The sequence below is a fragment of the Ursus americanus genome, chromosome X, assembly GCF_024610735.1.
Source record: "Ursus americanus isolate L20-20 chromosome X, mUrsAme1.1.p, whole genome shotgun sequence".
In the NCBI taxonomy this organism is placed as follows: domain Eukaryota; kingdom Metazoa; phylum Chordata; class Mammalia; order Carnivora; family Ursidae; genus Ursus; species Ursus americanus.
The window spans coordinates 64,247,924-64,392,102 of record NC_142164.1 but is presented as its reverse complement, the minus strand read 5'-3'; the positions used below and the strand labels follow the sequence as shown (position 1 = coordinate 64,392,102).

The 144,179-nt window shown below is 37.9% G+C and overlaps 2 protein-coding genes across 5 annotated transcripts; both read left to right on the top strand.

Annotated features, from left to right (window-relative positions):
- The first annotated feature begins 15,964 nt into the window (after window positions 1–15,964).
- On the top strand, window positions 15,965–23,485 carry CDX4 (caudal type homeobox 4). Its single transcript, XM_045788495.2, has 3 exons — window positions 15,965–16,466; window positions 21,990–22,135; window positions 23,279–23,485. The coding sequence occupies exons 1-3, from the start codon at window positions 15,965–15,967 to the stop codon at window positions 23,483–23,485; spliced, it is 855 nt and encodes a 284-aa protein (XP_045644451.2).
- Window positions 23,486–81,311: 57,826 nt separating this feature from the next.
- CHIC1 (cysteine rich hydrophobic domain 1) lies at window positions 81,312–142,879 on the top strand. 4 transcript variants are annotated; one of them, XM_045788491.2, is made up of 6 exons: window positions 81,312–81,756; window positions 98,402–98,456; window positions 110,524–110,679; window positions 134,932–134,988; window positions 135,247–135,306; window positions 136,644–142,879. In XM_045788491.2, the coding sequence occupies exons 1-6, from the start codon at window positions 81,473–81,475 to the stop codon at window positions 136,692–136,694; spliced, it is 663 nt and encodes a 220-aa protein (XP_045644447.1). In that variant the 5' UTR covers window positions 81,312–81,472; the 3' UTR covers window positions 136,695–142,879. The 4 variants fall into 4 exon arrangements, with proteins under 4 accessions (XP_045644447.1, XP_045644448.1, XP_045644446.2 ...); XM_045788492.2 differs by lacking the exon at window positions 135,247–135,306; XM_045788490.2 differs by lacking the exon at window positions 136,644–142,879 and having other exon boundaries at window positions 135,247–136,056.
- The last annotated feature ends 1,300 nt before the right edge of the window (window positions 142,880–144,179 follow it).

Genomic DNA, 144,179 nt, shown 5'->3' with positions numbered 1-144,179 from the left:
AAACCAACACCAAAGACATTACAAACAACTACAGATCAATATCTCTCATGAACATAGATGCAAAGATCTTCAATTGAATATTAGCAAATTGAATATAACTATGTATAGAAAGAATTATAAACCATGACTCAGTGGTATTTATTCCAGGTATGCAAGGCTGGTTCAATATTAGAAAATCAATTATTGTAATTCATTAGATCAATAGGCTAAAGGAGGAAAATCTTATGATTATATCAAAAGATGCAGAAAAGGAATTTGACAAAATCTAGCACCAATTGATGATAAAAACTCTCAGCAAACTAGGAATAGAGGAGAACAACTTCAAATTAATTTTTTAAAAAATTACATGATGTACTGTGTGGTGACTAACACAACATAATAAAAAAATTTTTAAAAATAGAAAATAAACAAGTTAATAAGCCAATAAAAAAACTACAAAATCCTACAACTGACATCATACTGAATGGTGAGAAACTAGAAACTTCCCCACTAAAATAAAAAATAAGGCATGGACATTCCTTTTCACCACTGGTTTTCAATATAGTACTATAAGCCTTAGCTAATGCAGTAAGACATGAAAAGGAAATAAAAGGTATAAAAGTTGGGAACAAAGAAATAAAAGATGTTTTTGGCAGATGGAATAATCTATGCAGAAAATCTGAAAGAATGATAATTTTATAATTTTGAAAACTGGAACTAATAAGCAATTGTAGCATGTTTGCAGGGTACAAGATTAATATACAAAAGTAAATCACTGTTGTATATGCCAGCAGTAAAAAAAAAAGAATTATAATTTTAAAAACTGGAACTAATAGTGTTATACACAACTAATGAATCATCGAGCCTTACATCGGAAACCGGGGATGTACTGTATGGTGACTAACATAATATAATAAAAAATCATTAAAAAAAACTGGAACTAATAAGCAATTGTAGCAAAGTTGCAGAGTACAAGATTAATATACAAAAGTAAATTACTGTTGTATGTGTCAACAGCAAACAAGTGGAATTTGGAATTTAAAAATGCATTACCATTTACATTATCATCCAAAAAATTTAAATACTGAGATATAACTCTAACATAATACAATATCTCTATGAGAACAACTATAGAACTCTGATGAAAGATATCAAAGAACTAAATAAATGGAGATGTATTCTATATTCATATATAGGAAGACTCAATATTGTCAAGAAGTCACTTCTCAACTTGATCTACAGATTGAATGCAATCCCAGTCAAAATTCCAGCAAGTTATTTTGTGGATATTGACTGATTCCAAAGTTAAAATGGAGTTTACACCCTGAATAGCCAGCACAATATTGAAGAAGATGAACAAAATTAGAGGACTGACACTACTGGACTTCAAAACTTATTATAAAACTACAGAAATCAGGACAGTGTGATCTTAGCGAAATAATAGATAAATAGCTTAATGGAAAACAGAATAGAGAGCCCAGAAGTAGACACACATAAATCTAATCAACTGATGTTTGATAAAGGAGAAAAGGGGATATAGGCATACCTTAGAGATATAGCAGGTTCAGTTACATACTACTGCAATAAGGTGAATATCACAATAAAGGGAGTCAAATGACTTTTTTGGTCTCCCAGTACATAAAATTATGTTTATGCTGTAGTTTGTTAAGTATGCAATAGCATTATGTCTGTCCCGAAGTGGACCGGTGCTGTTCCTCTCTGGGGAGGAGGGAGTCTTGCCATATGCTTCTGCCTTTTGCTGGACCCCTCCCAAGAAAGCGGTTGCTCTACCTGTAGTGGTTCACAATTTATGGCAACATAGAGCAGAAAGCTGGCACCTAGACTGGCTGTTTTCAGCTGGCTTTCCCACTCCTTTACCTGGGAACTCTGCCGCATTCAGGCAGCACCTATTCTTCTTGTAACTCTGAGGATCTTGAGACCACATTGCCACACCTAGGATTCCACCCCCCACCCTTCACCCCTGAGCACCTTTAAGCCAGGGATGTCTCCCACTGTAGCAGACTTCTTAAAGTTTCAATTTTGCACTCCACTGCTTATAATACTTTGCAGTAGCCTTCTTAAGCAGGTTCCCTCCCCTCCGCCATATCCTCAGTTATAGCACCCTGAATTCAAGTCTCTGAGCCTTCTACCTTCTAAATGGTGGTCGCTTTTCTACTTTGTAGACTTGCAGCATTTCTTTTCTCATATCTCTGATTGATTTCTCAGGTGTTCAGAATGATTTGAAAACTAAGTGTATTCAAGGGACCAGACAAACTTAAGGGTCACCTACTCCTTTGCCATCTTAACTCCTCCCACAACAGGAATTCTCATTCACTGCTGGTGGGAATACAAAATTGTACAGCCAATGTGGAAGACAGTTTGACAGTTTCTTTTGAAATTAAGTATACTTTTATCATATGATCCAGCAGTCACACTCCTAGGTATTTACCCAAATGAATTGAAAGCTTCTATCTACAAAAAAACCTTCATGCAAGTGTTTATAGCAGCTTTATTCATAATTGTCAAAAATTGGAAGCAACCAAGATGTCCTCCAGTAGGTGAATGGATAACTAAGCCATGTACATCTAGACAATGAAATATTATTCAGTACTAAAACAAAATGAGTTACCAAGCCATGAAAAGACACTGAGGAACATTAAATGCATATTAAACTGAAAGCAAAGGAAATCCATAAAGGCTACATACTATATGATTCCAACTATATGACATTCTGGAAAATGCAAAACTATGGAAACAATAAACATACTGGTAGTTGTCAGGGATTAGGGAAAGAGAGGGATAAATGGGCAGAAAATAGAAAATACTTAGGGCAGTGAAAGTATTCCATGATACTGCAGTGGTGGATATATGTCATTATACATTTGTCAAAACCCATAAAATGTACACCACTAAGAGTGAACCCTAATATAAACTATGGACTTCAGGGATAATGATGCACTGAAATAGGTTTATTGATTATAAAAAATGTACCACTGAAGTAGTGGTTATCAACAGAGGTGAAGGTTGTGGGTTTCTGGGGAGACAGAGATATATAAGAACTGTGTCTGTACTTTCAATTCTGCTGTGAACCTTAAACTGCTCTAAAACATAAATTTTATCAATGATATATATACATAATTGGTTATACATATAATTGTTATAATTGGTTATTTGAAGGATAATGAAGTTTGGGTGTTTAGGAGAGAATGAAAGTGCAGTGAAGAAACTTTCCAATGAGGAAACAAGCAAAAATAGTAAGATGAAATGATGTAAGAGGAATTTTGAGTGCGAGAGAACAAAGAAACTGGGCTAAAGCAAGATCAAAGTAAAAGCAAACCTTTTAGAGTGAAAATGTTCATTATAAAATCAAATGTCAGTCACTAATGTGACTCTGTTTTGACTTCAAAGCCAAACTGTTCTGAAACAATCCCTCATAGAGTTCCACTTAGATTTTTAAAAAGGCCATTCCATATTTCATCAACTTGTTCACCCACCTCAGTGCTTCCTGGCCCTCATAGCGGGCAAGTTATTTTTTCAGAGCTAATCTAAATTTCTGCCATTATGTTTATACAATTTTCCCTTTTATCCTGTGTTCAGTAAATATGGGCATAACAACTGGGCCATTATTCTCCAAGTTCAGATCTCTAAGCCTTGCATGAGCATTGTGGTCAGACTAGATAATGATTTACTGACTGCTTCTTTTTTTTTTTTTAATAATGATTTTTTATTATATTATGTTAGTCACCATACAGTACATCCCCGGTTTTCGATGTAAGGCTCGATGATTCATTAGTTGTGTATATCACCCAGTGCACCATGCAATATGTGCCCTCCTTACTACCCATCACCGGTCTATCCCATTCCCCCACCCCCCTCCCCTCTGTAGCCCTCAGTTTGTTTCTCATAGTCCATAGTCTCTCATGTTTCATTCCCCCTTCTGATTACCCCCCCTTTCTTTATCCCTTTCTTCCCCTACTGATCATTCTAGTTCTTATGTTCCATAGATGAGAGAAATCATATGATAGTTGTCTTTCTCTGCTTGACTTATTTCACTAAGCATTATCTCCTCCAGTGCCGTCCATGTTGTAGCAAATGTTGAGAACTCATTCTTTCTGATTGCTGAGTAATATTCCATTGTATATATGGACCACATCTTCTTAATCCAGTCATCTGTTGCAGGGCATCTCCGCTCCTTCCACGATTTAGCTATTGTGGACATTGCTGCTATGAACATTGGGGTGCATATGGCCCTTCTCTTCACTACGTCTGTATCTTTGGGGTAAACACCCAGTAGTGCAATGGCTGGATCATAGGGTAGCTCAATTTTTAACTTTTTAAGGGACCTCCACACGGTTTTCCAGAGTGGCTGTACCAACTTGCATTCCCACCAACAATGTAGGAGGGATCCCCTTTCTCCACATCCTCTCCAACAATTGTTGTTTCTTGCCTTGTCTATTTTTGCCATTCTAACTGGCGTAAGGTGGTATCTCAGTGTGGTTTTGATTTGGATTTCCTTGATGGCTAATGATTTTGAACATTTTTTCATGTGTCTGTTAGCCATTTGTATGTCTTCATTGGAAAAGTGTCTGTTCATATCTTCTGCCCATTTTTTGATTTGTTTATTTGTTTCTCGTGTATTGAGTTTGAGAAGTTCTTTGTAGATCTTGGATACCAGTCCTTTATCTGTAGTGTCATTTGCAAATATATTCTCCCATTCCGTGGGCTGCCTCTTAGTTTTTCTGACTGTTTCCTTGGATGTGCAGAAACTTTTAATCTTGATGAAGTCCCATAAATTCATTTTATCTTTTGTTTCTTTTGCCTTTGGGGATGTGTCATGAAAAAGGTTGCTTTGGCCGATGTCGTAGAGGTTGCTGCCTATGTTCTCCTCTAGAATTTTGATGGATTCCTGTCTCACATCGAGGTCTTTCATCCATTTGGAGTTTATTTTTGTGTATGGTGTGAGATAGTGGTCAAGTTTCATTCTTTTGCATGTAGCTGTCCAATTTTCCCAGCACCATTTATTGAAGAGACTGTCTTTTTCCCACCGGATGTTTTTTCCTGCTTTATCAAATATTAGTTGCCCAAAGAGCTGAGGGTCCATTTCTGGACTCTCTATTCTGTTCCATTGGTCTATGTGTCTGTTTTTGTGCCAGTACCATGCTGTCTTTGTGATCATAGCTTTGTAGTACAGCTCGAAATCCGGCATTGTGATGCCCCCAGCTTTGTTTTTCCTTTTCAACAGTTCCTTGGCGATTTGGGGCCTTTTCTGTTTCCACACAAATTTACGGACTGTTTGTTCCAGTTCTTTGAAAAATGTCCTCGGTATTTTGATCGGGATAGCATTGAAAGTGTAGATTGCTCTGGGTAGCATGGACATTTTAACTATGTTAATTCTTCCGATCCATGAGCATGGAATATCTTTCCATCTTTTTATGTCTTCCTCAATGTCTTTTAAGAGTGATTTATAGTTTCTAGAATAAAGGTCCTTTACGTCTCTGGTTAAGTTAATTCCAAGGTAACGTATGGTTTTTGGTGCTATTGTAAATGGGATGGATTCCCTGATTTCTCTTTCTTCGTTCTCGTTATTCGTGTACAGAAATGCAACTGATTTCTGAGCATTGATTTTGTATCCCGCCACGTTACTGAATTGCTCTATAACTTCTAATAGTTTGGGAGTGGCTTCTTTTGGGTTTTCCATATAGAGTATCATGTCGTCTGCGAAGAGAGACATTTTGACTTCTTCTTTGCCGATTTGAATACCTTTGATCCCTTTTTGTTGTCTGATTGCTGTTGCAAGGACTTCTAGTACTATGTTGAATAATAGTGGCGAGAGTGGGCATCCTTGTCGTGTTCCTGATCTTAGGGGAAAGGCTTCCAGCTTTTCCCCATTGAGAATAATATTTGCAGTAGGCTTTTCATAGATGGCTTTTATGAGATTGAGAAATGTACCTTCTATTCCTACACTCTGAAGGGTTTTAATCAGGAAAGGATGGGGTATTTTGTCAAATTCTTTTTTTGCATCGATTGAGAGGATCATATGGTTCTTGAGTCTTTTCTTGTTGATATGATGTATCACGCTGATTGATTTGCGAATATTGAACCACGCTTGCATCCCAGGTATGAATCCCACTTGATCGTGGTGGATAATCCTTTTAATGAACTGTTGGATTCTATTAGCAAGTATCTTGTTGAGGATTTTGGCGTCCATATTCATTAGGGAAATCGGTCTGTAATTCTCCTTTTTGAGGGGGTCTTTGCCTGGTTTGGGGATCAAGGTAATATTGGCCTCATAGAATGAGTTTGGTAGCTTTCCTTCTGTTTCTATTTTTTGAAATAGCTTTAGGAGAATAGGTATTATTTCTTCTTTGAATGTTTGGTAGAATTCCCCAGGAAAACCGTCCAGGCCTGGAGTTTTGTTATTTGGAAGGTTGTTTATCACTGACTCAATTTCTTCATAATTAATTGGCCTGTTTAAGAAATCAATTTCTTCCTTTTTTCAAACTTGGTAGTTTATAGGTTTCCAGGAAGGATTCCATCTCTTCCAGATTGCTTAGTTTATTGGCATATAGCTGTTGATAAAAATTTCTAATAATCCTTCCAATTTCAATGGTGTTCGTCGTGACCTCTCCTTTTTCATTCATAATTTTAATAATCTGGGTCCTTTCTCTTTTCTTTTGGATAAGTCTTGCCAGTGGTCTGTCAATTTTATTGATTCTCTCCAAGAACCAGCTTCTAGTCCTGTTGATCTGCTCTACTGTACTTCTGGTTTCTAAGTCATTGATTTCTGCTCTCATCTTGGTCAACTGCTTCCTCGCGAGTGGATTAGGCCTGTCCCTCTGTTGCTGTTCCAGCTTCTTGAGGTGAGAATATAAAAACTGCATTTTAGATTTTTCTATTCTTTTGAGTGAGGCTTGGATGGCTATGTATTTCCCCCTTAGGACTGCCTTTGCAGTATCCCATAGGTTTTGGACTGTTGTATTTTCATTCTCATTGGTCTCCATAAATTGTTTAATTTGATTTTTGATTTCCTGGTTTATCGAGTCATTCCTGAGCAGGATGGTTCTTAGTCTCCAAGTGTTTGAGTTTCTTCCAAATTTTTCCTTGTGGTTGAGTTCCAATTTCAGAGCGTTGTGGTCTGAGAATATGCAGGGGATAATTTCAATCTTTTGGCATCGGCTGAGACCTGTTTTGTGTCCCAGAACATGGTCTATTCTTGAAAATGTTCCATGGGCATTAGAATAGAATGAGTAGTCTTTGGTTCTGGGGTGTAGTGTTCTATATATATCTAAGAGGTCCAACTCGTCGAGTATGGCATTCAAAGCCTTTGATTCTTTGCTTAGTTTTTGCCAGGGTGTTCTGTCTATTTCTGAGAGTGGAGTGTTGAGGTCCCCTACTATTAATGTATTTTTATCTATATGTCTCTTTATTCTGGTTAAGAGTTGGCTTGTATATCTTGCTGCTCCCCTGTTGGGGGCATATATATTTATAATTGTCATATCCACTTGTTGAATACTTCCTTTAAGAATAATATAGTGCCCTTCTGCATCTCTAACTATAGTCTGTAGTTTAAAATCCAATTTATCTGATATGAGAATTGCTACCCCAGCTTTCTTTTGAGGTCCATTTGCGTGAAAGATGGTACTCCATCCCTTTACTCTCAGTCTGAATGCATCTTTGGGTTCGAAATGAGTCTCTTGTAGACAGCAAATGGATGGGTCATTTCTTTTTATCCAATCTGCAACCCTGTGGTGTTTAAAGCAAGAATTTAAACCATTAATGTTCAGGCTGAGTACTGAGAGATATGCTTTTAATTCTGCCATGTTGTCAGTAAAGTCTTTGTTTGTATTGGCTGTGACTTTCTGTATTGTATCACTCTTGGGGCCTTTTTACTTTTATAGAACCCCCCGTAATACCTCCTGTAGGGCTGGTTTCGTGGTTACGAAATTGGCTAGTGACTGTCGATTCTGAAATGTCTTTATTTCTCCATCAATTCTGAATGACAGCCTTGCTGGATAAAGGATCCTTGGCTGCATGTTTTTCTCTGAAAGAGCTTTAAAAATGCTCCCCCAACCCTTTCTCTCATTCCAGGTCTGTGTAGACAGGTCTGACGTAATTCTGATGCCTTTGCCTTGGTACGTGAGAAATTTCTTTGCCCTGGCCGCTTTCAATACTGTATCCTTGGATCTCATATTTGCGAATTGCACTATGACGTGACGTGGTGTAGGTCTGTCATGGTTGAGCTTGGGAGGGGTCCTTTCTGCCTCTTGGACACGAATTTTTGTTTCCCTTGCTAGATTAGGGAAGTTTTCAGCTACAATTTGTTCAAATATCTCTTCTAGGCCTCTGTTTTTCTCCACCCCCTCGGGGATGCCGATGATTCTAACATTGGATCGTTTTGTTGAGTCAGTAATCTCCCGTAGCCAACATTCGTGGGCGTGGATTTTTTTAAGACCATCTTCTATTTTTATTTTTTCCTCTATTAACCCATCCTCCAATTCACTAACCCTTTCCTCCGCTTCCGTGACCCTGGCCGTCAGAGCCTCTAGTTTTGCCTGCATTTGGCTCATAGAATTTTTAATTTCTGTCAAATTCGCTCTCATTTCCGCCCTTAGGGATTCTATATTCTCAGTAATATTTTCCTGAATACTTTTTTCAAGTCTACTCATTATCTTGACCATTGTTACTCTGAATTCCATTTCTGATAATTTGGTTACATCCATATCCGTTACTTCTGTGGCAGAGGCCACTGACTCACTGTCTTTTCTTTGCTGGGGGGGGGGGCTTCTCCTTCTTGTCATTCTGATGAAGAGAGGTTGCGGGGTTTCCAGAGCCCAAAATTATTGACTGGGTCCCAGGCCGTGCCCCTTGTTTTATAGGGATCTTAGAGATGTGGGCTTCTTCTTTAAAGATTTTATTTATTTACTTATCTGAGAGAGGGAGACATACAGTCAGCAAGAACGAAACAGAAGCAGGGGAGTGAGAGAGGAAGAAGCAGGCTCCCAGCGGAGGAGCCCGATGAGGGACTCCTTTCCGGAACGCCGGGATCACGCCCTAAGCCGGAGACAGGAGCTCAATGACGGCGCCACCCAGGCGCCTCCGGTTGTGGGCTTCTTGATTTTTCAGCCTGCCTTCTGTGTTCTGGGGGAGGGGCCTGCCGCGCCGATACTCAGGCAACCCTGTTTGGTTAGAGTCTCCGTGTCCCCTGCGAGGGAGGATGGGGATGGGCACTCTCTGAGCCGGTATTTCCAGGCTTTTGTTCTCTGGCGGCTTTCCCTGGCGGCCGGCTATGCCTCTTCTGAGGGTCAGAGCAGCAGAGGCTGCATTGTCGCAGAACAGAGGGATTGCGGCCCGTTCTCCACTGATGTTCTGGCCACTTTAACTCTATTACTGTTGGTGCTGCTCAACCCTGCAGCGTCCCGGGATGTGCGCCCCACACCCGGCGTCCCTGCCCTCACTTCCAGGGCCGGCACGTCTCTGTCCTTTGTGTTTCTAATGCCACCAGCCACCGGCCGCCCCGTCTCTGTCCTTTGTGTTTCTAATGCCGCCAGCCACCGGCCGCCCCGCAGGCTCCCGGGTCTCCCGGTCCCAGTCTATGCCCGGTGAGCACACCAGGATTCCGGAGTTTCGTGAGAAGCCTGGTGGCGCGCGCACCCGGTTCAGGGTCTCAGTCTGCTGTTTCGCGGGTGCCAACCGCGAGTCCGCCCGCTCCCCCGTGCAGGTGGCCCGCCAGCCGCCAGCCGCCCCGCGCGCGCTCCGGGAGTTCCCGGTCTCAGTCTGGATCCCGTGAGCACACCGGGATTCCGGTGTTCCGGGAGATGCCTGGTGGCGCGTTCACGGCTCACCGGTCTCAGTCCGCTCTCTCGCGGGTGCCCTCTGTGAGTCCGCTCGCTCCCCCGTGCAGGTGGGTGCCGCTTCCCGGCGCCCAAACACGGCGTCTCCCTCCCCCTTCCGTTTATCTTCCGATATCCGTGCACGGTTTACAGCTCCCCTCTTCGTACCTCAATACTCAGCGCTGGAGATGTTCATTTGTAGAGATCCAGATGCATCATCCTGCGTCTCAGGCTGATTCCGTGGTTATTTAGGCTGGTCTGGTACCTATCCAGCTCGACTCAGGGGACCGGCTGAAAAAGGGGTCCCCTACTCCTCCGCCATCTTAACTCCTCCCTACTGACTGCTTCTTACTGGGTATTTAACCTTGGGCTGGTTTCTAAACCTCACTGAGTCTCCATTCTTACCTCCATTCCCCCACTACCATAAAACAGGACTGATACCATCTACCCCTTTTGACTGTAGTGAGCCTAATGAGAATTCACATCAGAAAGGAAACCAGCACTGGTTCTGGCTTGGAGTATATGATCCGTGAACTGGGTTTCTGTTCTCTTTCCCAAAGCAGATTGCCAGGACTTTTATTTCTCTTTTTTCTTTCAGAGAATTAACCTCCCCTATCCTCTCAGACTCAGTCTGAATTCCCTTTAATTCCAGAGTATTGGGTTTGCAGTCTCTTCATTCTTGGTTGGCCTCTCTGCCTTCCTTCTCCCTCTCTCTTCTATAAAAGCCCTCCCTGACCCATACTTCCTAAGTTCGGAATCTTGGTATTAGGCACTGTCCCCTACTTGCCTCCTTACATACACCTTCTCTCTTCCAGAGTCAAGGATGCCCTTGGATGCCCAAGAAGCCTGTTTCTCTCTGTTGCAGTCTTCTGGCTTCCATCTCAGAGCCCTGGAGCTTCCTTATTCCTCTTGTTCTTCCCAACCCAGAACCAGGCAGCTAGTCCTGAGGGCAGGGTGGGTACAGAGCCCTGGCCTAACCCTAACCCTAAATTCATGTTCCCATGAAAGAACCTTAATCTTTCACCAAGATACACCATTGTCCTGCCCCCACTGTGATGCTTTGGGACAGGCCTGGAGCCTAGTGGTTCTCATTCTCCAGAGCGTCTGGCCCTGGAAGTACAAAAGCCTATCATAATGATAAATATGGATGGAAAGAACACAAGGCCCCTTCCCTGCCCAAGACTTGAGCACTGGTGTCACTAAGGCTCCAAAGAACTAAGCGAGGGAGATGGGGTTGGGTGAGTGGAGGGGAGCTATTTTTAAAGCCCAGAGAGCAAAGTTTGACTAGAGAGGCAATAGGCATAGATGTTTAAACTGCTCTGGGTCTTCTCCCCAATATCAGCACCTTCCATGCATAGATGTGGGCTAGAGTAGGCACAGTAGGTCCATGCCCTGTGGAAGTCCTAGCCACTCTGTGGATGGTAATAATAATGGCTGGTCATTGAGCACATGACTGGAGCACTGAATTCTCCCAACATCTGTATAAAGTGATTTCTATTGTCAGTCCTATTTTTCCTGTGAGAACCTCCCAGCATTAAGCCTACTAAAGAAAAGGCTTACCCAGATCCCCACAGTCCATCACAGGTGTACCATGCTGTTCACAAAGCAATTTCACATTCATTATCTCCCACAAGCCTTATAATTTACCTGGTCTGTGGGGATCAGCCCAGATCTAGGCAGTGGAAGGGGAATGTCTAACAGAGGCCCTATTTGACCAATGCCTCTCTAAGTCTCAGGAAAACTAAAAGATCACTCCCTAGAAGAACTAAATAACCCTGCATGGCCTGAGCCCTGATCTTCAGACTGTGGAGTTTGACTCCCGCTGCTGGCCACTCTAGTTTCTTCAGTGAGGCAGCCTCTCCAGTTAATCTTCAGGTAAAGAAAGAAATCAGCGGCACCTGGGTAGCTCAGTCAGTTAAGCATCTGCCTTCAGCTTAGGTCATGATCTGGGGGTCCTGGGATCTAGCCTTGCCTAGGGCTCCCTGCGGCAGTGGGGAGCCTGCTTCTCCCTCTCCCCGCACCTCACTCATGCTCTCTCTCATTACCTCTCTCTCTCTTTCAAATAAATAAATAAATAAAATCTTTAAAAAAATAAATCAAAATTTCCAGTCAAATAAACTAGACTGAACCTCCCTTTGACTCTCTACTTCCCCAATCCACTCCCACCTTCCTGGAAACAAACAAATCATAAAGTGAAGTAATCTGAAGTCAAGTTCTGCCAAGCACTTGGACAATGTTCTTACTGGCTTCTCTTCTAGACATCCCTGGAGCTGGGTCAAAATGATGATTTCCAGTTTATAGCTCCAAGGTCATTTATTGATTCAGCACACAAATATTTCCCAAGATCTTACCACCTGCATGACACTGCACTCTGGTAGGCTCAAACATGCTTCCTCATACCCCTTTAACGTGCTCAAATTCCAAAGGATTCAGATAGAACCCCAAATAATTCTAAGGTAGACAAGAATAGTATTAGTTAATGAAGGAGGGAAGTTGATAATGGAATTCAGGAAGAGTGCTTTCTTCACTATATGTTGGTTAATTGAACATAATAACAAAAAATGTTTTAATTAAGTTTTTATTATTTAAATTCCAGTTAGTTAACATACAGTATAATATTAGTTTTAGGTGTAAAATATAGTGATTCAACACTTCTGTGCATCACCTGGTGTTCATCACAGCAAGTGCCCTCCTTAATTCCCATCACCGATTTAACCCATCCCTCACCCACCTTCCCTCTAGTAACCCTCAGTTTGTTCTCTATAGTTGAGTTTCTTTCTTGGTTTGCCTCTCTCTTTTTCCTCCTTTGCTCATTTGTCTCATTTCTTAATCCACACATGAGTGAAATCATATGGCATTTGTCTCTGACTGACTTATTTCACTTAGCAGAATACTCTCTAGCTCCGTCCATGTCACTGCAAACGGCAAGATTTCATTCTCATTGGAAGAGTGCCTTTTGAGAGGAGCATCATCACATAAAGCTTTAGGGAGGAGGGGGCATTTGAGCTGAGCCTTGAAGAATAGGGAGAATTTGAACATTGTTTTAATAAAGAAAAACAGTATAGACAGAGGGAATTGCATAAGCAAAGATGCTTTTTAGTAGAAAGAGTATTGATCTGGGAGGCAACAGACCTGAGTTTGAACCTCATTTCTGTCATTTGCTTCCTTAAAGAACACCTTCCCCTCTCAGGCCCTCAGTTTTCTCATAGGTAAAATGATAATACTGGGTTAGTTAACTTTTAAACATCCTCCATGTGCTTCCATCCTGATGTAGTTTTTCAAATGTCAGGTAAACCAGTTTGCCTCAGTATAGAATAGGTGAAAGAGAATAATTCAGGGGTAATTGGGTCCATGATATGAGGAGTATTTATTAAATGCCAGGCCTGGGAGCCTGAGCAGAGAAAGAAAATAGAAGCCAAGCCCCAGGCCTAAGCTGGGTTGTACATTTAGTCTGACTCCAACTTAAATACATAACTATGCAGTTAGGGTGGCTTAGGATGGGAACCTAACTACACTACACACTAGTAGTTCATTTAAATAGTCATGGCACCTCTCTGAGCCTCAGTTTCTTCATCTCTAAAGTGGGAATAATACTAATAAATTAGGTCATGGAGCTGTTGTGAAAATTAAATGAGATTACATGTAAAAAGTGCCTTACAGGTATGTTACTTTCTCTGTCCCTGAGTCCCTTTTCCCCAGTGCTAGGCTTTAATTAGTCTCTGCTGACCAATTACTTCTGTTCCTTCTCCTCCTCCTTCTCCAGAGCAGGCTTTGAAATATATTCAGAATCTAACCACTTTCCTCCATCCTCAGTGCCATTCACCTGAATTATTGCAATAGCCTTTTAATTAATCAACCCACTTACAGTCTATTCCTAATCCAACTGCTAGAGTGAGCCCTTCAAAACTTAAATCATGTCACTCCTCTGCTCAAAACCCTACAATGTCTTCATACCTCACTTAGAACAAAAACTAGAATCTTTACAATGACATACTCCCCCTTAGCTTTTGGACCCCATCTATTCTTTAGCCACACAGTTTTGTTTTGTTTACTGTTTCTCCAATAGAAGACAGACATTCAAAAAAAAAAAAAGACAGACATTCTTTCATTTTCTTTTCACATGCTCCCTCTGTCTGGATCTTCTCCTTATAGCTCATACCAGTACCTCTTCTATATTTTATCTAAATGTCATTTCAAGGTGAGGTCTTCCCAAGCCACCACATTTAAAATTGCAATACCACCCTCTCCAGCATTCTGTATCCTCCTTCCTGCTTTTTTTTTCTTCACAGCATTGATCATTACCATCTGACAAAGCATAAAATGTAATTACTTATTTGTGTCTCTTCCCACTAGGATATAAGCTTAATAAGGTCAGGGGTTTTGTCTGTTCACTATTGATGTCTCAATGCATAGAACAGCACCTAGCATTCAATAAATATTTGTTTAGTGAATTAATGAATACAGTGGTTGCATACTGTGTACCATGCACTAAGTTAAGCAATTTGCATATATTATCTCAGTAAATCCTGCCTTGTAATGTAGACACTGTTAGGATCTCTATTTTACATGGGAGAAATCTCTGAAACTCCCAGAGGTGAAGTGATATTCCCAAAGCCAAAGAGACATCAGTTAATAGCCGTGTCAGTTTGGATTGGTCTTTATAGAGGAGCACATTCCCTGAGTAGGAGCACAGCTTAGATTAAAGGTTGTGGTAGGTTTGGGGAGGGGGGTGGGAAGGCAAGGGGTTGGGAAAGAACACTGGGATACAGATTGGTTTTGTGGTCAGAAGGTTATCTTGTTTCTTGAACCAAAATCTTGTGTTCATTTGGCATCTACTGGTAAGTCAATGTCTTTTTCAATAATTGGAGCTTTACAAAGGAAATTTCCTCAAGTGTGAAAGAAATCTGGAAGCTGTGGCTGTCCTGGATTTGAGACTGCAGGAATTTGACCCCTTGGGGCACTGGCTTTGAGGCAGAAGTCATACCTGATAGAAAGACACCTGAGACTAGTGAACTGACATTAAAATACTGTCATTACTCACATGGTTCTTCTCCCTTTCCTTCTTTTTTTCATAACCTACCCTCTTCATCTTTCTTTAATTTGTGCATATTTGTAAAACATCCAATTAATCCAGCCTGCCGTCCCCTGGAAAGTAACTTTAAGAAGGCAGAGCAAAAATGTTTCTCTCTTCTGAGAAACAAACTGAGGGCTTCAGAGGGGAGGGGGGTGGGGGAATGGGATAGGCTGGTGATGGGTAGTAAGGAGGGCACGTATTGCATGGTGCACCGGGTGTTATGCGCAACTAATGAATCATCGAACTTTACATCAAAAACCAGGGGTGTACTGTATAGTGACTAACATAATATAATAAAAAATATTATTTAAAAAATGTTTCTCTCTTGTTCACTGCTGTATCCCCAGTGCCTACAGCAGTGCTTAGCACTCAGTAGACACAAAATGTATACTTGTGAAATGAATCTGTTCTTAGAAACAAAGCCCTCTGCCTGGGGGAGGGAGCAAGGCGGAGAAGGGAAAACTCTTTTCAGTGGTATCCTGGGCCAGTTCCAGTGGAGTACCCCTGCAGGGGAATGTAGGCAGAGGGGATACCACAGAGGCAGGCTGGGCTGAGCAAGGGAAGTTCAGCAGAAAGAGGAGGCCCCAGGGTAAGGACGGAATCCCAAAGAGCAGGACTTGGCCCCGCTTCTGCCTGTCTTCATCTCACTCTGGAGGGAACTGGTCAGAAACCCCCGGAGGAACTCCTGCCTCCAAAAGCACGAACTAGTGCTATGGGGACCAGATGGACAAAAGTGAGAAAGATGAGACAGAAAGGCCTGGGAGCTCTGGGAGAGGGAGCGCAGAGTGAACAAGTCCCTGTGAAAGTGAAATGGCCCTTCATTTGAATGCAAATGCTATGTAAAAGCCTGAAGCCCCTTGACGTCAGCCTAGCCATTGGTGGCCCATCTATACCGGGTTACCAGTCACCTGGAAACCTGACGGGTAGAAAACGCGAATGGAGTAGTCTGAGAGGCACAGGAGGGCGTGCAGCACAGCTACCGACTGATCTATTGATTCCCTGCTGCTTCTTAAAGTCGGGCTGGGGCCTTACAAGAACTTCAGAATGGCTTAGGGAGCTCCTTCCTCATACCCAAGCCACTATGTACAGCAGCTGCCTTTTGGAAAAAGAAGCAGGCATGTACCTGGGCACTCTCAGGAGCCCCGCGGGAGGCGGCACCGCTGGGACTGGCGGCCCTGGGAGTGGTGGGAGTCCCCTGCCAGCCTCCAACTTCACAGCGGCCCCTGCCTACGCGCACTACATGGGGTATCCCCATGTGCCCAGCATGGAGCCTCACGGGCCGTCGCTGGGGGTCTGGGGTTCACCCTATAGTCCCCCTCGAGAAGACTGGAATATATACCCCGGGCCATCCAGTACAATGAGCACGGTCTCCATGAACGACATGACCTCGAGCCCTTCCGCTTTTGGCTGTCAGGAATACAGCAACTTGGGCCCTGCGGGCGGGGGAAGCAGCAGTGGCAGCCTGCCAGCCCCAGCCAGCGGGTCACTGTTCCCCATAGATGCCGACGCCGTGGATGCCAGTTCTCCCAACAGAAGCAGCCACAGCCCTTATGCGTGGATGCGCAAGACCGTACAAGTGACCGGTGAGTAATCGATCCCAATGCCCTCACACTTTTCCTTCCTTGGCTTCTACTTCTGTTGGTCTGGGTGCCTCCTACTTCTCAGGCTTCTCCAGGGACAGTTTAGCTGAGGACTACTGCGTGGCTGAGTGCCCAGGATCCCCTCCCATTAGTGACCTCCCTTGTATGTGCCTCTGCTCAAAGCCGGAAGAGTGCAGTGCCTGGAACCAAACTGACGCTAGGAGTGTTTTTCATCATTTCCTGATGTGTCCAGGGAGCAAGCTGGTGGACAATGGACACACCGAGCCACAAGGATCAGGGTCCAACTCTGTAGATGCCCAGATGGGAAAACAGATGCACAGGAAAGATCAGTGGGCAAATGAGGCAAGAGGATAGCCAGGGTCCCAGTGCTGTCACTGCTACTTGCCATTTCCATTTAAAACCCTTCCCCTTCTGGTCAGGTCTGCTCCCCTCAAAAGCTGGTGATACTCAACTTTGGTTTCATGGTGTTTGGCTAGCAATGGACCCTCCAGTTAAGCCACGAAAGCCCCAGTGGCAAAATGGCCTTGTCATCCTGGCCTCTCAAGGAAGCTGCAGCTTCCTTCACCCAAGTTGGCAGAGGCAAGCTGGACTCAAACCCATTGCCTTCTTCCAACGTCCTTTCTGCCAATGGAGGTGTTGAGTCAGGTGAGAAGGCAACAGCACACTGCTGGGACATAATAAGCTACTCGACTCAGACATCCCTGGGCATGCAGGAATATCGGCCCCAGCACTAATAGGTGGTTAGAGACTTCATAACTGTCCAGAAAGTCTTCTGGAGACATAGGGGCTGGATGCAGGTCTGTAATGGAGTGCAGGAAGGCCCAGACATTCCAGCCTAATGCTTACCCACGCTGGCACCAACAAGCCAGTGGGTGGCTGCTGGGAGCCCAGGGCAGGGGAAATGGGCACTCTGCTTTAATCTTGGATGGGGGGAGGTGGGGAGATGTTTGTATTCAACTGTAGTTGTTCTTTTTATCACATTTTTATTACTCCAACCTATCGCTCCCTGTCATTAGAAAAAAATGGTAAAATCTGACTCTATCATTCTTTCCCTCTGAGGAGGAAATGAATTTCAATAGCATTTGTCCATAATGATTGTATTTTTGTTCACAGTTCTGGACTTTTTCTTCCCTTCAAAAAGCAAAGGCAGGAGAGCGGGAAGGGACCAACTTTTACCATTAGGAGGACTCTTAGCCAGAAGGAGGCAGTTCTGGTTGATTGGGACATTACTAGGGTAGCAATCCCAAATTAAGAGTAGAGCTTAAACACTTGGTTTAAAGTGTTTGGAAGAAAATCTTCATTTTTAAAAATATGGGTAAGTCAGTTGGCGAAGTAGAATAAAAAATGAGGTTAAGGTGGGGCACTCCTGGGGCTGTTATTACATCTCATCTTAGGGTTGTGATTAACGTCCATTTACTGAGCCCTAAGATCAGCAAAAGACATAAAAGTCAAAAAAATAGCTGCTCCCAGTTCACGATTATGTTTTGAAACACTTTAGAAGAGGAAAGTCATTAGTATATTTGGAAGAGAGAACAATGGGGGAGAGGAAGGACAAAAGAAATGATTTTGAGTCTTGAATTTTTGTTTATGAGAGAAAGTATGACAGGTTTCTCTGCTTAAAAGTCTTCCATTTGCATTTGCTTTTATGAGCTTGGGTTTCCTTCTTGGGTAATGCTGGTGCCAGGAGAAGTTTAGAAAGGGACTCCTTAGTTTGTGATATCTTCATCACAAACTTTTAAACCTGGCTGTATAATGCTACCTTCACAAGGTTTTCTCTCCAAATTCTATTAAGAAATTTAAAATTGAATTATTTTGGAACCCCTCCGACTCCTGGCAGCTTATCTTGTAGATGAGGCTTTATTAGAGTCAATCTTTGTTTCATTTTAATTTAAAATTATCTTTTTGCTATATGCTTGTAGCCTGAGGTGCAGATTTAGCAGCAGTTCAAGAATATAATGAGAAGAGGGAACCCTCTCCCCAGAAAAATGCACAAAAGTATACATACTTGTACCCACACGCATGTGCGTGTACACACACATGCCCACACATACACATACACACATCATTTTAAAAATAATTTTGGGAGATGCATGGATCCACTGAAGTCCTTCTACGGATCTCAGGTTATGAATTACACACAAAAAAATTAAGCTGATCACCTCAGTGGACCACTCTGAACCCAAATGCACCCATTTGTATGCTTAGTACACAGTGTTAAACAAATATTTGTTAAATGAATGAATGAGTCAGATCCTCCTAAATTTTCTACTTCAGTCTGTAGTAGTGTCAGACAACATTTGGCTTATGGCTGAGAAGATAATTAGATGAACTGTGAAATGGAAGTAACCCCTCTCTGATTAAGGTAATCAAATAAAAGTCTTCCTATGATTGAAGACTATTTTAAGTAACCTTAAGCTAAAGGAAGAAACATAAACATATTAGGGAATAATCAGAAACATTTCATACTGACTATTATCACATTTGATTTTCTAAGGAAAGGGCACTGACATAGTAAATGCCTGTCCCCTAGGTGATTTGATTAAAAAGAAAGATATTTTTATTTACACTTTGTTCTCTAAGGGGTCTGGTCCAATACATATCTCATTTTAAAGATTACACAAAGAGGAACCTACAGAAAGGTTCTGTGAAAAGTTTAGTATTTTTGTATTTTAAACATTGTCAGTGCACTGCAGCTAGGAATTATTTTTTCATCTTTTCTATTACCCAAAGTTGTGTCTTGGATGAGTTTCGGCAAGGTGATAATCTAAGAAGAGCTGGAGAAAGGCTTTTTTGTTAGGAGTGGGAAAGGGGGAGAGAAGGAAGCAACTGAGTAATTCTGATTAAGCCACTGGACAAAACACTGAGGAAGTCATACTTAAAAGGTTTTACTCATTTAAGACACTTCAGAAAATAAGTTGCTTAATAATTCTTGAAGTTTATCATTGTGCTCCTTGGTTTTGGCCATTTCATTGGACAATTTTTAAATGAATTGGTATGCAATTTTTGACTAAAAGCAGCAAAGGATTATCTTAAGATAGAAAGTCATTAAGATGGGGTCAATTGCACTGTATTCCCTATAGAAGGAAACTGGTTCTCATCCTCTTTGCTTTGATTTGGTATGATTATGTGGATGTTATGCTCTAGTAGAAGATGTCCAAATCCCATTCAGTCCCATTTCATCACTTAAGGAGCAGAAGCAATGAGACAGAAGAAAGAAGAGAGTTCAGGAGGAGGGACACAGGAGGAATTCATTTCTCTTTGCAAAATGTGCAGTCAATATTTCCCCTGAGCTACATCTTCTTGAGGTTTGAGGTCTTGTCTGTCAGATTGAGGCAACAGACTCTCTTTAACACTTCACATGGCTTTGATATGCAGCCTGGCTCTTCCTCATCCCTCCTTTCTTCAGGGGTTATATTGCCGGAAAGGGTGAGGATTTTCATGGCAAATAAAGAGGCCTGGTCTTGACTTTATTGTCCTTAGAAGAAACTGCAAGAGGGGAATTTATGACCAATGGGGGTGGGGAAGGACTGCAACCTTCCAGAGTTCTTGAAGTCTGGTTATATTTACTGATTATCAAAGAGTAGAAAGCACAGACATGCTATAAGTTGAATTTTAACTTCTGCCTCAAGTGAGAATTTAAATACTCAGCTACTTTGGGATTAGAAAGTGTTTTAGGAAACATCTCTTCAAAAATATTTTTTGATCCTAAGATATGAGGTTCTGGAGAAAAAAACCTCAGAGTTTTCATTGTGATCTCAAATATACATTCTGCCTTTGTAACTAACCAAATGCCAGACCCTTGGTTTCCTGGATTTCTGTTTGGATTTTAAAAGCCAGCTCAAAGTTTGGGTCTTCCAGGTAGGTTAACTGACTAGGGCTCATCATTTTCAATTTTCAGGGAGACAAGTTTTGTTTAGTTCATTAGTCCATGAGTTATTCAGCCATTAAGTTTAATACTAAAACATATCTCTCATCCAGAATTTATTTCTACATTCGTGTCCCTTTTTTTCTTTCCTGAAGATGAAAGCGTGTCTGACATTTGTTTAGGGCTTGTAAATTCCAAACCAACTGGCTGGTGTTCCTGAATGTAAAGGGTTCAGGATGGGATCTGATGCTATGTAGCTCCTTTGTTAGGCCTGTGCTGCATCTTAACACCTCAATGGGGTTTAGAGAACCACTTTAAAGAAAACTTTGTCCTACAGATCGCTCCCCAAAACCTCACATCAAAAACAACCAGGGAAGATCAGAAGCAGTTTGCCAAATGCCATAGAGAAAAGGAGGAAGATCCTGGAGGGAGTTAGAAAAATGGAAAAGAAAGGGAAGCTTCCTAATCACCTTTGGAAAATTTGAAAGGAAGAATAAAACTATTTGAGGAAGGGCATGAGAAATTAGTTAAATGCTGTAACACAAAGCAAATGTTTGTATATCCTTTCAAAGAATACTAGAATACTCATTTTATTCTGCTTAAGTCAACACCTCCTCCTTCCCCCATTGATCAGCCACTTGGGAATAAAAGTTGATTTAAGACCCTCACACACACAAAATTTTTTTCTAGTAAGATAATAGGGGCTATCGTAAAACAGAATCTAAGTGACAATAAATGTTTTCTTTTTAAATTATTATCCAAACAAAATTCTCTCTAGAATATATAAGTAACTAGAATGTATGTAACTAATAATGTCAGGATCACAGAATAGTTTGCCACACTTGGGCCATTCTTATGCTTCATAGCATATTTAAACTGGGAATAACATTTAGCATACTGGACTGGGAATCAGAGGTATGTGTTTGGGTCCCGGCACTTCAGCTCACTAGCACACAACCAGTTATTTACCTACACTGAGCCTCAGGTTTCTTATTGGCAAAATGGGGATTAGACATATCCTGCATAGGGGCGCTTGGGTGGCTCAGTTGGTTAAGCAACTGCCTTTGGCTCAGGTCATGATCCCAGGGTCTTAGGATCGAGCCCCATGTCGGGCTCCCTGCCCAGTGGGAAGCCTGCTTCTCCCTCTCCCACTCCCTCGTTTGTGCTCTCTCTCTCTGTCAAACAAATAAATAAAATCTTTTAAAAAAGATATATTCTGCATAATTCAAAAGTGTAGGTGAGAGGTTCAATAGGAGATGGTATGAATGAACTGCATAAAATATAAAGGAAAGTGTATGTATGCTATACGTTGCTACTACTGCCAGTGCTGTTCCTATATGTTAGTGGGAAGGGAAGGGAATGAAAATTATGGATTAAGTGTTTGCTTTAAAAAAATAAAATGCTTTGGTGTAAGTAGGTCAGTGGTGGTGTGATAGGTTTTATATAGATATAGATATAGCCACAGATGACAAAGAATTTAATGGAAAAGTGGAAATATAGTATATTTGGTTCAAAAAATATACTCGTTACATATTTGAAAGTAATAGATAAGGATGGGAGCAGTAGTTGTGATTCCTTCAACCAAAACAATCTCCAAAGAAGTAAAATATGAGTAAATATATTGCTTTCTCCCCTAACAGGGAAAACCAGGACAAAAGAAAAGTATCGTGTGGTTTACACAGATCATCAAAGATTGGAGCTAGAGAAGGAATTCCACTGCAATAGATATATCACCATTCGGAGAAAATCAGAACTGGCAGTCAACCTGGGCCTTTCTGAAAGACAGGTACACTGGAAGTACAACCAACATGTCTTAAACAGTTATTTCAATAGGCTGAGGTTTGGGGGAAGTCTGTAAGCAAGAGTGGAAGCAAAACAGAAGACCAAGACATTTTCCAAGCTCTTTTAAAGCCCACATTCTTCCTACTGGAAGTTTAGTCTCATTGGTCAGTGGGTTTATTAATAATTGAATGTGCCGGGCAATATGCAGATGGAGAAGCAAAGGGTTGGGACATAGGAGGTGAAGAATTACGTAGAATTAGTCAGTCAAGTCAAAACCTTGATTGACTCCCCAAGTAGTCACAACCAATGTATGAAGTGGCAATTTGGCAATCATGGCAATTATCTGGTTCACATCAGTCAAACTATAATAGTAACTGAACACCAGTGCTGCTACCTGAACCAAGTTTTTCTATTATTCAGGGTAGGAAATTTAATTTTCTATGGTCTGATAATTCTACGATGCCTGCCTCAAATTTAAAAAACTGAAGGTACTCAATGAAGCATGATAAGGATCAATTGTTTCCATTTACCTAAACTTTGACATTACACAACTATGTTATGCTTTTTCACTTAAGTCTAGAAGTAATCCTGGAATCATAGAATGGTAGAATTAGAAAGTCCATTAGTGTGTTACCTTTCCCAAGCAGCTTGTATTTCATTCAGGTATGAAGGCACACTGGTATCACAGCAAGAGATATAGTATTTCATTACCCTTGTTCACCTCGTTCTATGTTTCATTAAACTTATTATTAGGAAGTAACTTTTAATGACAGATCGTAATCACCTTTGTTATTTATCCTTTTTATCACCACACCTCAGCATCGGCTGCTCTCTCACTCATTTCTACCTGTGCAACCGAGGTGGTGGATAAGGTATAATATAAAGAGCACTGCATTTAGAATCAGTAGCCCTGGATTTGACCTCAAAATTTCATCTCATGCAAGATACTTTCCTTCTCTCAGTCTCAGCTTTTTTTTTTTTAACCTGTTAAACAGGTATACTTCACAAGGTCATTGGGAGGTTCAAATGAAGTGATACATGTGATAGGGCTTTGTAAATGCTAAAATCCCTGTACAATATCAGTAATGACTGTGAAAACTGCATTTGGTATGATGCCCCACTAAATCAAAAGCATTTTTTGTTTCAGGTGAAAATCTGGTTTCAGAATCGCAGAGCCAAGGAGAGAAAAATGATCAAAAAGAAAATCTCCCAGTTTGAGAACAGTGGAGGCTCAGTACAAAGTGATTCTGGCTCCATCAGCCCTGGGGAACTACCTAACACTTTTTTCACCACTTCATCTGCTGTTCATAGATTTCAGCCTATTGAGATACAGCAGGTCATAGTCTCTGAATGAAAGAAAAGGCAAAGAGAAATGGAAAGTCCCCCATCCTTTAGCATTGTCTTCTTGGTCTCTAAGATATATCAGCAGGGGAATTAGGACAGGATGTAATTTCTCATAAGGCAGTATTCAGAACAAGTGGATGTGCTACGGTTGAAGATAATTGAGAGATCACTTACTGTTAGAAACCATCCTCAGAAAACTCCTGTCATGTGCTATGCTATGTGGCAGTCACTTAGGAACTTGGTGGTGAGCTATATAATTAAAAGCTACAATCACAGGCCTTTGCAACTCTATTCACAATTTCAGAAACTTACTTGTGAGCAAATTGTAAAAAACAGTTCAGGAAGGAGGCATATTTGTGTATGTGTACTTGTGTTTGTTATTTGATGCTGGGTGTGTTCTTTTATGCTGTCTTGGTGGGGGGGGAGGTAAGCAGAAGTTTACCCATCTGTAGCTACCTTTGCAAGTGATTAATTCAAAAGCTAATAGCATTTTTGTAACAAGACAAATTTTTAAAAATCAGCAGGAGATGATTCTGAATCCATTATCACTGATTAATAAAAATAATAAATAGAAAGACTATTTTTGTTCACCAATCAATCATTTTCTGGCATCAATTACCTCATCTCAGAACTTCCAACCTATAGTGTTGATTTCAAATCTTGCCAAAATAATGAAGTCAGACTAGAACAATACAGCCCAGCTTGGTTGAGTCATTAAAAAGGCAGCTCTCCAACACACAGAACAAACTCTAATCCCCTTTTGTTTTTTCACTCTACTTAGTGGCAGTCAGCGTTAACATAAGCACAAGGACAGTGTGCAGGTCTAGAGCGTCTCCTTGCTATCACCATACACCTGCTCAATTTTACTTACATTATGTCATGTCAATCCAGTGTGGCCCAAGGAGATGCAGTTTGCAGGTTCCAAACACACAGCTTGGGTTGTAGTGAGTAGAGTTGCTTGGAGTTTTTGGTGTTGGTCCAGTACACTATTTGCATGTCAAAGTGGCCAAAGGCCGGACTTTGAATCATTTTAAATTGAGAGGGCTTAAAAGAAAGTTTTATTAAAGTAGGGGAGTAATCAAAGCACAGCTTTACTTTCCCTTTCAAGATACATCTTCAAAATTCTTAAGAAATTAGATTCTTGAGTATAACTACCTGTGTTTGGGTTAAGAATAAGAAATTTATCTCAGATAAAGGGCTTCTTTTCTATGGCTGCTCCTAGGGGTATGTCATTTAGTCTTGAAAAGATTTAAGGAAAAAACCCTTCTATCTTCATCCAGGCTCTTGGAGTTATATTCCGCCTTTCCTTCATGCATCTTCACAAAACTTTCATGAGGAAGATATCAATTGCTCCATTTTGCTGATAGGGAAATGGAGATATAAACAATCATTCATTTTCCAAACATATGCAGCAAGGCAATCATGGATGCTGATGAGAACTCTGAGTTACATAAAAATGATCTTTTGTAGTCTCTAGTGATGGATTCAAACTTAAAGCCCCTTCTTATTCATTTGGTATCAGATTATGTCACTGAAGTTGCATACAGCTCTCTAAGTACCCACCAGCAGATAATTACTACCTAGAAATGCAGACTTAACCCTTTGTTTTTCAGCTCACCTACTCTTCCCATCAGTGAATTTGGGGCTTCTACCAATAATCTTAATAATGCCTTACACGTGTGTAATATTTTATATTTTTCAATGTACTTTCACACTTGTGTATTATCTGGCCTAATACCCTTATCCTTTATGAGATAGGCAAGAGTTGTTATTTCCCACTTTGTAGTTTAAAAACTAGAGACTAGAGGGGCGTAAGTATCTTTGGTTAATCTTTTTTTTTTTTCTCAGCCTGGGTTTACATATTGGGGAAAGGTAATAAAGATAGATCAATTTAAGTTCTCTTTCTCGTCAAAAAGTTACCAACTTTTCAGTAAGTTAATGGCAAAATCTAGGATTAGAACACAGGTCTACTAAATTGAATGATTATTTATTTAGTGCCTACTCTGTGCCAGGCACTGTGCTAGGATTTCTTGACTCTCAGGCCAGCACACATTCTATTCCACCTCATTGCTCCCAATAACTATGGGGTGAAATATATAGCATGCTAATTGGCCAGTAAGCCATCTGGAGTGCTGCACAAAAGAAAATCACCATTAAAACGAGTCCTTCCAATCTATTGTGGAGAGAGGTGGGGATTTTAAGGATGAGGAAGCTAAGATCTGAGTGTACATAGGTACTTAGCTTCCTCGTCCTTAACACTGTCTCACCAAAGGAAAAGAATATCTTTGGCTATAGCAGTTGGATTTCTCTGGGGGTTATTCTTTCCTGCTATAAACTTATGTTCCACAGAGACGAAACATTTTTCTATTTTTATAGATTCTAATTTTCTAGAACCTGCTAACAGAACCACAATACAAAGCTTTTGTTCTTAATAGCATTTTGCAGCCACTTCCTCCAAGAAGACATGCCAATTCTTTCTCTGAGACCTGAGAAAAATATATACCCCATGCTTTTATGGCTATATTATGGTGGTGTGTGCTCGGAAGTATGTACAAAAAAGCAGGTTAAACACCAAAGCTCAAAAGCTGCATTTAAAGCAGGTTCCGATAGGGGTGCCTGGGTGGCTCAGTCAGTTAAGCATCTGCCTTCAGCTCAGGTCATGTTCTCGGGGTCTTGGGATAGAGCCCCGCATGGAGCCTGGCATGGGGCTCCCTGCTCAGCAGGGAGTCTGCCTCTCCCTCTCCCCTTGCCCCCCACATTAGTGTTCTCTCTCTCTCTCAAATAAATAAATCTTTAAATTAGGTTTCAATAAAGAAATAATTTTTCTGGTGAGGTAAGAAGCAGGAGTAAGAATGAGCCAAATGACTAAGAGTGTTCAGCTAGGGCGGTGGGATTATGCGGATTTTCATATTTTCATTACTTTTCAAATTCATGCCATTTTATGAGAGAAAAAACTTTCCTTAAAAAACATGTTTTCACACCAAATCTTTAAGTAATTTTTTAAAATTTTATTTATTCATTTGAGAGAGAGAGGATGAGAGAGAGAGAGCATGAGAAAGAGAGAGAGCATGAGAGAGGAGAGGGTCAGAGGGAGAAGCAGACCCCCCACTGAGCAGGGAGCCAATCAACTTTCATACTTTAAATGCATGCAGTTTCCTGTATGTTGATTATGTCTTAAGAAAGCTGCAAATAAATACAGCAGAGTGCTTGCAACTCTGATAACAATACAGAAGGGAGGAACTCACTAGAGGATTTAGTCTTTGGAGATAGTCACTTTAGGTAACTTAGGTTTACCCTTCCAGGTGGGGATCACTTTCTTTTATATTAATGTTGGAATATGCTACTGAAGGACACCAATAATTGATAATCAGTGGGTTTCTCATACTGTGCAGATGGGTTTGGAGGGTAGAGGGAAAGTGGAGTATGTGAGCATTGAATCTTCAAGTACGAGCATCAATGCAAAGCAAAGAAGTGCTCTACTGTGTGTTTTCGGGATCCATACTCTAAGTTAATAGTAAAAGTAGCTATTCTCATGGTATGGGAAAAGAAGCACTAAATTGGAAAGTGAGACCTGAAATTCTAGTTTTACCTACTTCTGCAACTAAATGGTTGTGTAATTTTTGGTTAGGTCACTTCATTAATAAGGGTCTCTGCCATTTCATTTTTACAGTCTAGGTACTTGACTTGGCTTTAAGCGGCTATTCTAGCTTTAATTTCTATATGACATACTGGAAAAAAACCCAAATACTTTTTCTCTTCCTCACTACTAAACAAAATAACACACACACACAGACACATCCTCCCTCTCTTGGTTTCTTGGAGATTAAAGTACCACTAATGTGATATTCAGTCCTTTGGTCTCAAAAGACTTTTTTTGTCTTCCAGAGTTTACCATGGAGACTTACCTTTTCAGAGTCCCCATTTTTCCATCTATACAGTGTGGATCTTGAGCTTACTGTAATCACCAATCTCTGAGATTCTAGGTCTGTGAGTCTTTAATTAAAATTCAAATGTCACTGAAAGGGGAAGGCAATTAAGCTTCTATCATTAATCTAAACCCTTTTCAACAAGAAAAGCCTTAGAAAGGCCAGCTCGAAATGGATCACTTGGAAATGCTCCCCTAAAACAGGAAAAAATCCCCTAAGACAGGAAAAAAATACCACAAAATAATAAACACAAATTACTTGGACTTTATAGTTTGTCTTTAATTGTACTTGTGCATACACTTCTGATTTGCCCCTATGGATGAAGGAAGCAACAAGTCAAATGCCTTCCAGGGAAAAGGGAAAAATTCTTTCCTCTTCCAGCATAACCTCTCCTGGTTCCCTAGCCTGATGAAACAAAGTGGAAGTTCCAAGCCTGGAATAGGTTGAATGGTGGCCCCCCCAAAAGACATGTCTACTTCTTAATCCTTAAAACTTCTAAATAATAAAACTTTATATGGCAGAAGAGTGAATATTCTCTTATATGACAAAAGATGCAATTAGATGGGGTGCCTGGGTGGCTCAGCCGTTAAGCATCTGCCTTCGGCTCAGGTCATGATCCCAGGGTCCTGGGATCGAGCCCCGCATTGGGCTTCCTGCTCGGCAGGAAGGCTGCTTCTCTCTCTCACACTCCTCTTGCTTGTGTTCCCTCTCTTGCTGTCTCTCTCTGTCGAATAAATAAATAAAATCTTTTTTTAAAAAGATTCAATTAGATTAAGGAATTCAGCGGATCTTACCCTGGATTATATATGGAGACCGTAAATGCAATTATATTTCCTTGTAAGATAGAGACAGAGGAAGACTTCAAACATGTCTTAGTCCATTTGGGCTGTTATGAAAAACACCACAGACTGGGAGGCTTATTAACAACAAAAATTTAGATTATATCTCCTCAAGTAAGGGAAACAAAAGCAAAAATGAACAATTGGGACTACATCAAACTAAAAGATTTTGCACAGTGAAGGAAACCATTAATGAAACAAAAAGACAACCTATTAAATGGGGGTAAATATTTGCAAATGCTATAACTGATAAGGGGTTAATATCTAAAATATATTTTAAAAATTATAAAACTCAACACCAAAGAAACAATCCATTTAAAGAATGCGCAGAATACCTGAAAAGACATTTTTCCAAAGAAGACATACAGATGGCCAACAGACACATGAAAAGATGCCCAATGTCACTGATCGTCAGGGAAATGCAAATCAAACCTACAATGAGATCACCTCTCACCTGTCAGAATAGCTAAAATAAAAAATACAAGAAACAAGTGTTTGTGAGGATGTGGAGAAAAAGGAACTCTCATGCACTGTTGGTGGGAATGCAATTTGGTGCAGCCATTGTGGGAAACAGTATGGAGGTTCCTCGAAAAATAAAAAATAGAACTACCCTATGACCCAGTAATTGCACTACTGGGTATTTACCCACCAAATTAAAAAAAAAAAAAACTAATGCAAAGGGATACATTCTCCCCTAGTTTATTGCAGCTTTATTTACAATAGCCAAGCTATGGAAGCAGCCGAAGTGTCCATTGATAAATGAATAGATAAAGAAGACATGCCATATATGTTTATATTCATATTTACATTTATATATTTATATAGTGGAATATCATTCAGCCATTAAAAAGAATGAAATCTTGCCATTTGCAATGACATGGAGAGAGCTAAAGTATAATGCTAAATGAAATAACTCAGTCAGAGAAAGACAAATACCATATGGTTTCATTCGTATTTGGAATTTTTAAAAAGCAAAACAAATGAGCAATGGAAAAAGAAGAGAGAGGGAGAAATCAAGAAACAGACTCTTAACTATAGAGAACAGACTGCTGGTTACAGAGGGAAAGGGCGTATGGAAATGGGTGAAATAGTGGATTGGGAGTAAAGAGTATACTTATCATGATGAAATAAAATAAAATAAAACATAAAATAAAATAAAATAATAAATCCTTGTTTAAAAAAAAAACACATAGACCAATGAAACAAAATGAAGAACCCAGGGAAAAAACCCCACATAGACAGTTAACTATTATTTGACAAGGGAGCCAAGTACACTTAAAATAAAGATGTTTCTAAGAATTCTACTTGGTTGCTACATTGAGAACAGTGTATTATGAGTGTGATAGCCATTGTATAATGCATGTTGAGGAGTTATTAAGAACATTTGTTAAAATCATATTTGTAAGAGTGCCACTGCCTTGCTACATTTGGATCAGTGTCATATGAGTGATTGGATGAGACAGCCATACTGTAAGTCATGAAGAAACTTGTTTAAGAATACTTGTAATACGATGTTTCAAAGAACGTTGCTTGCTACCTTGCAAATAGTGTTCTACCAAAGAATTTCTGTGAAAGCCAATCTGTAATGCATGTAAAAAAGTGTTTAAGAACAGTGGTAATAAAGATGTTTCTAAGAATGCTACTTGATTGCTACATTGAGAAGTGTTATTACAGTGAATGAATATGATGCCCACTTTGTAATGCATAGAGAAGTGTTTAAGAACACATGTAAGAAAGTTTTTCGGTCGAGTGTTAGTTATCTGATACATTAAAATCAGTGCTATATCAGTGAATGTATGAGAAAGCCATTCTGTGACACATGTAGAGAAGTGTTTAATGAATTGCAATAAATATGCTTTTAAGATTGCTACTTGATTGCAGTCTTGAAACCACTGTTATATCAGTAAACGGATGTATTAATGGTTTTGTATTGCATATACAGAAGCTTATGACACATGTAAAAAAAATGTTTGTTAAGAGTGCTACTTGCTTCCTACATTAAAATCAGTGTTGTGTCAGTGAATGGATGTGACAACCGCTATGTAATGCATTTAGACAAGTGTTAAAGAACAATGTAGACATGGATGCCCACTCTCATCAATTTTATTCAACATAGTATAGCTTGAAATCCAGCAACATGATGCCCCCAGCTTTGTTTTTCTTTTTTCAACATTTCCTTGGTGACTTGGGGTCTTTTCTGGTTCCACACAAATTTAAGGATTGTTTGTTCCAGCACTTTGAAAAATGTCATTGGTATTTTGATCGGGATAGCGTTGAAAGTGTAGATTCCTCTGGGTAGCATACACATTTTATGTTTGTTCTTCTGATCCATGAGCATGGAATGTTTTTCCATCTTTTTGTGTCTTCATCAATGTCTTTCATCAGTGTTCTGTAGTTTCTGGAGTATAGATCCTTTACCTCTCTGGTTAAGTTTATTCCGAGATATCTTATGGTTTCTGGTGCTATTGTAAATGAAATAGACTCCCTAATTTCTCTTTCTTTAGTCTCATTGTTAGTTTACACAAATGCAACTGATTTCTGAGCATTGATTTTGTATCCTGCCACATTACTGAATTGTTGTATGAGTTTCAGTAATTTGGGGGTGGAGTCTTTTGGGTTTTCCATTTAAAGTATCATGTCACCTGTGAAGAGAGAGAATTTGACTTCTTCTTTGCCAATTTGAATACCTTTTATTCTTTTTTGTTGTCTGATTGCTGTTGCTCGGACTGCTAGTACTATGTTGAACAATAATGGCAAGAGTGGGCATCCTTGTCATGTACCTGATCTTAAGGGAAAGGCTCTCAGCTTTTCCCCATTGAGCATGATATTCGCTGTAGGCTTTTCATAGATGGTTTTTATGAAATTTAGGAATGTACCCTCTATCCCTACACTCTGAATGGTTTTAATCAGGAAAGGATGCTGTATTTTGTCAAATGCTTTTTCTGAAGCTATACTACAAAGCTGTGATCACCAAGACAGCATGGTACTGGCACAAAAACAGACACATAGACCAATGGAACAGAATAGAGAGTCCAGAAATGGACCCTTGGCTCTATGGGCAACTAATGCTACCCAGAGCAATCTACACTTTCAATGCTATCCTGATCAAAATACAGAGGACATTGGGGCACCTGGGTGGCACAGTCGTTCAGCGTCTGCCTTCGGCTCAGGGCGTGATCCCGGTGCTCTGGGATCGAGCCCCACATCAGGCTCCTCCGCTGGGAGCCTGCTTCTTCCTCTCCCACTCCCCCTGCTTGTGTTCCCTCTCTCGCTGGCTGTCTCTCTCTGTCAAATAAATAAATAAAATCTTAAAAAAAAAACAGAGGACATTTTTCAAAGAACTGGAACAAATAGTCCTTAAATTTGTAGGAAACAGAAAAGGCCCCAAATCGCCAAGGAACTGTTGAAAAGGAAAAACAAAGCTGGGGGCATCACAATGCCGGATTTCGAGCTGTACTACAAAGCTGTGATCACAAAGACAGCATGGTACTGGCACAAAAACAGACACATAGACCAATGGAACAGAATAGAGAACCCAGAAATGGACCCTCGGCTCTTTGGGCAACTAATATTTGATAAAGCAGGAAAAAACATCTGGTGGGAAAAAGACAGTCTCTTCAATAAATGGTGCTGGGAAAATTGGACAGCTACATGCAAAAGAATGAAACTTGACCACTCTCTCACACCATACACAAAGATAAACTCCAAATGGATGAAAGACCTTGATGTGAGACAGGAATCCATCAAAATTCTAGAGGAGAACATAGGCAGCAACCTCTACGACATCGGCCAAAGCAACCTTTTTCATGACACATCCCCAAAGGCAAGAGAAACAAAAGATAAAATGAACTTATGGGACTTCATCAAGATTAAAAGCTTCTGCACATCCAAGGAAACAGTCAGAAAAACTAAGAGGCAGCCCACGGAATGGGAGAATATATTTGCAAATGACACTACAGATAAAGGACTGGTATCCAAGATCTACAAAGAACTTCTCAAACTCAATACACGAGAAACAAATAAACAAATCAAAAAATGGGCAGAAGATATGAACAGACACTTTTCCAATGAAGACATACAAATGGCTAACAGACACATGAAAAAATGTTCAAAATCATTAGCCATCAAGGAAATTCAAATCAAAACCACACTGAGATACCACCTTACGCCAATTAGAATGGCAAAAATAGACAAGGCAAGAAACAACAATTGTTGGAGAGGATGTGGAGAAAGGGGATCCCTCCTACATTGTTGGTGGGAATGCAAGTTGGTACAGCCACTCTGGAAAACAGCGTGGAGGTCCCTTAAAAAGTTAAAAATTGAGCTACCCTATAATCCAGCCATTGCACTACTGGGTGTTTACCCCAAAGATACAGACGTAGTGAAGAGAAGGGCCATATGCACCCCAATGTTCATAGCAGCAATGTCCACAATAGCTAAATCGTGGAAGGAGCCGAGATGCCCTTCAACAGATGACTGGATTAAGAAGTTGTGGTCCATATATACAATGGAATATTACTCAGCTATCAGAAAGAACGAGTTCTCAACATTTGCTGCAACATGGACGGCACTGGAGGAGATAATGTGAAGTGAAATAAGTCAAGCAGAGAAAGACAATTATCATATGATTTCTCTCATCTATGGAACATAAGAACTAGGATGATCAGTAGGGGAAGAAAGGGATAAAGAAAGGGGGGGTAATCAGAAGGGGGAATGAAACATGAGAGACTATGGACTATGAGAAACAAATTGAGGGCCTCAGAGGGGAGGGGGGTGGGGGAATGGGATAGACTGGTGATGGGTAGTAAGGAGGGCACGTATTGCATGGTGTACTGGGTGTTATACGCAACTAATGAATCATCGAGCCTTACATTGGAAACCGGGGATGTACTGTGTGGTGACTAACATAATATAATAAAAAATCATTAAAAAAATAAATAAATAAATAAATAATAAAAAATAATAATTAAAAAAACAAAGCAGGAAAAAACATCCAGTGGAAAAAGGACAGTCTCTTCAATAAATGGTGCTGGCAAAATTGGACAGCTATATACAGAAGAATGAAACTTGACTACTCTCTCATACCATACACAAAGATAAACTCCATATGGATGAAAGACCTTGATGTGAGACAGGAATCCATCAAAATCATAGAGGAGAACATAGGCTGTAACCTCTTCGACATCAGCCACAGCAACTTCTTTCATGGCATGTCTCCAAAGGCAAGGGAAACAAAAGCAAAAATGAACTTGTGGGACTTCATCAAGATCAAAAGTTTCTGCACAGCAAAGGAAACAGTCCACAAAACAAAGAGGCAGCCCACAGAATGGGAGAAGATATTTGCAAATGACACTACAGATAAAAGACTGGTATCCAAGATCTACAAAGTACTTCTCAAACTCAATACATGAGAAACAAATAATCAAATCAAAAAATGGGCAGAAGATATGAACAGACACTTCTCCAAAGAAGACATACAAATGGCTAACAGACACATGAAAGAATGCTCAACATCACTAGCCAGCAGGGAACTACAAATCAAAACCAAAATGTTATACCACCTTAGAGCAGTTAGAATGGCAAAAATTAACAAGGCAAGAAACAACAAATGGTGGTGAGGATGTAGAGAATGCAAGTTGGTACAGCCACTTTGGAAAACAGTGTGGCGGTCCCTCAAGAAGTTAAAAATAGAGCTACCCTCTGACCCAGCAATTGCACTACTGGGTGTTTACCCCAAAGATACAGCGTTGTCCACAATAGTCAACTGTGGAAGGAGCCGAGATGCCCTTCAACAGACGAATGGATAAAGAAGATATGGTCCATATTTACAATGGAATATTACTCAGCCATCAGAAAGAATGATCACCCAACATTTGCAGCAACATGGACGGGACTGGAGGAGATTATGCTAAGTGAAATAAGTCAAGCAGAGAAAGACAATTATCATATGGTTTCACTCATTTATGGAACATAAGGAATAGCAGGGAGATCAGTAGGAGAAGGAAGAGAAGAATGAAGGGGAAATGAACCACGAGAGGCTATGGACTCTGGGAAACAAACTGAGGGTTTCAGAGCAGAGGGCAGTGAGGGGATGGGCTAGCCTAGTAATGGGTATTAAGGAGGGCATGTATTGCATGGAGCACTGGGTGTTATATGCAAACAATGAATCATGGAACACTACTATATCAAAAACTAATGATGCACTGTATGGTCACTAACATATCATAATAAAAAAATTTTTATTCAACATATAGCTAGGAAGTCCTAGCCAGAGAAATTAGGCAAGAAAAATAAGAGTCATCCAAATTGGAAAGGAGAATATTAAACTCTCTACTCGTAGGTGAAATTTGTAGATGATAACCCTAGAGATTCCATCACAAAGCTGCTAGAATTAATCAATACAGTTATAGGATAGAAAATCAACATACAAAATTAGTAGTGTTTATATACACTAACAATAAACCATTTGAAAAAATATAGAAAATCCAATTCATAATAACATCAAAAAATAATAAGAATAAATTTAATCAAGGAGGTGAAAAATTTTTACACTCACTAAAAACTAAAAGATATTGATAAAAGAAATTGAAAAAAGATATAAAAAATGGAAGGATATCCCACATTCATGGATTAAAAGAATTAATATTGTTAAAATGCCCATGCTACCCAAAGCCATATATGGATTCAACATAATCCTTATCAAGATTCTAGTGGTATTTTTTACAGAAATAGAAGAAGCAATCTTATGTAGAGAAAGGAGAACTCTCCTGCACTGATGGTGGGAATGCAAACTGGTGCAGTCACTGTGAAAAACAGTACGGAGGTTCCTCAAAGAGTTAAAAATAGAACTACCTTATGATTAGCAATTGCACTACTAGTTATTTACCCAAAGGATACAAAAATACAGATTTGAAGGAGTACATGCACCCCAGTGTTGATAGCAGCATTATCAACAATAGCCAAAATATGGAAAGAGTCCAAATGTGCCTTGACTGATGAATGGATAAAGAAGAGGTGGTACATATATACGATGGAATACAACTCAGCCAAAGAAAAGAACAAAATCTTGCCATTTGCAATGACATTGATGGAGCTAGAGTGTACTATGCTAAGTGAAATAAGTCAGTCAGGGAAAGACAAATACCATATGATTTCACTCACATGTGAAATTTAAGAAATGAAACAGACGAACATATGGGAAGAGGAAAAAAGAGAGAGACAGGGAAATGAATCATAAAAGACTCTTGACTATAGAGAACAAACTGAGGGTTGATGGAGGGAGGTGGGCGGGGGATGGGCCAGGTGGGTGATGGATATTAAGGAGGGCACTTGTTATTATGAGCACTGGGTGTTGTATGTAATTGATGAATCACTGAAACCAATATTGCACTGTATGTTAACTAACTAGAATTTAAATAAAAATTTTAAAAAAGAAGAAATAAGCCTAATATTCATATGGAATAACAAACCCCAAATAGCCAAAACAATTTTGAGAAGAACAAAGCTGGAGGCATTACACTTCATGTTTTCAAACTATATTACAAAGCCATAGTAATTAAAACAGTGTGGTACTGCCATAGAAACAGACATATAGTCCAATGGAACAGAATTAAGAGCCCAGAGGTAAACCATCCATATATGGTCAACTAATATCTGACAAGGAAGTCAAGAATACTTGGTAAAGCAAAAAAAGTTCTCTTCAACAAATGGTGTTGGGGAAATTGGATATTTACATACAAAAGAATGAAATTCACAACAGTTAACTTGAAACAAATTGAAGACTTAAATGTATGACCTGAAACCATAAAACTATTAGCAGAAAACAGGGAAAATACACTTCACATGGATCTTAACAATAGTTTCTTGGATATGATACCTAAAACACAAAGAACAAATAAACAAAAATAAAGAAGTGGGAATATATTAAACTAAGATGCTTCTACACAGCAAAAGAAACAATCAGTAAAATGAAAAGGCAAACTATGGAATGGGACAAAATATTGCAAACCACATATCTGATAAGGAATTAATATCCAATATATATAAGGAACTCATGTAACTCAATAGCAAATATATATATATATATACACACACACATATATATGTATATATATACACACACACATATATATGTGTATATATATGTGTATATATATGTGTATATACACACATATATGTGTATATATATGTGTGTATATATATATATATATATATATATATATATTCAATTTAAAAATGTGTAAAGGACCTGCATAAACATTTTTCCAAAGATATTCAAATGGCCAATGGGTGCATGCAAACATGCTTAACATTACTAATCATCTGGGAAATGCAAATCAAAACCAAAATGAGATATCACATCACAGGTGTTAGAATGGTTACCACCAAAAAGACAAGAGATAACAAATGCTGGCAAGAATGTGGAGAAAGGGGAATCCTTGTAAATTGTTGTTGGGAATGTAAATTGGTGCAGCCATCGTGGAAGACAAAAACAGTATGGAGTTACCTCAAAAAATTAGAAATAGATCTGCCATATGATCCAGCAATCCCACTTCTGGATATATATCCAAAGGGAACAAAATCAGTGTCCTGAAGAGATATCTACACTTACGTGTTCATTGCAACATTATTTGCAATAGCCTAGATATGGAAACTGCCTAAGTATCTATTGATGGATGAATGGATAAAATATTGTGGTATATATACACAGTGGAATACTATTCAGCCATAAAAAGGAAATATCGCCATTTGTGACAACCTGAAGGCAATACGCCAAGTGAAATAAGTCAGACAGAGAAAGACAAATACTGCATAATCTCCCTTTTACGTGAAATCTAAAAAAAATAAAAAATAAAAACCATAGGCAGGTTCTTGGTTGCTAAGGCAGGAGTGGTAGGTAGGGAAATTAGGTGAAAATGGTCAAAAAGTACAAACTTCTACTTATAAATAAGTTCTGGGAGTGTAATGTACAACATGATGACTATAGTTAATACTATATTGTATATTTGAATGTTAAGAGAGTAGATCTTAAAAGTTCTCAAGAGAAAAATTGTAATTATGTGAGGTGATGAGTGTTACCTAATCTTATTGTGGCAATCATTTTTCAATATATACATATATTAAATCATTATATTGTATACCTTAAAATTACACATTATACATCAATTAATTTGCAATAAAATTTTTAAAAATTAAGATACATATAACATCCTTTCATGACAAAAAACCTTCAACAAATTTGGTATAGAAGGAACATACCTCAACATAATAAAGGCCGTGTCGACAAACCCACAGCTAACATCAGACTCAAAGGTGAAAGGTTTACAACTTTTCCTCTAAGATCAAGAAGACAAGGGTGCCCACTCTCACCACTCTTATTCAATATAGTACTGGAAGTCCTAGTTTGAGCAGTCTGTCAAGATGAAGAAATAAAAGTTATCCAAGCGGAAAAGGAAAAAGTGAAATTATATCTTTGCAAATGACATAATCTTATATAGAGAATATCCTAAAGACTCAACCAAACAAACCATTGGAAGTAATCAATCAATTTGGCAAATTTACATAGTATAGAATGAAAACACAGAAATCAGTTGTGTTTCTATCCACTAATAAGGAAATGTCTGAACAAGAAATAAAGAAAACCAATGCTTCATAATAGCATTAAAAACAATAAAATATTCAGAAATAAATTGATAAGTGAAAGATCTGTACATGGAAACTATGAGACATTGATAAAAGAAATTGAAGAAAACAAAACAAATGAAAAGATATCCTCTGTTCATAGATCAGATGAATTAATATTGTTAAAATATCCATACTACCCAAAGCCATCTATAGATTCAAAGTAACTATTATCAAAATTCAAACAGCATTTTTCACAGAAATATAAAACAAAATCTTACAAATTTATATGGAACCACAAAAGACCTTGAATAACCAAAGCAATCCCCAAAAAGAACAAAGCAGGAGGCATCAGACTTCCTGATTGCAAACTGTACTACAAAGTTGTAGTAATTAAAATATTATGGTTGCGGCATAAAAATAGAACAATGAAATAGAATCAAGAACCCAGGAATAATCTTATCATTTGAACATATAAACCATAGCCAATGCATCTTTATTTTTATAAAAATAAAAATGGTGGCAATTTTCCACAAAAAAAGAAAAAAAGAACCAGGAATAAACCCCTACATATCTGATCAACTAATATTTGACAGTAAAGCCAAAAACACTCAATGATGAAAAGATAGTCTCTTCAATAAACTGTGTTATAAAAACTAGATAACCACATGCAGAAAAATGAAATTGAACTCCTATATTACCACTTACAAACATTGACCTGAAATAGATTAAAGTATTGAACATAAGACACGAAACCGTAAAACTCCTAGAAGAAAAGAAAAAATCTTGAGATTGGGCTTGGCAACAATATTTTGGATATGATACCAAAAACACAAGCAACAAAAGCAAAATTAATTAGTAGGACTACATCAAACTAAAACGCATCTACACAGCAAAAGAAACAATCAACAAGATGACAAGTCAACCTATGGAAAGGGAAAAAGTATTTGCTAATTATGCACCCTATACGTGTTTAATATCTAAAATATATTAAAACCTCGTACAGTTCAAAAGCAAAAACCAAACAAACCCATTTTCAAATGAGCAGAAGACTTTAATTCACATTTTTCCAATAAAGACATACAAATGGACAAAGGGTACATGAAAAGGTGCTCAACATCACTAATTAACACGGAAATGCAAATCGAACACCACAATGAGCTGTTATCTCACACCTGTTAGAAGAGCTACAATCAAAACCACACTAAGATACCACCTTACACCAGTTAGAATGGCAAAAATTGACAAGGCAAGAAACAACAATTGCTGGAGAGGATGTGGAGAAAGGGGATCCCTCCTACATTATTGGTGGGAATGCAAGTTGGTACAGCCACTTTGGAAAACAGTGTGGAGGTCCCTTCAAAAGTTAAAAATTTAGCTACCCTATGATCCAGCCATTGCACTACTGGGTATTTAGCCCAAATATACAGACGTAGTGAAGAGAAGGGCCATATGCACCCCAATGTTCATAGCGGCATTGTCCACAATAGCTAAATCGTGGAAGGAGCCGAGATGCCCTTCAACAGATGACTGGATTAAGAAGTTGTGGCCCATATATACAATGGAATATTACTCAGCTATCAAAAAGAAGGATTTCTCAACATTTGCTGCAACATGGACGGCACTGGAGGAGATAATGCTAAGTGAAATAAGTCAAGCAGAGAAAGACAATTATCATATGGTTTCTCTTATCTATGGAACATAAGAACTAGGATGATCGGTAGGGAAGAAAGGGATAAAGAAAGGGTGGTAATCAGAAGGGGGACTGAAGCATGAGAGACTATGGACTCTGAGAAACAAACTGAAGGCTTCAGAGGGGAGGGGGTTGGGGGAATGGGATAGGCTGGTGATGGGTAGTAAGGAGGGCACGTATTGCATGGTGCACTGGGTGTTATACGCAACTAATGAATCATCGAACTTTACATCAAAAACCAGGGATGTTCTGTATGGTGACTAACATAATATAATAAAAAAATTAAAAAAAGAGCTATTATCAAAAAAGCAAGAGATAATAAATGTTGGGGAGGATGTGGAGGAAAAAGAACCATTGTGCACTATTGGTGGGAATTTAAATTGGTATAACCTCTATTTTCATAGCAGTATGAAAATTCCTCAAATAATTGAAAATAGAACTACCATATGATCCAATGTTTCTGGGTATAAATCCAAAGGAAATGAAAACAGGATTCAAAATTATATATGCACTCCCATGTTCATTGAAGCATTATTCATAACAGCTAAGATATAAAAACATCCTAAGTGTCTGCCAACAGATGAGTAGATAAAGATGTGAGATTCAATGAATTATTATTCAGCCATAAAAAATAAGGAAATCCTGCCATTTGCAACAACATGGATGCACCTTTAGGGTATTGTGCTATGTGAAATAAGTCAGACAAAGTCATATAAATGTAATAAGTCATATAAATGTATTATATCACTTATATGTGAAGTCTAAAAAAGCTGAACTCATACAGTGTAGAATGGTAGTTACCATGGGTTGGTGGTTGAGAGAAATGGTGAGATATTGGTCAAAAGTTACAAAGTTTCACTTATAAGATAAATAATGCCAGAGCTAATGTACAACATGGTGATTATCATTAACAATATTATATACTTTAAAGTTGCTAAGAAAGTAGATCTTAAATGATCTCACCACAAAAAAAGAAACGATAATTATGTGACAGGATGATGGTGTTAGCTACCAATATGATGGTAATCATTTTTCAATATATAAGTGTATCAAATCAACGCATTGTACACCTTAAAGTCACAGTTTTTTGTACTCATTTAAATCTCAATTGCATTTTAAATAAAAAGATTGCACCACCAAAATGACAGTGATGTTAGAACTGATAGTCATTTTAAACTAGCCATTATCAAAATATTCTTTTTTTAAAGTTTTATTTTGTTTTTGTTTTTATTTAAATTCCAGTCAGATAACATACAGTATAATATTAGCTCAGGTGTACAATTTAGTGATTCATCACTTACATACAGCACCAAAATATTCCAATGAGCAATTAGGAACATGCTTGAGAAAAGTGAAAAAAAAAAAACAAAAGTACCTGCAAATAAATAGAAAGTCAAGTAAAGGTAAAAGAGAGAGAGAGAAGCAAACCAAGAAACAAACTCTTAACTACAGAGAACAAACATGGTTATCAGTGGGGAGGTGGGGGGGGAATGGGTTAAACAGATGATGGGGATTAAGGAGTGCACTTGTTGTGATGAGCATTGGGGGTTGTATGGAAGAGTTGAATCACTACATTGTACACCTAAAACTAATATAACACTGTATGTTAACTAACTGGAATTTAAATAAAAACTTTTAGAAAAGAAAAAAAAAAGAAATACAAGACATAAAAAACAACCAAACTGAAATTTTAGAACTGAAAACTATAATCAAAATTTAAAACACTATGTATAAACTCAAAGCATAGTGAATAAGACAGAGGAAAGCATATGTAAACTAAAAGACAGAACAATAGAAATTACCAATCTGAACAGCAAGAGGAAATAGACTTAAAAAGGAATAGATTCTCAGGGACCAGTGAGACACAATATTTGTGTTACCAAAGTTCTAGAAGGAGAGAATAAGGATCATGGGGCTGAAAAAGTAATCAAATTATGAAATGTTCATAAATTAGGGAAAATATTTAAACCTACAAATTCAAGAAGCTGATTAACGCTCATGCAGGATTTTGTTGAAGTCCACAACAAGACACATTATAGTTAAACTTCCAATGACTAAAGGTAAATAAAATTAAATAAAATCATAATAAAAATCTTAGAATCAATGAGCAAAATTTCACCTCATCTATACAGGGAAAACAATTCACACGAACACCATTTCTCATCAGAAACTATGGAAACCAGACTTAAGAAGTGGTACATTTTTCAAGTTCAAAAAAGTCAACGCAGAAAACCTATATCCAGCTACTGCAGATTAAAGTCTGAGAGCTTGTGACAAAACCTGATTGGGATACTAACAGGTGGAATCTCTGGAAAAGGGAGGAGAGTGAAGGGGAGGATGTTGTGATTGAGAGTGAAACACACAAAATTCCCTGCTGTTCAAGCCCTAATACAAAGAAAAGCAAGAGCACAGCAACAGCCCCAACCAACAGTGCAGCCCCCAGTTCGGGAAATGTTCATGATGAGAGAATATACTCCTACTGAACTTACCGATATAGCTGCCACATTGCAGCAAAAGGCCAGAGTAAGTATCCAGGCATGGTTAGTGCAGCTATGGGATCCAGGGGTCAGGGGGCCAGAAATGCAATGGCATTTCTCCAACAGGTCAGGAAACAGAGAAAATGAACATCACCACATAACCTGCCCTTTGGCAGCGCGTGCATAGTGCTCAGGGGGTTTAAGGTACTTACTCCCTTATAGATTGGATTATACTAGCCTGCAGGGAGGCTTGGCCCAATAGGGGGAATCTCCCGAGCACAATCTATAGAGGAGTTACAACAAATACTTAGGGAGTTGAGAATGAAACAAGCAATCTCTGCCCCTGCTTTCACTGGGCCACATTTACTGCAGAAATGACAGGCAAGATACTTCAGTCCACTTCAGCACCCGGTATAGGATACTGATATCCATGTTAGCCCAGTCATGAGATAAGACATTTACGATGTTGGGTAATCAACTGCTGACCGGGGGGAAACTGACAAATTCCAGGAATGGGTATGGACTATGGGAAAGACCTGAGACAGAAAGGGAGCTTGGAGAGCCAAAAGTCTATCCCAATCAGCTGTAAAGCTGTCCAGTAAAAGTAACCCAGAAGCAAATGTGATTTGACCTCCATGCTACCAGAACCCCACCTGGAAAGATAGATCAGCGATCCAACACTATGTTGGTTAGCCTTTGGAAAGCCTTTAAACGTGAACAATTCAGACCTGCCCCACCTGCCCCTACCATCCCTGATGCCCCACCTGCTCCAGCAGAGGCCTCAGGGATACAGTCCTATTCCAGGTGAGTGCTTCACATGCCCCAGATACAGGCTACAGACCAATACTGCATCCAGTTGAGGGCCATTGTGGGTGATGGGAGACCTCACATTAAACTCACTATTCACTGGTCTCCAGAAATAAACAAAAGGTGACAGCTCTGTTTGGCACTGGAGCCAACTATAATACACGCCCATGCTGCTTTCAACAGCCTGGTATGGCCAGTTAAAAAAAGCTAAATGGCTCATGGCAGATAACCATGGACTACCAAGAACTGAACAAGGGAGTGCCCTCACATCCATGTGGCTATGCCCAATACTATCATCATCTTAGATACTTTGGCCATGGTTCTAGGAGTGTACCATGTTGTCCTGAACTTAGCAGATGCTTTTTTTCAGTATACCCCTGGCCTGATCAATTTGCCTTCATGTAAGAGGGGCAACAATAGATCTTTCAACTGCTTCCCCAAGGCTACTGCACATACACAAAATATGTTATGTGATGGTAGCTTGAGATTTGTCTCCATTCTCCTTCCCCATATCAGTAAAATGTACTCATTACACTGATGGTATAATGTTAACATGTGACGACTTGCCTGTGCTGCAAGACACTCAGCAAACTTTGCTAGAACATTGGCAAGGGAGAGAATGGACAGTAAATGCACAGAAAATGCAAGGCTTGGGCACATCCATAAAGTTTTGGGGAGTTGTATGGTTGGCCAAGATATGCATTGTCCTGAAGCTGTAATTCACAAGATGCAAGCCTATATGACCCCTAAGAATGTGAAAGAGGTGCAAGCTTTTGTAGGGATTTTGAGGCTTTGAAAGACTTTTATTCCCAACCTGGCACAGTGCCTCCATCCCTTATACCACTTGATGAAGAAAGGTCTGGGGATAAGAGTAAAAATCTACCTTTGAGAATACAAAAATACTAGTAAGGCCAATTAAGGCTCTGGGCATCTCCCAAGCAGGTCTATCATTTGAGTTAGGTGTATCTGTGATTCCAGAAGGTATTGGTTGAGCACTGTGGCAGAGACAACAGAAGGAGAGTGAGTACCTCTAGGATTTTGGTCACAGCTCTGAAAGTGGGCAGAAACCCAATACACCTCCATAGAGCAACAGCTTTGTTAAAAAGATTTATTTATTTATGTGAGGGGGAGGGGCAAAGGGAGAGGGAGAGAGAATCCCAAGCACACTCTGCACCGAGGGCGGAGCCCAAACAGGGTTCAATCTCATGACTCTTAAGATCACAATCCTGAGATCTTAGCCCGAGCCGAAACGAGAGTCAGATGCTTAACCAGCTGCACCACCCAGGCACCCCCATAGATCAACAGCTTTTAGCAGTGTACACAGAACTCCTTCAGGTACAGCCTCTCATAAAGGAACAGTATATCATAGTAAGAACTTCACTTCCTATTATGGGGTGGGTTGAGAATATGTGCCATCAACCCACCTCTGCCATGGCTCAAACTCCCACTTTGACTAAGTGGCATGCTTATTTGCAGCAAAAGAGCACCATGTTAACCAGCCCACTGTCTCTAGAAATGCAGGAGCTACTAGGCCCTGTAGAGTATGTAGATTCTCCAGATACCCTCACACGTTCCTGTGGTGGCCCCTGCATCCTGTAGAGAGGAGTGGAGGAAATTTCTGCTGATGCCTGGCATACAGATAGGTCTGGTCAGGGCATCCTCCACATGGGCTGTAGTCACTCTATTCAGCCCAACACTGACACCATCTGGATGGAAACAGAACAAACCACAGCAGCCAGGGGGCTGAACTCAGAGCAGTTTGGCTGGTGATTGCTCATGAGCCTTGGCCATTAACCATGACTGACAGCTGGGCTGATCTAAAAGGATTAAACCAATTTCTTGGATAATGGGAAGCTGAGGGGTGGATAATTATGAATCCCTTGTAGGGTTGTATATGTGGAAAACACATTTGGGTTTGCCTGCAAGAGCCTGAGGCAGCCCTCACTATCTTCCCTATCACAGCTTCTAAGGCACTGATACCCTTTAGCCCAAGTATAACCCCTAGCAACTGACCCTTCAGTACATACAGCAGATTGGGTGCTTCGGAAGAGTGGTCGGTCACCACAGTGGCCAGGTGGGATAGCATATTGCCAAGAATAGTGGATTGCCCTTGAAATACAGTGATTTGGTTAATGCAATAACAGCATTCCCATACATTCTAAACAATGCCCAAGGCAACCGCCAAAGGAGTCTGGAGCCATCCACCAGAGCTCCACCAGTGAGAGATTGGCAAATTGATTATATTGGCCCCATCCCTCCAACTGAGGGTTTGAAATATGCCTTTGTCTGTGTGGACACTGCATTTGGCCTAACCCAAGCCTTCCCATTGCTGCATAAGCCAGGCTACTACCATTAGGGCATTAGAGAAGCTGAGTACTATGTAGAAATATGCTCACATTTTAAGGGTCATTATGTTCAAGAGTAGGCAAAATAACATGACATTAATGGAGGTTCCATCTCCCTTATAACCTGCAAGTAGCAAGGTTAGTAGAAAGGAAGAATGAAATAGTAAAGCAGCAGATTAAATTACTAACAGGTAAAACCACCTTGGCCAGGTGAACTAAAGTACTACCCCAAGCTTTAATACATTTCAATGATCAACCAGTAGAGCCTGTTGTCCCATATGCCAAACTGGGGACCCCTGTCAAGACACCCACTATCAGAAAGGTATGGAAGTCACAGGAAACAGTCATTGTCCCAACTCTCACCACAGATCAATGTTCTTTGCTGCTGAGAACACCAAGCTCCATCATACCTGGGAAAGGCATTATCTACTGGGATTTGTACTTGAATGTCTTACTGGAATGGGTGATTACTTTACATCCCTGGGTGGGTAGGGGAACCACTCAGTTTCCACTGGGACCCCACTGTCGTGCTGCAAGCCAGACCTATTGAAACACACTATACTTGGAATGAAACACATGCCATTGAAAGGGGCGAATTTAGGGGCCCTGATGTAGCATATCTTAACCCAAATCCATCTTCGCACACCTGACAGTGTTGCTTCCCCAGCCAATGAGTATGGTATGCACAAGTTCAAGTTCCTAAAGCTGCCAACCTCCATCTCTTTAAGGTCAGGTGGGTACATTCTGTTTTCCACTGGTACAATCATTTGGCTATCATCTCCTTTCCCTCCATTGGCCTACAATAGAAGTCATTACTAAATTCACCCAACAAGCCTTAAATGATAGCCAAGAAAGCCTGTCTTGAATGAACACTGAAATATCCCTAATGAGAAAAGCTGTCCTCCAAAATAGGGTAATCTTGGGCATTGTAACTACTTGGACAGGAGGAATCTGTGCCATTATCCAAATAGAATGGTATATGTTCATACCTGATGAGTCTGCTAATGTATTATCATTATTAAATCATATGAGGACACAAGTGAATGCCATGAGTAATATGACCCCCAGCCAAGGGGACCTTAATAAATCAAATCAATGGATCAGATGATGTGGCTCTTGGTGGAAAAAATATTACTTATTTTGGGAATCATTATCTTTTTTTTTTTTAAAGATTTTATTTATTTATTCGACAGAGATAGACAGCCAGTGAGAGAGGGAACACAAGCAGGGGGAGTGGGAGAGGAAGAAGCAGGCTCATAGCCGAGGAGCCTGATGTGGGGCTCGATCCCAGAACGCCGGGATCACACCCTGAGCCGAAGGCAGACGCTTAACCGCTGTGCCACCCAGGCGCCCCTGGGAATCATTATCTTAATCTATGTTTTTCTCTTGAACGTTCCCATACTGGTGCTATGGTATCTGCCTCTCATGCAGCCAAATAACCACAAAATGAGCCAACTCCATGCTAGTGAACCTTGCTGACCGCTCAGGGCATGTTGTGGAGGATGAAGGCATGTAAGATTATAAGAGCCTGTCACAAGGGGTGCAGAGTTGGAGGGGGTCATCAAGAGGGCATGGCCACCCGTTGAACCACAAGCTAGACCCAGGCAATCAGAGACTCCTCATCCCTCCCCTATCTATGGAATGTACATTTGGCTCACTGTTTTCATGGCTGGAGTCATCATCGAGGACATAGCCTTGAGAAAGCAATGTGTTATTGAGACCATCTGGATGGTATATGTGCCAAACCTTGTTAAGGCCTCTATATAAGCTTCTAAAATTCTAGTAGGTGGTTGTAGCAATCTATTCATCTTGTGGACACCCAAGACAGGATTTATATGTAAGTTCCCTTGTTATCAAAAATGCCACCTACCAATAAGGAATGGTCTTCCTCTTTATTTGATCTTTCCTTGCCCTCCAGGTATAGGGGCCTGTCTACAAACCAACAGTTGGAGATTTCAGTAGCCCTCTCTCAAAAATTGATAGAACAACTAGAAAGAAAACCAATAAGAATATGGAATTCAACAGCAGTATCTAATCGACATTTCCAGAACACTTCAAACAATAGCAAAATGAATATTCTTTTCAACTGCTTACATAATATATACCAAAATAGACTGTATCAAAGGTCATAAATCAAACTTCAACAAATTGAAAGAAATCCTACAGAGTGTGTTCTCCAACTACGATGGGAAAAAACTGGAAATTAATAACAAAAACATAAGAGGAAAAACTGCAAATATTTGGAATCGGAAAAATGTACTTCTAAATAATCAATGGGTCAAAAAGGAAGTCTCTAGAGAAATAAAAATATAGTAAACTGCATAGAAAAGAAAATATTCCTTTTCTCTGGAGCTCTCGGATGGAGCCGGAGCGCTTCTCCTGAGTTGGTGATCCGTCAGTTGGTGGCCCAACATGCAGAAGTGACTGAGTGGTGAAAAGCAGCAGAGCTGATGGTTCATGAGGATGTAAGTGCGTTTGAAGGCTCTCACACCCTTTACTCCAGGACAGAATCATGGATAAACTAGAGGAAGTTTACAGGCCCTCTATTGCCAACTGTTAAATTCTAGCTTTGGTCATAACTGGCCCTAAAGTTGCACATATCAGAGGTCTGAGATAAGAGCAGTTACCTCGTTTTTGGAAGAAAAAACATGGTGGAGGTGTAGGGGACCTTTTATCAGCTAGTCCCCTGAATCGAGCTGGTTATCTACCAGATCATCCTGAACACCCACGGAATCAGCCTGAGACACAGGAAGATACATCTGCATCTCTACAAACGAACATCTCCAGCGCTGGGTATTGAGGTTCGAAGCGGGGAGCCGTGAATCCGTGCACAGACATCGGAAGATAAGCGGAAGGGGGAGGGAGTTGCCGGGCTTGGGCTCTGGGAAGGAGTAGCCACCTGCACTGGGAAGCGGGCTGGACTCGAGGATCAGCACCCACGGGAAAGCAGACTGAGACTGAGAGCCCCGGAACGTGCGCCTGACCAGACTGAAGACTGGAGCTCCAGAGCGATCCTGAACCACACTGAAACAGGGAGCTTGGGAGTGCATGCGGGAACCAGGGCAGCTGGCGGTGTTGGAAGCACAAAGGACAGAGACGTGCCAGCCCTGAGCGAGGACTGGGAGAGTGGCTGTGGTGTGCACATCCCGGGATGCTACAGGGTTTTTAGCAGCACCAATGGAAACAGACTTAAAGTGGTCAGGAGAGCTCAGTACAGAGCAGACTGTGACCTCTCTGTTCTGAGACAGAGGCTAGGATACGGCCACTGCTGCTCTCTCAGAAGAGTGACAGAAAACCACCAGGGAAATCCGCCAGAGAACAAAAGGCTGGAAATACCCATTTGCATTGTGCCCATCCCCACCCCCTCTCACAGGAGATGGGGAAACTACCCAAACAGGGTTGCCTGAGTATCAGCGCGGCAGGGCCCCCTCCCCTCCCGAGAAGGCAGGCTGAAAAATCAAGAAGCCCACATCCCTAAGGTCCCTATAAAACAAGTGCACATTGCCTGGGTCCTAGTCAATAATTTGGGCTTTGTACATCCCCGCAACCACTTCTCATCAGAATGACAAGGGGGAGGAACACCCAACATAGGAAAGAAACAGAGACTGTGGCCTCTGCCACAGAATTGATGGATATGGATATAACCAAATGGTCAGAAATGGAATTCAGACTAATAATGGTCAAGATGATGTGTAGGCTTAAAAAAAATATTAACAAAATATATATATATATATATATATATATATATATATATTAAATAAATATATATAAGTATATATATATAACAAGAATATAGAATCTCTAAGGGTGGAAATGAGAGCGAATCTGACAGAACTCAAAAGTGCTATGAATCAAATGCAGTCCAAACTGGATGCTCTCACGGCCAGGGTAAATGAGGCAGAAGAACAAATTAGTGAGCTGGAAGATGGGATGATAGAAAAGAAGGAAAAAATGGAAACCTGGCTCAAAAATATCCAATCTCAAGAATGTAGATTATGGGAGATTACTGACTCAGTGAAACATTCCAATATCAGAATCATTGGCATACCCAAGGGGATGGAGAAAGAAAGAGGTCTAGAAGAGATATTTGAACAAATTGTAGCTGAGAACCTCCCTAATCTGGCAAAGGAAACAAGTATTCACGTCCAAAAGGCAGAGAGGACCCCTCCCAAGACCAATGAGAACAAACCAACACCACGTCACATAATAGTACAATTCGCAAATATTAGATCCAAGGATACACTCTTGAAAGAGGCCAGGGGGAAGAGAAGCCTCACCTACAGAGGGAGGAACATCAGAATAATGCCAGACCTGTCTAAAGAGACATGGCAAGCCAGAAAAAGCTGGCAAGACATTCAGAGCACTAAGTGAGAAGAACATGCAGCCAAGGATCCATTACCCAGCAAGGCTGTCATTCAGAATTGATGGAGAGACAAGGACCTTCCAAGACCAGCAGAAACTGAAAGAATATGTGACCACCAAGGCAGCCCTACAAGAAATATTAAGGGGGGTCCTATAAAAGTAAAAAGACCCCAAGAGTGACACAGAACAGAAATTTACAATCGATAGAAACAAAGACTTCACAGGCAACATGACATCATTAAAATCATCTCTCTCAATAATCTCTCTCAATGTGAATGACCTAAATGCTCCCATAAAACACCACAGGGTTGCAGATTAGATAAAAAGACATGACCTATCCATTTGCTGTCTACAAGAGACTCATTTTGAACCTAAGGATATATCCAGACTGAAAGCAAAGGGATGGAGAACCATTTTTCATGCCAATGGACCTCAAAAGAAAGCTGGGGTAGCAATTCTCATATCAGACAGATTATATTTTAAATGAAAGACTGTAGTTAGAGATACAGAAGGACACTATATTATTCTTAACAGATGTATCCAACAAGTAGATATGACAATTATAAATATCTATGCCCCCAACAGGGGAGCAGCAAGATACACAAGCCAACTCTTAACCAGAATAAAGAGACATATAGAAAATATTATGTTAATAGTAGGGGACCTCAACACTCTGCTCTCAACAATAGAGAGAACATCTAAGTAGAAAATCAACAAAGAAACAAGAGCTTTGAATGAAATGCTGGACTAGAGGGACCTCATAGATATATACAGAACACTACAACCCAGAACAACAGAATACTCATTCTTTTCGAATGCACATGGAACTTTCTCCAGAATAGACCATGTACTGGGACACAAAGCAGGTCTCAACTGATACCAAAAGACTGAGATTATTTCCTGCACATTCTCAGACCACAATGCTTTGAAACTGGAACTCAATCACAAGGAAAAATTTGGAAGAAACTCAAACACTTGGAAACTAATATCCATCCTGCTTAAGAATGATTGGGTAAACCAGGGAATTAAAGAAAAACTTAAGCAATTTATGGAAACTAATGATAATGAAAACACATCGGTCCAAAACCTATGGGACACTGCAAAGGCAGTCCTAAGCATAGTCATCCAAGCCTCACTCAAAAGAATAGAAAAATCTAAAATACACTTTTTTAAATTCTCACCTTAAGAAGCTGGAGCTGGAACAGAAGAACAGGCCTAACCCACACACAAGAAGGCAGTTGATCAAGATTAGAGCAGAGATCAATGAATTTGAAACCAGGAGCACAGTAGAGCAGATGAACAAACCTAGAAGCTGGTTCTTTGAAAGAATAAATAAGATCAATAAGCCCCTGGCCAGACTTATTCAAAAGAACAGAGAAAGGACCCAAATTAATAAAATTGTGAATGAAAGGGGAGAGATCACGACCAACACCAAAGAAATAGAAAGAATCATTAGAAACTATTATCAACAACTATATGCCAATAAATTAAACAGACTGCAAGAAATGGATGCAATAAACTACCAAGTCTGAAACAGGAAGAATTTGATTATTTAAACAGACTGATTAATTATGAAGAGATTGAAGCAGTGATCAAAAACCTCCCCAAAAACAAGAGTCCAGGGCCTGACAGATTCCCCGGGGACTTCTACCAAACATTCAAGGAAGAAATAATACCTATTCTGAAGCTGTTTCAAAAAATAGAAACAGAAGGAAAACTACCAAACACAGTCTATGAGGCCAGTATTACCTTGATCCTCAAACCAGGCAAAGATCCCATCAAAAAGGATAATTACAGACCAATATCCCTAAAGAATATAGATGCCAAAATTATCAACAAGGGAGTTAAGATGGCGGAGGAATAGGGGACCCCTTTTTCAGCCGGTCCCCTGAGTCGAGCTGGATAGGTACCAGACCAGCCTATATAACCACGGAATCAGCCTGAGACGCAGGATGATGCATCTGGATCTCTACAAATGAACATCTCCAGCGCTGAGTATTGAGGTACCAAGAGGGGAGCTGTAAACCGTGCACGGATATCGGAAGATAAACGGAAGGGGGAGGGAGCCGCCGCGTTTGGGCGCCGGGAAGCGGCAGCCACCTGCACGGGGGAGCGGGCGGACACACAGAGGGCACCCGCGAGAGAGCGGACTGAGACCGGTGAGCCGTGAACGCGCGCGCCACCAGGCATCTCCCGGAACACCGGAATCCCGGTGTGCTCACGGGATCCAGACTGAGACCGGGAACTCCCGGAGCGCGCGCGGGGCGGCTGGCGGCTGGCGGGCCACCTGCACGGGGGAGCGGGCGGACTCGCGGTCGGCACCCGCGAAACAGCAGACTGAGACCCTGAACCGGGTGCGCGCGACACCAGGCTTCTCACGAAACTCCGAAATCCTGGTGTGCTCACCGGGCATAGACTGAGACCGGGAACTCCCGGAGCGCGCGCGAGGCGGCTGGCGGCTGGCGGGCCACCTGCACGGGGGAGCGGGCGGACTCGCGGTCGGCACCCGCGAAACAGCAGACTGAGACCCTGAACCGGGTGTGCGCGCCACCAGGCTTCTCACGAAACTCTGGAATCGAGGTGTGCTCACCGGGCATAGACTGAGACCGGGAGACCCGGGAGCGCGCGGGGCGGCCGGTGGCTGGCGGCATTAGAAACACAAAGGACAGAGACGCAGCCGGTGGCTGGCGGCATTAGAAACACAAAGGACAGAGACGCGCCGGCCCTGGAAGTGAGGGCAGGGTCGCCGAGTTGGTGCGCACATCCCGGGACGGCCGCAGGGTTGAGCAGCACCAACAGTAACAGAGTTAAAGTGGCCAGAACATCAGTGGAGAACGGGCCGCAATCCCTCTGTTCTGTGACAATGCAGCCTCTGCTGCTCTGACCCTCAGAAGAGGCATAGCCGGCCGCCAGGGAAAGCTGCCAGAGAACAAAAGCCTGGAAATACCGGCTCAGAGAGTGCCCATCCCCATCCTCCCTCGCAGGGGACACAGAGACTCTAACCAAACAGGGTTGCCTGAGTATCGGCGCGGCAGGCCCCTCCCCCAGAACACAGAAGGCAGGCTGAAAAATCAAGAAGCCCACAACCCGAGGCGCCTGGGTGGCGCAGTCATTGAGCTCCTGTCTCCGGCTTAGGGCGTGATCCCGGCGTTCCGGAAAGGAGTCCCTCATCGGGCTCCTCCGCTGGGAGCCTGCTTCTTCCTCTCTCACTCCCCTGCTTCTGTTTCGTTCTTGCTGACTGTCTGTCTCCCTCTCTCAGATAAGTAAATAAATAAAATCTTTAAAGAAGAAGCCCACATCTCTAAGATCCCTATAAAACAAGGGGCACGGCCTGGGACCCAGTCAATAATTTTGGGCTCTGGAAAGCCCGCAACCTCTCTTCATCAGAATGACAAGAAGGAGAAGCCCCCCCCAGCAAAGAAAAGACAGTGAATCAGTGGCCTCTGCCACAGAAGTAACGGATATGGATGTAACCAAATTATCAGAAATGGAATTCAGAGTAACAATGGTCAAGATAATGAGTAGACTTGAAAAAAGTATTCAGGAAAATATTACTGAGAATATACAATCCCTAAGGGCGGAAATGAGAGCGAATTTGACAGAAATTAAAAATTCTATGAGCCAAATGCAGGCAAAACTAGAGGCTCTGACGGCCAGGGTCACGGAAGCGGAGGAAAGGGTTAGTGAATTGGAGGATGGGTTAATAGAGGAAAAAATAAAAATAGAAGATGGTCTTAAAAAAATCCACGCCCACGAATGTTGGCTACGGGAGATTACTGACTCAACGAAACGATCCAATGTTAGAATCATCGGCATCCCCGAGGGGGTGGAGAAAAACAGAGGTCTAGAAGAGATATTTGAACAAATTGTAGCTGAAAACTTCCCTAATCTAGCAAGGGAAACAAACATTCGTGTCCAAGAGGCAGAGAGGACCCCTCCCAAGCTCAACCATGACAGACCTACACCACGTCACGTCATAGTGCAATTCGCAAATATGAGATCCAAGGAAACAGTATTGAAAGCGGCCAGGGCAAAGAAATTTCTCACGTACCAAGGCAAAGGCATCAGAATTACATCAGACCTGTCTACACAGACCTGGAATGAGAGAAAGGGTTGGGGGAGCATTTTTAAAGCTCTTTCAGAGAAAAACATGCAGCCAAGGATCCTTTATCCAGCAAGGCTGTCATTCAGAATTGATGGAGAAATAAAGACATTTCAGAATCGACAGTCACTAGCCAATTTCGTAACCACGAAACCAGCCCTACAGGAGATATTACGGGGGGTTCTATAAAAGTAAAAAGGCCCCAAGAGTGATACAGAACAGAAAGTCACAGCCAATACAAACAAAGACTTTACTGACAACATGGCAGAATTAAAAGCATATCTCTCAGTACTCAGCCTGAACATTAATGGTTTAAATTCTGGTTTCAAACGCCACAGGGTTGCAGATTGGATAAAAAGAAATGACCCATCCATTTGCTGTCTACAAGAGACTCATTTCGAACCCAAAGATGCATTCAGACTGAGAGTAAGGGGATGGAGTACCATCTTTCACGCAAATGGACCTCAAAAGAAAGCTGGGGTAGCAATTCTCATATCAGATAAATTGGATTTTAAACTACAGACTATAGTTAGAGATGCAGAAGGGCACTATATTATTCTTAAAGGAAGTATTCAACAAGTGGATATGACAATTATAAATATATATGCCCCCAACAGGGGAGCAGCAAGATACACAAGCCAACTCTTAACCAGAATAAAGAGACATATAGATAAAAATACATTAATAGTAGGGGACCTCAACACTCCACTCTCAGAAATAGACAGAACACCCTGGCAAAAACTAAGCAAAGAATCAAAGGCTTTGAATGCCATACTCGACGAGTTGGACCTCTTAGATATATATAGAACACTGCACCCCAGAACCAAAGAATACTCATTCTATTCTAATGCCCATGGAACATTTTCAAGAATAGACCATGTTCTGGGACACAAAACAGGTCTCAGCCGATACCAAAAGATTGAAATTATCCCCTGCATATTCTCAGACCACAACGCTCTGAAATTGGAACTCAACCACAAGGAAAAATTTGGAAGAAACTCAAACACTTGGAGACTAAGAACCATCCTGCTCAGGAATGACTCGATAAACCAGGAAATCAAAAATCAAATTAAACAATTTATGGAGACCAATGAGAATGAAAATACAACAGTCCAAAACCTATGGGATACTGCAAAGGCAGTCCTAAGGGGGAAATACATAGCCATCCAAGCCTCACTCAAAAGAATAGAAAAATCTAAAATGCAGTTTTTATATTCTCACCTCAAGAAGCTGGAACAGCAACAGAGGGACAGGCCTAATCCACGCACAAGGAAGCAGTTGACCAAAATTAAAGCTGAAATCAATCAAGCAGAAACCAGAAGTACAGTAGAGCAGATCAACAGGACTAGAAGCTGGTTCTTGGAGAGAATCAATAAAATTGACAGACCACTGGCAAGACTTATCCAAAAGAAAAAAGAAAGGACCCAGATTATTAAAATTATGAATGAAAAAGGAGAGGTCACGACGAACACCATTGAAATTGGAAGGATTATTAGAAATTTTTATCAACAGCTATATGCCAATAAACTAAGCAATCTGGAAGAGATGGAATCCTTCCTCGAAACCTATAAACTACCAAGATTGAAAAAGGAAGAAATTGATTTCTTAAACAGGCCAATTAATTATGAAGAAATTGAGTCAGTGATAAACAACCTTCCAAATAACAAAACTCCAGGCCCGGACGGTTTTCCAGGGGAATTCTACCAAACATTCAAAGAAGAAATAATACCTATTCTCCTAAAGCTATTTCAAAAAATAGAAACAGAAGGAAAGCTACCAAACTCATTCTATGAGGCCAATATTACCTTGACCCCCAAACCAGGCAAAGACCCCCTCAAAAAGGAGAATTACAGACCGATTTCCCTAATGAATATGGACGCCAAAATCCTCAACAAGATACTTGCTAATAGAATCCAACAGTTCATTAAAAGGATTATCCACCACGATCAAGTGGGATTCATACCTGGGATGCAAGCGTGGTTCAATATTCGCAAATCAATCAGCGTGATACATCATATCAACAAGAAAAGACTCAAGAACCATATGATCCTCTCAATCGATGCCGAAAAAGCATTTGACAAAATACAGCATCCTTTCCTGATTAAAACCCTTCAGAGTGTAGGAATAGAAGGTACATTTCTCAATCTCATAAAAGCCATCTATGAAAAGCCTACTGCAAATATTATTCTCAATGGGGAAAAGCTGGAAGCCTTTCCCTTAAGATCAGGAACACGACAAGGATGCCCACTCTCGCCACTATTATTCAACATAGTACTAGAAGTCCTTGCAACAGCAATCAGACAACAAAAAGGGATCAAAGGTATTCAAATCGGCAAAGAAGAAGTCAAAATGTCTCTCTTCGCAGACGACATGATACTCTATATGGAAAACCCAAAAGAAGCCACTCCCAAACTATTAGAAGTTATAGAGCAATTCAGTAACGTGGCGGGATACAAAATCAAAGCTCAGAAATCAGTCGCATTTCTGTACACGAATAACGAGAACGAAGAAAGAGAAATCAGGGAATCCATCCCATTTACAATAGCACCAAAAACCATACGTTACCTTGGAATTAACTTAACCAGAGACGTAAAGGACCTTTATTCTAGAAACTATAAATCACTCTTAAAAGACATTGAGGAAGACATAAAAAGATGGAAAGATATTCCATGCTCATGGATCGGAAGAATTAACATAGTTAAAATGTCCATGCTACCCAGAGCAATCTACACTTTCAATGCTATCCCGATCAAAATACCGAGAACGTTTTTCAAAGAACTGGAACAAATAGTCCTTAAATTTGTATGGAACCAGAAAAGACCCCGAATCTCCAAGGAACTGTTGAAAAGGAAAAACAAAGCTGGGGGCATCACAATGCCGGATTTCGAGCTGTACTACAAAGCTGTGATCACAAAGACAGCATGGTACTGGCACAAAAACAGACACATAGACCAATGGAACAGAATAGAGAGCCCAGAAATGGACCCTCAGCTCTTTGGGCAACTAATATTTGATAAAGCAGGAAAAAACATCCGGTGGGAAAAAGACAGTCTCTTCAATAAATGGTGCTGGGAAAATTGGACAGCTACATGCAAAAGAATGAAACTTGATCACTATCTCACACCATACACAAAAATAAACTCCAAATGGATGAAAGACCTCGATGTGAGACAGGAATCCATCAAAATTCTAGAGGAGAACATAGGCAGCAACCTCTACGACATCGGCCAAAGCAACCTTTTTCATGACACATCCCCAAAGGCAAGAGAAACAAAAGATAAAATGAATTTATGGGACTTCATCAAGATTAAAAGTTTCTGCACATCCAAGGAAACAGTCAGAAAAACTAAGAGGCAGCCCACGGAATGGGAGAATATATTTGCAAATGACACTACAGATAAAGGACTGGTATCCAAGATCTACAAAGAACTTCTCAAACTCAATACACGAGAAACAAATAAACAAATCAAAAAATGGGCAGAAGATATGAACAGACACTTTTCCAATGAAGACATACAAATGGCTAACAGACACATGAAAAAATGTTCAAAATCATTAGCCATCAAGGAAATTCAAATCAAAACCACACTGAGATACCACCTTACGCCAGTTAGAATGGCAAAAATAGACAAGGCAAGAAACAACAATTGTTGGAGAGGATGTGGAGAAAGGGGATCCCTCCTACATTGTTGGTGGGAATGCAAGTTGGTACAGCCACTCTGGAAGACCGTGTGGAGGTCCCTTAAAACGTTAAAAATTGAGCTACCCTATGATCCAGCCATTGCACTACTGGGTGTTTACCCCAAAGATACAGACGTAGTGAAGAGAAGGGCCATATGCACCCCAATGTTCATAGCAGCAATGTCCACAATAGCTAAATCGTGGAAGGAGCCGAGATGCCCTGCAACAGATGACTGGATTAAGAAGTTGTGGTCCATATATACAATGGAATATTACTCAGCAATCAGAAAGAATGAGTTCTCAACATTTGCTACAACATGGACAGCACTGGAGGAGATAATGCTTAGTGAAATAAGTCAAGCAGAGAAAGACAACTATCATATGATTTCTCTCATCTATGGAACATAAGAACTAGAATGATCAGTAGGGGAAGAAAGGGATAAAGAAAGGGGGGGTAATCAGAAGGGGGAATGAAACATGAGAGACTATGGACTATGAGAAACAAACTGAGGGCTACAGAGGGGAGGGGGGTGGGGGAATGGGATAGACCGGTGATGGGTAGTAAGGAGGGCACATATTGCATGGTGCACTGGGTGTTATACACAACTAATGAATCATCGAGCCTTACATCGAAAACCGGGGATGTACTGTATGGTGACTAACATAATATAATAAAAAATCGTTATTAATAAAAAAAAAATTATCAACAAGATCCTACCTAATAGGATCCAATAGTACATTAAAAGGATTATCCATCAAGACCAAGTGGGATTCATCCCTGGGATGCAAGGGTGGTTCAACATTCACAAATCGATCAGTGGGATAGATCACATCAATAAGAAAAGAGTCAAGAACCATATGATCCTCTCAATTGATGCAAAAAAAGAATTTGACAAAATACCCCATCCTTTCCTGATTAAAACCCTTCAGAGTGTAGGGATAGAGGGTACATTCCTCAATTTCATAAAAACCACCTATGAAAAGCCTACAGCGAATATCATTCTCAATGGGGAAAAGCTGAAAGCCTTTCCCTTAAGGTCAGGAACATGACAGGGATGCCCACTCTCACCATTATTATTCAACATAGTACTAGAAGTCCTTGCAACAGCAATCAGACAACAAAAAGGGATAAAAGGTATCCAAATTGGCAAAGAAGAAGTCAAACTGTCTCTCTTTTCAGATGATATGATACTCTATATGGAAAACCCAAAAGACTCCACCCCCAAATTACTAGAACTCATAGAACAATTCAGTAATGTGGCAGGATACAAAATCAATGCTTAGAAATCAGTTGCATTTCTATACACGAACAATGAGACTGAAAAAAGAGAAATTAGGGAATCCATTCCATTTACAACAGCACCCAAATCATACATTATCTCGGAATTAAGTTAACCAGAGAGGTAAAGGATCTATATTCTAGAAACTACAGATCACTGATGAAAGACATTGAAGAAGACACAAAAAGATGGAAAAACATTCCATGCTCATAGATCAGAAGAATAAACATAGTTAAAATGTCTATGCTACCCAGAGCAATCTACACTCTTCATATCATCCTGATCAAAATACCAATGACATTTTTCAAAGAGCTGGAACAACCAGCCCTTAAATTTGTGTGGAACCAGAAAAGATCCCGAATCACCAGGGAAATGTTGAAAAGGAAAAACAAAGCTGGGGGCATCACATTGCCGGACTTCAAGCTATACTACAAAGCTGTGATCACCAAGACAGCATGGTACTGGCACAAAAACAGACACAAAGACCAATGGAACAGAATGGAGACTCCAGAAATGGACCTTCGGCTCTATGGGCAACTAATCATTGACAAAGCAGGAAAAAAAATCCAGTGGAAAAAAGACAGTCTCTTCAATAAATGGTGCTGGGAAAATTGGACAGCTATATGCAAAAGAATGAAATTTGACCACTCTCTCACACCACACACAAAGATAAACTCCAAATGGATGAAAGACCTGATGTGAGACAGGAATCCATCGGAATCATAGAGGAGAACATAGGCTATACCCTCTTTTACATTGGCCACAGAAACTTCTTTCATGGCAAGGGAAACAAAAGAAACAATGACCTTTTGAGACTTCATCAAGATAAAAAGTTTCTGCACAGCAAAGGAAACGTCATCAAAACAAAGAGGAAACCCACGGAATGGGAGAAGATTTTTGCAAATGATAGTACAGATAAAAGGCTGGTATCCAAGATCTATAAAGAACTTCTCAAATTCAATACATGAGAAACAAATAATCGAATCAAAAAATGGGCAGAAGATGTGAACAGACACTTTTCCAATGAAGACATAAAAATGGCTAAGAGACACATGAAAAAATGTTCAAAATCATTAGCCATCAGGGAAATTCAAATCAAAACCACATTGAGATACCACCTTATGCAAAAATTGACAAGGCAGGAAACAACAAATGTTGGAGAGGATGTGGAGAAAGGGGAACACTTTTACACTGTTGGTGGGAATGCAAGTTGGTACAGCCACTTTGGAAAACAGTGTGGAGGTCCCTTAAAAAGTTAAAAAATGAGCTACCCTATGATCCAGCAATTGCACTACTGGGTATTTACCCAAAAGATACAGACGTAGTGAAGAGAAGGGCCATATGCACCCCAATGTTCATAGCAGCATTGTCCACAACAGTTAAATCATGGAAGGAACCAAGATGCCCTTCAGCAGATGACTGGATTAAGAAGATGTGGTCCATATATACAATGGAATATTACTCAGCCATCAGAAAGAACGATTACCCAACCTTTGCAGCAACATGGATGGGACTGGAGGAGATTATACTAAGTGAAATAAGTCAATCAGAGAATGACAGTTATCATGTGGTTTCACTCATTTATGGAACATAAGAAATAGCAGGGAGATCAGTTGGAGAAGGAAGGGAAGAATGAAGGGGGGTAAACAGAAGGCGGAATGAACCATGAGAGACTGTGGACTCTGGGAAACAAACTGAGGGCTTCATGGGGGGGGGGGATTGGGATAGGCCAGTGATGGGTATTAAGGAGGGCACGTATTGCATGGAGCACTGGGTGTTATACGCAAACATTGAATCATGGAACACTACATCAAAAACTAATGATGTACTGTATGGTGACTAACATAACATAATAAAAAATGTAAAAAAAGAAAGAAATGAAAATATTCCATATTAAAATTCATGACACAATTTTAAAGCAGTGTGGGGGGGAATCCAATAGACTAAATGTATACATTATAAGAGAAAAATAACAAACCAATAATCTAAGCTTCTAGCTCAAGAAACAAGAAAAAGAAGAGCAACATAAACCCAAAGCATATAGAAAAATGAAATAAAAATAAAAACAGAAATCAATGAAACTGAAACCACAAAACAAAGAGTTCACTCTGAAAAATGACAATAAAATTGAAAAACCTCTGAAAACTGACAAAGAAAAAAGAGAACACACAATTTACCAATATTAGAATGAAACAAGGGACTATCATTACAGGCTTTGCAGATATCAAACTAATAAAAATATAATACAAACAACACTGAACATAGGAATCTAAAAACTTAGATGAAATAGATCAATTCCTTAAAAAATACAAACCACAATCACCCCAAATGAAACATTATTTGAATAGCCCTATAGTTTTTAACGTAATTGAATTCACACTTTGAAATGCCCCTCAAAAGTCTCTAAGCACAGATAGTTTCACGGAGAATACTAGCAAAGGTTTAACAAAATCAAAACTAATTCTGCGTAATACCCTCCAGAAAACAGAAGAGGAGATAACACTTCTTAATTCATTTTACAAAGCTAGAATGCTGATACTAAGACCAAACAGATGACAGAAAAAGAAAACTATAAAACGATATCCCTATAAATATAAATGTAAAAAACTCCTTAGTAAAATATTAACAAATAAAATTCAGTAATATATAAAAAGGAATCACTCACCATGACCAAGTTGTGTTAATTCCAAGGATGCAGGGCTGGTTTAATATTTAAAAATCAATCAGGATATCACCAAGATGACTCAGCTTCCATTCTCCCACCAAAGATCAACAATTATGTAGCTATCCACAAACAAAAGTAACTCTGAATTAGCTCAAGAGTCCACTTAAGAAGCTTCAGCAACCCGGTGGAACAAAAACCTGAAAATAACCACGTAAAAAGTGTGGAACAAGACCTTTGCATTGCCTGCATTATCTCTTCCACCATGCCAGCAGTGCTCAGCCCCAAGAGGGAACGCTCCCATTTGAAAGAGTCCTCTCAGTGGGAAAGGGAGAGTGGAGTGAGAAACCAGCTTCCCCAGCCTTTCAGAGCACTGCAAAAAGAATCCATTTCATTGTCACCCTTCCCAGAGACTGGCAAAGCTGAGATGTATGGAGATGACCAGGAACAAAGAAGGACTACCAGTATCAGTCACACAGCAGGAGTGACTGGTTACCAATGACTTACTCAGCAGACAACCACAACAGTTTTTGCCACTAAAGAAAGCAACAGCCAGCACAGCCAACGTGACCCCCCTGTAGATTTCACTAGTTTTTGCCCCACTGGTATTCAAGTTGACAGCTTTTTCTGGGACTGAATTTGGTCCTATATACTGTCACTGGCCTGCATCACTGGGCTGACCCGAAACCTGCACGTCCCTGGTTCAACCCCCATCACTGGCCTCCACTGCCAATAGCCATTCACATACCTATGGAGAGACATTTTAGCCAAAGTACTGCATGCCAGTAGCAGAACTTATGCACCCAGTTTGGGGCCCACATCCAGCCCTGTCTTCTGTCACTGGCTTGCACCAATGGGCTCACCTAAAGCTAGCCCTTTCAGCTGTGTACCTGCATGCCACCAGCCTGATCCCCATCACCAGCATCCACTGCCATGTGCACGCCTGCAGAATAACCATGCATCCACAGGAGTGCATGTTGATGGCCAGGGCCCAGGTAGCTGCTTGTCGGCTGATTTGGACCTATCTCCTGTCACTGGCTAGCTCTATTGTGCTCACTTGCAACTAAGCCCTAGAGCTGTGCACCTGCATGCCCGTGACCTGAATCCCAACACATGCCTTGATTGTCATTGTCAAAATGTAGACCCCAGTGGCCTGAAGTAATGAGTTACACCCAGACCTGGAGCTGCAACACTCCCCTGCACTTGGTACTCTGCATCACTGGACCCAGGGCCACAGCACACACCAGCATGCCATCACCCACAGGTGAAGGTCTTTTCTTACTGAAATCAGTCCATAAAAGTTGGAAGAAGTGACTGCTTCTTCAAATTTTCAGAAACTATACAAGACAACAGGGATCAAGAAAAATCACAGAAATATGACAACACCAAAGGGACACAGTAAGCTTTCAGTAACTAACCCCAAAAGAGCAGAGATATATGAAGTGCCAGACAGATAATTCAAAACAATCCTTCTAAAGATTTGCAGAGTTACAAGAGAACACAGATAAAAGATTTTAATGAAATCAGGAAAACAACACAAGAACAAAATGAGAACTTCAACAAGGACATAGAAAACATTTAAAAAACAAAAATTTTATAGCTGAATAATATAATGACTAAAGAATTCAATAGAGAGCTTTAACTTCAGACCAGACCAAGCAGAAGAAAGAATCAATGAGCTCAAAGACAGATAATTTGAAACTACTCAATCAGAGGAGCAAAAAGAAAAAGGAATAAAAAAATGAATGGAAGGAGAGGAAGATAGCAGTGGAATAGGAGGACCCTAGGCTCATCTCCTCCCATGAACACAACTAGATAACTATCAAATCATCCTAAATACCCCTGAAATCAGCCTGAAGACTAACAGAACAAACTCCACAACAAAAGGCAGAGAAAAGGCCATGTCAAAGAAGGTAAGAAGTGCAGACACGTGGTTTAGGGGAGAAATGAATCACAGGTGTGGTGGAGGGGAGGGAGCCATGGTTGGTGAGAGGAGTGAGAGAGAGAGAGGAGCACACAGGGGAATGAATAAGGAGAATGTTTCCCTAAGCCCACTGGCTTGGAAAATGACAGGGGAAACATTAGTTTGTACAACCAGTGAGACTTAAAGCCAAATCAACAGGCTTGGCAGGGGTAGAACTAGGAGGGCACTGCACTGCTCCTAGAAAGAAGGCAGGCAAAGAACCCAGGGGCAGATAGCATGGAAAAAGTGATCTGAAGAACACCTGGGGACACAGCAAGGAGATTATTTCCTGCTCTTGGACTGTATCCCTGAGAGGCAGCATTCATGGAGCTGCATCTTCAGGAACAAAGGAGATGGCTGGCACCATTTCCCTCCCCCACCACTCAATATAAACACAGGGCCACCTGTGGGAAGCAGCACAGTACCCACACTGACTGCCTAACTTGCTTACACCAAGCCACACCCCTCTCCATGCTCTCCTGGGACTCCCCTTTTCAGTCAAACTTGCCTCAGTTCCAGCGCAGTTGGCCCCTCCCCTAGAATACCAAGATAACCCCCTATGCAAATCACATCTCCCAATCAGAGAGTTCTACAGGGTCTTAGTTCTGGTGGAAGTAGTATCAGGCCTCATTTAACAAGCAGACCAGAGCACACCTAGTTAAAACTAGCCACATTCAGGACAGGGACCAAATATTACCCACAGCAAACAAGGAGAGTATCCACAGACCTGAAGGACAGAGAAGCAAAAACACAACAACAGAATGCATGCAACACACACTAGAGACAATTGCTGAAGTGCCAAGCTGTGGACATTTCCTGATCCCTTCTTTATAAGGCCATTACTTTCAGGATCAGGAGACATAACTCACTTTTCTAACACACAGAAGAAGGCAGAGACTTCAACAAAATGCCAAGATGGACAAATTTCCCCCAAATAAAACAAGATAAGGCCACAGATAGAGATCTAAGCAAAACAGATATAAGTATCATGGCTAATGGAGAAATTAAAGCAAAATCATAAGGATAGTCCCTGGGCTTGAGAAAAGAATAGAAGACATAAGTGAGACACTTCCCAGAGAGATACAAGAGTTAAAAAAGAATTAATCAGAGAAGAAGAATGCAATAAACAAGACTGGAAAAGGCTTGGTGTAATGCACAGCACACTGGAATAAGCAGAGGAATAAATTAGTGATGTAGAAGACAAAATAATGGAATATAATGAAGCTCAACAAAAAAGAGAAAGAATTATGCAATACAAGAATAGACATAGGGAACTCAGTGACTCAATCAAATGTAATAACATTCATATTATAGGAGTCACAGAAGAAAAAGAGAGAGAAAAGGCGTCAGAAAATTTATTTGAAGAAATAATAGCCGAAAACTTCCCTAATCTAGGGAGAGAAAAAGACACCCAGACCCATGAGGCACAGATAATGCCCATCCAAATGAACAAAATCAGGCTAACACCAAGACATATTGTAATTAAATCTGCAAAATACAATGATAAAGAAAAAATCGTACAAGCAACAAGACAAAAGAATTCCTTAACATACAAGGGAAGACCCATAAAGCCAACTGGGATTTCTCAACAGAAATTTGGCAAGCCAGAAGTAAGTGAGATGATATATTCGAAATGCTGAATGGGAAGAATCAGCAGCCAAGAATATTCTCTCCAGCAAGGTTATCATTCAGAATAGAAGGAGATAAAAAGTTTCCCAGACAAACAAAAATTAAAGGGGTTAGTGGTCACTAAACCGACCCTGCAAGAAATGTTAAAAGTGATTCTGAGTATAAAGGAGAAACCAAAAATGACAAAGATAAGAAAGAATCAGAGAAATCTCCAGAAACAATGATAAGACAAGTAATAAAATGGCACTACATACATATCTATCAATAATTACATTGAATGTAAATGGACTACATGCTCAAATCAAAAGACATAGGGTGCCAGAATGGATTTAAAAAAAAAAACCCACACACATCTATATGCAGCCTACAAGAGAATCATTTTAGACTTAAAGACACCTACAGGTTGGAAATGAGGGGATAGAGAAACATTTATCGTGCAAATGAATATCAAAAGAAAGCCAGAATAGCAATACTTACATTGGACAAGCTAGACTTTAAAACAAAGACAGTAATAAGAGACAAAGAAGGGCACTATACCATAATAAAGGGGACAATCAAAAGAGAAGACCTAACAATTGTAAACACTTATGCATCCAACCTGGACAACCAAATATATAAAAAAATAACAAACATGAAGGAACTCATTGATAATTACACAATAATAGAAGGGGCTTTAAACATCCACTTACATCAATGAAAAGATCATCTAAGCAGAAAACCAACCAGGAAACCCTGTCTTTGTATGACACACTGGAACAGATGGTTTTAACAGATATATTCAGATCATTCCATCCTAAAATAGCAGAATACACATTTTTTTTCAAGTGCACATGGGATATTCTAGTGGTTCTAAGAGGGAAGTACATAGCAATAAAGGCCTAACTCAAGAGCAAGAAAAATCTCAAATCAACAACCTAACCTTACACCTAAAGGAGCTAAACACAGAAGAACAAACAACACACAAAATCAGTAGAGAGAGGGACATAATAAAGGTTAGAGCAGAAATAAATGATCCAGAAACTAAAAAAACCAATACATTGGATCAATGAAACCAAGAGCTGGTTCTTTGAAAATATCAACAAAATTGATAAACCCCTAGATAATTTGTTGTAAAAAAAATGAGAAAGGACACAAATAAGCAATATCACAAGTGAAAGGCAAGAAATAACAACTAATACCATGTAAATACAAATAATTTTAAGAGGATATTATGAAAAGTTGTATGCCAACAAATTAGACAACCTAGAATATATGGATAAATTCCTAGAAACATATAACCTACCAAAGCTGTAGTGGGAATATATAGAAAATACGAGCAGACCATTTACCAGCACTGAAATTAAATCAGTAATCAAAAATCTCCCCTCTGAAGCCTTCAGTTTGTTTCCCAGAGTCCATAGTCTGTCATTGTTCATTCCCCCTTCTGTTTACCACCCCCTTCTTCTTGCCTTACTTCTCCTACCAATCTTCCTACTTCTTATGTTCCATAAATGAGGCTGGTGATGGATATTAAGGAGGGCACATATTGCATGGTGCACTGGGTGTTATATGCAAGTAATGAATCATGGAACTTTACATCAAAAACTAGGGATGTACTGTATGGTGACTAACATAATATAATAAAAAAATATTATTAAAAAAAATCTCCCAACAAGCAAAAGTCCAGGACCAGATGGCTTCACAGGCAAATACTACCAAACATTTAAAGAAGAGTTAATAGCTATTCTTCCCAAACTATTCCAAGAAATTAAAGAGGAAAGAAAACTTCCAAATTAATTCTATGAGGTCAGTATCACCCTGGTACTAAAACCAAATAAAGACACCACAAAAGGGAGGGAGGGAGGGAGAGAGAGAGAGAGAGAGAGAGAGAGAGAGAGAGGGAGAGAGAGAACTACAGGCTAGTATCTCTGAAGAACATAGATGCAAAAATCCTCAAAAAATTACTAGCAAACTGAATCCAAAAATACATTCAAAAAAATACACCATGATCAAATGGACTTTCTTCCAGAGATGCAAAGGTGGTTCAATATTTGCAAAACAATCAACATGATACAGCACTTTAATAATGAAAAATAAAAACCATATGATCCTTTCAATGGCTGCAGAAAAGCATTTGACAAAGTACAACAGCCATTCACAATAAAATCCCTCAACAAAGAGGGTCTAGAGGGAACATACCTCAACATAATAAGGGCCTTATATGGAAAACCCACAGCCAACATCATACTCAATGGGGAAAAAATAAGAGCTTTCCCCCTAAGGTCAGGAACCAGAAAAGGATGTCCACTCTCACCACTGTTATTCAACATAGTACTGGAAGTCCTCAACACAGTTATTAGACAACAAAAAGAAATAAAACGTGTCCAAATTGGTAAGGAAGAAGTAAAACTCTCACTATTTGCAGATGATATGATATTATATATAGAAAACTCTAAAGACTCTACCAAAAAACTACTAAAACTGATAAATGAATTAAGCAAAGTTGCAGCATACAAAATCAATGTACAGAAATCTGTTGCATTCCTATACAATATTAATGAAGGAGCAGAAAGTGAAATTAATAAAACAATCCCATTTACAATTGCACAAAAAAAAATAAAATATCTAGGAATAAACTTGACCAAAGAGGTGAAAGACCTGTTTTCTGAAAATCATAAAACATTGATGAAAGAAATTCAAGATGATGTAGAGAAATAGAAAGATATTCCATGCTCATAGATTGGAAGAACAAATATTGTTAAGATGTCTACACTCCCCAAAGCAATCTGCAGATTTACTTTAATTCCTATCAAAATACCACCAGCATTTTTCACAGAGCTAGAACAATCCTAGGATATGTATGGAGCCACAAAAGACCCTGAAGACCCAAAACAATCTTGAAAAAGAAAACAAAAACTGGAGGTATCACAATTTCAGGCTTCAGGTTATATTACAAAGCTGTAGTGATCAAGACAGTATGGTACTGGCATAAAAATAGACACAGAGATCAACAGAACAAATAGAAAACCCAGAAATGAACCTACAACTATATGGTCAACTAATCTTCAACAAAGCAGGAAAGAATATCCAATGGGAAAAAGACATTCTCTCCAACAAATGGTGTTGGGAAAACTGGACAGCAACATGCAAAAGAATGAAACTGGAACACTTTCTTTCACCATACACAAAAATAAACTCAAAATGGATTAAAGACCTGAATGTGAGGCCTCAAACCATAAAAATCCTAGAATAGAGCACAGGCAGTAATTTCTCAGACATTGGTCATAGCAACACCTTTCTAGATATGTCTCCTGATCCAAGGAAATAAAAGCAAAAATAAACTATAGGGACCACATCAAAATAAAAGGCTTCAACACAGCAAAGGAGACAATTAGCAAAACTAAATGGCAACCTATTGAATGGGAGAAGATATTTGCAAATTACACATCCAATAAATGGTTAGTATCCAAAGTATATAAAGAACTGATATAATTAAACACCCAAAAAACAAATAATCCAACTAAGAAATGGGCAGAAAACATGAACAGACATTTCTCCAAAGAAGACATACAGATGGCCAATAGACACATGAAAACCTGCTCAATATCACTCATTATCAGGGAAATGCAAATCAAAACTACAATGAGATATGTACCTCACATCTGTCAGAATGGCAAAAATCAAAAACACAAGAAACAACAAGTGTTGGCAAGGATATGGGAAAAAAAGGAACCCTCTTGCCCTGGGGATGGGAATGCAAATTGGTTCAGCCACTCTGGAAAACAGTATGGAGGTTTCACAAAAAGTTAAAAACAGAATTACTCTAGCATCCAGTAATCACACTAATAGGTATTTACACAAAAAAATACAAAAGCTAACTCAAGGGATACATGCACTCCTATGTGTATAGCAGCATTATTTACAATAGTCAAATTATGGAAGCAGCCCAAATGGCCATCGATTGATGAATGGATAAGGAAGATGTGGTATATGTATACAATGGAATATTAATCAGCCATAAAAATGACTGAAATCTTGCCATTTGCAATAACATGTATGGAGCTAGAGAGCATAATGCCAAGCAAAATAAGTCAGTCAGAGAAAGACAAATACCATATGACCTCACTAATATGTGGAATTTAAAAACAAAACAAACGAGCAAAAGAGAAAGAGAAAACAAACCAAGAAACAGACTTTTAAGTATAGAGAACAAACTGATGGTTACCAGAGGAAAGACGTGTGGGTGGATGGGTTAAATAGGTGATGGGGATTAAGGACTACAGTTGTTGTGCTGAGCACGCAGTAATGTATGGAATTGTTGAATCACTGCATTATACATCTGAAAATAATATAACACTGTATGTTAGCTATACTAGATTAAAATTAAAAATCAAAAATGGAGAAAAAACAATTTAATAATAAATAATTTCAGTAATGTTGCAGGATACAAAATCAATGTACAAAAATCAACTATTTTTCTATATACACTGAGAGCAAACTATCTGAAAAAGAAGTGAAGGAAATAATCCCATTTACTATAGCATCTGAAACAACAAAATATTTAGGAGTAAATGCAGCCAAGGAGCTGAAAAATCTGCATACTGAAAAATATAGAACACTGATGAAAGAAATTGAAGACACAAGTTAATGGAAATATATCCTGTGTTCATGGGTTGGAAAAATTAATATTATTAATATATCCACAATACACAAAGTGATACACAGATTCAATGCAATCCCTATCAAAATCTCAATGACATTTTTCACAAAAATGGGGAAAAAATCCTAAAATTTGTATAGAACCACAATAGACCCTGAACAGCCAGAGCAATCTTGAACAAGAGGAACAAAGTTTCAGCCATTACACTGCTGATTTCAAAATATACTAGATAATAGTAGTAATCAAAACAGTATGGTACTGGCAAAAACCCTCAGACATAAAGAGCAATAAAGCAAAAAAGAGAGCCTAAAAATGAATTCATGGATTTATGGTCATCTGATCTTCAACACAGTTGCCAAGAACATGGAAACAGCATATCTTCTTCAATAAATGATATTGTGAACCTGGATAACCACATGAAAAAGAACAAAATGAGACCCTTTTCTCATGTCATAACAAAAATCTACTGAAAATGGACTAAGGCTTAAATGTAAGATCCAAAACTATAAAACTTCTAGAAGAAAACAGGAAAAAAACTTGACATTGATCTGGGCAATGATTTTTCAGATTTGGCCCTAGAAGCACAGTAAAAAAAAAAAAAAAAGACAAGCAGGGTTGCATCAAACTAAGAAGCTCTGCACAACCTGGAAATAATTAACAAAATAGAGATAACATTTTGAATGCGAGAACTATTTGCAAACCATACATCTGATAAGAGGTCAATATCTAAAATATATAAGAAACTTAAACAATTCTCTAGCAAAAAATAAAATAAAATAACCCAAATAAAAATGGGTAAAGTGTTGGTATTACCCAAACCAATCTACAGTTTCAGTGGAACACTTACCAAAATACCAATAGCATTTTTTTTCACAGAACTAGAACAACTATTTCTAAAATTTGCCTGTAACTGCAAAAGCCTTCGAATAGCCAAAGAAATCTTGAGAAAAAACATAACTGGATATATCACAATCCCAGATTTCAAGATACACTACAAAGTTATAGTAATCAAAACAGAATGGTACTAGCACAAAAATGAACATATAGGTCAAAGGAACAGGATAGGGAAGTAAACACCTATGTGGTCAATTAATATATGCCAAAGGAGGCACGAATATACAATGGGGAAAAGATAGTTTCTTTAAGAAATGCTGTTGTGAAAACTGGATAGCTACATGCAAAAGAATGAAACTGGACCACTTTCTTACACCATATACAAAAAAACTCAAAATGGATTAAAGACCTAAGTGTGAGGCTTCTGAAACCAAAAAACTCCCAAAAGAAAACATAGGCTGTAATCTCTTGGACATCAGCCTTAGCAACATATTTATGGATATGTCTCCACAGGCAAGTGAAATGAAAGTAAAAAACTATTGGGACTACACCAAAACAAAAAACCTTCACACAACAAGTAAAACCATCCACAAAAAAGGGGGGAAGCAACCTACTGAAAGGGAGAAGATACTTGCAAATGATATATCCTATAAGGGTTAATATCTAAAACATATACAGAACTTACCCAACTCGACACCAAAAAAAACCAAAACCAAAAAACAAAACAAAACAAAACAAAAACACAACGAATTTGATTTAAAAATGTCCAGAGGACCTGAATAGACAAAACAAAACAAAACAAAACACCATACAGATGGCCAACAGACACATTAAAAGATGTTCAACATCACTTATCATCAGGGAAATGCAAATCGAAACCACAATGACATATTACCTCACATGTTTTAGGATAGCTATTATTAAAATGACAAATAAGTTGGTGAGGATATGGAGAAAAGGGAACCTTCATGCACTGTAGATGAGAATGAGAATTCATGCAACCACTGTGGAAAGTTGTGAAGAGGTTCCTCAAAAAATTTAAAAAATAGAAATACCACATAATCCAGAAATTCCACTTCTGGGTATTTTTCTAAAGAAAACAAAAACACCAATCTGAAGAGATATATTCATCCCCATGTTCATTGCAGCATTATTTACAATAATCAAGATATGGAAGCAACTCATGTCTATTGATAGATGAACGGATAAAAGATTTGGCATATACACATACACACACCAAATAATGGAATAATGTAAGCTATAAAAAAGAATGAAATCTTGTCATTTGCAATATCATGGATGGACTTAGAGTGTATTATGCTAAGTGAAATAAGACAGAGAAAGACAAATACTATATGATTTCACTTACATGGGTTAAGAATCTAAAAACCAAAATAAATGAACAAACAAACAGAGTCTTAAATACAAAGAACAAATTTGTGGTTGCCAGAGGGGTAGTGAGTGCGGTGATGGGCAAAATAGTTGAAGGGGATTAAAAGATACAAGCTTCCAGTTATAAAATAAGTAAGTCATGGAATTGGAAAGGACAGCATAGAGAATATAGTCAATAATATTATAATAATGTCGTATGATGACAGATGGTGACTACACTTATCTTGATGAGTAATGTATAGAATTGTCAGATCAATACATTATACATTGGAAACCCATATAACACTATATGTTAATTATACTTCAACAATAGATTTTAAAAATTGGGAAGGATGGGTAAAATAAAGGGGATTAAGAGTAGACTTATCTCACTGAGCACTGAGAAATGTATAGAATTGTGGAATCATATTGTATACCTAAAATTAATATAACACTGTGTGTTAATTATACTTGAATAAAAATTTTAAAAACATATATACCATATAAATTGTAACCGAAAGAGAATGAAGGTGGCTATAACAATAACAAAAAATAAGTCAAACACTGTCACAAGAGACAAAAAGGACATTATATATTGCCAGTAGTCAATTTGCCAAGGAGATACAACAATTAAAAACATACGCCAAATATCAGGGCTCAAAATATATGAGGCAAACATTGACAGAATTGAAAGAAGAAATACACAGCCCCTCAGTAACAGTTGGAAATTTTAATACCCCACATTCAGAATGCATAGAATAATCAGACATTGTATAAGTAAGAAGACAGAAGTCTTGAACTGCACAAAACATCTACTAGACCTGGCGTATATATATAACAGTCCATGAAACAACAGCAGAACACACATTCTTCTCATGTGCACATGGAACATCTTCCAGGATGGATGACTTCTAAGTCTACAAAACAATAGTAACACATTTAAGAGAACTGAAATCATGCAAAATATTATTCTGGTCACAAAGGAATGATACTAGAAATCAGTAGTAAAAAAAAAAACAGAAAATTCTCTAATATATGGAAATTAAACAACACTCAAAAAAAGAAAGCACAAGGAAAATTTCAAAAATATTTTGAGAGAATCAAAACAAAACACATAACACAAAAGCTTATAGGAGGAAGTGAAAGCAGTGCTAGGATGGAAATTAATAGATGTAAGTGCTTATATTAAAAAGGAAGAAAGGGGCGCCTGGGTGGCGCAGCGGTTAAGCGTCTGCCTTCAGCTCAGGGCGTGATCCCGGCGTTCTGGGATCGAGCCCCACATCAGGCTCCTCTGCTATGAGCCTGCTTCTTCCTCTCCCACTCCCCCTGCTTGTGTTCCCTCTCTTGCTGGCTGTCTCTATCTCTGTCGAATAAATAAATAAAATCTTTAAAAAAAAAAAAAAAAAAAAAAAAGGAAGAAAGATCTTAAATCAACAACTCAAATTTACATGTTAAATAACTAGGAAAAAAAGAAAAACTAAACCCAAATCTAGCAGAATAAAGAAAATGATAAAAAGTGAAGTGGAGACAAATGAAATAGATGACAGAAAAAAACAAGTAAATCAACAAAACCAAAAATTGGTTCTTTGAAAAGATCAACAAATTTGACAAAACTTTACCTATGTTGACTAAGCAAAAAGAGAAAAAAAGTTAAAATTATTAAATCAGCAATGAAGTGAAACCTTACTACTGATTTTTCAGAAACAAAAAGATTGTAAAAGAGTACTATGAATAGTTGTCCACCAAGAAACTGGATAACTTAGATGAAATGCACAAACTTTTAGAAACACATGATCTACCAACAGTGATTCATGAAGAAATAGAAGATATGAATAGACCTGTAACTAGTATGGAGATGGAATCAGTAATCAAAAACCCCTCAAGAAAGAAAAGCCCTGCATCAGATGGCTTCCTTGAGTAAACTAGATCAAACATTTAAAGAAGAATTAACATTAGGCCTTCTCAAACTCTTATGAAACATTGAGGAGGAGCAAAGTCTTCCTAACTCATTCTATAAGGCTAGCATTATAATGAGACCAAAGGTAAACAAAAACATTGAAAGAAAGGAACTAGAGATCAATAACCCCTATGAATATTGATACAAAAATCCTCTACAAAATACTAGCAAACCTCATTTAATAGCATGTTAACATGATCGTACATTATGATCAAATACAAGCATGGTTCAGCATACAGAAGTCAATCAATATTTTATCCTACATAAACAGAATGAAAATACACCACATGATATCTCAATTGATGCAGAAATATGTGAAAAAATCTATTATCATTTCATACAAAATTATCAACAAACTAAAAATGAAAGGAAATTATCTCAAGATAATAAGGCCATATATGAAAAACTCACAGATAACATCATTCTTGGTGAAACTGAAAGTTTTGCCTTTTTAAAAAATTAGTTGACCATACATGCATATATTCTTGGATTTATTTCTTGGCTCTCCATTCTGTCTCATTAGTTTGTGTGTCTGTTTTTATGCCAGTACTATATTATTTTGATTACCATAGATTTGTAATCATATCTATCTATCTATATAAATCCTGTGTGTGTATATATATATTATATATACATACATACCTTCTATACATACATATATATATATGGTATAACCATCATGAAGAATACTATGGAGATTCCTCAAAAAAATTTAAAAATCAAACTACCATATGACCCAGCCATCTCTCTTCTGGATATATACCCCCCAAAAATGAAAGCAGTACTTTCACAGTAGCATCAAAAACAATAAAATACTTAGGAGTAAATTTAACCAAAAAATAAAAAATCTGTACAATGAAAACTACAAGGCTTTGCTGAAAGAAATCAAAGAAAACACACAGAAATGGAAGGACAGACATCCTGTGTTCATGGATTGGAAGAGTTAATATTATTAAAATGTCCGTGTTACCCACAGCCATCTATAAATTCAAAACAATCTCTATTAAAATCTCAATGGCCTTTTTCACAGAGATAGAACAAACAATCCTAAAATTCGTGGGACTATAGAAGACCCAAAATAGTAAAAGCAATAATGAGAAAGAACAAAACTGGGGCAACACACTTCCTGATTTCAAACTATATTACAAAGCTACAGTAATTAAAGCATATGGTACTGGCATAAAAATAGACACATAGATCAATAGAATAGAATAAAGAGCCCAGAATTAAACCTCCACATACCCAGTAAATTAATATTTAATAAGGGAGCCAAGAATATCCAACGTGGAAAAGACAGTGTCTTCAACAAATGGTGCTGGGAAAATTGGATAACCACATACAGAAACATGAAATTGGACCCCTATCTTATACCACTCAGAAAAATTGTCTTGAAATGGATTAAAGACTTAAACAAAAACTTAAAACCATAATACTTCTAGTAAGAAAACATAGGGAAGAATCGCTTCTCGGCCTTTTGGCTAAGATCAAGTGAAGAAAACATAGGGAAGAATCTCCTTACTATTGGTCTTGGCAATGTTTTTTGTGTTTTTTTTTAATATGACACCAAAAGCACAGGCAATAAAAGAAAAATAAACAAGTAAGACTAGATCAAACTTAAAAGTTTCTGCATTGCAAAAAAAATCAACAAGATGAAAAGGCAATCTACAGGTGGAAGAAAATATTTGCCAATTACATATCAAAAAGTAAACTCTCAAAAAATAAATTATGTATCAAATTATGTAAACATCCAAAATTTTTCAAGAACTCATGCAACTCAATAACAAATAAAATTCTAATTGACGAATGGGCAGAGAAACTACACAGATTTTTTTTTCCAAATAAGACATCCAAAAGGTCAACAGGTACATGAAAAAGTACTCAACATCACTAATCATCAGGAAAATACAAATCAAAACCACAGTGAGATATTACCTTACACCTGTCAGAATAGTGGTCATCAAGAAGGTTAGATTAACAAGTATTGGCGAGGAAGTGGAGAAAAGGGAACCCTTGTACAGTTGGTGGGATTATAAAATTTGTTCAGCCACTATAGAGAATAGTATGGTAATTCCTCAAAAAATTAAAAATAGAAATAGCATCTGATCCAGTAATCCCACTTCTGGGTATATATCAAAAAGAAATGAAAACAGGTTATTGAAGAAATATATGTAGTCCCATGTTTATTGTAATATTATTCAAAATACCCAAGATATGAAAACATGTGTCTATCAGTGGATAAGAGGATTAAGAAGACATGGTGTATACACAATGGAATACTATTCAACCATGAGAAAAAAGGAAATTCTGCCATTTGCTACAACAGAGATGGACCTTGAAGATGTTATGCTATATGAAATAAGTCAGAGAAAAACAAATACTGTATGGTATCTCTTATACATGAAATCTTTGGGAAAAAAAACAGAACTTGAAAACACAAAGAGTGGATTGATGGTTATGAGGGGCTGGGGAGTAGGGAAATGGGAGAAATATTGCTTAATGGTACATACTTGCAACTGGTAGATAAATAAGACCTGGAGATCTAATACACAGTACAGTGACAAAACTGTATGATAAACACTGAAATTTCTAAGAGGCTAGATTTTAATTGTTCCCACCACTAGAAGAAATAACAGTTATGTGGCATAACAGAAGTATTACCTAATGCTACAGTGGCAATCTTATTGAGATATAAATTTATCAAGTCAATATGCTCCACACCTTAAACTTATACAATGTTATAGGTCAATTATATCTCAATAAAAGATTTTTTAATAAAATAAAGGAACAGAAAAAGTATGATGCAAACTATAATAATAAGAGAGCTGGAGTGTACATATTAATATAAAAAATATAAACCAACATTATTACTTGAGATATAAAGAGGGATATTTCATAATGATTAAGGATTAATTCATCAGGAAAATATAATAATTGTAAACATATCTGTATCAAACAAAGGAGCCCCATACTACATGAAGTAAAAATTAACAAGAATGAATAAAAAACGGAAAATTCAACAATAATAGTTGGAGACTTCAGTGACCCATTCTAAGTAATGGACAGCAAAATGAGACAGAATATCAAAAAAAGATATAGAAGACATAAACAGAACTATAAGGTAGACGTAACTGACATTTTTAGAACAATCCAGTCAATAACAACAGAATATAAATTCTTCTCAAATGTACATAAAACTTTCTCAAAATAAATGATATGGTAAAGCAACGAAACAAGTCTCTGGAAATGAAAAAGGATTTATATTACACAATTTATGTCCTCAAACCACACCGGAATTAAATTAGAAATCAACAACAGAAGAAAATTTGATCCAAATTGAAATTGAAATTTTTTAATTGAAAATTAATTTAAATTTTGGAAATCCTTTAAAAAGGAACACACAGAGACAAAGAGAGAAAGAGAGAGGGGGAGGGAGAAAGAGAAGCAAAAAGAAGAGAAGGAGAAGTAGGAGAAGAAGGAGATTAAAGGGGGGAGGGAGAAAGATCCAGATTAGAAAGGAACAGACAAAACTGTGTTCATTCATAGATTACATAAATTTATAAGTAGAAAACCATAAGAATTTTACAGACACAGGCACAGACACACACAGACCTAACATTCTGGGATGGAGCTCCACATCGCATCTCTGCTCAGCGGGGAGTCTGCTTCTCCCTCCCCCTGCTCTTGCGCTCTTGATTGCTTGTTCTCTCTCTTCCCTCTCAAATAAATAAATAAAGTCTTAAAAAAAAGATAACAGGAGGAATCCCTGTGGTGATGTAACTATTCTTTATTTTGTCTATGGTGGTAGTCATACAAACCTACACCTGTGGTAAAATTGCATAGAACTAAATCCACACACACACATACACCCACACAAATGAATACATATATGATTGTGGAACTCTGAGTAAGATGGGTAGATTGTATCATGTCAGTTTTGTGGTTGTGCTAGTGTACTATAGTTATGCAAGATGTTATCATTGGGAAATAGTGAGTAAAGTGTAAACAGGACCTCTCTGTATTAGTTCCTACAGTTATACGTGAATCTCTAATTATCTTGAAAAAAAGCTTAATTTAACAAATGCGGCAAAATTTGAACAGATATTTCATCAAAGAAGGTATATAAATGAAAAACAAGCACATGAAAAGATGCTCAACATCATTAGTCATTAGAGAAATATAAAATAAACCCACAATGTGATACATTTCATTCCCGCAAGAATAGCTCTAATCAAAAAGAAAATAACAGGTGTTATAGAGAATGTGGAGAAAATGAAACTCTCATACATTGCTAGTGGGAATGTAAACTTATTGATCCACCTTGAAAAATAGTTTGGCAGTTATCTTAAAATCAACACTCTTACCATATGACCCAGTAATTCCACTCATAGATATCTACCCTCAAGAAATTAAAACCTATGTTCACACAAGGACGTGTATGTGAATTTTCATAGCAGCATTTTCATAATATCCAAAATGTGGAAGCAACCCAAATATCATCAACTGGTGAATAGATAAACAAAATGTGACATATCTTTACAATGGCATACTATTTATCAATTAAAAGGAATGAAGTACTTAAACAAGACACAACATGGCTAAACCTCAAAAATATTATGCTAAGCAAAAGAAACTAGATACAAAAGACCACATATTGTATGATCCAATTTATTTGAAATGGCCAGAAAAGAAATCTATAGAGACAGAAAGTAGATTAATTATTGCCTGGGGCTAAGGGTCAGAATAGGGAATGACTGAAAATGGGACAGTGATTTCTTTTGGGTGTGACAGAAATGTTCTAAAATTAGTTCATAGTGATAGCCGCACAATTCTGTAAATTTACTAAAATCACTGAATTGTACACTTAGAGAGAGAGAGAAAAAAAAAGAAGGAAGGGAGGCAGGGAAGGAGGACTCTTTTAAAAGTTACATTTATGTTCAGCTGTTCTAAGACTGAAAACCCCTCAGATGGTTAAACCTGTGACCTCTTGCCTCAGGTCCCCATTCATCAGACAGGGTAATTACCCCCAGGACCTGCTTAGCTCATCAGACAGAAAGTTATATGGCCTGCTTTCTTCTCCACCCACTCCTAGCTTTAGTGTTCTCTAAACTATCATTTAAAAATCATGTCACTCCTTGTGTTTACTGACAAAATGTTTTTCTCGGCTTGCCTAATTCCAAATTCTCCTGTGGTTCAGCAAAACAAATTATTTTTGGAATTATACATGAGTTTTCAGCACAGTATATATGCGAGAAAGCAGATTATACTTGTGAGTTTCTCCAAGCAATAGCATTGCTTCGTTCTTTTGACATCTGACTAAATGTCAGAGATCACTCTCCATTTTGGCAGTATAATTTCTCCCTCCTTCTCCTCCTCTCCCATCCCTCACAACCATCATTTCTTCACTTTTACCATAGTTCCAGTATCTCCCTTGCACTTATCACAGAGTCCACCCTTTATACTCCTTTCCCTTTCTCTCCTTCAAATATCCCTTCCTAGCCTAATCCTGACTGGTGAAAAGGAGAAATTATGTTTTAAGTAGTAATCAGCAAAATACTTCCCTCTAGAAAGTGACTTAGTGGACTTTTATGGATAATAAAACATGTTTGGAAATTTTTTAGTGTTGCCTATGACTTTTTTGCTTTTTGAAAGGGAAGAACTGGTGTGAAATATTGATTTGATCTTAAGTCTAAAGTATTTCACTCCCATAAATGACATACGACACGTTTTTATTAATATCCAAGAAAAGCAGATATATTGTATCTGTCTTTTTAAATGTTTTTTATTATATTATGTTAGTTACCATACAGTATCTGTCTTATCAGAAGCCTCTTGTAAATAATTTTTAGACTAGTAAAGTTCTCTATACTATAAAAACTAAATTTTGTTGCTATTGATAGTGTTGTAACATATATTTAAAGTTTCTAAATAAATAAGGTATTGAGTACAAACCTTTTTTCTCACCTTAATAACACAAACTTATTGATAATGATAACGGTTTGAACAGTGCCACTTACAAAACAAATTTCTTCCTCTGTCATGCATCCTAAATGCTTTGTTTATATTGCTATAGTGCTAGCTTAGCACTCATATTAAATTAAAGTACAGTTATGGGGTGTCTGGGTGGCTCAGTCGGTTAAGGAATTGACTCTTGGTTTCGGCTCAGGTCACGATCTCACGGGTTGTGGGATCGAGCCCCATGTCCGGCTTCACACTTAACTTGAAGTCGGCTTGAAGATTCTCTCCCTCTGCCCCTCCCCCTACTCTCTCTCTCTCTCTCTCACTCAAATAACTGAATAAATCTTTAAAAAAATAAAGTGCAGTTTTGTCTGTTTCCTCAGCCTTACCATCGAATTGGGATGGAGCTGTAGTGTAGCATAAAGAGCAGTGAAGCTGATATTAAAATACCTGGATTACAGGATTTGTTTTATTAATTAGCAGCTATGTGACTTTACTATCTTAATGATCCCTGAATTATGACAAGGATTTCTGTGCTGCTGCTAAGTATTAAATAGTTTGACACATGGGTTGGAAACTCAAAATATGTGATCTTTACAACATTTTAGTGGGTGTGGAGAAGATAGGAAAAATATTTGAAATGGAAAATTTTGGACAAAACATTACCACAGACCTTAATAAATTACTTAAACTTTCTGAGACTCAGTTTTGTCAGCTATAAAATAGATATGATGATGCTTACTTACTTCATAGGATTGTTTAAGGGTTAACTGAGATACTATACATGAAAGAGACTAGCTCAGTGTCTGGAAGATGGATGACATTAATTAATGTTTCCTTAGGTTGGAATGTTCCTCCACCCCCTCCATGCCCTTCTCCCCTATAAAACAAAAACAAAAACACAAACAAAGAAACAAACAAAAAAACACACAGACAAAACTCCGAATTTCAAGCATCTTTCAAGAAACAGCCCAAAAGACACCACTCTACAAACCCTTTCCAAAACAACTTCAGGCAGCGTAGCCCTTTGGTTAAGAGTACTGGGCTTTTGAAATCAGAAGAGATTCCCAAATTTAAAACCAGGTCTGCCATTTAATAACTCCATGACCTTGGGCACGTTACTTATCCTCCATGCACCTAGGTCTCCTACCTGTAAAGCGAGATCATTCTGGTATATATCCCATGCAGTTGTGAAGTATTAAATGAGATATGCACAAAGAGTGCTTAGCACAGTCCCAGGCACTTACTGAGTCTTCTATTAAGTATTACAGTAGGAGTAGAAGTAGTAATAGAAAGTTTCCTCTTCAGTAAAATGTTAATAAAAATGCCTCCCAGGGTGGCAAAATTCTGATACAAAAGTCTTTTAAGCTGTAATGCTGAACAAACAAACGTAAGGGATTGGTATATACCTTGAGATATCTGGGGCAAAGTTCTAACCTCACGTTACAGAATATGCATTCCCCGCACTGGGTGGGGGTGTGTGGTAAATAATACCCACTACCAATTAACTGGAAATAAAGCCGGAAGATACGTCCCCCGGCCCCAAGCAGCACAAGCCCAAAGAGCAGTATTAAGCACAGAACCCGCCAACCGGGCCTCGATAATTCCCTGGAGTTCACCTCTAACGCCCCCCTTCCTTCAGAGCCGCGCAAGCGTAGACTGATTTTGTTCCTCTCTCCCTCGTGCCCCCGCCTCCAACCCCCGCCCCGCGTCTGCCCCAACACGCAGGCGCATCTCTTCAAATCCTGTCCCTACCCCTGTCCTTTCTCTTCATTTTGTTCCCCCTCCTCTTCCAGCACCTCGGCAGGTTCAAACTCTTCTCCGCGAGGGTGGCGGCGATCGAGAGGTCACGTGATGAGCATCCTGCTGCCCAACATGGCGGAGTTCGACACCATCTCGGAACTGGAGGAGGAGGAAGAAGAAGCGGCAACGTCGTCGTCGTCGCCGTCGTCGTCGTCGTCGGTATCGGGGCCCGACGACGACGAGGAAGATGAGGAGGACGAGGAAGAAGAGGAGGACGAAGAAGAAGAGGAGGAGGAGGAGGAGACGCCGCCCCCGCCTCGGGTAGTGAGTGAGGAGCATCTGCGGAGATATGCCCCCGATCCTGTATTGGTGCGGGGCGCCGGCCACATCACTGTGTAAGCAAGAGGGGGCCATGGGGTTTGAAAAAGCTGAGATTTGTCGACAGAGGAATGAGAAGGTGGTCGAGGGGCCTGTGGGGTGGGGGAGGGCTGACTGAGGCATACAGTTAGAAAAGGACACCTGGTCTAAACCGAGGGAGATAGGTGAAAAGGAAGTGAGGAGAATGCAAATGTGATGCACCAACATCAGGTAAAGAGTGAGTATAGGACAGGGAGGTTAGAGGTTTGCGAGCCAGAGGGATTGGAGTAGAGGTGAATCTCCTTGCTTCTGTGTATGCTGGCAAGAAATAGTCTTTAAACTGCAGGATGTACCCGAGGCTTCTTTGCTGCTAAGATTGGTGTGTAGTGGAACACGGTTACTGCTGTGACATGTGACAAGACCTAGGCTTGGATTCTTCAAAACAGAAACATGATATGTTTTGTGAATAATATTATAGAATATCCACCTGCCCACATATTCATTCATCCGTTCTGCCTATCTAATCCTTATATGAATGAATATAATAATCCTTTCCATGTCTTGATAACTCCTCATTCTGACATTCATTAAATATCTGACAATTAGAAGTTCAGATTAAGAGGCAGTTGTGAAAAGTAAAAGAGCAATAGATTGAGAGTGGGGGCTCTTGGAAGTTAGTCGCAGCTTTGCTTCTTACTGGCCCTGTGACCTTGCTCAGGTTACTTCCTATTTCTGGGCCTTAATTTCTCCATCTGTAAAAATGAGGGGTGTGGGATAGATGGTTTCCAAAGCCTTTCAGCTCTCAGAAAAGTTAAGATACCTATAGGAGATTTTGTATGCCCAAATATTAAATATGCAGACAAGAAATACTTAATGAAATTATTCTCCCAGGAGCTGAGGTTGATTTTTCTGAAAAGTTATGCAGAGTGACTTTTTTAAAAATGGAAATCTTGGATCATATTTGAGGAAATAAAAGGAGGAGGGACCTCATAGCATAGTAGTTGCAAAGCAAAAGAAAATTTTAATGGCTCTCCGGGCTTTGAAGAGTGCTTTTTCTTTTTTATGTGCTTGGGTTATAAATGCTTGGAAGTTTGAGTGTGTGTCGTGTTCATCCTCTTAACTATGCTGTCTTTTCCTGCATTTTCCTATCACTGCCTCTAATTTTGATAATGGCTCACCTAGTCCCTTCGCTTTTCAGTTTAGTTCATATTATCAGAAATCGTATATCATAATATGCAACACCTCCCCCCATCATGTTAACATTTAATTTTAACATGTTAAATATTTTTATTGTAATATACTTTTGTGATCTTTCCATGAAATTTTGAAATTGTGGAAGAGTTTGGGAAGATTTTTAGACCTGCTTTTTGGTTAGGCAATTATTTTAACACAATTTCTCTTGGTCCAAGAATGTTGCAGATAGCCTACAATGATCAGATGCCAGCCTACTGCGCTGTTTTACTTTTATTCCTTTCATCACTAGGGAGACAATTTATTACTCAAACTAATTATGATTCTGGCACCAAACGTTATTTTCATGCAGACTATTTCACATGACTGAACGGAAAAAACAGGTTTTATTCCAGTCTATAATTTTATATTCCCAACATTCTTCCCCCTCCTTATTTTCTAACATTCAGAAAACAGAGGAGGAGCAAGGAAACAGAATTTAAGTAACCAAAAACTTATTTGGGGTTCCAGTCTACTCTTCACACAATCATGGTGAAGTACTTATCAACCTATTTTCGAATAAAAGCAAAGCACTGACATTTGCTATATCCCGGGCCTTGTGATTGGTATGATGTCCCTCCCAGCTTAAAAATTCTGGAATTAGGAGTGTGAAGTAGTGGTGCTTGCTGGAAGTTAACCGTTGGTATTAATTGAAGCCAAAACCTGAAAAGCAGCAAACCAGTACTTGAACCACTAACCAATGTATATAGTTTGGAAAATTATTTAGTTGTATTGTATACATTCTGTCAACTGAAAAGCACATTCGATGTTAAATGTCTGAGATCTGAAAAAAAATTAAATGTTTAGGAGAAAGTTTTACTGAATCTGAGAAACTGGTAAAGTATGATCCTTATGAAACAGTTAATCTAATTCTGAAGCATCGAAAGTAATCAGCTTCTGTTAAATTTTTTTCTAGCATGTGAGTGTTAGAGTTGTCCTATCTGAATGAAATATTTCTTATTCTCTCCTACCTCTTATTTTTTCCATTCTCTGTGTAGTCGTCTATTCTATAGAGGACTTTGTTTCAAACTCAGTATATCTTAAGCTATCATTTTCCCTCTCCACATTGGCTGTGCATTCCAGTTGCCCCATTTCTGATCCCGATACCACTACTCTAAACTTCTGGGGTAGTGTTTCACATCCTTGAGTCATTTTAACTTTTCCTTTTCCTTGACGTGTCTAGTGCTACTCTGTCCCAAATTATGTCATCATATCTTTTGAAATGTCTATTAGATTTTTCGTTTTCTTCATTTCTACTGGCACCACTCTAGTTTAGGTTACATCTGAATTCTTACGCTCTCTTCTTCCAGCCTCAGACGTCAAGGAGTTCCTTTGCTTGTCCAAAGCTCACTGCTTCACTTGTGCCTTCTGTACCCTTCTCTTCCAGCCTCCTCCCAAATCTTGCTCCATCAGGCAGCCCTATCTCTCTAATATTACCTCTCTCTGCATCAGCCTATAAACATATTCAGAGTTTCTCTCTTTCTTTAAAAACAAAATAAAACAAAGCTTTCCTAGACCTATGTTCCCCTTTAGCTACTGTTTTGTCTTTCTTCCTTCCTTCTCCAGATTTCTTAAGAGTAGCTACATTCACCATATCTATTTCCTTTTCACCCCTCTGTAACCTGGATTCTGCCATCATGACCACAGCATAAGGGGCAGGGGAGAACTAGCCTTGTTAAGATCACCATGACCCTCTTGTTCCTACATTAGTGGGCATTTTTCATTCCCTGTCTTTCTGGTCCTCACTGTAGTATATGACACTTATGATGACTCCCTCTTTTTTGGAGGCTTCTATTCTAGGGGTCACAAACACACAAGCCTTCAGAGGTAATAGAGGACACAGAAAATGGTGCACCATAAGTAATGATGGGGTCTTAGTTGAACTGGAAGGTGGTATATGTTTTGCCTAAAGGTATTCAAATTCTGATTTTGTAAAAACATTTTGCCAGTCAAACACACCTAGGAATTCCTTGGCCACTTCACTCTCCTGGGTCTCCCTGTATTTTTCTGGTGATTCTTAAACTCTCTCATTTGTGGGCTTCTCTTACTCTCTTGACCCTTGAATGCCAGTGGTCTCTGAGGTTTTCTTCTCAACCTGCTACTCTTCTCATTCCCTATTCTGCCTAGATGATCTCATCTTGATTCTCATGGTTTCAATTATCTGACATCTCCCAAATATTTATCTCTGTACCGCACTTTGCTCAGACTTTCACCTGGGCTTCCTCACCTGACAGCCCACCGTCATCCTGAGTTCAGCATATTCAAAACAGAATTTATCCCCCCTCACCCTCTTACACCTCCATCCCAACCCCTCAAAAAAATCCCTCCTATTTCTGTGTCTTCCATCTCAGTTAAATATACCTTCACCTATCTTGTTATTGATCCTTGGTTCCTCTTTCTCACTTATGCTTATCAGCAAATATTATTAATATATGATCTAAAAATTTCCTCTTTTCCTCCCTACCAGCACTTCCCTGATTTGGGCCCCTTTCACCACCCTAACCAATCAACTTGCCTTGACTCTAAACTCCATAACATGGCATATAGAACTGGACCCAGCCTATCTGTCAGCCTAATCTGCTGACATTTCCCCTCGTGGCTTGTATTTTCCTGTTCATAGCTTGCTGTTTCTTATCTCTTTGCCTCTGCTCAAGCTGGGACCTCCATCTAGAATTCCAGTATCCACTGTCCTTACCCCAGCTTTCCATATGTCACCACCCCCTGCAAGTCTTCTCTGCCCCCACTAAATTGTAAGTTGCAATAGCAGTAACAGTTTTTAGTTCCCTCTGGATCCTCATGGCCTAGCACAGTGCTTGCCCTGAAGTAGACAATCAATAAAAGTGAGTTGAAGGAATATTGGTTCACTTTAGTAACACTCAATATTCCTACCATAATGCATGCTATATTTTAGGCCCTCAGCAAATACTAGTTACTTGAATTATGCTGTGGAGAGTACTTCTGATTCTGAGCAAAGATCTATATGAGTACAGTAATATCACCAGTCCCAGTGATGGGGGTTATGACATGGCCTTACCTCTGAAATCTTTGTTAAGGCTTCAGAATACCCCTATCTGTATCATCTTAACATATTGGCTTTTTAGTTACTTTAAAAAGATAGTAATCTTTTAATGTGGAATTAATTATATTTTTTAAGAAGCAGAATAAGCTAACCATACTAATTTTAATTCCAATTCTAAGATGGTGAGGATGAATGGATATTTGGGGATTTTTTTCCTTAAAAAAATATATATGGCAAAATTAACTCTACAGGTTTGAGTTTATAGAAACAGACATAATGAAATGCCTCTTGGAAATATTGTTTCAGAAATACTATACATCTGAGTGATATAACTGAGTATCTACCACTTTTCTTCTTGATATTTCTAGGCTAAGTTTTTGGATCCAATGTATTGAAATACAAGGATAATTATAATCTCATGAGATCTTTTATTTATAGGCATTATCACACTCTTCATAGTACTTAAAACATACAGGGGCACCTGGGTGGCTCAGTCAGTTAAGCATCTGCCTTCAACTAAGGTCATGATCTTGGGGTCCTGGGATCAAGCCCTGCATCTGGCTCCCTGCTCAGCAGGGACTCTGCTTCTACCTCTTCTTCTCCCTCTCACCTTCACCCCCACCCCGGCTCATGCAGACGCTCTCTCTTTCTCAAATAAATATATAAAATCTTTTTAAACACCAACATATAGATATTTACCCTTGATAGTAGATCTGTATAGAAGATAGTAAAGATGATAGGTTACCAATTCTTATAAAACTTGTCTCATTAAAATTATTCTATAAGAGCTAAAGTTATTCCATATAGAATTGAAAAAGATGGCCAAATTTGCCAAACACTGCATTTCTCCAAAAACTTAGACAGCAATTATTGATACTTCTCAAGTCGGTTAATAGAAGGCCTTGTCTATAAACAGTTGTCTTTGAGGAATTACAGTGATGTATTGTTAATATGTGTTTGTATAAGGTAAATATTTTGCAAGATTTTAGAATACTGAAGCTATGGTAACTTGCCATTTTACAGTGTGGCAAGACATGATTATTCTCATATAAAATATTAAAGAGACTTAACTATAATGTTTTTGAAAATATCTTTGAATTTTATGGCATAGGCTTTTCTTTTTCATGGTATAGTAAATAAAGTTCAATGTATACACTTCAGAATTGTTACTAGAAGTACAAGTTTTCTAGTGAAATCATGTTTCTTGTTGGCAGAATTTTACTTGTTTGATCTGTTTTCTTAAAAACCTGAACAAATAAACTTTAATTTGTATAGGGCTTTCAAAGGCTGGTGTGTAGCCATTTCCAAAAGGATTAAAAACAGTGAGGGGTGTGGGGAGGGAGAGAGGAGGGAAGAGCAACTAAGAGGACCTATCCTTCTTTGCTTCAGTTTCCTTTACTCCAAAGAATCATCCAAGAAATTAAACACTTAACAGATAAAATACAGTCATTAGGAACCACCAGCTAGGACAGCTTCAAACACATAATAGGCTCTATATTTAATGAGGCTGATAAAATGGACAGTGTGAGAAGTTCCCAAGTGCGCATTTGTCTAATGCTGAAAAACCCCACGTCTCGACTAATGCCTATTGCTAATCAGTAATGGGTAGATGATCTTGTCTAACCTCTGTGGACACACAGTTCTTAATAGTTTGTTTATGAAACAGAGCTGAGGTGTTTATTCAGCAGCAGCCATTTCAACATTTTCCTAGTAGCTAACAAGTGAAATGTTGTGCCTAAGGTTATTTGAGTTAAGTATTCTTTTTAAGTGCTGAGTCTCTAATGAAGAAAGATAAAAGAAATCCCTGGTAGGCAAGAATAGGATTGCTACTGTCTTTTAGCCAAAATTTTGAGAGTGTATCAAGCCTAGTTTGCCTATATTTATACCTTTTGAAATAGATATATATACGTATAGGCTTTAAAGGAGTATTTTTAAAAGTAAAATGACTCTTTCCTTACCATTTCTAATATACTTTTTATATTTTAGAAAAGACAGTCCCTTTTTATATTAAAGAAGAATATTAGTAATGTGAATATAGCAAGTATATATTGAGAACTTGAGCACTGGCATAAGCACTATGAAGAATACAGGAAATTGCGTATGGATTCAGAGCACAAGGAGCCCAAAGTGGCCAAGTGGCCATCTTAATTCCCACTTCAACAGAATCATGTTTGCTGGTGCACTGTTGGATTTCTCCCTTTGGAACTAGGTCCTCTAGGACAGTAGAGCGTAAACCCATGAGAACAGGAAACAAGATTTTTGCAAGTAGGTCACTAGAGGTAATAGTGGTATGGTGTCTGTTTCTACCTGTTGATTCCTGGACCCCCAGACTCATGCATCCTGCCTATCGGAGAATGAACACCATATACTGGATGCTGATTCAGAATATAGGCAGTCTTCTGGTGAACCTTGTCAGTACCCTTCAAGGTGATGCTAGTACCTACCTGCCACTGTAACCAGGTCTTCGAAAAGCCAGTCCCCTGTTGTATCAAGCTAGCTGGTTCAGGATTGTAGGCAACATGGTAAGACCTGTGAATTCCAAAAAAAACCCAAAAAACAAAACAAAACAACAACAAAAAAAAAACAAGACAGGAAAAAAGCAAAGTACAAGCCTTGTTTTACAAAACTAACGGGAAAATTGCTTTTAAGATATTGCTATAGAGCAGCAAAAAATAATGGGAAATATTTAATTAGCTATCGAATTGTATATAGTATAGATTAGAAGCAGCTGTGAGCATTCAGAGAAAGGGGAAATCCATAAAAGCTTGAACATTCAAGGCATTATAGCAGGGGTTGGGGCTTGACTTGAGCCTTGAAGATTCCACAGGATTTAAACTAGGGAGGAGAAGCAAAAGGAGCCACCTGAGCAAAGACAACAGCCAATATGGCAGTTGCAGTGGAAGGGAAGGAATCATTACGAGAATGATTTCAAAGTAACAAATAACAGGATTTGGAGCCACCTTAGAACAAGCAAGCTGCAAAAAATAGGAGAAGGAAGGTGCAAAACCAATACCAAGGTCTAGGTTAAAGAGAGTCAGTGTGTCATCGATAGAGATGACAAATTCGAAAGGGGGGCTAGTTTCCAATTAAAAGATAACATTTAATTTTAGACATGTTTTACTTGAGGTGGTATTGCTTTTAGCAAGATATCTAAATAGAAGTTTTTAATATGCAATTACAGACCAAAGAATGTTGGAAAATGCAGAACTAGAGATATAGATTTGATGGTCATCAGCATAGAAGTGATATCAAAGCTACTAAACATAGATGGACTGTTAAAGTTCACTTAGAAAGACAAGCAGATGACTAAAAGCTAAATTTTTGGAAAAGACAAGAATGTTAGAGGAGAGTGAAAGGATGGGAGAGTGTTAGGGAGTGATCAATAGTGTGGCAAAGCTACAAACGGGAAAAGTTCTAGGAAGAGAACATAAAATTGGCAATAAATAAGACATGATGAACTTGTCTTTCTGAATAAATTTACTCAGTAAGAGATTATTTTCAGTAAAGTGACAGCATCATAAGGGAAATTCTAAACAGTTAAAAAAAAAGGAGGGAATATTAAGGAAGTGGAAACAGGGATGAAGTTCACTTGTTCCCAGATGCAAAGAGAATAGCAAAGCTCAGAATTTTTAAAATAATAAAAATATTCCATATATTTTAAGAGATACATCTGTCTATATCCTCTACATACTTGATACCTAATAAAAGAATGGCAGCTTGGAAAATCTCTGATGGCAGCAATCTCTAATGGGGGTAGGAACATGGTTTTTTAATTGTTATATTAGTTTCGGGTGTATAATACAGTGTTCACCAATTCTATACATTCTCAGTATTCATCAAGATTAAGTGTACTCTTAATCCCCTTTGTTCATTTTACCCACCCCCCCACCCACCTCCCTCCTGGCAACCACCAGTTTATTCTCTGCATTTAGCGGTCTATTTTTGGTTTGTCTCTTTTCTCCTTTGTTCGTTTGTGATGTTTCTTAAATTCCACATATGAGTGAAATCATGTTATTTGTCTTCCTCTGGCTGACTTATTTCACTTAGTATTATATCCTCTGGGTCCATCCATGTTGTTCCAAATGACAAGATTTCATTCTTTCTTATGGCTGAGTAATATTCCAGTGTGTGTGTGTGTGTGTGTGTGTGTGTGTGTGTGTGTGAGAGAGAGAGAGAGAGAGAGAGAGAGAGAGAGAGAGAGAGAGATTTTCTTAGCCATTCACCTATGGCTGGATACTTGGGTTGCTTCCGTATCTTGGTTCTTATAAATAATTCTACAATAAACATAGGGTGTATATATCTTTTCAAATTAGTGGTTTTGTTTTCTTTGGTTAAATACACAGTAGTAGAAATACTGGATCATATGGTAATTCTATTTTTAATTTTGTGAGGAACCTCCACACTGTTTTCCACAATGGCTGCACCAGTTTGCATTCCCACCAACAGTGTATGAGGGTTCCTTTTTCTCCACAGCCTCACCAACACTTGTTATTTCTTGTGACTTTGATTTTAGTCATACTGACAAGGGTAAAGTAATACTTCATTGTAGTTTTAATTTGCACTTCCCTGAATATTAATGATGTTGACCATCTTTTCATGTGTCTGTTGACCATCTAAATGTCTTCTTGGGAAAAATGTCTGTTCAGGTCCTCTGCCCATTTTTAATCAGATTTGTTTTCCTGGTGTTGAATTGTATAAGTTCTTTACATATTTTAGATATTAACCCTTCATTGGATATATCATTTACAAATATCTTCTCCCATTCAGTAGGTTGCCTTTTGGTTTTGTTGATGGTTTTCTTCACTGTGCAAAAGCTTTTTATTTTGGTGTAGTCCCAATAGTTTAATTTTACTTTTGTTTCCATTACCAGAAGAGACATATCTAGAAAAATGTTTCTATAACCAATGTCAAAGAAATTACTGCCAGTGTTTTCTCCCAGGAATTTTATGGTATTGGGTCTCACATTTAGGTCTTTAATCTATTTGGGGTTTATTTTTGATCCGGTGTAAGAAAGTGGTCCAGTTTCATTCTTTTGCATGTAGCTCTCCAGTTTTCCCAGCACCATTTGTCAAAGTCTTTTTCCCATTGGTTTTTTTTTTTTTTGCCTCTTTTGTTGGAGATTAATTGACCATAAAATCATGGGTTTATTTCTGGACTCTTATTCTTTACCATTGATCTGTGTGTCTGTTTTTGTGCCAGTACCATACCATTTTGATTACTATAGCTTTGTAGTATATCTTGAAATCTGGGATTTTGATGACTCCAGTTTTGTTCTTATTCAAGATTGCTGTGGCTATTCAGAGTCTTTTGTGGTTCCATACAAATCTTAAAATTATTTGTTCTAGTTCTGTGAAAATTGTTATTGGTATTTTGATAAGGATTGCATTAAATCTGTAGATTGTTTTGGGTAGTATGGATATTCTAACCATATTGGTTCTTCCAAGCTATGATCATGAAATACATTTCCATTTGTTTATGTCATCAAATTTCTTTCAACAGTGTATCAGTTTTCTGAGTATGGGTCATTCACCTCCTGGGTTCAGTTTATTCCTAGCTATTTTATTCTATTTGGTGTATAGTAAATGGGATTATTTTCTTAATTTCTTCTTCTGTTACTTTCATTATTAGTATATACATGCAAAAGATTTCTGTATATTAATTTTGTATCCTGTGACTTTATTGAATTCATTAAGTAGTTATAGTAGGTTTTTGGTGAAGTCTTTAGGGTTTTCTATATACAGTATCATACCATCTGCAAATAGGGTAAGTTTTGAGTCTTGCTTACCGATTTGGATGCCTTTTTTTTCTTGTCTGATTTCTGTGGCTAGAACATCTAGTACTATATTGAATAAAGGTGATGAGGGTGGACATCTCTGTCTTGTTCAGATCAGGAAACACTGAGAGCTTTTCACCATTGAGTATGATGTTTGCTGTGAGTTTTTCCATACATGGCCTTTATGGTGTTGAGGTGTGTTCCCTCTGAACCTACTTTGTTGAGACTTTTTTATCATGAGGAAATGTTGTACTTTATCAAATGCTTTTTCTGCATTTATTGAGATAATCACATAGTTCTTATCCTTTCTCTTGCTGATGTGATATAGCACATTGATTGATCTGCAAACATTGAACCACATTTAAACATCCTTGGACTAAATCCCAATTGATTGTGGGCAATGATTTTTTTAAGGTATTGTTGGATTCAGTTTGCTATTATTTTATCAAGGATTTTTGCGTCTATGTTCATCAAAAATATTGGCCTGTAGTTTTCTCTCTTTTTTTGTAGTGTCTTTTTCTGGTTTTGGTATCAGGGTAATGCTTCCTTGTAGAATAAATTTGGAAACTTTCCTTCCTTTTCTATCTTTTGTAATACTTTGCAAAGAATAGGTATTAATTTTTCTTTAAATTTTTGGTAGAATTCACTTGTGAATCCATCTGGTTCCAGACTTTTGTGTGTTGGGGTTTTTTTGATTACTGAATCAATTCCATTGTTAGTAGTAATTGGTTTGTCAAATTTTCTGTTTCTTTCTGCTTCAGTTTTGGAAGGTTATGTGTTTCTAGGAATTTATCCATTTCTTCTAGCTTGTCCAATTTGTTGACAAATAATTTTTCATAATATTTTCTTATAATCCTTTGTATTTCTGTGGTGTCAGTTGTTATTTCTCCCCTTTATTTCTGATTTTATTTAATTGTGCCCTCTGTCTTCCTTTTTCTGTGAGTATGGTTAAAGATTTGTCAATTTTTTTAAATCTTTTCAAAGAACCAACCCCTGGTTTCAATGATTGCTTCCATTATTTTTTTTAGACTCTATTTTTTTAAAGATTTTATTTATTTATTTGAGAGAGCAGAGCGAGAGAGAGCGAGAGCACACGAATGGGGGAAGGCACAGAGGGAGAGGGAGAAGCAGGCTCCCCCTGAGCAGGGAGCTCGACATGGGGCTCAATCCCAGGACTCTGGGATCATGACCTGAGCCAAATTGGGCAGACGCTTAACCAGCTGAGCCATCCAAGTGCCCCTTCTCTGTTCCTTTCTTGTCTTGCTCTCTTCTCTTGTGGTTTGGTGGCTTTCTTTAGTGATGTGTTTGGGTTCTTTTCTCTTTATTTTTTGTGTATCTATTACAGATGTTTGATTTGTGGTTGCTGTTAGGTTCATACATAATGTGCACATAGCAATCTATATTAAGTTGATGTTTGCTTAAGTTTGAAGCCATTTTAAAAGCACTAAAGTTTTACTCCTCCCCTCACATTTTATCTATATGATGTCATACTTTACATCCTTTGATTTTGTAAAACCCTTCACTGATTTTTATTGATAATATTGATTTTAGTACTTTTGTGCTTTAATCTCGATGCTGGTTTTATAACTGATTAATCAACTACTTTTATTTTGTTGGTATTTACCTGTGAAATTTTTTCCGTTCATAGTTTTCTTACTCCTGATAATGGCCTTTTTTTTTCTATTCAAAGAATTCCCTTTAATGTTTCTTGTGAGGCTGGTTTAGTTTTGATGAATGCCTTTAAGTTTTGTTTGTGAAACTATCTCTCCTTCTATTCTGAATGATATCCTTGCTGGGTAAAGTATTCTTGGTTGCACATGTTTTCCTTCCAACACTTTGAATATATCATGCCACTCTCTTCTGGCCTATAAAGTTTCTGCTGATAGCCTTATGGGGTTCCCCTTGTATGTAACTCTTTTCTGTTTTGTTTATAGTTCTCTCTTTCTTTATCACTACTTTTTGACATTTTAGTTATTATGTGTCTTGGTGTGCCCCTCCTTTGGTGGATTTTGCTGGGGACTCTTACCTCCTGGATCTGGATATCTCTTTCCTTCCCTAGATTAAGGAAGTTTTCAGCTTCTTTCTTCAAATAAATTTTCTGCCCCCTTTTCTCTCTCTTGTCCTTTTGGAATCCCTATAATGTGAATGTTATTATACTAGATGATGTTACTGAGTTTTTTTAATCTATTGTCAGTTTTAATTTTTTTTTTCTTTTTGCTGTCCAGCTTGGTTGCTTTCCATTGTTCTGTCTTCTAGGTCGATGATAAATTCTTCATAAATTCTCCTGCCTCTAATCTGCTATTGATTCCTTCTAGTGTATTTTTATTTCAGTTATTGAGTTTTTCATTTTTGATTGGTTCCTTTTTATATTTTCTCTTTGTTGAATATCTCACTGAGACCCTCCACTCTTGACTCAAGTCCAGTAAATATTTTTATGGCCATTACTTTATCAGCTGTATTGCTTATCTCCTTTCGTTTAGCTGTTTTGCTGTGGTTTTGTCCTGTTCTTTCATTTGGGACATATTCCTCTTTCTCCTCATTTTGTCTCTCTGTGTTTGTTTCTGTGCATTAGGAAAGGTAGTTACGTCTCCTGATTTTGAAGGTAGTGGCCTTATGAAGAAGAGGTCCTGTCGTGCCTTGTAGCACAATGTCCCCTGTTCACCAGAACCAGGTACTTCAGGGGTGTCTCCTGTGTGGGTTGTGTGTGCCCTACTGTTGTGGCTGGGTGGGCAGCATTTGCCTTCAGTCCTCTTGGCCACGATGGCCCACTTTGCCTATTGTGGGTACACTGGGCAGGGTTTGGTCCCTGTGCCATTAAGAGGCCAGTCTGGAGCTACCCTGGGCTTATAGTTGGGGGGTTTCAACAGTCAGACTAGATGTCTGCCCTCTGCTTGTTTGCTGGTGTTGTGGTCACACCAAACTCCAGGGCACTCTCCCTGTGTTATCCCTGGAGAGGCTTTTGTTGGTAGGCGGGGCCTGCATTCAAACCAAATGCCTATTCCAGTCCATGTGTTGAGGCTGCAGTGACCCTAAACTATAGAGCTCTCTGTGCTACCCCCTGAGAGGTTTTTGTCAGTGGGTGGAGCCAGCAGTCAGATCAGATGCCCACCCCCAGTTCATCTGCTGGGGCTGCAGAAGTACTGATCAACAGGGTACTCTCTCTTTCCTGCCAGTTATAAGGTTTGGCTTCTGGGGCTGCAGTTGAACTGGTGTGTGGTTTATCTTCCCCTCTCCTCAGGCAGCAGTCATTTTGGAGTGGTGCTGATCCCTGCCAGGGCTGCTTGCAGGATAAAATATGCCAGGAGCTGCTTTGGATGGATGCATACCTAGTGGGGCAGGATGGATGGGGTAGATCCACAGGAGAACACAGAGGCAGGGTGTATGGTGTTAGCAAGGTAGGTGGAGAGTATTCTCACTGGTTCTTGCAAGTGTCCTGGTATCTAGGCTGGGGATAGGGTGGAGGTGGAGGATGGCACCCACCAGTTCTTTTGTTCTTGAAGAAGTCTCCTAAAGATCCCTGCCCCTCCAGCATACATTCTGAAATTAGTAAATGAATCTCTTTTCTATATATCCAGGTGCTTTTCAAACTTCTGTTCAATGCTTTATCTCAGCAGGGTTGTTTGTTATGCTGTCTCTTTAAGGGCTCAGTTTCCTATTGTCCTCTGGCTCTCCCAGAGCTAAGCCTGCTGAGCTTTTTTTTTTTTAAGATTTTATTTATTTATTTGACAGAGAGAGAGATAGCCAGCGAGAGAGGGAACACGAGCAGGGGGAGTGGGAGAGGAAGAAGCAGGCTCCCAGTGGAGGAGGGAGCCCGATGTGGGGCTCGATCCCAGGACCCTGGGATCACGCCCTGAGCTGAAGGCAGACGCTTAACGACTGAGCCACCCAGGCGCCCCCTGCTGAGTTTTTTAAATTTATTTTTGTTGATAGAGCTAGAGCTAGAGTGAGAGCGAGAGAGAGCAGGGGGAGGGGCAGAGGGAGAGGGAGAATCTTAAGCAGGTTCCATGCCGAGCATGGAGCCCCACGTGGGACTCAATCTTAAAACTCTGAGATCATGGCCTGAGCTGAAATCAAGAGTTGAACACTTAACAGACTGAGCCATCTAGGTGCCCCAGAAGCCTGCTGATTTTTAAAGTACCCCAGAGTTAAGCCCCACTGCATTTCAAAGCCAAATATTATGGGGACTTGTCTTCCAAGTGCAAGTTCCTGTGTGTGGGGTGTTTGGTGGGGGTCTGCTCCTCTCCCTTCTTAGTGCTTGTGTTGTCCCTTCCATTTATGGTTAGAGCAGGAGCTTGATTCTTGACCATGTTTCCACCCTTCCTGCCCTTTTCAATATGGCCTCTTCTCTTCAATTAACCGGAAGGTCTGTTGTGCCAGTCTTTGGGTGGTTTTCTGTGTTTGTTGCACTGATATGGCGGTTGTCATATATCCAGATATGGGTATATCTGTGGAATGAGGTGGGCTTAGGATCCTCCTACTCTGCCATCTTCCCAGACTCTAAATCAGCAACATGTTATTGACATTGCATCTTAAAAGGTGTTTAGAGGGGCGCCTGGGTGGCTCAGTTGGTTAAGCAACTGCCTTCAGCTCAGGTCATGATCCTGGAGTCCCAGGATCAAGTCCCGCATTGGGCTCCCAGCTCAGCGGGGAGTCTGCTTCTCCCTCTGGCCCTCTTCCCTCTCATGCTCTTTCTCAATCTCTCTCTCAAATAAATAAATAAAATCTTAAAAAAAATAAAAAAAATAAAAGGTGTTTAGACAAGATATGAGAATAGACCTCTACTTTAAAATGTATAATGCCTCCTTTTAAAAATGAAACCTGTACCTATTTCTGTGTTACACAATAAGAATTTACTCTTTGTGGAATAATGAATTAAATTGCATGTTTTTGACTAGTGATGAGGTCACTATTTAGCTACATATAACTTAAATGAAGGGTGTTTCTTGCTCTATTATATATTGGTCATGTTACTGATAGCTGAGTTAGTACATAGTTGCAAATATATATTTAATACTGGAGTGTCAGTTTCTCAAACAGCACATTGAAATTTGCCATAAAAATTCATGTGCAGGAGTATACTATCTTATTTTCCAGTTCGGTTATATCCTGTGTCTATGTATAGACGTAAAGGGAATATTATTATGAGAATATTATGTTCTCATTACATAAACTGATACCTGGAGAAGTAATTAAATATTTTTTAATGAAGTTAAGGTCTTTTTACAATTGCTAATTACTTGTCTCAACTATCTTAAAACATAGAATTTGTTGTTTTAAAAAACATTTTAAATACACATAGTATATATATGCACAGATGTGTACCTTGCTACTAGCTGCTAAGTATAGAGAATTTTTGTGTTTAAGGTGGGCTTGTGTCCCAGAAAAGGCTCTATGAGCATAAATGATACAAGGAGAATATATGGGATTCCCACATAGTTTTTATAGGACATTGGATTCTTAACATGTCTTTAATGTGACCATAAGACCAAAGGGCCATAAATCAGTTGAATCAAACAGTATTGTAGCTTATTATTCAACAAACTTTTATTAAATACCTACTAGATTACATTATGCTACTAAGCAAAAAGATAACAAAATAAATATGCCATAGTTTCTGTTTTCAAAAAGCTCAACACAGGACAGAAAGAATTTAGGGATCAGCATTTGAATTTTGGTCCTCCCCACCTTACTAGATATATGACATGGGGCAAGTCATTTAATTACTTTTTGAAAAAAAAAAATTGAGTGTCCGCTTCCTTGTCTTCAAGAGGGGGACGACAATACCACTCTTGCAGGGTTGTAAACTTCAGAAGTAACATATTTATCTAGCACAGTGTCTGACCCATTGTAAGTGGATAATTACTGGTAACTGTTACTATTATTGCCTACCTCACCAGGAGTTCTCAATAAGTATTCCTGTTTTTTTTCATTTTTGCTTACACCCCATCATCCACTATACTATACTACACTGTACTATAAAATTGTGGTCACTATGATATATCATCTAAGATGCAGGAAGTGACCTTTGTTATCCCTACTGAAACCAACAAGTAGGTGAATGAAGGCTCATAAAATTCATCTTGACTTCTTGATTTCAATGAGCTTACTTGAGTCAGAGCTTTCAAGGCTGAGACCTGTTTTCTGAAAACAAGTTGAGCATATACATGAAAGCCATTCATAAAGATCAGCCTTTGAGTATATGAATACTAACTGATCATAAGTTTCTGAACTATGGTTCCAAAGGTTATATTAGTTTTTATTAGGAAAATTTTCATACATACACAAAAGTAGAAAGAATAGTATTATTCACTCCTATGTACTACCAATCAGCCAGTTCTAATAGTTATCAACTAAAATGGATTTTAACAGAAACATTTCAGTCAAAAATCTTATTCCAGCTCTAATTTGTTATTTAATCCGATAACGTTCATGAATGTAATTAGAATACTACTTTAACATTTGCACTGTAAGTTTCTTTTACTTTAATTCAGTGATTAATAGTCAAAGATTTGTTTTCTGTAAATATCATAAAATTATTTTTAGAACACATTTTTAAATCACAACATCAAAAGAAAATTGCATGGCTTTGTTACTTAAAAAAGAGGGGGTAGTAAAGAGTTAAATATGCTGGGTAGAATATATTTTGTTCTTTGTTTTTAAGGTTTGGCTTGAGCAACAAGTTTGATACTGAATTTCCCTCAGTTCTAACAGGGAAGGTAAGTGAGAGTTTGCTTTGAACTTTTCAATTCTAAAAGCATTGTTTTATAGCTTGTTATGACAAATGCTTTGGCTCCCCGGTAATGATGGTAACAAGAGGCCACGGTACTTGGAAGCTCTGTCATTAGTGACTGAAAGCTGTCACCATGACTACTAGCCTGTGACCAGTTATCTTGTTTATTGTCCATTAATACCAGGCATTATTTGCTTATCTGTTCAGTTTTTCCAGTTTTGCCCTTTATTCTCAGCACTAGTATCTATAATTGTTTTCATTTAGGTCCATAATCCCAATGTTTTTAGAGTTAACAAAGTTATCATTGTTTAACTTTGTATCACTCTATTATTTTTAAAGTGTCCTGTGGTATGATTTGTTAATACATCAAAAGAATCAAATGTTTGGCCAGACGTTTTTCTACCTTTTAGATAGTTTGAATTTCTAAAATTGGACTCGCTGCAATAAATTATTACCTTTCTATTCCCTGGTTCTTCTACATTCAGTAGTGTGTTCACGCTTAAGATTCAGTATTCAAAGACTTCCTAGGATTTGAAACTATGTTTGGAAAATCTGCTTACAACAGTAATGCTAACTTCTAGGCGGAAAGAAAAAGGCTTTGACTAAGGTAAAAAGTTACTTACACATGTTTGTTACTTGAGGAAATATAGAAGAAAGAGAAAAGCCATTATATTACAAAATAATAATTTCCAAATGGTTAATAGCTGAATGCTAGATAGGTGAAATGTTGATTTGGGGTTAAAAGAAATTAACTTTTTGTATTTTGAAGCCTGTAATTTATTATTATTCTGTTCAATTTTAGTACTAGAACAATGCTACTTGTCAGTATAGATTTGGTCATATTTTAAAATCATTCCATTCCCTAAAGGGCGTTTATGCAATTTATTGTTAAATTTTGTCATAATGTTAGTGAGAAAAGCAAGGTACAAATCAGTGTCTACAGTATGTGTAATAAAGGGGAGAAGTAAGCACATTAATAATTGTATAAAATTCTAGAAGGCTAATATGGAAATAAATAAAAGTGGTTACCTTAATGGGAGAAGGGGAATGAGATAGATGGAGGCAAGGGTAAGGATGAGACCATTTTTGGTATTTTGGTATTTAGTATTATTTTGATTTTTGAACCATGTCACTATGTTACCTATTCAAACCTTAATTTATTTAATTTGTTCTCTCATTCTAAACTCTCTGAGAATGGGATAAAATGCATCTAATATTGGCTCCTTTTTGTCATGATACATCTTCTAGCTGCTTGCTTTTCACTTTTGGCCTAATCCCAATCTTTTCCCTAGCCTTATTCAGAGGTGGGTGGGGAGAGAAAGACAGCAGAGCTATCACTAAAATTATAAGAAGTTCTATTTGATTTAACTCTGAAGGGTATTTTATATTTTATTTGCTTCCTTTACCCCTTGAAAAATGGGAGCTAGCTAGAGATGGTATAAAGTAGTTAAACTTTGAAATCAGATCTGGGTTGGAATACAAGGTCTGTCACTTACTGGCTTTGTATCCTTGAGGGAGCCACTTCTTTGAGCCTCAGTTCTTATGTGAATAGTACCTCACCTCTTGTTGTAAGGATTAAATGAAAGAGCATGTATAAAACTTCGAGTATATTGTCAGGTATTTATTAGCTTCCCAGTGCAGTTTTTTTTTTTTACCAGTATATCCCAGTTTCATCCTGATTATTTATTTCTCCAATTTTTTCTTACCAGCTTTCAATTTTTAACTGCTTTTGCTACTTTTACATTCTTTATCTGAGTAAGAGTTTATTCACTATTCCCACCAATAATCTGTCCTTTAAACTGTTGACCTTTTCTGTCTCTCCTGATGTATAATGTCAAATCATTCCATATAATAAGCAAGTGGAAAATAGTCCCTGGCTAAGTTAACAGAAAATATGTATCCATTTACCATTTTAGGATACAAAGAGCCCTTTGGTTTGATGTTTTGGCCTCACTCTCTAGAATGTTCTACCTTCCTATCCTGATCATTTAGAATAATTTGCGAATTGAAACAGCAGTTCAAACTTAGATTTGTTTTATATGAATTAATCATAAATATTTTCTCTAAAAGACAAAAAATAGCTGTGGAAAAATCCCTTGAATAATAGTGTGTTTGTGGAAAGATGACAAATTCAATATTAAAGAGAATGTGAATTAAAACATCTCCAATGGAAAACTTGTTCTTCGTTTCCCTGGTGCTGCTGCGTGCATTGTCTGGGCAGTTACATTCAGTTTTATTACTGGTTTGTTTCTTAAGAGTTTGAATTACAAGTCCAAAGAATTCTAGAAAATGAATAACCAGGGGAAAAAATGTCAGAGAATAGAGTTTCCAGGCACAAAATGTATCCATCTTTGAAACTGGCCAGTTTTATATGCTCAAAGAATATTTGGAATATTTCTTTATACTTCTTCATTTCTTTCCTTCTAAAACTAAAAACCCCACCATTGAAAAAGATAGTACAGTTTTTTAAACTAGAGTAAGAATGTTAAGCTGCTTTTGGTATGAGTTTACAAAACCTAGATGATCTGAATATGAGCTGTTCTTAAAGATATCCTTTCTTTTTAGGTGACCATTTCTGTAACACATATCAATGATTGGGTATTATTCTAGTGTGCATTATTTAAAGTAGACAAGATTTCTTATATATTAAATGAGGCGTGAATGATACTGTGATGTTTTTCTTAGTTTAGTTTTTAGTGATGAAAACAACACTAACAGGAATTCTGAAAGTCTGATTTTTAAAACTCGCATGGTAATAACATTAGCTTTATACGTTTTTCTCTTTAATGAGACAATTTTTGTCCAGTAGGCACTGTTGTATTTGTATAGGTTATTATGAATTATCAAAATGCTTCTCTGATAACTGGGGGAAGAGGCAAGCAGAATTACATTAACCAGAAAAGAAAGAAAAACCTAAAAGGACGGTCTGAATTCCAAACTTAGCAGACATTGTGTAAAATATTTTAAAATGAATAAATGCAGTCTCTAAAATAGAAAAATAGGGGCGCCTGGGTGGCTCAGTCCTTAAGCGTCTGCCTTCGGCTCAGGGTGTGATCCCAGAGTCCTGGGATCAAGCCCCACATCAGGCTCCTCCCCTGGGAGCCTGCTTCTTCCTCTCCCACTCCCCCTGCTTGTGTTCCCTCTCTCTCTGGCTCTCTCTCTGTCAAATAAATAAATAAATAAAATCTTTAAAAAATAAAATAAAATAAATAAAATAGAAAAATATATTTACCTTTTACAAAACCAGTCTTCTGGCATGAATGGGATTCTAAATAGGTTTTATGCCTAAACTAAGCAAAACTGCACAGAGTTAATTCTGAAAATGTAAAAAGCCACTTTGACAAGCTTTGTGGCTTAGTACTAATTTTGTGCTTATGTGTTAATGCTTCTAATACAAATAAAAAGGTAACCTTTTATATTAAGTGCAGAAAAGATTTTTTCCCCCATTTCACTAAAGATAAGTCATCCTGTCATGATAGGATACATCAAGCAGGTGCATACATACAGATTCTGGTGACCAGAAAGTGAAAGAACCACAGAACTTTAGAAAAGAACTGAAAGCTTCTGGCCCTCAGCTTGAAACAATTAAATCGTATTATGGGGAGATTAGTGTGTGCAGTGTTGGGGGAAACCTAAGCCATAAAATTGACCACTACTATTGTGATCCAGTATGACAAGTGATTGATAGGGTTGTGTTCCCCACGATTGAAGGAGGCAAAACAGTCTTGCTGGGTTTTGCTTATATTTTCTTCTGTTACCAGAGTCTTGCATCCTGTTATAAAATATTATGACCCTTTCTCCCACCTTTATGATGTGGCTTTCTTTTTTTCTTTCCAAGAAAGTCAAAAGGAATTAAATGTTTCTTTACAACCTGCCATTCAGCTGGAAAGTAAAAGACTTCCATCTGACTTTCATTACTAAAGATACTCAGTTATATGGAAGTAAATGAGTAAAACTCTGATTCCACACAGTTAATAAACATTTTTTTCACAATGTTTAAATCGGGAGTTAACCCATTCTCATTTCCTATGCCCTTATCATCTGTTTTATGACTTTTACTATTATTCAGATACAGATTTTTTTTCCCAAAGACAATCCTGGCCTCCTTTTAAAGTCAAAATGCAGATTTATTTTATTGTTTGAAATTCTAGTAGTTTTCCTTTCAATATATTTATCTTATGTCTTCAAAAAATTTGAATTCTCATTTTTAATAAGTTTAGTATTGTAGTTTTTAGTTTGCCCGTGATAACAGAGTACTAATTGACACAATTATGTGTTAAAGGTGGAAAGTATTGGCAGAAAAGGAGGAAAATTGCTACATTTTTTTAAAGTTTTGGTTAATTTATTTCCAGAAGATGTAATAAAAGAAAAATTTTATAACGAAGTTTATATATCCTGGCATATATTTTATTCACAATATTTTAAACAAAAAGCAAGTTTTACCTTTTAGACTGATTCTTTTCTGGCTTTAGCCTCACTATTTTTATTTTTTATCTGTGCTTATACACTTCCAAATAAATATTTTAAGTAAAAATTTTACTTTTTAAATAAAAATTTAAATTCTAATTATAAGCACTTAAATTTGTAAGTGCACAGATTTAATAATTTTATGAGTTACATTAGTTTATATAAAAATTTACCATATTTTAAAAATGTGTTAGTGTTTCTAGATACACAATTTAAAGAGAATTGATAGTAATGTTATATTGCAGCTTAGAGCTAAATATATAAATATATTTTCCTTATTTTAATTTCTGTTTCCTTGCTCAGTGATTGACTAGGAAAAAGAGGTTGAGTATCAGTGTCTGAGAGGTAAATCTTAAGATAGTAACTTGGCATCTTGTTTTTTTAAAAGGACATCTCTTTTTTTTTTTCTCTAAAGAATTGAGGAACCCTAGAGCATTAAATTTGCATTCAAAATGTAGCTCATTGGGGCGCCTGGGTGGCACAGCGGTTAAGCGTCTGCCTTCGGCTCAGGGCGTGATCCCGGCGTTATAGGATCGAGCCCCACATCAGGCTCCTCTGCTATGAGCCTGCCTCTTCCTCTCCCACTCCCCCTGCTTGTGTTCCCTCTCTCGCTGGCTGTCTCTATCTCTGTCGAATAAATAAATAAAAAATCTTTAAAAAAAAAAATGTAGCTCATTGACCATCACAGGCTACGCCCACCTGTGCACCTCTCTGGACACCTTCCGTTGTCCCCAGGCGCCATCACACCGCCTGCCCTGCCAGATGCCCAGTCAGATGCCTTTGCACACTGCACTCAATTGCACGCCCCCAGCAGCCCTCATGGGCCATGCCCAACCACACACGCTCAGCCACCATCGCACACCATGCCCAGCCTTGTGCCCTTGGTCACCCCGGCCTGAAACTCCCAGCTGCCACAGTGCTTCAGGGGATCCAGCATAGGACTAGTGACCCAGGACAAATTTTGCTAACACTACCCCTCTGCTCCCAAGTTCAGTGGGAACCCCCCTAGAGCTGGCCTGCTGGGGCCCAGAGAGAGCAAGCTTGGCCACAACAGGCAGAGAGTCAGTGCAGATGACTGCACTAAAAGGAAAACTGAATCAAACGAAACAGGAGGGCATAAAAACACACATAGGATACTCTACCGAAGGGCCAAGTTCTGTTGAACAGGGGACACTGCACTCCAGAGCACTCCAGGACCACTTCTTCATAAATTCACTACTTTTAAGAACAAAAGAAACAACTGACTTTCTTAACACACAGGAAGAGACATAGAGAGGCAGACAAAATGAGGAGACAGAGAAATTTATCCCAAATGAAAGAACAGGACAAGGCCATAGCCAGAGACCTAAGTCAAACAGATGTAAGTAACATGCCTGATAGAGAACATAAGCCGTGGTCATAAGGATACTCACTGGACTTGAGAAAAAAGTGGAAGACATGAGTGAGACCCTTAACAAAGAGATAAGGAACAACATAGTAGAGATAAAGGGCACAATATAAATGAAATGAGAAACATGCAGGGTGCCTGGGTGGCTCAGTCGGTTGAGCATCTGCCTTTGGCTCAGGTCATGATCCTGGGGTCCTGGGATCGAGACCCGCATCAGGCTTTCTGCTCTGCAGGGAGCTTGCTTCTCCCTCTGCCTGTCGCTGTGCCTACTTGTGATCTCTCTCTCTCTCTCTCTCTGTCAAATAAATAAATAAAACCTTTGAAAAATAATAATTAAAAAAAGAAATGAGAAACATGCTTTATGGAATGAATGGAGGATGGAGGAAGCAGAGAAACAAATTAGTGACCTAGAAGACAAAGTAATGGAAAGTGATCAAGCTGAACAAGAGGGAGAAAAGAATTATGCAAAATGAGAATAAACTGAGGGAGCTCAGTGACTCCATCAAACTCCATCAAATTTTATAGGAGTCCCAGAAAAAGAAGAGAGAGAAAGGGGGCAGAAAATTTATTTGAAGAAATTAAGAGCTAAAAATTCCCCTAATCTTGGGAAGGAAAGAGACATCCAGATCCAGGAGGCACAGAGAACCCCCAACAGAATCAACAAAAGCAGACTGACACACAGACGTCTATATTGTAATTAAATTTGCAAACTATAGTGATAAAAAGCTTTAAAAGCAGCAAGACAAAAGAAGTCGTTAAATTACAAGGGAAAACCCATAAGGCTAGGAAAACCCATAAGGCTAGCAGGAGATTTTTCAACATAAACTTTGCAAGCCAGAAAAGGAGTAGCAGGATATATTCAAAGTGCTGAATGAGAAGAATCTGCAGCCAAGAATACTCTACCCAGCTAGGCAATCATTCAGAATACAAGGAGAGATAGTTTTCCAGACAAGCAAAAACTAAAGGAGTTCATGACCATTAAACCAGCTCTGCAAGAAATATTAAAAGGGACTCATTGAGTAGAGAGACCAAAAGTGACAGTACAGAGGTAGGAAACACAAAGCAGTAAAAATGAATTTTTCTGCAAAAAAGTCAAGGAACTCACAAAAAAAGAATATAAAATACAATAACAGGTACCTAAAAGGTGTGGGGGACAGGAGAAAAGAATGTGTTCAAACTTAAATGACCATCAAAAATATAGACTGCTATATGCAGAAAAGGTGATACACAAACCTAATGGTAACCATATATCAAAAACCATTAATAGATATGCAAAGAATAAAGAGAAAGAAATCCAAATATATCATTAAAGAAAATAAGTAAAACATGAAAAAAGACAAGAAAGGCTCAGAGAAAATCTTCAGAAACAACCACAAAACAAGTAATAAAATGGCAATAAATATGTATCTATCAGTAATTACTTTGAATGTAAATGTACTAAATGCTGCAAGCAAAAGACATAGGGTAATGGAATGGATAAAGGAAAAAAAGTCCCATCTACATGCTGCCTGCAAGAGGCCCATTTTAGACCTAAGGACACCTACAGATTGAAAGTGAGAGGATTGAGAAACATTAGGAAAAGAAAGGGAAGAAGAAAGGGGGGGGGGTAAACAGAAGGGGGAATGAACCATAAGAGACTATGGACTCTGGGAAACAAACTGAGGGCTTCAGAGGGGAGGGGGGTGGGGGAATGGGGTAGGCTGGTGATGGGTATTAAGGAGGGCACGTATTGCATGGTGCACTGGGTGTTATACGCAACTAATGAATCATGGAACTTTACATCAAAAACTAGGAATGTGCTGTATGGTGACTAACATAATATAATAAAAAATATTATTAAAAAAACATGCAAATGGGGGGGCGCCTGGGTGGCTCAGTCACTAAGCGTCTGCCTTCAGCTCAGGGCATGATCCCGGCGTTATGGGATCGAGCCCCACATCAGGCTCCTCCGCTGGGAGCCTGCTTCTTCCTCTCCCACTCCCCCTGCTTGTGTTCCCTCTCTCGCTGGCTGTCTCTATCTCTGTCAAATAAATAAATAAAATCTTTAAAAAAAAATAGTCTATTTTGTCTGATATAAATATTGCTATTCTGGCTTTCTTTTGACATCCATTTGCATGTGTTTTTTTTAAGATTTTATTTATTTATTTGATAGAGATAGAGACAGCCAGCGAGAGAGGGAACACAAGCAGGGGGAGTGGGAGAGGAAGAAGCAGGCTCCCAGCGGAGGAGCCTGATGTGGGGCTCGATCCCATAACGCCGGGATCACGCCCTGAGCTGAAGGCAGACGCTTAGTGACTGAGCCACCCAGGCGCCCCACAAAATAGACTTTAAAACAGAGACTGTAACAAGAGACAAAGCAGGACAATATATAATAATAAAGGGGATAATCCAACATGAAGATACAACAGTTGTAAATATGTATGCACCCAACATAGGAGCACCCAAATACCTAAAACAGTTAATAACAAACATAAAGGAACTGATCCATAATAATACAATAATAGTAAGGGACTTTAATGCCACACTTACATCGGTGGACAGATCATCTAAACAGAACACCAACAAGGAAACAATGGCTTTGAATGACACACTGGAACAGATGGATTTAACAGATGTATTCAGAACATTCCCTCCTAGAACAGCAGCATACACATTCTTTCAAATGCACATAAAAACCCTTAACAAAATAAGTTTAGAGGGAACATACCTCAACATAATAAAGGCCACCTATGAAAAACCCACAGCTAACATCATCCTTAATGGGGAAAACCAGAACAAGACAAGGATGTCTACTCTTAACCACTTGTATTCAACATAGTACTGTAAGTCCTAGCCACAGCAATCAGACAACAAAAAGAAATAAAAGGCATCCAAATCAGCAAGGAAGAAGTAAAAGTTTCACTATTTGCATATGACGTGATACTATATAGAGAGAATCCTAAAGGCTACACCAAAAATTTGCTAGAACTGATAAACAAATTTAGTAAAGTCACAGGATACAAAATCAACATACAGAAATCTGCTGCATTTCTATACACTAATAATGAAGTGACAGGGAAATTAAGAAAACAGTCCCATTTACAATTGCATCCAAAATAGTAAGACGCCTAAGAATAAAACTAACCAAAGAGGTGAAAGACCTGTACTCTGAACACTATAAATCACTGATGAAAGAAATTCAAGACAACACAAAGAAATGGAAAGACATTCCATGCTCATGGATTGGAAAAACAAATATTGTTAAAATGTCTATACTACCCTAAGCAGTCTACAGATTTAACACAATCTACAACAGTGTTTTTCACACCACTAGAACAAACAATCCTAAAATTTGTCTGGAACCACTAAAGACCCCGAAAAGCCAAAGCAATCTTGAAAAAGAAAAGCAAAGCTGGAGGCATCACAATTCCAGACTTCGAGTTATATTTCAAAGCCATAGTAACCAAAACAGTATGGTACTAGCATAAAAACGATGTGGAGACAAAAGAACACTCTTATACTCATATACTGGAATGCAAACTGGTGCAGCCACTATGGAAAACAGTATGGAAGTTCCTCGAAAAAGTTAATGATAGAACTTTATCATCCAGCAATCACGCTACTGGGTATTTACCCAAAGAATACAAAAACACTAATTTAGAGGAATATATGCACCTCGATGTTTATAGCAGCATTATTTACAATAGCCAAGGTATGGAAGCAGTGTAAGTGTTCATGGATTGATGAATGGATAAAGAAAATGTGATATATAATTATAGATACAGATATATCCACACAATGGAATATTTTTCAGCCATAAAAAGGAATGGAATATTGCCATTTGCAACAACATGGATGGAGCTAGAGAGTGTATATAATGCTAAGTGAAACAAGTCAGTCAGAGAAAGACAAATACCATATGATTTCACCCATATGTGGAATTTTACATACAAAAGAAGCAAAGGGGAAAAAATAAAACAAAGCAAGAAACAGACTGTTAATTATAGAAAACAATCTGATGGTTAAGGGGGGATGGGTGAAATAGTGATGGGAATTCAGGAGTGCACTTGTCGTGATGAGCACAGGGTGATGTATGGAACTGTTCAATTACTCTGCTGTATACCTGAAACTAATGTAACACTGTATGTTAACTTACTGGAATTAAAATGAAAAATTAAAAAACAAACTGTAGCTAATTATCCTCTCATTTATAATAGAACGTGTAGCAAGGCTGTGGATTATTAATGGTTACCTGATCAAACACCTTGCCTTCAGGTGAGACCATGCAAAAGAGAGCTTTGCTTTTCTTTCTCCAAATCTAGTCAAGAGATAGGATTCACTGGCTTCCTTTTGCAAAGCATTCTGGTTATGAGGTTCTTTTTAAGATATGATTTCCATTTCCTGTGAGATATATAAGACAAAGATTATTACTCTCATTTTATACATGGGAAACTAAAACTCAGAAAAATTAAATGAATTTGCTATGATTTTTCATAGCTAATAAGTAACTAGAATCAAAATCTTCATTTATTGTCTAATATGCTTAGCCTGTTAGTATTTTATGTTCTCCAGTTATAAGGCATGGTTCTCTGAATTTATTTTCATATTTACCCCAGGAAGTTAGTCATTTAATTGGAATTCTTCTTACTCAGTGATTGTCTTTAGGTCATATTGCCAACAATTTAGTTGGAGAATTAGATTAGTTTACCTACCCATGTAAAAATAGTTCTTAGCCTTGCAATTTTACAACTATTGTTGGTTAACATATTAGGAAGAAAATCAAGTTTATGGGTTAAGCAATTAACTTTATTGGGTGGCATGAACAATTCTAATAAAGCTGGTATAATTAATGGTTTAATCATGATGGCACTGAATTCTTTGGTTGTGTATCTTTATAACATCTGCTAATAAATATATGTTTGTAGTATTGATTCTAAGATATGTCTATTAAAAGACAAAAATGTAACAAATTGAATCCTCCATACAGTTTTTACTTGGACGAGTTGTAAAGCTCCATATTTTATATACCAAACATGTTAATGGGGTTTTTATTTTATAGCACCTTATTTTTTCTAATATTTTCATAATTTTTGCTTGCACAGCCAGATGCTGGAATTTTTTCCCGTAGATTTTACAGTCTGACAGCTTTTTAAATGAAAAGGAATAATTTTTGTGATGCAGAAATGTGATTTCACTGAAAGCAAGCTATTTTTTTTTTAAAGATTTTATTTATTTATTTGACAGAGATAGAGTAGCCAGCGAGAGAGGGAACACAAGCAGGGGGAGTGGGAGAGGAAGAAGCAGGCTCCTAGCAGAGGAGCCTGATGTGGGGCTCGATCCCATAACGCCGGGATCACGCCCTGAGCCGAAGGCAGGTGCCCAACCGCTGTGCCACCCAGGTGCCCCTGAAAGCAAGCTATTTTTAGGATGCCTTTAAATTGTGTAACCTTCAAGCAGAATTTTTGGTATAAATCTAATTATGCCTGTCATGCTCTTGCCTTTGAACTGACTTTGTCATCGTTTACAGAGAGACACAAGCAGCCACTTCCAGGAATGGAGGTAGTAATTAAAATATTAAATTTGTATATTTAAAGACCTTTCAAATTTCAAAATTTACCGCAGTTTTTTGAGTCCATTTTATGCTGAATATTAAGACCCTTTTTAAATGTAATCACTCCTCACTGTCTTGTTAGTGTAGCTTTTCCGTACAAACGATGGCAAGTATTAAAATTGTTATGCTGCAAATTTGCCAGGGAGAAAAGTTTCAACAGTTGCCTAGTTAAAAGTAATCCAGGAATATTGCCAAAGTCTAATTTTAATTCAATTTCCTCTGGTAGTATTTGCGTTTTTATTGTTACATTATGCTTCTAGTCTTACTAGTCAGAATGATTGGAGACTATAATATTGCCTGAATAATGAGAATATTTGGTAGAAAAACTACTTGACGGGTGTTCTTTACCACCAATTTTGATGTCATTTTAATGCTGGTAATTTCAGAAGATTGGTTTTGAACATCAGAATAAGTTCTGTAAACATGAAATTATATTGTTTTGCTGTCTAATGTCATAAAAGAGTATGTAATACATAGAGGAAGGAAATCTATTTAGACGTGTTAAGTCCTTAAAGTGTTTGTAAAAGACAAACATTTTCTTTAGGTTTAGAGATAAGTAGTGGAAAGCTGCCCACAAACTGTTAAATAAAGATTGCACCCTTGTTATAGGTGGCCCCAGAAGAATTTAAGACCAGCATTGGCCGTGTGAATGCATGTTTGAAAAAGGCTCTCCCAGTCAATGTGAAATGGCTGCTATGTGGTTGTCTCTGCTGCTGTTGCACACTGGGTTGCAGCCTGTGGCCTGTTATTTGTCTCAACAAAAGAGTGAGTAACCATTTTATTATATAACCATAGGGCTAACACTTATTGAACACTTACATGTGCCAAGTATGTTACATGATTTTTTAAAATTCTCTTAACAGTGTTAACCTCATTCTAGAAACAAGCTTGGGGACAGAGAGATAAAGTGATTTGTCCAGCCTTTATTAACACATTGTTACTTAATATGAGTTCCCATCATTTTATTTTATTTTTTTTTCTTTTTTTGACTATTATTTTTTAAATTAGTTTCAGGGATAGAATTTAGTGATCCATCAGTTGCATTTAACATCCAGTGTTCATTTCATCAAGTGCCCTCCTTCATGCCCATCACCCAATTATCCCTTCCCCTCACCCACCTCCCCTCCAGCAACCCTCCGTTTCCTAGAGTTCAGCATCTCTTATGGTTTGCCTCCCTCTCAATTTTGATCTTGTTTTATTTTTCCTTCCCTTCCTCTGTGTTCATTGGTTTTGTTTCTTAAGTTCCACATATGAGTGAAATCATATGATTATTGTCTTTCTCTGACTGACTCATTTCGCTTAGCATGATATCCTCTAGTTCCATCCACATCATTGCAAATGGCAAGATTTCATTCTTTTTAATGGCTGAGTAATAGTCCATTGTATATATATATACCACATCTTCTTTATCCATTCATCAGTTGATGGACATTGGGCTCTTTCCATAATTTAGGTATTGTTGATAATGCTGTTATAAATATTGGGGTGCAGGTGCCCCTTCGAATCACTATGTTTGTATCCTTTGGATAGATACCTGTAGCGCACATGCTGGGTTATAAGATAGGTCTATTTTTAACTTTTTGAGGAACCCTCCATACTGTCTTCCACAGTGACTATACCAGTTTGCATTCCCACCAACAGTGGAAGAGGGTTCCCCTTTCTCCTCATCCTTGCCAACATCTGTTGTTTCCTGAGTTGTTAATTTTAGCCATTCTGACTGGTGTGAGGTGGTATCTCATTGTTTTTTTGATTTGTATTTCCCTGTTACCTAGTGATGTTTAACATCTTTTCATGTACGTGTTGGCCATTTGTATGTCTTCTTTGGAGAAATGTCTGTTCATGTCTTCTGTACATTTCTTGACTGGATTATTTGTTTTTTGATGGTTGAATTTGATAAGTTCTTTATAAATCTTGGATACTAGTCCCTTATCTGATACGTCATTTGCAAATATCTTCTCCCATTCCATAGGTTGCCTTTTAGTTTGGTTGACAGTTTCCTTTGCTGTGCAGAAGCTTTTTATCTTGATGAAGTCCCAGTAGTTCATTTTTGCTTTTGTTCCCCTTGCCTTTGGAGACGTGTCTAGCAAGAATTTGCCGCGGCCAAAGTCAAAGAGATTTCTGCCTGTGCTCTCCTCTAGGATTTTGATGGATTCCACTCTCATATTTAGGTCTTTCATCCATTTTGACTTTATTTTTATGTAAGGTGTAAGAAAATGGTTCAGTTTCATTCTTCTACATGTGGCTGTCCAATTTTCCCAGCACCATTTGTTGAAGAGACTGTCTTTTTTCCATTGGATATTCTTTCTTGCTTTGTCAAAGATTAGTTGACCATAAGGTTAAGGGTCCATTTCTGGATTCTCTATCCTGTTCCATTGATCTATATGTCTGTTTTTGTGCCAGTGACATACTGTCTTGATGATTACCGCTTTGTAATACAGCTTGAAGTCCTGCCTCCAGCTTTCGTTTTCTTTTTCAACATTCTTTTGGCTATTAGGGGTCTTTTCTGGTTCCATACAAAGTTTAGGATTGTTTGTTCCAGCTTTGTGAAAAAAGCTGATGGTATTTTGACAGGGATTGCATTGAATATGTAGATTGCGCTAGTTAGCGTAGACATTTTAACAATACTTGTTCTTGCAATCCATGAGCATAGAAAGTTTTTCCATTTCTTGTGTCTCCCTCAATTTCTTTCATAAGTGTTCTATAGTTTTCAGCATACAGATCCTTTACCTCTTTGGTTAGGTTTATTCCTAGGTATCTTATGGTTTTTGGTGCAATTGTATATGGGATCAATTCCTTGATTTCTCTTTCTTCTGCCTCATTGTTAGTGTATAGAAATGCAGTTGACTTCTGTGCATTGATTTTATATCCTGAGACTTTGCTGAATTCCTGTATGAGTTCAAGCAATTTTTAGGTGGAGTCTTTGGGTTTTCTACATAGAGGATCATGTAGTCTGCCAAGAGTGAGAGTTTGACTTCTTTGCCGATTGGATGCCTTTTATTCTTTTATTTCTTTCTGATGTCTGATTGCTGAGGCCAGGACTTCCAGTACTATCTTGAACAACAGTGGTAAGAGTGGATATCCCTGTCATGTTCCTGGCCTTAGGGGAAAAGCTCTCAGTTTTTCCCCATTTAGGATGACACTAGGTGTGGGTCCTTCTATATGGCTTTTAGGATATTGAGGTATGTTCCTTCTATCCTTACACTGCTGAGAGTTTTTATCAAGAAAGGATGCTCTAGTTTATCAAATGCTTTTCCTGCATCTGTTGAGAGGATCATATGGTTCTTGGCCTTTCTTTTATTAATGTGGTGTATCACATTGATTGATTTGCAGATGTTGAACCACCCTTACATCCCAGGAATAAATCCCACTTGGTCCTGGTGAATAATCCTTTTAATGTACTCTTGGATCCTATCAGCTAGTATCTTGGTGAGAATTTTTGCATCCATGTTCATCAGGGATATTGGTCTGTAATTCTCCTTTTTAGTGGGGTCTTTGTCTGGTTTTGAGTTCCCATCATTTTAAATAAATGAAATATAAATGGAGTACTGGAATAAATAAATGTAACTAGGCTACTTAATTCTTTTCACAAAACCCAAACCTGTGATTTAAAATATTTCTAAGCAGAGCATCTGGGTGGTTCAGTTGGTTAGGCATATGCCTTCAGCTCAGGTCATCATCCCAGGGTCCTGGGATCGAGCCCTGTGTTGGGCTCCCTGCTTAGTGGGGAGTCTGCTTTTGCCTCTGCCCCTCCCTTTCACTCATGCCCTCTCTCTGGTTCTCTCTCTCTCTCAAATAAATGAATAAAATCTTTTAAAAAATTAAGTATTTCTAAGCTACAACTATATGGGAGAGCTGCTTCTGCTCTGAAGAAAAGCAAAAGTGAGAGTAACATAGTTGGGGGGAAATCCTACTTCATTTTGAACATGTTGAAATAACATTATTATAACAAAACATTACTAGTTAAATCATGGGTTTAAGACTACTACCTTAATCTCATCTTTAAAACTTTTAGTCTTTGAAATGTTTTTATTTCCCAGTGGAAAGATTGAAGCCACCCTGTACCATATTGATGATTTCATTTAAACTTTTAAATAATAATTAGCCTACTAAACTGTCTTCAAAATCACAGCACCTTGTGCAGCTATAATTAATGGTACAGTTGTTTGAAAAAGGCCAAAAATATTCCCAAGAAGTACTCATTAATTTTCCATCTCCATCTTTCCTCTGCCCTTCTTAATGTGTATTTCAAAAAGAAAAATAATGAGACACTGCCATCTCTATGACATTTTGATGAAAAAATTAAACATTTTTTTTATTCCCTTGGTAACTACCAGCAGGTCAAAGCTTAACTTTAAGTAAAGCTTAGTTTATTATTTGTCAAAGCGTGTAGAATATTTTCAGATGGCGTTCTATAAGTTAAAAAATTGACAGTGTAAATTTCTTTCTCTAGTTGTCATATCTTTTAACAATTACAAATCAATAACTCCTATCCATCCCATTATTTTTAAAACCTCAGCGTGAATTAATTATGATTTAGATTTTCTAGCCAATTTTAATTATTTAAGAACAGAATTTTAGGTTTCGCTATTATCCAGGATCTATCGTTTTTACTGATGACCCGTTTACTCTTTGTCTATTTGTCGATGCTTTTGCCACACGGCCTAAAGTAGAGAGAAGCAATTTTTTGAATCATGTAAACTTCTGATAGAATAGTCAATGGAAAATGATATTAATACTGATGCTGTGATTTCGCCTTAGCCCCTGTTACTTTGGTTAATTAATTATTCACATTGAAGGTGCATATAGCTTTCACAACTTCAGGAAGTTGAAAAAATCGTAAGTAGAACCCTTATTGGTCAGGGACCATCTGTATTCTTAGATCACTAATCTGTCAATTTAAAAATGTTTATTTAGGAGCACCTGGGTGGCTCCATTGGTTAATAAGCCTCTGTCTTCAGCTTGGGTCATGATCTCAGGGTCCTGGGATCAAGCCCCTCACTGGGCTCCCTGCTCAGTGGGGAGCCTGGTTCTCCCTCTGCCTGCCACTCCCCCCTGCTCATGCTCTCTCTCTTTCTCTCTGTCAAATAAATAAATAAAATCATTTTAAAAAAATAAAAATTTTTTTTAGTACAGATTTTCAAACTGTCATCCTCTGGGCCAAATCTAGACCGTTCTGTTTTTTAAACATTTGAATGAATTGCCAACATTTAAAAATTGGAATATTTAAAATAAAATTTGAGATAGCCAGCCTCTCTTAAAATTTAAACATCTGGCAATATTGGACCCACATGCCTATATTTCTGCAGTTGGCCCTAGCTGAGTGGTGGCTTCTGCCTTTAAATAGGACATGAGGTCTCTGGTTCACAACACAACCACCCAGCATTTACATTATCTGCCTTGCTCTGGACACTTTATAGTTATGGCCCTTGATTTTGTACATGCTGTGTTGTTAACACACCAGACAGAACACTAAGCACATGTTGGTAACCTTGTGTAAGATACTGCCCTTTCTGGAGCTTCAGTTTTCCTCGCTGATAAAATCAGGATAATACTACCTACTTTTTTTAAAAGATTTTATTTATCTACTTGACAGAGAGAGAGAGAGAGCCAGAGAGCACAAGTAGGGGGGATGGCAGGGGGCGAGGGAGACGCAGGCTCCCGGCTGAGCAGGGAGCCTGATGAGGGGCTTGATCCCAGGACCCTGGGATCATGATCTGAGCCGAAGGCAGACACTTAACCAACTGAGCCACCAGGTGCCCCAGTACTACTTACTTTTTTAAGGCGGTGTGGTGATAAAGAAATTTAAGTGCCTCACTGCTTTTTTGTCCACATGGAGAAATTTTTAAAAATAAAATACAATAATTTAAGAACTTTTATACCTTTACTACTGCTTCCTAATCTGTAAACTAAATTGTATAGACTCTAATAGTTTAATTGGAAAGATGATTAGCATTCATGTAGCCTAAATCCCTTATTTTACATGCGTGAAAACAGATACAGCGAGGTAAAATGAGTTTCCCAGTGTCACATAGTAAATGACACACCCAGAGAAATTTTTTTTTGTTTTGTTTGGTTTCTGTGTCTTGAAACACTGTATTCTCTTGACTACATCATATTCCTAGGTTGTATTTCCTATTTCTGGGACAAGAAACATTAGGATAAGTGGTATGATAAACAGCCCAATGAATTTTAATTCTCTAGCAGACAAATATTTCTTAAAGGACGAAATAGTAAATACTTCAGGCTTTGTGGGCCAGAGGTCTCTGTTGCAACAACCCAGCTCTCTGGTTTTAGTATGAAAGCAGCCATAAGCAATATGCAAATGAGTGAGCATTGCTGTGTTCCTGTAAAACTTTATTTACAAAAACAGGCAGCAGGCCAGATTTTGCCTGTGAGCTATTGTTTGCCATCCTCCTGTAGCCAACTCTAATGGGGTATCTAGCTTTATGAAAGTCATATCTGTTTATCCACAAAATAAAATGGAAATAATGTGGTTACACTGTCCTATGTCACAAGGTTGCTGTGTAAACTGACTGTAAAATGTTTCCAGGAAAAGAACTTTGTAAACTGTCTGCCTTATGAACATTTTTTTAGGCAGTGCACTTCATGAATATATTTTGTAACAAATTAGGTGAAAGAAAAGAAATACAAATTAGGGTGCCCTGAGCTCCTCCTAGTCACTCTTGGCTCTAATAGGATTCTGTGGCTACATGATATATGAAATGAAGGTTTTCATTTACCCAGTCTTACATTTACCACTGAAACAACTGTGATATTATCAGTCAAATTTCAGGCCTATTCGTGCCACCATTTTTAAATAACTTTCACCCTTTTTGCTATAATATTTGCTAAATTGAGAGGAATGTTCAGAGGAAAGGGACTGTTCTCTCAGTCTTACAACATGAATATGATGTTGTTTTCCTTCTCTTATGATTTCTAGTTTCATACTTTGTAGGACTTAACTCTTTTTAAATTTATTGAGACTTGGTTAGTGGCATAACATATGGTCTATCCTGGAGAATACTCCAGGTACACTTGAAGAGAATTTGTATTCTGTTGTGGGACAGAGTGTTCCGTGTGTATCTGTTAGGTGTAGTTGGTTGACAGTGTTGTCCAAGCCCTCTATTTCTTTACTGATCTTCTTTGTAGTTGTTCTCATTGTTGAAAGTGGAGTATTGAAGTCTCTGTTATTATAGAACTATCTATTTCTCTCTTCAGTTCGGTCAATTTTTGCTTCACACATTTTGTAGGTGTGTGTTCAGTTATGTTAGTGTTTATAATTGTAATTCCTTATTGATTGGTTTATGTTTTTATTAAATATGCTGGTATGGAATTAATGTTTGTTTCCCCCAAAAAATTTGTATGTTGAAGCTCTCCCCACTAATTGAATGATATTTGGAGGTGGATGGTATTTTGGTCTGTGAGAGGTAATTAGGTGTAGATGGAGTCATGAGGGTGGGGTCCTTATGGTGGAATTAGTGCCTTTATAAGAAAAGATCAGAGCTTGCTCTTTCTCTACCATGTGAGGTCACAGCAGTAAAGCAGCTACCTGCAAGCCAGGGGCCAAGGAAGCCAAGGACAAGGACTCTCACCGGAACTCAACAAACCATGCTACCACTCTCATCTAAGATTTTCCATCTGTTAGAATTGTGAGAAATAGATTTCTGCTATTTAAGCCACTCGGTCTATTGTATTTTGTTATAGCAGCCTGAGCATATTAAGACATAATACACTGTCCATCTCTTCCTCTTGTAACTTTTTTTTTTACTTAAAATCTATTTTGTCTCATATTATTATAGCCACCTCAGCTCTTTTTGTTGTTGTTACTATTTACATGGAATAGCTTTTTCCATCCTCTCACTTTCAAACTCTTTCTGTCTTTGAATCTAAATGGATTCTTATGTAGACAGGGTATAGACGGATTACGTTTTGTTGTTGTTCTTTAAGTAGGCTCCACGCCCAGCAAGGAGCCCAGTGCAGGGCTTTAACTCATGACCCTGAGACCAAGACCTGAGCTAAAATCAAGTGATAGATGCCTAACCACTGAGCCACCCGGGCGCCCCAGATGAATTATGTTTTTAAATTAGTTCTGCAGATCTCTGCCTTTGAATTGAGAGTCCAGTCTACTTACATGTAAAGTGATTAATGGCAACGTATTAGTTTGCTAGCACTACCTTAATAAAGTACCCCAGACTAGGTGGCTTAGACAACAAATTTATTTTCTCACAGTTCTGGAGACTGTAATTCTGAGATCAAGGTGTTAAAAGAGTTTATTTTTTTCTGAAGTTTCTCTCCTTGACTTGTAGATGGCCATTTTCTCTCTGAGTCTTTACCTGGTCTTCCCTCTAAACATGTCTGTATCCTCGTAAGAAGTGATTGGTCATATTGGATTAGAGTTTACCCTAATTATCTCATTTTAACTTAATTACCTCTTCAAAAATCCTATATCCAAATATGATCACATTCTGAGGTCCTGGCAGTTGTGACTTCAATATATGAATTGGCAGAAAGTAATTCAGTCTGTAACAGATAAGGAAGGATTTCTGTCATTTTGCTATTTGTTTTCCATGTGTCATATATTTTTTAACTCAATTACTCCATTACTTCCTTATTTTACATTTAACTGATTTTTGTAATGTACCATGTACCTTCTCATGTCTTTTTTTTTAAATATATTTCTTAGTTGTTTCTTGGAGATTATAATTAGCATCTTAAACTTATAACACACTACTTTGAATTAATATCATCTTAGCTTTGATAATACACAAACTCTGCTCCTGTGCATATCCGTACCTCCCTTTATATGTTATTATCACAAGTTACATCTTATATATTTATGTCTATTAGCCTAGATTTATAATTAATATATTATGCATTTTTTAAATCACATAGGAAGAAAAGAGAATTTCCAAAACAAAAACAGAACAATATTGTCTTTTACATTTATTTATTGAGTTACTTTTACTGGCATTATGTTCTCATATGGCTTGAGTTATTGTCTAATGTTCTTTTATTTCAGCCCGAAGGACTCTGTTTAGCATTTCTTACAGATAATTCTCATAGGCATGAACTCCTTCAGTGCTTATATATCTGAGAATGTCTTAATTTCTCCCCCTTTTTTTTGAAGGATAGTTTTGCCAAATCTAGAATTCTTGGATGACAGTTTTTCTTTTAGCACTTGAAATATGCCATTCCTCTGCTTCTGAACCTCATGGTTTCTGATGTGAAAACAACAGATTCAAGAGGATCCCCTGAATATAACAAGTCACTCCTCTTTTGCTGCTTTCAAGATTTCTCTCCTTGTTTTTGACTTTCAAGTTTGATTTTGGTTTCTCTCAGAATGTATCTCTTTGAGTTTATCCTAGTCGGAATTCTTTGAGCTTCTTAGAATTTTCCTTTTTTTTTAAGATTTTATTTATTTATTTATCTGTTTGTTTGTTTATTTATTTATTTAAGAGAGAGGCAGAGAGAGCACAAGCAGAAAGAGGGGCAGAGGAAGAGGGACAGGCTGACTCTGAGCTAAGCCCAGATCATGACCTGAGCCAGAAGTCAGATGTTTAACTGACTGAACCACCCAGGTGCCCCAGAATTTTCCTTTTTCTGTATGTGGACTGAAATTAATACCTAGTGTCCCTTGATTTCAGCCTGAAGAATTTCCCATAGTGTTTCTTGTACAGTAGGTCTGCAGGTAACAGATGCTGTTAGTTTTTATCTATGAATGTCCTCATTTCATCTCCACTTTTTAATATATAAAAATATAAAACTAATTAACATAGTATTTTTGAGCAATTTTAGGTTTATGGGGAAAAAATGAGAAAAAGGTGCAGAGTTCCCATATACCCTCCTCACCCAACTCCCAATTTCCCCTATTATTAGCACCTTGTACTATTGAAGTAAAATTGTTAAAACTGATAAGGCTAATATATTTTTTTTAAGATTTTATTTATTTGACAGAGAGAGACAGCGAAAGAGGGAACACAAGCAGGGGGAGTGGGAGAGGGAGAAGCAGGCTTCTGGATGAGCAGGGAGCCCCATGCGGCGCTCAATCCCAGGACCCTGGGATCATGACCTGAGCCGAAGGCAGACGCTTAATGACTGAGCCACCTAGGCACCCCTGATAAGGCCAATACTGACACATTATTATTAACTAAAGTCCTTGATTTACATTAGAGTTCACTCTTTGTGTTATACATTCTGTGGATTTTGACAAATGTATATTGACATGTATTCATCATTAGAGTGTCATGGAATAATAATTTCACCACTTGAAAAATCCACCATGCTACACCTATTCTTTTCTCCCTCCCACCCCAAAATCCCAAGCAATCACTGAACTTTTTAACTGTCTCCATAATTTTGCCTTTTTCAGAATGTCGTATACTTTAAATCATACAAGATGTAGTCTTTTCAGATTGGCTTCTTTCACTTACCATATGCATTTAAGGCTTCTCCATGTCTTTTTGTGGCTTGATAGATCGTTTTTTGTTGAATAATATTCTTTTTTAAAGATTTATTTTTTGTTTGAGAGAGAGAAGCAGGCATGAGTGGGGGGAGGGGCAGAGGGAGAGAGAGAATCCTCAAGCAGACTCCCTGCTGAACGTGGAGCCCAATACAGGGCTCGATCCCAGGACCCGGAGATCGTTACCTGAGCCAAAATCATAAGTTGGCCGCTTAACCAACTGAACCACCCAGGTGCCCCTACTGGATAATACTCTGTTGTTTGGATGTACTAGTTTTGTTTCCCCATCCACCTAGTGAAGGATGTCTTCATTGAATTCAAGGTTTGGCAATTATAAATTAGGCTGCTACAAACATTCTATGTACAGGTTTTTGCGTTAGCAAACTTCAAGTAATTTGGGTAAAAAACCAAGGAGTATAACTTCTGGATCGTATGGTAAGGTTATGTTTAGTTTTGTAAGAAACCTGCCAAGTCTTCTTCCAAAGAGGCTATACTGTTTTACATTCCCACTAACAATGCATAAGACTTTGTTGCAGGGCACCTGGGTAGCTCAGTCAGTTAAGTGTCTGCCTTCGGCTCAGGTTATGATCCCGGAGTCTCTGGATGGAGCCCTGAGTTGGGCTCCCCGCTCATCAGGGAGTCTGATTCTCCCTCTGCCCTTCACCCTGCTTGTACTCTCTCTCTCTCTCTCACTGTCGCTCTCACTCTTGCTCAAATAAATAAATAAAATCTTTTTTAAAAAGACTTTCTGTTGCTTCATGTCCTTGTCAACATTTGGTGTTGACAGTATTTTGGATTTTGACCCTTCTAAGAAGTGTGTAGTGGTATCTGTTTTTTTTTTTTTAATTTGTAATTCCCTAAAGTTACATGATATTGAGCATCTTTCTATGTACTGATTTGTCATCTATATATCTTCTTTGAGATTTTTCTGCTTCAACATATGCCCATATCTTAATTGGGTTTCTGTTGTTTTATTGTGAAGTTTTAAACACTATTTATGTATTTTGGATACAAGTTATCAGATATTTGTTTTCAAAATATTTTCTTCCAATCTGTCTTGTCTTTTCATTCTCTTAACAGCATCTTTTGTAGAGTAGATGTTTTTAATTTTGATGAAGTCCAGCTTATCCATTTTTTCTTTATTCCTTTCATATAATATCTTTGTCTAGTTTTGGCACTAGGATAATACTGGTCTTATAGAATGAGTTAAGAAGTATTCCCTCTGCTTCTGTTTTGTGGAAGAGATTGTAAAGAATTGGTACAATTTCTTCTTTAAATGTTTGGTAGAATTCACCCATGAACCCACCTGGCCATGGGAGTTTCTATTTGGGGAGGTTATTAATTATTGATTCAGTTTCTTTAATAAATATAGGCCTATTCAAATTGTCTATTTCGCCTTGTGTGAGTTTTAGTAGATTGTATCTTTCAAGTAATTGGTCCATTTTATCTTGCTTATCAAATTCATGGGCATGGAGTTGTCAATAATATTCCTTTATTATCCTTTTAATATTCATGACATCATTAATGATAACCCATTTCATTTTATTAGTAACTTTTGTCTTTTTTTTTTTTTTCTTAGTTAACCTGGCTAGAAATTGACTATTTTTACTGATCTTTCAAAGAACCAGTTTTTAATTTTATTGATTTTCCCTGTTGAAGTCCTATTATCAATTTCACTGATTTGTGCTCTAATTTGTATTACCTCTTTCTTTTTACTTTGGATTTAATTTGTTCTTTTCCTCAAGTGCAAGCTTACATGATTGATTTTAGGTCTTCTTTTCTACTGTATACATTCAATGCTGCAAATTTCCCTCTAAGCACTGCTTTCATTGCATCCCACAAATTTTGATAAGTTGTTTTCATTTTCATTTAGTTTTAAATATTTTTAAGTTTCTCCTGAGAGTCCTTCTTGACCTATGTATTATTTAGAAATGTGCTGTTTAAACTAATGAATCATCGAACTTTACATCAGAAACCAAGGATGTACTGTATGGTGACTAACATAATATAATAAAAAAACATTAAAAAAAAAGAAATGTGCTGTTTAGCCACTCTGGAAAACAGCATGGAGGTTCCTCAAGAAGTTAAAAATAGAGCTACCCTACGACCCAGCAATTGCACTACTAGGTATTTACCCCAAAGATACAAATGTAATGATCCAAGGGAACACATGCACCCCAGTGTTTATAGCAGCAAGTCCACAATAGCCAAACTATGGAGGGATCCCAGATGTCCATCAACAGATGAATGGATAAAGAAGATGTGGGAAATGTACAATGGAATATTACTCAGCCATCAAAAAGGGTAGTGCAGGGGCGCCTGGGTGGCACAGCGGTTAAGCGTCTGCCTTCGGCTCAGGGCGTGATCCTGGCGTTATGGGATCGAGCCCCACATCAGGCTCCTCTGCTGTGAGCCTGCTGCTTCCTCTCCCACTCCCCCTGCTTGTGTTCCCTCTCTCGCTGGCTGTCTCTCTGTCTGTCGAATAAATAAATAAAATCTTTAAAAAAAAAAAAAGGGTAGTGCAGAGGATCATAGGGGAAGGTCGGGAAAACTGAATGGGAAGTAATCAGAGAGGGAGACAAACCATGAGAGACTCTTAACTATAGGAAAGAAACTGAGGGTTGCTGGAGGGGAGGAGGGTGGGGGCATAAGGTAACTGGGTGATGGGCATTAAGGAGGGCATGTGATGTGATGAGCACTGGGTGTTATATGCAACTGATGTATTACTCAATGTCTGAAACTAATGATGTAATATATGTTGGCTAATTGAATTTAAATTAAAAAAAAGAAATGTGCTTTTTAGCAACACCTGGGTGGCTCAGTCAGTTAAGCATCCAACTCTTGATGTTGGCTTAGATCATGATCTTGGGGTTGTAAGATCAAGCCCTGCATTGGGCTCCATGCTGGGTATGGAGCCTGCTTGGGATTCTCTTTCCCCCTCTGCCCAACCCCCTCTAAAAAAAAGAAATGTGCAGTTTAATCTCTCAAGTGTTTGGGAATTTTCCAGCTACCTTTCTGTTGTTGATATCTAGTTTAATTCCACTGTTGTCTGAGAGTATGCATTGTATGATTTCTCTTTTTTGAAATATGTTAAGATGTGTTTCAGGACCCAGAATGTGGTCTAGCTTGCTGAACATTCCATGTGAGCCTGAGAATGATATGTAGTTTGCTATTGTTTGATAAAGGAGTCTGTAGATGTCAATTATATCCAGCTGATCAATGGTGCTATTGAGTTTAGTTATGTCTTTACTGACGTTCTGCCTGCTTGATCTATTCATTATTGATAAAGGGCTGTTGTAGTCTCTAACTGTAAGAGTGGATTCCTTGGGGCTCCTGGGTGGCTCAGTCATTGAGCATCTGCCTTCAGTTCAGGTCATGATCCCAGGACCCTGGGATCAAGCCCCACGTCAGGCTCCCTGCTCAGTGGGAAGCCTGCTTCTCCCTCTCACACTCCCCCTGTTTGTGTTCCTTCTCCCACTGTCTCTCTCTGGGTCAAAGAAATAAAATCTTTTTTTTTTAAAGAGTGTATTCCTCTATTTCTCCTTGCAGTTCCATCAGTTTTTGCCTCACATAGTGTGATGGTCTTTTGATAATGCCCAAAAATTGACCTTTTATCATTGTGTAACACCCCTCTTTATATTTCATAATTTTCCCCACTCTGAAGTCTGCTTTGTCTGAAATTACTAAAGTAACTCCGGCTTTCCTTTGATTAGTGTTACTGTGGTATATTTTTCCCCCATCCCTTCACTTTTAGTTTCTATATGACTTTACATTTAAATTTATAGTGGGTTTCTTGTAGACAATGCATAGTTGAATCTTTTTTTTTTGATCCACTAGCAACCATTAATTAATGTATTTAAACCATTGATGTTTAAAGTGATTATTGATATAGTTGGATTAGTATTTACCATGTTCGTTAATGTTTTTTCTCCATCACTCTTGTTCTTTGTTCCTGTTTTTGTTTCTGTCTCCTAGTCTTTTTCTGTCTTGTCTGGTTTTAACTGAGTATTTTGTATGGTACCATTTTTTTATCTTCCCTTAGACTATCAATAATCCTACTTTTTAATCTTTCGGGGGGGGTTTCCAACTAAAGAGAGTTTGTAGTATGTATATAACCGATTCAAGACCACTTTCAAATAATACAATACCACTTCCCAGGTAGTGGAAGTACATTATTTACAGATTATTTCCAATTCCTCCTTCCCATCCCTTATAACATTGCTGCCATTTGTTTTACTTATCCATAAGCTATAATCATTGACTATATTGTTATTATTTTGAATAAATTATTACCTGCTAGATCAATTAAGAATAAGAGAAATCCCCCAATTTAACCCTCAAATGGGGAAGCATGAAAACTTTTACTAAAAAAACAAGAATAAATGAAATAAACCATTTTATTTACCTTCATTTTTTTCCTTCTCTAACCCTACTTGAAGATCTAAGTGTCTTAAATATAGCATTTTCCTTTTCTCTGAAGAACTTCTTTTAACATTACTTGCAAGACAGTTCTGTTGGTGACAAGTTCCCTCAATTTTTTATCTGAACAAGTCTGTATTTCTTTGCTGGGTGTGGAATTCCAGGTTGGGGATACTTTTAACACTTTAAATATTTCACTCCATTCTGTTCTTGTCTCGCATGGTTGCTAAAGAGAGGTCTGCTGTAACTCTTATTTTGCTCCTTTATAGGTAAGGAATTTTTCCCGCTGGCTTTGTTCAAGATTTTCCCTTGATTTTGTGCTGTTTAAATATGAGATTACAAGGTATAGATTTTTGAGTATCTTGTTTTGTACTCTTTGAGCTTCCTTAACCTATAGTTTGATGCCTTTCATTAATTTAAGGAAATTATCTTGTCACTATTACTTTAAATACTTCCTCTGTCCCTTTCCCTCTTTACCTTCTGGTATTCTATTATACATCTATTGCTCCTTTTATAATTGGCCCCTAGTTCTGGAATGTTCTATTTATTTTTCTTTTTTTTCCTTTTATTTTAGTCTTGAAAGTTTCTGTTGGTATATCTTCAATCTTCACTGATACTTACCTCAGCCATGTCCAGTCTGTTGATGAGCCCATCAAAGGCATTCTTTGTTATGGTATTTTGGCTTTCTACCATTTCCTTTTGATTTTTTCTTACAGTTGCCATTTCTCTGCTAACATTATCCATATCTGTTCTTTCATTTTGTCCACTTTTTGCATTACATGTGGCATATTAGTCTTGGTTGATGGATATTCCCAGTCTGATAATTTCAACATCTCTGCCATTTCTGTGTCTGGTTCTGAGGCTTGTGGTGTCTTTTAGTATGACTTCTACTTTTTGTTTAAAAGCCACACATACATACTAAGTAAAAGAAACTAAGGGAAATAGGCCTTCAAATAAGATTTTATGTTATCAGGCTAGACATTTGGCTGTATTTACTGTTTGCTGTAGTTGTCAGTGTTGTAGGCTAAACTTTACCCAGTGTCCTTTTTTTTTTGTCTGGCCTGGTTTCTTTAGATTTCCCTAGAGATTTCTTTTTTTGTTTTTTAATCTAACATAATTTATTTAACAAATTCCCTAGTGTAGGGGACTGTAAGTAAACTATCCTCACTTCCTGCCTGTTTTTATTTTTTTGTTTTTTGAAGTACAGTTGGCATACAATGTTTTATTAGTTTCAAGTGTACCACATAGTGATTCAGCAATTCTCTACATTGCACAATGCTTATTACCACAATAAGTATAGTCACCATCTGTCATCATACAAAGTTATTAAAATATTATTGACTGTATTCCCTATGCTATACTTTTCATCCATTTGACTTATTTATTTTGGATATTGTCTAAGATGCACAGTTCTTTCAGTTGTATTCCCATATTATAAGAAACCTTACTGATGTAGTGGTAAGGTGTTGGAAGACTTGGAAGTATTCTATGATTTGGCCTAAGATTTTTAGTGACTCTGTGTCCCTGAGCTGTGGCCTTCACAAATGCTTCCCAGTTTTTATTTCATTTTGTTTTACCCTTCAGGTGAGACAGGAAGGCTAGAGGGTACTGGAGTTGTGTCTTTCCCTTCCCCAAGATTGGTTAAGCTCTGGTGCAATAGTTTCTCTTAAGAGCAGTCTTTAAGAATAGAATGTTCTGGGCGTATGTTTTTTTTTTTTTTTTTTTTTTTTTTTTTTTTTAAAGATTTTATTTATTTATGTGACAGAGAGACAGCCAGCGAGAGAGGGAACACAGCAGGGGGAGTGGGAGAGGAAGAAGCAGGCTCCCAGCGGGGGAGCCTGATGTGGGACTCGATCCCGGATCGCCAGGATCACGCCCTGAGCCCAAGGCAGACGCTTTAACGACTGCGCTACCCAGGCGCCCCTGGGCGTATGTTTTTAAAGATTGATTGATTTGTCAAAGAGAGAGTGAGAGAGCACAAGCAGGGGGAACGGCAGGCAGAGGGAGAAGCAGGTTCCCCGCTGAGCAAGAAGCCTGATGCGGGACTCAATCCCAGGACCCTGGGATCATGACCTGAGCTGAAGGCAGACACTTAACTCACTGAGCCACCCAGGCATCCCTTATGGGCATATTTAAAAGCAGCTGTTCCTTCCCTTTCCCTACTGGAAGGATGAAGGCATTTTTTTCCAATCACTGTGAGAACCTGATAAGACTCCTGATAATAAAACTCAAAGTGTGGGAGTCTTCCCCAAGACTGGGCCTCTTTAGAATTTTTAACTCTCAAACTTGTCCCCACTGAGCTTCCAGCAATTCATCAAGTTCAGGTCCTGCTACCCTATGCCTGGTTCCTACAGAGTTTTCCTCTCCCATGTTTCTACCCTGGTAAATTGTGCTTATTTGTATACATCTGTGTATCTCTCCAGTCTTATGACCTCTCTTCTCTGATGAATCTAAGAGGAGTTGGTTTTCAGGTTGTTCTGGGGTTTTTTTTTTTCTTTTTGATATGTGGGCAGGAGAGATAACTTCCAAGCCTTTACATGCCTAAATGGATTACCTTCATTTTCTAAAGTTAATTTTGATGCATATGGGATTCTTGGTTGACATTTTTTTTCTTTCACCACTTTCAGTCTGTTATCCAACTGCCTTCTGCCCTACATTGTTTCTAATCAGAAGTCAACTATTTATCTTACTGTAGTTTCCTTGTAAGTAATAAGTCATTTCATCTTGCTGCTTTCATGATTTTCTATTTTTCTATTTTTCAACATTATATTATTATGTATCTGCTATGGATCTTCTTGTAGTTTATTTCTGCTTGGAGCTCTCGAGCTTCCTAGGTGTGTAGATAAATATTTTTCATTAAATTTAGAAGTTTTCACCATAATTTCATTAAATATTTCTTCTGTTTTGCTCTTGTCTTTTTGTAGTACTCCCTATATATATATATATATATATATATATATATATATATATATATATATATATATATATATATATATATATGGGTGCCCTTAATGATGTCTAACATTTCTCTGAGGCTGTTTTCATTTTCCTTCATTCTGGTTTTCTGTGCTTTGAGATTACATATTATCTTTTGATCTATCTTCAGGTTCACTGATCATTCTTCTAGCTCAAATCTACTTTGTGTTCTTTTATTTCAGTTTTGTACTCCTCAACTCCAGAATTCCATTTGATTCTTCTTAATAATTTCTATCTCCTAGTTGATATTCTCTACTTAATGAGCCATTGACCTCGTAATTTCATTTTTTAATTTCTGGTCATGGCATGGCATATTATATTCCTTTATTGTAAGAATCTTTATTCCTTTCTTGGTGCATATGTCCTCCTTGCTGTGCATATTTAAAGTTACTTCAAATTCATTTTTGCTTCTTTTTCAGGCTCTTATACTTTCATACCAAGATGTCTGCAGTCAGGCTATAATTTTTTGAAGTTCAGTTTTTTTTCATTTGAGGGTGGCGTCATCTATATCATAGAGAAATTCCTTTTATTTTGGCCAGCTAATGATATCCCTTCTTGGTTTCTACTGTGTTTACTGGATTTTTCTGAAAATGTGTTATAATGGTAAAATACACATAACAAAGTTTACCATTTTAAGCATACAGTGGCATTAATTACTTTCACAATGTTATATAAGCATTATCATTACCTATTTCCAAATCTTTCATTACCGTAACAGAAAATCTGTAGCCATTAAATAGTAACTCCTCATTCCCCTTCCCCTCAGACCCTGGTAACCTCTAATCTACTTTCTGTGTCTACAAATTTGCCTATCCTAGGATACTTCATATAAATAGGGCAATCCCATATTTGTCCTAGCACTATTTCACTTAGCTTGATGTCTTCAAGGTTCATCCATGTCATAGCATGTTTTACAACTTCATTCCTTTATATGGCTGAATAATAGTCCATTCTATGTATATTCCACATTGTTTATCTACTCATCATTTGATGGACACCTGAATTCTTTCCACCTTTTGTCTATTGTGAATAATCTGCATTTAACATTGCCATGTAAATATCTGTTCAAGTCCATACTTTCAGTTCTTTTGACAAGTATACCTAGGAGTAGAGTATGTAAGCATATGATAATTGTTTAGCTTTTTGAGAAACTGCCAAACCTTTCCATTGGAGCTGCACCATTTTATATTCCCATCAGTAATGCATAAGGATTCCAATTTCTGCAGCTCTTCACCAACATTAGCTCTTTTCCATCTCATTGATAATAGCCACTCTAATAGGTGTGAAGTGGTGTCTGTGGTTTTGCTTTGCATTTCTCTAATGACTTGTGTTAAGCATTTTTACATGTGCTGTTGGCCATCTCTAGTATTGGGTATTTTGCTCATTTTGCAGCCAAGTTGTTTATTTGTTGTTGAGTTGGGGGAGTTTTTTTTGTTTTTTTTGTTTTTTTAAGATTTTTATTTATTTATTTATTTAACAGAGACAGAGACAGCCAGCGAGAGAGGGAACACAAGCAGGGGGAGTGGGAGAGGAAGAAGCAGGCTCACAGCAGAGGAGCCTGATGTGGGGCTCGATCCCGGAACACCAGGATCACGCCCTGAGCCGAAGGCAGACGCCTAACCGCTGTGCCACCCAGGCGCCCCAAGTTGGGGGAGTTTTTATATATTCTGATATTTGCAAATATTTTCTTCCATTCTATAGATAATCTTTTCGCTCTCTTGATTGATAGTGTCATTTGATGCATAAAAGATGTTAATTTTGTGAGGTCCAATTAAACTATTTTCCCCTTTTTTGGCTATGCTTTCAGTTCAAGGGCCAAGAAATTATTGCAAAATCCAATGTCTTGAAGATTATCTCCAATGTTTTCTTCACAGACTTTTATAGTTTTCACTCTTTTGTTTGTTCTTTGATCCATTTTGAATTAATTTTTGTATATGATGTAAGTTTAGGGTCCAACTTAATCCCTTTGCATGTGGATATCCAGTTTTCCTGGTAGCATTTATTGAAGACTGTTCCTTTTCCCCATTGAATGGTTGCCACTCTTGTTGAAAAACAGTTGACCATATACATACAAAGGTTTATTTCTGGGCACTATTCTATTCCGTTGGTCTATATGTCTTTATTCCAGTACCTTTTTTTTTTTTTTTGGTTACTGTTGCTTTGTAATAAGTTATGAAATCAGATGTGAGTCCTTCATATTTGTTCTTCATTTTCAAGATTGCTGCCTAATAGTGATCTCTTGATTCCATATGAATTTTAGGATGTTTTTCTATTTCTACAAAAAAGTCACTGGGATTCTGATAAGGATTGCATTGAATCTGTATATCATTTTGGATAATATTGTCATCTTAGCAATATTAAGTCTTCTAGTCCATGAATGCCGGATGTCTTTACATTTATTTAGGTCTTTAAATTCTTTTAGCAATGTTTTGTAGTTTTCTGTCTACACATCTTTCACCTCTTTGCTTAAGTTTATTATTAAGTATTTTATTCTTTTTGGTGCTATTGTAAATGAAATTATTTTCTTAATTTCTTTTTTGAATTGTTTACTATTATCATACAGAAATGCAACTGAATTTTGGGGGCAACTGGGTGGCTCAGTTGGTTAAGCACCTGTCTTCAGCTTGGGTCATGATCACAGGGTTCTGGGATCAAGCCCCAAATTAGGCTCCTTGCTCAGGGAGGAGTCTGCTTCTCCCTCTCCTTCTGCCTTTCCCCCTGGCTCATTCCCCCGCCCACTCTAAATAAATAAAATTGTAAAAAAAATAGAAATGCAACTGAATTTTGCATGTTGATTTCGTACCCTGAAACACTGCTGAATTTGTTAACTTTAACAGATTCTTTCATACATTCTTTTGGGTTTTCTACACATAAGATAATATCACCTGCAAACAGATAATTTTGCTTCTTCCTTTTTAATTTAGATGCCTTTATTGCTTTTCTTGCCTAACTGGCCTGTCTAGAATTTCCAGTAATGTATTCAATAGAAGTGGCAAATGTGGGCATCATTTTCTTTTTTCCTGTCTTAGAGGAAAAGCTTTTGGTTTTTGGTATAATTTTATGATTTATGATTTTTTTTCTTATTTGGTATGATATTAGCTGTGGATTTTTTTGCCCAGAGCCATGGAGGGTAGGATCTGCTAATATTCACCATTTGTCAAATCTACCCAGAATATGTCTGCCCTAGGATCTGAGAAGATGGGAACTGCCACTCAGTTGTCAAGCCAAGTATATCAGCTTTCCCACAATACAGCTATGTGCCAGAAAGGGTGACTACTCTTCACTAACTGTTTTGCCTATTTTGCAGAAGTTAGCAAGAGGGAAATGGATGCTGCCCTTACCCAGGAAAGCAGTTCCATTCCAGGTAGCTGGGAGCTATGGGGAACCACCCGCCACACAGCTCCCAAGCTTGTTAAAATAGTTCTTCTACAAGGTATAGCAATGGCGATATGGGTGTATTGCCTAGCTTCATTATCAAGGCCTCCCAATGTTCTTAGCTATTGTCCATAACTTTGTTGAATAAATACTTCTCAATCTGTTATAATCCCTTTGATCAATCTCTGGAACATTTGGTTGAGTATCCTTGCTAATACTTGATCAATTTAATTGTTATCTCTACAAGGAAGAGATTTCTCTAAGGTCCTCACATGGCCATTTTGGAAGGGCTCTCACTTTCTTGATGGTATCTTTCACACACAAAAATTTTTAATTTTGATTAGGTCATATTTATCACTTTTAAATTTTTCTTGCTTGTACTTTTTGCATCATATCTAAGATGGCTTTGCCTAACTCAAGATCACAAAGATTTACTCCTACATTTTCTTATAGTTGTTTTAAAATTTCACCTCTTAAGGTTAGGCCTTTGATCCATTTTGAGTTAATTTTTGTGCATGGTGTAAGATAGGTAGTGTCTGAGTTCATAATTTTTCTTTTGGATATCCAATTGTCCCAGCACCATTGTTGTAAATGCTATTCCATGAGTCTTCTGATTCACGAACATAAGATATCTCTCCATTTATTTACCTCTTCTTTAATGTATTTTAGCAGTGTTTTTTTAGTTTTCACTTTACAAGTCTTCTACTTCTTTTGTTAAATTTATTTCTAAATATTTTCTTAATTCTATTGTAAATGGTCTGTTACTTTCATTTTCAGATTGTTCATTACTAGTGTATACAAATACAATTGATTTTTATAGGTTGAGCCTTGTATTATTTTTCTATATAGTGTAACAAATTTAATGGTTTTTTTTTAAGATTTTATTTATTTATTTGACAGAGAGAGAGACAGCCAGTGAGAAAGGGAACACAAGCAGGGGGAGTGGGAGAGGAAGAAGCAGGCTCCCAGCAGAGGAGCCTGACGTGGGGCTCTATCCCAGACTGCTGGGATCACGCCCCGAGCCGAAGGCAGACGCTTAACGACTGCGCCACCCAGGCACCCCACAAATTTAATGGTTTAAAACAATAACTTTTATTATTTCACGGTCAGAAGTCTGGGCATGGCTCAATTGGGTTCTCATATTAGGATCTCACAAGGCCAAAATCAAGGTGCTGGTAGGGCTGTCTGTATTCCTTTCAAGAGATTCAGGGAAAGAATTTGCTTCCAAACTCTGTCAGATTTTTGCAGAAATCATTTCCTTCTTATTCTTTCTATGTGGCCCTTTCTGTCTTGAAGCTAGCAATGGTGGTTTGAGTTCTTCTTTTGCTTCAGATCCCTCTGACTGTCCTTCCATCTGCCAGAAAAAGTGCTGTACTTTTAAAGGCCCTTGAGATTACATTGGGTTCACCACAGTAATCCAGGATAATCTCCCCCCATTTTAAAGCCAAATAATTAGTAACTTTAATTATATCTGCAACATTCCTTTTGCAATGTAATGTAACATATTCACAGGTGTAACTCCAGGAAGTGAAGATCATGGGAGCCAGAATTCTACCCACCAAAATCTTGTTTCCTGCAAACTTGCTGAACTTATTTTAGTAATGTTTTAGTGGATTTGTAACCTAATAACTAAAGTGAGTTCACACCTTGTTAAGTTACAGATAGAGACTACATCAGGTGGAGTTGTCACACAGAACTTTACTTCAACAGATAAGGAAATCATGGGGAATAACTTCCAAAAGCCATGACTCCTGAGTGGGGGTAAATTGATTTCTTTTATTTAGGGATAGGATGAATATTCAGAAAAGGGGGGAGGGATTTGTCATTGCATGTAGAGGTATAAGGTCATATACATGTATTTAGGAATACATGTATTAGGCCTGTACATGCCTTGTATGTTATGCTAATGAGGTTTGTATTCCTCCTTGGACAGATATTATAATGAGGTAGAAGTTACTGTCAGACACTCCATGGTCGATCTGCACAGATGTGAGCCCGTCGTCAAGCTCAAACTGGTCTAAGCCTACCCTAGCTCTTCCTGTTGTTTGCCTCTAAAAGATAAGGTTAACATTCTTGTGAAGAAGGGGTAGTCTGTGAGGGTTTTGCTGGGGACATTTTTAACCTCATTAACCCTATGGATCTTGGTTTCAGATTCCTTAGGGTTTTCTCTCTGAAAGATCATGTCTGCAAATGAAAACAGTTTCACTTTTTCATTTCCAGTCTGGATGCCTTTTATTTCTTATTTTTGTCTAATTGCCCACACTATTCTTTCTAGTACAATGTTAAGTAAAAGTAGTGGGAGGAGACATTCTTGTCTTTTTTCTGATCTTAAGAGGAAAACGGTCTCTCTTCATTAAGTATATTAGCTGTAGTTTTTTCATAGATGACCTTTATCAGGTTGAGGGAGTTCACATTTATTCCTAGTTTTTAAAGGATTTTTATCATGAATGGATATTGGATTTTGTCCAAGGCTTTTTCTAAATCTATGAAGATGATCATGTCATTTTTGTCCTTTATTCTATTAATATAACGTATTATAGCAATTAATTTTTGTGTTCCTCAGATAAGTTCCACTTGATAATGATGTATAATCTTTTTCATATGTTGTTAGATTCAGTTTGCTAGTATTTTGTTGAGTTTGTGCTTATATTCACGGTATTATTTCTTCTGTAACTGTTTGGTAGTACTCATCATTGAAACCATCTAGGCCTGAGTTTTTCTTTGGGAAAAGATTTATAATTACTTAATTCAGTCTCTTTGTTACCCATCTGATTTTGTTTAGAGATTCTATCAAGTACAGTAACCCCACGGTATACTCTAGCTGGCATTGTTGCTGTTCTTGCCCACTGTGAATGAGCTGAATACAATCGCCATTGATTGTTAACTTACATAGTTAAACAAATAGAATAGTTTCTTATGTTGGTGCTTTGGAAGTCATTTCAGATATGGGTTTGTAAATCATTCAGTTTTGAGGAGTAGTTTTAAAATTTAACAATGCCTTCTTTATCAGAAACCTAATAAAACTCTTCCAAATAAGAGTTGAAAATGCATAGTAATCTTTTATTTTAATTTTTTGAAGGTTCTGCAAACTTTTCTTCCTCTCTACAAAATATGTGCACTCCAATGGAGAAATTCAGTCTCTGCTCCCTTGTTTAGGACAATGCTGCTTCTCATTAATTTAATATTTTTTCCTCTAAATAAAGTTTTCTGATTAGCTGTTTTTAGTATGTTCTTTTCAGTGAAAATTCTGATATATGTTGGCTTGCTTTATTCAACTTGTAGACCTCAAGTGACTACTATATGCCAGGCATTTGTGCTAGGAGCTCTTATAGGAAGACTTTCTGTGAGGAGTCAGATTAACTTGGCATATTACATGTATATTGAAAAAGTAACCCTATGAAAAGATATGTGAAAGTCAAGATTAGGTCCATAGGTGAACTACTAGCTGTATCGGTAATGATTTCACAGTAGTCCAGTGAATGGACTCACAGCACAGAATAATTTGTACATATTTCATTTTGAAAAGCATATATTAAAATCCCATATACATGGGTGTGGGTGTGTGAAGAGGGAAAGAGAGATCTTATAATAACAGTATAATAATTGCTCAAAATACTACTCCCCTTTTGGCAATTTCTGTCAGTCACATTGCCTTTTTTCTGATTTCTAATGGAAAAACAAGAAGAGAAAATAATTGGATTTTACAGACAAGCAGAAAAATATAGATACATATAGTTTACAAAGTTCTTCAGTTCATCTTGTAACAAAGTCTTGATTCTTCCTCTTAGACCAGAAGATCAATTCAGAAGTTATTAGAATGGGAAAATAACAGATTATATCACAAGGTAAGAAAGTTTAGGCAAATAAGTGCCCCACTTATATATTTGCATTATTAAATTGAAAAAACAGGAATTTTTCAGGCCACGAAAAAATGGATTAGAGAATTAATATTCGATTTTAATGTATATTCTTTACAAAGTTATTTTTAAATGCTATTTTATGTATCTTACGCTTATTCCTGGATGGTTCTCAGTGATGTATTCAAATGTTATAGGTAATAATTAATAAAATTGATGTCAAAATTCTTAACTGTACTTTCTTAGCTTGCTTTGCACTGGAAGTTGACTAAAAGGAAATGCGAAACTAGCAATATGATGGAGTATGTAAGTATGCAGTTGTTTGTAGCTCCTTTTTTTGGATTCCATTCTCAATGTTACATCTTACTGTGCTTATCATTTGTCAGTTCTTCTTTCTACATTTTTTCTCCTGAGCCTAGACTTCTGTCAGTTGGAACATAGAGGTTTCCTTCCATCTTCCTTAGATTTGTAGCCAACATAAAATATCTTGAAAGCTAGTAATTACTTAGATCTGAGAAAAATCTCAGCTAGTATGCTGCAATGAAAACATCGCACAGTCTTAATCTTCTTTTCACATAGGTGCAGACCATCACATATGGTAATGAGCACAGCTGCTGTTGAACAAAATATTTCTAAATATGATCTTGACAAAACTTGCATAAAACAGGAATTGACTTCTGAATTCTGAATTCATGTTCCGGCTTTTTGTCTTAGCTAACGCTTAATTTTCAATAAAGAAATGATAAGCTCTATTTCTTTTTTACTGAAAGTTATGCAATCTTAATCACAAAACACAAATTTACTTGTAACCAAAGTGATAACTTCAGCTTCGTAAACATTCAGAAGAATATGAAATTTATCTAAACTTCAAGTTGCTGACATATATATATTTACTATATAAACATTCCATTTTCATATCATAAATAAGGATTATTATGTTATTTTTCTCCACTTTGATTAGCTAGGGAAAAAATGTGCAAATGACCACAAATGTAAAATCCACTATAGATAAAACCTTATATAAAGTATCATAAATTCACATGTTAAATTTATAAATAAAATATTAAATATAAATTTAGTATGTACATTTATATAAGTTTATAAATATCTTAGGTTTTTATTATTATAGTTCCAGCTTTTAATTAAAATGTTTTAATCAGTCCATTTGTATGTTTCATAATTTTTTACAAACAACTTGTAAAAGATAGTAATAACCAATATCAGCTGCTTTAACTGGAAAATATGTAGATGTAATATAGATAAAAGTATTTTTCTAACCTGTATAACACAGTTTTAATCCCTTCTACTTTGTCAAAAAAAAAAAAAGGTGGGGAAGAGGAGGTGTAGATGGAGATAGTAATGTAAGAGGGTTTGCTTTTCTGCACCTAAACAATTATTATAAATTAGGTCATAGAGACTGTTAGCTACAATAAGTAGTTATGTTTGCCAATTTGATTCAATTGCCAATCTAATGATAACTTAGAGTAAATTCTTTCATAACTGTTTTATATATTTCACTTACTTTATACTAGAGGACCAAAGTACAGTCCTGTGAAAAATGATTATAGACTTCCTGGGTTATATATATTCTAGTAAATGAAAATTATTTTGTCAATATATTCTTGTTTGTTTTTATTTTACAGGTAATACTAATAGAATTCTTACCAAAATATCCCATATTCCGACCTGACTGAGGAATTTTATTCAGTCACTTCTGTGTTACTTGTCATTTCCTACCCTTAGTGCCTTGTAGATGATTTTGGAATGAAGATGGTCTCCTTTGCTGTGTTCAACTTATTCTTTATTTCTTCTTATTATTATTCTTTAGAATATTCTCCTTACTCTTTATTTGTGTTGGTTTAAGAAGAAAATTTGCACATCTTTTTTTTTTGTTAAATGAGGCTTGTGTTTTGCACTCTCAATTTTTAAATAAATACACACACAGACGTATATGTATATATATAGTTGCCACTAAAGATAAAACATCAGTGCCGGTGTTTAAAAAACAAAAACAAAAATTTGTTCTGAGCATGCTGCCTTATAATTTTCATATTCACTGTTTCTAAATATGCATCATTTTTCTAGGCTACTTAATGCTCTGTAATCCCTTACTGGACATAAGTAAATAAGCTTTTGGTAGCTTTTAGAAATGGTTTTACTCTTACTTGCTTTTAAAGGACATGCAATTAATAGCACTGGTTTTGTCCTGCACTTTGCTAAATTATCACTTATGTTAGTGGATAAAATATTTAAACTCTTTAAAAGACTTGTAAATATTGTCTCTTTGCATAACATAAAATGTGATATGCCATGGTTTACAGAATGTAATATTACTCTTACTGTATTGCCAACAAATCTGCATAGATTTTAATATGAATGAAGTTTGCAAGCATCCTTTTGAATGTATAGACTGTTAACATGCTGTTTTATGGCAGAGCCATAATGAGTTTGTTAAAAATTTCAGGTGTAGGGCGGGATTGCCCTTTGTAATGAGTGGATTAAAATCGAAATCATTTTCTGAGATATTCTGCATTGCACCTGAAACCAAGAACCTTAGTTTTTCCATTTAATTCAGTAATTCTCATTTTGTCCTCCATTTCCACCCCCCAAAAAATTCATTTGACATCTGACACATTTCACAGCTTCACTATCCTTATTTATTTCCCTTTATGTATCCTTTCCCTCATTTGAAAATACACACAATTATGATCTTTAAGGAGTGTTTCAAGATTTCAGATGTCTTGGGAGGTGTCTAGATCCTCATGAAAGCCACTGCTAATCCCTTTTTGGAGTTCTGATATTCTGCTTTGGGAAGGAGAGAGCGCTATAATTGAGAAGTTGTACCTAAAGAATATATAGTGGCTGATTCATAATCGATAAAAAAATTCTTTACTTTTTGAGGATCTTTTTTAAACATTTGAATATTAATGAGGAAAGACAAGTACTTAGACAAAAGTATTTTAATTTATAAATTCACCACACATGTAGCCTTTTCATTTATATGTACCTATTTTTCTTTTTCTCTTCACGAGTAAGATGAGTGAGAATACCACACTTAGTTTGAATTTTTAACATAATTATAAAGCTTTATGTTGTGTTAATTCAACTGCAAATGTATGCCTGTATGTAGGCATTATTTGTAATTCCTATGCTAGAAATAAATTAAAAGAATCTGAGAGTCAATAATATCCTATTTGTCATCTTACTCTTACTACTTTAAGTAAAAATTTTTTAGACAAGCATTTATCCCAGTGAAGAGAACAGTAATTTCTTCATACAAAGTCAAGTATTTTAAAGTCACTTTTAAAATTTATGCCTAATTTGAAATCCATAGTCCTGGACCAGTAAAAGAAGAGGGAAAAAGAGACACTATTTGATATACGACTATAATCGTTTGCACACTTTTCCACCTCTCTCTGTAGAGTCCCATTACCCATGCCACCAAGCCACCCGGAATCTCTAACTTTTAAATGTGTGCCTGCAAATACCATTTGTCTGTCTGCTGCAAAAATATGTATTTTTATAGACAAGGTGGAAACCTCTGAAAATGCATACCAAATGTCTTGTTTTATAGCTAAGGTCAGGGAAAAATTGTATCTGTGGTTTATGCTCCAGCTAATATCATCAGGTTTATGCTTCAAACTGTGACTGTTTAATACCAAAATTGATTTCCAGAATAATACAAAATTTCTAAATTATCAAGGATAGAATAATTTTAAGTGTCAATCCTTAAAATCTCATTTTTTTTCTGTATATTTAGAATTTGGCCATGTATATTTAGAATTTGGGCATAGTAACTTTTTCTGCCATGTATAAATCACACTTGGTTTTGCTCAAAGAATGGCAAGAAGTGGTGAATTGTTTCCATGAAACAAATACTGAGACAGAAATAGAGTGCATCTGAAAGTGACAGATTATAACTTAAGTTACAGTAGTATTTGTCATAAAAATCATTTGCCACCATTCGTAAACTTAATTTAAAAACCTGCTCTAATTGCTTTTAAATTTATTATTTTATTGTTTATTATGCTGACTGACTCATCTTATTTTCTTGAACTACTCAGATAATACCTAATTTTCTTTTTTTTTTCTTTCTTATATGACTGCTTTTTTAAACTATTTTCCTATGTAAGGGGCTAATTAGCAGTTGGGTATTTTGGAGTGCTTTGGAGGGGGTGTTTTCTTTTCAATGAAATTGGCTGCAGTGAATGATGAAATGACAAAGCACACTGTGTGGTCATTAATTCCTCACCCCATTGACCTTTTTGTTCTTTTATCCTTAGGATAGAATATACTTGGATATTTCTATCAAGTTAGAATATTTTTATGAAAGCTGTTTTTAGGTTGAACAAAGTAATTCTGAATTTCTTTGTTACATGATATTCTTTTATGAATAACATGTATGTGCCAAAGTACATAAATTTCACAAAGCTTTGAAGTTACAAGTTAAAACTGTTCCTTCTCTAACTTTCCGTTACACATCTCCATCCCCAGTGCCCCTTTAAACACCTAAATTACGTATACAATGAAATCAAGGCCTAACCTTTTTCAACTATTTTTTGTTCCCTCCTACCCACGTGAAAGAGATCATTGTAGTCAAACATTAGAAGTAGATGGAGAAGTGCCTTGTCTGTTTTGACAAACATAACATTTTACTTTAAAGGAAACAGAATGGATGAATTGACAGATCATTAGATTTAAAACCATCCTTTTCAAGTATAAGAATGTTTCATTAGCATATTATATTTCTTCTATTTATTTAAAGCCTGTTTCCTTGTTTTCTCCCAATCATAGATGTTAGTGATAAAATATTACAGAACAGGACTATCAATCACTTACACAACTGTTAGAATTCTAATGCTAGTGAATATGTAATTTAACATGATTCTGGAAGAACAGTGGTCTTTGAAGCCCTACCAAAACCCACTTAAGTATTTAATGTACATACTATTTATATTATTATGATCTATAAACACTAATATGTGATCAATTAATCTGTATTAACATTTAGCACTCTATCATTTTTAATGAAATTTATTCTCATTTTTTCATAATTTGAATGAAGTTCCGTGTTCCATAACATTTGTAAGGCTTAAAACAAGTAGGGTTTTTCCAAATGTATTGGGAGTTTTCAAAAATTATTAGCATTTTAATTTTATTTACAAATAAACCAACACTTAAAATCAAACCTCACTATTTGAATGTAAAGCCCCAAACAATATTTCATCAGAATTAACTATGTTGATCTAGGAGGATATAGAAATTTTATACACTCATTTAATTGTAACAGTTTCACATATGGAAACATATTTTGCTAATTTGATTATAACATGCCCAAATTCATTGAAGTTAAGTCCTCTTATGCCTATAAAATTCTGCTTTAAAAAATTCATTTTGCAACAATTGTCCAATTGTTCGGGTTCCTTTAAATGGTGAACTATTGGGAAATTTTCCACAGAAAAGGAATAGATTTTATTAATAATACTTGTTCATGTAACATGAGACTAAAAAAAGAAAGGATATGTATATCCTTATCTTGCCCCAAATTTCTCTTTTTGATTCTGAGCCTTTTCATTTTGATGATGGCAACCTGAGAATATATTCCATTTTCTGTGGACTTTGTCAGATTCTTACTATATGAGGAATTGATCTAATAAAATGGGCTTTAGGCAAGTCACTTAAATTACATGTCAGTCTCTTCATCTATAAAATCATGGGGTTGAACCTAGAGCTGGACAGAAAATTAGAGATAAACTAAGATTCTGTGATTCTAGGAATCCTTAGGAAATTTTTACTCTACAGAATCCCAGAATGATTTTTCTCAGATCTACTACCCTTGGTGGAAAATCTCACAGTGCCTTGCACAGTAAATGTTTGATTTGCCAACTGGCTCCTAGCTGTTGTGCGTTCATGTCACACAGACTCAAAGAACCTGATATCTGCTAGACCTCAGCCCCTCTATGGTAATAAGAATAAATTTAGTTTCCCTAGAAACTAAAGACTAAGATATGTGGGCTTTGCATATGTGGAATCTGACTATGCATTTGGTATCTAGGCAAGATTATAACTGTGACAACAATGGAGTTATGGGAGGACCCACTTTGACATAGATGTGAAAAGTTTTCATATCCTATCCAATATCTGCTTCAGTGTCTTACTAGGTTCCATATCCTCAAAAAGATCTGTTGGAACAAATTGATATTAGATGGAAGGAAAAGTGGTATGAAATTCAAACCCAAATCACTTCTGGTTTAATTCTTAGCTCTGCTGCTTAATTCCTCTGTACCTCATGTCCTCATTGTGGAAGTGGGGACAATAAGCTGGACCTACCTCACAGGGGAATTGAGGATTTTTTTCATATATTAATGTGCTTTTGAAGTTGACTGAAAGATATACTGGATATCATAATTTTGTAATTTCTAAATAGATTCCTTTAAGTCTGTGTTGTTATGTTTTCTTTCTCAGTCAAACCCTACAGAATGAGGGTTGCAGTTAATCTATTTTATCAGTAGTAAATTTGGTTATTAATCCCCTATATATTAACATGAGTAATTGTGTTATGTTAATACTTGACATAGGGAGGAAAAGCAGCTGGTTGTAAACCAGTGGTTCCCAGCTTGGGACAGATAAAGATAGCAGTGGGGGCATCCTTGAAACTTTTTTTTAATATTTCAAAAAAATACTAGAAATCATACATTTACCCATATTTCTGCCACATAAGCCAACTAGACATTGAATTTCCATGCATTTTGCTTATATTTTTTCAATCCTGCCTAACATAACACTGGTTATCCACTGATCAGAAGCTGTGAATGACAGTTCTGCTTTTGGTTAATAAAAGAATGAAAAAGCCTATTATTACATGCAGTTTAGTAAATAAAATTCTTCAAAACATGGGGAAGGAATAATAAAGGGATCCTTTTGGTGAAAATGTTGGAAGCCACTTTTATAAAGGAACTAAGATTATTTGACCCTCTCCACAAGTTACTTACCCAGTCCCTAAATAATGAAATGCTAGGGTGTGTGTGTGTGTGTGTGTGTGTGTGTGTGTGTGTGTGTGTGTGTGTTGGCTAGATTGGGCTATATAACTTCAGGTTAGAATTTGCCTTCTGTTCTCTTCTGTTTCAGGATAACTGAGTTAATTTATTTGAGTGTGTATTTGTAAATTATATATATACACATGGGATTGCAAAGGTGGAAAGTGTTGTATGTTCTAGCATTGGAGTAAATATCAACTTCCGAGTCTCAAAGTAGTTCTTTGAGTAGTGTATAAACTCATTATGAGTCTAGGCAATAATTTCTCAAATGTCCCTTTTATTCCTGCTTATTTTGTTGCTTTTATCTTGGCTTAATTTTCTTAATTTTCCATTTTTCTAGTAAGCAAATAGTGTAAAATTATTTTAATGCCTAAACTTTGACCAAATTACAAATGTTTGAAATTATATAATCTACAAGCTAGTTTGCCCTACTTGACTAACCACATACAAATATGAATCTCAGCTGCAAAAACAGGAAATGCTGGTAGCTGGAAAATGGGCATTGATCAAAACATCTGTTTGAAAAGCCTAGGATTTCTACTTTTTGGCAGAGGATTCCTATTGGGACAGCTTTACCAGAAAAGAATAAAAGTGGATATGTCCATTCAAACCAAGAACATTCGTGCATCTTGTATTGTTACATAGCCTGTGGAATGATTTTATTTTTCTCCCAAGTTTGAGAGTGACTCCCCTGAAAGAACTCAACCTATATACAGCTGTGCCAAAATGAAGGACACCTGCCTCTCTGAAACTTTCACTGCTGCTTCTGTTGTTCACTTGTCAGATATAAAATTTTATTATCTCAGGATGCAAAATTACAATAAAGTGCAAATCTGTGTTAATGAATTGTGTGTTCTTTGGTCCATCTTCCTTTCTTCCTTCTCTTCCCTGTTTTCATCATTCTAAGGTAGTTACTTAAGGCTTCCTTTTAAAAATTCTATTTTGCATATTGCCTCTTCGTGCATTTGCAAATATTATGTCTGATCCCATAATTCATGCTATATATTGGCTTTGGGGGCCTTTGTGGTGCCCATTGTTTGATATTTGCCTAAGTAGGAATTTGTTTCTAAACTACTTTTCATGCCTACCTGTGAACTATAAAATTAAAAGTAAAAAGTGGCGTTCCACCTTCATAAGCATAATTTTTTAGTGAAAGAAATGTTGAAATGTGAAGGTACTTGGCACAAGTTTTGCCTCTCTTGTCAACAGTTTGTCATAAAAAAAATTCAAGCGTTAACATCGTCTACTTGATTTACTACTCAAGCTGATTAGCATGCAGTATTAGATTTTTTAAACTTATGCCAAACTTTTGCAAATTCAGCAAAGCAAGAAAATGTAACATAACAAGAAAAACTTAATGTTTCCCATAATCTTTGATAATTATAGTAGGTATTTTTTTAAAAGACTTTACATTTTGAACTGTTAAAGCAGAGATGACCGGGGCACCTGGGTGGCTCACTCCGGTAAGTGTCTGCCTTCAGCTCAGATCATGATCCCAGGACCCTGGGATCGAGCCCCACATCAGTCTCCCTGCTCACCAGAGAGCCTGCTTCTCCCTCTCCCTCTGCTGCCCCCCACCCCCACTTGTGTTCTCTCTCAAATAAATAAAATCTTAAAAAAAAAAAAAAAAGCAGAGATGAGAGACTTAAACCTATAGGGAAGTTTCATGTTTTGTTTAAAGAAATGTTTTTTGAAACTTTACTATATGGATGAGCAAAAATCTGTACTTTTTATTGATAACTACGTGTGGAGTAGGATGTGCTATGTGGAAAATACTTTTTATGTTACATTTTCTAATACTGAGGGCTGAAGCCACATGCTTTATCTGTCATTAAATAATATTTAACACAGTATTGGATATTTACTTACCTAAATGTAGGAAATTCTCTGGGGGATACTAGAATTCTCCAGTTGTAATTACCATAAATCTGAATTGTGATCCCTGTTCTGTCTCCTGAGTGACTTCTAGCAAAAATCAGGACACTCAGCTTGATTTTATACATCATCCCCGGGTAGGAGGTTGAGTTAGATCAAGGTTGCAAACTAAGATATAGCCACTCCTCCAACAGACATGTCTTTTTGACTTGCAGAATTTTTTTCACACATTTTGAATTAGTTGCCAGCACTTAAAATTAAGAGCCT

Coding starts and splice junctions, on each gene's coding strand:
- CDX4 (XM_045788495.2), top strand. CDS start 15,965: ATGTACAGCAGCTGCCTTTTGGAAAAAGAAGCAGGCATGTACCTGGGC. Junction 16,467..21,989: donor CAAGACCGTACAAGTGACCG/GTGAGTAATCGA, acceptor CTCCCCTAACAG/GGAAAACCAGGACAAAAGAA. Junction 22,136..23,278: donor TGGGCCTTTCTGAAAGACAG/GTACACTGGAAG, acceptor TTTTTGTTTCAG/GTGAAAATCTGGTTTCAGAA.
- CHIC1 (XM_045788490.2), top strand. CDS start 81,473: ATGAGCATCCTGCTGCCCAACATGGCGGAGTTCGACACCATCTCGGAA. Junction 81,757..98,401: donor GGCGCCGGCCACATCACTGT/GTAAGCAAGAGG, acceptor TTTGTTTTTAAG/GTTTGGCTTGAGCAACAAGT. Junction 110,680..134,931: donor TTATTTGTCTCAACAAAAGA/GTGAGTAACCAT, acceptor TCTTCCTCTTAG/ACCAGAAGATCAATTCAGAA.